Genomic DNA, 144,179 nt, shown 5'->3' with positions numbered 1-144,179 from the left:
GCGGGAACCTCCTCCGGTGGCCAGGGAGCAGCTGGGGATCGAACCGGCACTGCAGAGGCTGCGGGCAGCTTCGCAACCCAGCGCTCAACTGCTGCACCACCGGGGAGTCCCACTTTTTATATACTTTAAAGTGTATCAAGATTATCCCTTTAAGGGCCTCCCCAGTGGCACAGCAGGTTGAGTGCAGCACTATGAAGCTATCCGCAGCCTCTGCAGCGTGGGTTCGATTCCCGGCTGGCTAGGGAGATACCCATACGGCGTGGCAGACCTCTCCTGTCTCACCTGCTGCTCCCTTCAGCAGTGTTTTCGGTCTGTCTGCCTGTTCTGTTCCCCACTCTGTCTCTGGTGAATCCTCTCACCCTCCCGTGCCTCTGACCTGTACCCCAGCTCTTGTATAAATAAATAAATCTTTTTTTAAAAAAAAGCTGGAGACAATTTAAGAAAAAAAAAAGATTATCCCTTTAAAAGTGTGAATTCCAATCACTTTCATTCAGAAGGCCTTCTTAAGAGGGGAAGAAAGATATACAGTTAGCAGATTAGTAATAGTACTTCACTTAAGGGGGAACCATGGATTGATTCTCAAGCGTGAGCAACATATACTTTGAAGGAGGAGGATACTTTATGCCTCTGTTCCAATCACAAGCAATTTAGTTTTCTAAATAATTTTTACTAAGCACAGAACTGATCATAGCTGTTTCTTGCTGGAAAACCTTCAATGCCGCACTGCTATCCAAGTATGAATCCCAAGGCCCTTAAGATGGCAAGTTAGATCCTTAGTGATGTGATTTTTCCTGTCTTGCCTTAGGAGGTTTTCCCCATATCCTACATTATTGGATATTTCCAATCACAACAAAGATTTTCATAACTCTGTTCCCTCCTTCACATTGTTATTTGCACCAAGAAGCTTCTTCTTTTTCCATCATCTGCCTAGTAATCAGCTAATCTTGTAAATCTCAGGGTCTGTGCAGATGCCAACAACCACCTAAAGTTGATTCATTACTCTTTTCTCCCATGTCTTGGAGACAGTATCATAGCCCAGCACCCAAATTCTCAGCTGTTATAAGGATCAGTAAAGTGAAAAAAATGTTTGTGAAGATATTTGTGAAACAACAAGCTGCTACAAAATTAGTTTGAGATTTTCAACAGACAGTACTGAATGACAATCCCAAAAGAATCTCCGAGCTTTTTTTCCTCCAATGGTATTGACGTAAGATGCCGTCATGCTGTAATATCATATTTATTTAATTTTGTCATCGGGGCCCCTGTTCTTTTAGTCTGTCCCTGGGAACACAAAGAGCAGACTGCTACTTAGGAGTCCCAGCTGGAATGAAACTGACAGTGTGGGTGCTGAACAAAGTGTTATTAACACTGTGGGCAGAAGCAAAGGATCAAAGAAATGCTTTCTTCCTAGAAATAGCTCCTGGGCTCTCCTCCACCTTGTTTGCACCTCTAGGTGTTAGTCATGTTGACTTTAAAAAGATGGGGAAAATATTCAATACCATCCTGTCTCTTCAAATAAAGCCAATCACAAATGCTTGAGTCACTCTATTTGATAATCATTTATGAGCAGGTCCTGTGTTAGGTGGTAGGGACACAAAGATGAATAAGGCAGGATCTCTGCTTCAAGTAGCCCACTTCTGAATAGATGAGAAGGAAAATGAAACCAAGATTAGCACAGAGTGGGGTATATTTCCTAATGCAAACAAAGTGTAGCAGATGATATAGCTTGCAAATGTTCCAAGAGTGGAAACAGAGGGCCTCCCCAGTGGCGCAGCGGTTGAGCACTGGGTTGCGAAGCTGCCCGCAGCCTCTGCAGCACCGGTTCGATCCCCGGCTGCTCCCTGGCCACCGGAGGAGGTTCCCACATGGCGCGCAGACCTCTCCTGCCGCCCGCTGCTCCCCTCAGCAGTGTATCGTCAGTCTGCCTGTACTGTTTCCTGCTCTGGCTCTGGTGAATTCTCTCACCCTCCCGCGCTTCTGACTGTACCCAGCGCTTGTATAAATAAATAAATAAATCTTTAAAAAAAATAAAAAAGAGTGGAAACAAGAAGAAATCAAAGAAATCAAAACAACAAAGAAGAAATCAAGTGAGGTTTCCCAGGTTAAAAAATAGCAAAAGCAAAAGTACTAGTAAAAGTATACACACACATACAATATTCCACCACAAACCTACCTTGTTTTTTTGTCAACCTTGCTGAACCTATGTTCTATGAATTTATCATTTGATCAAATAGCTGCTAAATTTGGATAAGTGTTATAACCTACATTTTTAATTACCAGTTAAAGCTTCACCTTACCTCTCATGTTTTCTGTTCAGTTTGAATTTTAAATAAATTTGATGTCTATTTATTTATCTATTTTTAAAGATTTATTTATGTATACAAGAGCAGGGGTATAGGCCAGAGGCGTGAGGCGGGGGGATGTGAGAGGATTCATAAGAGACAGAGCGGGGAACAGAACGGGCTGACAGACAGAAGCTCTGCTGAGGGGAGCAGTGGGCATGACAGAAGAGGTCTGCCATGCCATGTGGGTATCTCCCTGGATGGCCAGGAATAGAACCTGCACTACAGAGGCTACAAACAGCTTCACAGTGCTGCGCTCAACCCACTGCGCCACCAGGGAGGCCCTTGATGTTTATTTAAACATAACCTGAAGTTATATCTCAACTATTACTTTGCATACTTCTTTTTCTAACAAGGAATATTTTACAAACAACTATTTTCAATTTTATGGCATTCAATGTAGTAATCAATTAATTTACAAGTTAAATTCCATTTTAAGTTCAATAGAATTTTATGGTACCTCCTATAGCCTGCTAGTTTCATTTCTGCATTTATGAAGCTAGAAACACTTTCTGTTCCATTGGAGAAACTGGACACTCACTTATGACGACAGAAAGTCAAATTCAGTTTAACTAACACTCAATAAGGCTGCTCCAGCAGACACTGCAAGGTCAAAGCCTGAACTAAGTCAGCATCAAATCTTTAGCACAGGCTACTTTGTGAGCAATTTCGTCCAAATTCATAAGCTTCTCACCTAGTTCCAGGAATCTTGAAACATCTTTCTTTTAGAAATGATTCAATGAAAACTATTTATCTCCACTAAAGCCAAACAGTAAATGCAACAATTAGAAAATTGAAAGTAAATCTGGAGGAACTTATTTTTGGAGGAAATTTATATAAAACTCAAGTGGGAGCTAAATTCCCCTCTAAACATCCTTTAAAATGTATAAGATACCTTTCATACTTGTGTAGTTATCTAGTTCAAATGAGATTTGTCAGGTGGCAAATTTCATAACTAATTTCAATATGAAAACCTCGGTTTTGTTTGAGTCTGGTCATCAGCAAAGCAAGCAAAAGCTCTTCTCAGGCTACACAATGACCCAGCTTCAACTAATGGGAAACATGAGAAATTATAGTAAGGCACTGCTTTTAAAGAAGAAAACAATGAGGCTAAAAACAGAATGAGTGCCAACAATCACAGTGTGTCTCCTAGGGAGAAGAGCTAATTTAATGCTGCCTTTCACAACATGCACAAGTAAATAGTTTTCGTTCACGCTTTAATTAACCAGATTAATGTAAGCATTATTTGGAAGGAATAAATGTTTGTATTTTCCATTCTTGTGTGCTATGATATGTTTGTTGGTATCTCAGCTCCATTTCAGATAGCTTAGAGGAATATCTCTGCTTATTCAATCATGCTGGCAGAGCTGGTTCCAACAAGAAATTATCTCTGCATCTCAGAGTATGGCTCAAAGGTATCTGCAATTAAAATACCATTTCTATTAAACCAGGCAAGAAAATTTTTCCAAAAAGATGAATCAAAAAAGCAATCTCTTATAGGGCCCAGACTGAGTGATCTAAGAGACTATTTTCTTATGTCATGCTGTTCTTTGTGTTAGAACACATCCACCATTTCTCTTAATCTCTTCCTAAGGGTCACCTTATGAACCTTTATGAACCTTTCCAACAACTCCCATTCACACTACCTCTCTTCTCTAAACAATGTTTGTTTATTGTTCTGGTTCTGACACTTAATAGCAGAGTAATAATATGGCCAATACTTTTATATGTGCTTAAGGTAGGAGCGAAACCCAATTCAAATATTTACTAGTTCTATGGACTTGACACTTTCCTTAACCTTTCTGGCATCAGTTAACTCCTCTATGATACTCATCTGTAAATATCTGTAAGGATGTGAGTATTAAGTAAAAAAAAAAATGCAGCATGCTCAGAACAGTGGATATTCCATAAGTGCTGCTATGGCATCTATACAAATATCACAGACTATAATAAAGGGGCTTTCCTCATGCTAATGATATTTTTGGCTAAGGAAAGAAATACATTTTTCAGTATAATTGAGATTCAAATTCTAGTCATTTCTATGAGTCTTCCAGCAAAACTGCATCCTAAATATTCCCAAATGTGCCCTTCCAAAAAAGAGATAAGTGAATATTAACTGATTTATTTGCTTGTCTTTTATTTAATACTTGAACTCCAAAATAAAAATCAAAGGTTACCATACTCTTATGCTGCTCTATAAAATTTAATTTTAAAGTCCCATGGTCTCTCTTTCCTTAAAAAGTATTACCTGCTTCATATCATACAGTCAACCCTCTGTTTATCAATTAATTGCTCCTAAAGAGCAAAGCAAAATTCATTAATAAGGAACTTAGTTATGCTCAGGTGGCTGTGGGGGAAAAAAATAAAGAACTTGGGCACCTAAAAACAAAACAAAACACAATAAAGGGCAGGGATGAGATTACACATATGCTAACAAGATCCTAAACTTAGGCAGAGGTGAAGAGCAGATTAGAGAAATATAAAGATGTAGACTGTACAATATTTATTTATTTTTTAAAGATTTTTTTTTTTTAAATAGAGGCATGTTTTATTTATTTATTTGTTTGTTTGTTTGTTTGTTTATACATGCACTGGGTACAGTCAGAAGCGCGGGAGGGTGAGAGAATTCACCAGAGGCAGAGCGGGGAGCAGAGCAGGCAGAAGGACCGAAGTACACTGCTGAGGGGAGCAGCGGGCGGCAGGAGAGGTCTGCGCGCCATGTGGGACCCTCCTTTGGTGGCCGGGGAGCAGCAGGGGATCGAACCTGCGTCGCAGAGGCCGCGGGCAGCTTCGCAACCCAGCGCTCAACCGCTGCGCCACTGGGGAGGCCCTAGACTGTACAATATTTAAAAACAAGTTAAAGGTGCTAAAAAAATTCTTTGGTCTTTTCAACAAATGGTGCTGGGTCTATTAGATATCCACATGAAAAGACACAAACTTGTACTCTTCCTATTAACCATACAAAAAAATCAATTCAAAATGAATTGCAAATGTAAATTTAGAAGCTAAAAGTATAAAACTCTTGGAAGAAAAAAAAAAAAACTTCATTAGTTTAAGCGATGACGTTTTTTAGATACAGCACAAAAAGCACATGTGACAAAAGAAAAATTGTTCTACAAAGAACACCATCAAGAAAATGTACACACAGGGCCTCCCCGGTGGCGCAGCGGTTGAGTGCTGGGTTGCAAACCTGCCCGCAGCCTCTGCAACGCCGGTTTGATCCCCGGCTGCTCCCCGGCCACCAGAGGAGGGTCCCACATGGCACGCAGACCTCTCCTGCTGCCCGCTGCTCCCCTCAGCAGTGTACTTCGGTCCTTCTGCCTGCTCTGCTCCCCGCTCTGGCTCTGGTGAATTCTCTCACCCTCCTGCTTCTGACTGTACCCAGCGCTTGTATAAATAAATAAATAAGTAAATCTTAAAAAAAAAAAAAAAAGAAAATGTACACACAATCTAAAAAATAGGGAAAATATCTGAAAACCATGTATCTGATAAGGGATTTTTATGCAGAATATATAACTTTATATAACTAAGAAATAAAAATCTACTAACTCAATATGTACATAGGTAAGTAATTTGAATAGACACTTTTGAATAGACCAATATGTACAGGAAAAGATGCTCCATAGCATTAATCATTAGGCAACTACAAAGTAAAGCCACAATGTGGTATTACTGCATCTATACAATATGACTATAGTAATAAATTAAAAAAAAAAAACAAGTGTTGGTGAGAACATGAAGAAACCAGAAGCTTGTACACGCTGATGGGAATGGAAAATGGAAAACAGTTTGGTGGCTCCTCAAAAAGTTAAACAGCTGGGGCTTCCCTGGTGGTGCAAGGGGGTATGATGCAGCACTATGAAGCAATTGCAGCTACTGCAGCATGAGTTGGAGCAAAAAAAAAAAGTTAAACAGCCACCACATGACCCAGCAATACTATTCCTAAATATATACTGTAGAGAACAGGAAAGAACCATTTCCACACAAACTCCTGAACATTAATGCCAAAATATATACCAAAATAATTACTCATAATAGCCAAAATATGGAAATAACTTAAATTTCTTCAACTGATAACTAAGATTCTTACCTACAGTAGACTATTATTTGACAGTTAAAATGAACAGACCTCTAACACATGTTACATGATAGATAAATCTTGAAATCATTACACTAAGTGAAAGAAGACAGTCAAAAAGGATGACTTAATATGTGCATAAAAAATATCCAGAATATGTAAATTGATAGAGACAAAGTATATACATGGTTGCCTAAGGCTGGGATGCAGGGATAGAGAGTTAGAGAAAATAGAAAGTGACAGATAATGAATATGGGGTTTCTTATTAGGGACATTAAAATGTTCTAACTGATTTTGGTGGTAGTTCCATAATTCTGTGACTATGCTCAAAGGCCATTGCCTTGTATACTTTAAATGAATGAATTGTATGATACACAATTTATTTCCCAATAAATCTGTCTAGAGATCAAATTAAACATGTTGGGGAGGAATATATGAGAGGTAAGTTTAAACTGACTCTCCATTTCTGGCTTGAATGATGAAAAAGCGAAACCAAGAATATCTGAGGTTGGGAGGTGTCATTAAGACGAACGCTATCACGGAAGACAACAGAGTACAACTGCATGGAGTGAGGTGAAGAGTGCAAAATAACACAGGAATATCAAAGAAGGAAAGAACAGGAGTATGTCCATGCATTTGGTAATTTAAGGACACTGGTGACCCTAGGAAAATTGGATTCTGAGGAGTACTAGGGATTGTGTCAAATTGTAGGACTCAAGGATGAAGCAAGAATTTATCACCCATTTTATTATGTCTGCTGTTAGAGGAAGAGGTTACACAGACCAAGCACAATGTCTAGACAACCCTTAATATTCTTTCCTTCTTACTCACACTTAATATCTGTTTCCCTTTCTCTGTCACAGTGGACCCAGGTATCAAAGATTTGAGCCCTTACTTCCTATGTTCTGCCCCAATTTGTACTCACCATCTTCAGCATAGAGCTAGGTCATCAATCCTCACTTCAGTAGTTATGCAACACAAATTTAATTTAGCTAATGAAAACGAAAATTTCTGGGGAATATTTCAGATATGATCAATGGAGGAATATCTAATAATTACAATTTCTATATAAAAGTACATTTTTATTGTTTTTAATTAGAGGTATAGCAAGACATAAGAAGATCTTGCCTGACAGTGGAAATACCTATGATAAAGCTTTAGCTAGAAACTTGTCTGAATTTGGGCCTGGAAGAGAGACAATCCACGTAGATGCATGCTCAGCTACCACAAACATACTCCTTACAAAATATCATCTTTCAAGGAACGGTTTCCAGCAATGGAATTTTAGTGGCCTTTAGATGTAACCACAAGGCATTTTCCCTTTGCTTTACACTAATATTTCTGGATTGTCCAGCAGGAGGAAATCTGTAGTGGACATTTGCTGTCCTTGCCACTTTGCATGCATCCTCTCATATTCACACTTCACACCCTACTTCTTTTCTCTAGAGCTATTTATCACACATACATAGAGAACCATATGATACCAGCACTGCCATTGGCTTTTGGTGTGAGTTTGTAACTTACACTTGATCAAGACCCTGATTTTTTTTTTTTGTCCACCAAGCCATATTCAATACTGAATATGAGTCTCAATCAGCCAATGGATTATTACCAAAGCTCTGGAACTCTCTGAAGAAAGGCACTTCCTTGTCAACTGGATCAGAGTTGTGAGGATACAAGCATGGAGCTTCTGGAGACCATCTTGGCACAAGAGAGGTGAGGGTATCTATGGTTAAAGCCAATAGAGAGGAAAGAAAAGGAGACAGCTGGAGAGAGACTGTATCCAGATGATTTTATTTGATCCTCTGAGTGCAGGTTTGCCTGAAGCTATACCACCATCTGGACTTTCTAATTCTTAGGAGACAAAAATTCTCTTTTTGATTAAGCCAATTATGGGTGGGTATTTGTCACCTAAAACCAAATAATCATGATTGATTTTCACATCATTGGCTCTAAAATGCCTACTTCTTGGCAGGCAAAGAGAGCAGTCTTTATAGCCAGCTAAGACCCCTACATAGGAATAAATCATAAATAGAGGCTGGCTTAGCAAACTTCTTTCCAAATGATGTTGATTACTAATGTGATTGAACTGAGTAAAATGCACAAATGGAATAGCATTATATTTAAAAAAAAGCCTTTTTATTTGCAAGTACTCAGGGAAAACATTCTCAGATATGTGATAGCTTTCAGAAACCATTTTTACTTTTAGCACTTGAAATTCTTGTACTCAATTACAAATTTGGCTTATTAAATGGCAATCCATTTTATTTGCTCTTACCACACACTGGTCTATGCTTTTGCTATTGCTTTGGACACACCCTGTGTATTAAGCCCTTAAGAAAATGCCTTCGATATTTCCTCCAATTGACCTCCATATTTAAAATGGCATGAAGATTGCCTAACAGACGTAATGCATTATCTAAATGCAATGCCTTCTAACTTACGAAAGAGACAGCACAGAAAATCTTTCTTTGTCACCTCATTTATTTCTCCCAGATTCATGATCTATAAATGGAGCCTTTTAGTGCTTTTACCTTCAGAGCTAGCATTCCATGTGGTGACACGGAATTGTAGGACAGAAGTTTCTAGAGGTACTTTAAGTATTCCTCTCTAATTAGAATTATGTGTGCATGAGGGAGGAAGGAAAGGAGAGAGGGAGGGAGATATACCAGAGACTGTCCACAACTAGAGTCATTAATTTTTCTTTATGTCACCAATTCATATAATCAGAATAGACTCTTTTCTGTCATATATTTTCTGTCATGATCACTAGACGTGATCAAGGATTTGACTGATTGTTTAGTTTTAATTATATCAGACTCTAGGGGTTGAGATGGTATTTTAAGAGATGAGAACTTTGGTTTGTGATTATGGCTGTTTCTTGCTCACCATTATTGCTTAAGGCTTCTGCTAATCAGTTGTTAAAAATTAGTATTAATTTAAAAAGTAAAAACTACTTCTTTAATCTTCATTTGCTCTTAAAGTTTGGGAATTTGTTGAAGAAATTTCTAATTAGTAAAAAAAAAATGTGTTCATATCACTCACTTTTAAAGAAAAATAACTGAGCTGCATTATTGACATTTACTATCATTTATATCATACTGCTTGTCAGTGATGATATAAACAACACTAGTCCAATTAATCTACAAGACACTCTTTCTGACAGAGGACCACAACAAAGATAAATCATTGGAGTGGCTGATCAGTTTTGCTGGCAGAAAATTCAAAGGATTATAGGGATTTGGGAAAGTAAATGAACTGGTGGAATTTTACACATATGCAACAGCACACTACAAAGCATTTGGAAAGATGAAATGAGTTTGAGTTAAACAGATTAGATGAATAAGGATATTTAAATTGGAAGTTCATCCCAGGAACCAAGAATAAATAAATGCAATGATGAATTCCAAAGAAAGTTCCAGGCATCCTTATCTGACTTAAGATTCATGACTCTCACAACTCCACCTCCACCTCTAAGGACAAAATTTGTTCTACAGAAGTGAGAGGGGATTTTATTTATTTATTTATTTATTTTTTTGTGGGACCCTCTCCGGTGGTGGGGGAACAAACCAGTGCTGCCGAAGCTGCACTGCGGGCAGCCTCACAGCCCAGCGCTCAACCACTGAGCCAGCAGGGGAGGCCCGAGAAAGGGGATTTTAAAAGTGGATTTTGGGAATTTCTACTCAACAGTTTCCCAAGCACCCTTCACCAAGAAAGAAGGACATAGGTAGCCTTATCCTCAGCACAAACACAGAGAGAGGGGTTTCAATGGAATCAGCCATGGAGGTTGATACAAGTCCCAACACTTAAGCAGGCACAGAATACAGGAAAATCTAAATAAATGCTGCTTTGCATAGGCTACTTTTGCAAAAGAAAAGAGGTAGCTTCTTCACTAGGACTGAAATCTATCTGCAGAAATTGTTAGGCAAAAAAAAAAGCAGGTTTCTACATGGGGGACAGAGTTCATCTAGAACCAATGTAAAAAGGCAATGACATGTGAACGAAAAATATGCATGAAATGGGTTGCCAGAAAATCAGGAACTAAGGGTGTCATTTTCTGAGGGGTGGAATGGAGCAAATGCATTGCCCTTTTGAATGGAAAGTCTGTCAAATACTCCCTTGACAGAATCACTCCTGAAAGAAAAGTCACCTCTACACATCTGGCAATTCCTGATGCTGTCTTCAATTGTACCAGCTATGTAGAACTTTTCCTTCTTTCACTTTTCATCCCCTCTCATCTTTAATCCTTCAAGGACTGAATCCCAAGCATATTGGGAGAGAACAGGTGGAATATTAAGTAGGGGAAAAAGAGGACTGCATTTCTATTTCCATAAGGGGAAAGAAAATTTTAAGTTTAAATCAAGTTCAAAGTTTTATTTCCTAAGAAGGATCTAGATATATATACATAGTCAATGAATTGAGAATATGTTTGTGACAAAATGATACACTTGAAAGACACCAGGTTATTTCAGAATGACCAAGAAACATTATTGGGTGTGTGTAAGATTTGAACCAAGAGCAGAGGGAGAAATTGTTACACTGTTTAACTTTTTAAAATACAGTGGAGATAAAAAAAAATGGAGTTCCCTTTAATATCATACTCCATATGCTCTGCCTGTTCAATATATTATTTGACTGTGAATATTCTGTAAACAAAATCAGGGTCTAGTGTTAACATTGACACTATGCACATTAGCAAACTTATTCCTATGGCTTCTGAATAGGAGTTTTTGCATATATTTTATTCCAGCATTTTAGTAGCAACCTAGCTGCCTAGAAAATGATTATATAATTTCAAAGGTTTCAAAACAATAAAGTGTGGCTACTTATATATGACAAACAAAAGCGCAATTAAAAAATCACTGGAAAGTCTATAGAAGTTCAGGAGAGCACGAAAAGTCAGTATCTTAATTTTCTTCAAAATACAGAAGGCTGAATTATCACATTAGAATTCATTTTCTAGTGTTTTCTCTCTGTATATGAGGTAGAATTAAGAGTATAAAGAAATCTTTATATGAATTTGTGTAAAAATACTTCAAAAATAAAGTTTGTAAAGAAATCTAGTAATGGGATTTACTGTTTAAAAACCATATTGTCTGACTAGATCAAGAAGATGTGGTACATACACAGAATGGAATATTACTCAGCAATTAAAAAGATTAACTCATACAATTTGTAGCAACATGGATGGAGCTGGAAGGGATCATGCTCAGCGAAATAAGCCAGAAAGAAAAAGAAAAATACCAGATGGTCTCACTCATAAACAGGAATTTAGAAAACCTAAATAAGGGACCAGGATAAAGACTAATTATAATAACATAAAAATAAAAATCAACAAGCAACTATAAACCAGAGACACACTACAGGGGGTGGAAGGAGGGAGTATGATCAAAACATGGGGAGATGGGAATTGTGTGGGGACTATAACCAAGATGAAAATGCATATATTGTGCAAAAAGTGAAAAATGATGTAAAAAACACATGAAATTAAAAAACAATAAAAATATAAAATGGGAAAAAAATAAAAACCATTATTGTCATTTTATTTTCCTTACCAACAATCCTATGGAAGAGGTAACACCAGAAAAAATATTAATTTACAAGATAAGAACACTCAGCCTGAGAAAGAGCAAGTGATTTGCCTAATATCCCAATTCTGAAACAGTGATGCTGATTTCAAATACAAATTAGAAATTACCTTTAATCACTTATTAAAGAAAAGGATTTTGAGTGCGCAGTTAGAAACTTTGAGTGAACTGATATTTTTTAATCTGAGAAAAGTATCTGAAGTTAAAAACACCTGAGTCTCCATTATCTCAAAATAAAAAGTTTGACTAAAGAAGAAACTCATGAGGTTTTAGTAGTTGGTTTGCCCAGCAACCGTCTGAAGTTCTAATAAGAGCTCCTTAGTTCCCCATAGGTAACTACTTTTCCCATCTCAGCTCACCTGCTTTGGGTGAGCTGACTCTAACCCTGCTCTAAAGGTGGCCTGTGACGGGGCTTGGTCATTTGGAGTAAACATCCTCCTGGCCTCTGTGGTTAGTCAGAATTGTACTCTTGACCCATCAGAGGTCAGCAGAGTTAATCCTGAGCTTTCTGCTGGTGCACTTGGTAATGAAATATACTCATTCTCACTGTTTTTGAATGTAGTTGACTATCAGCCAGGGCCTGAGGGAGTACACCATGTGCAGACAGCTTGTCTAGGGAGGAAGGCAGCAAAGGGGAAATCTGAGTCAAAGATGGGGAGAAAGTCTCCAGATGCCATGGGGCACCTCTAGCTCCTACAATTTTTAGTCATGATCCTTTTATTTTCATTTCTGTCTTGACTTCTTCTGAATAGATGTTTTGTCACTTCCAATTCACAGAATCCATCTAAATTCACATATCAATATAGGTATATGTGTCTCTTTGAAATACTTTTCTAGAAGCACTGCTAACACACTTTACAGAGATCACTGTGTAAGATAAGTGATTTCAAGACACTTACACATGGTAAAGCTTCCTGTTCCATTCATGAAGCTATTTCTATAAGAATGAATGATTTTACTGAGAAGAGCAGTCCCAGTCGGGCATACCATGGCACCTGCCCACTGCCTCAATCTTCAGATGTGTATGTGTCAAAATCATGGTATTGTCAGCCTCCCTTCCTGGACAGTAAAGGCTTTGAGGACAGAGAGTGTGTTTTATTCTTACTTGTGATCCATCACCCAGTCAAATGAGTGGCACATCTTCAGCTTTCAGTAAGTACTTAAATAAGTGAACAACTTCAATGCTTTTAAAACATCAAAATTACTATTACATATTTTTTTCTTGAACTTTAAAGGTGAGGTTCCCTGTCTCGGTGTATCCTTTAATGGTGAAATTATATGATTTTTCCACATAAAAGACACAACGTATCTCTTATCTATTATAATAATCAAACAGCACAGATATATCTCATGATTATTTACCTGGAAGCTCCCATCTCTAGAAACAGAGTTTAATAGGATGTATGCTACTGTTTATGTGCATAAACCTACTCAGATAAAGGGACCCACAGTCTTACTTTAATACAGCTGTTATATCCTCTGCTGTGTTCCTAAAACTGTATAAATAAATAAATAAATAAACACAGCACTAAATGGAGTAAATTGGTGGTATCTACCTGAAGGCTGGAAAGCCAACACTCTTAAAACAGTGAGAATAAAGCAACAACTAATATTTATCTAGCTCTTGTAATTGTCCAGTCTATGCAGAACACCTGCCTTGGTGTTAACCAGCATTTAACTACTGTGTGAGCGTCTGCCAGACCCTGTTTACTGCCAGGAATTATTTTAGAATCCAAAGTCTGTGTTTGCAGTATCAGCCCTCCTATTTGGCTCCCTCCTGAGACTCCATAGGCCATGCCGTCCACCCACACAGCAAGGATGCCTTATGCAGAAGCAAAGCACTGTGCTTGGTCCATTTATTTCCCACAGGACAGCCCCCCATCCTATTAGCTCCACTTGAGGCTGAACAATTGGGTCCAGGTGCACAGTGACCCATAGCAACAGGGACCAAAGCCATGGCCACCTGTCCTGCTGAGTATCTAAGGGATAGATTCTTCTAGAAGACTACACATTGCCAATTTGGGGGTAAATTAATGTCTCTAACTGGAGAAACACTTTGCAAGGGAAGTAAAGGTATCATTATTTTCCAGATATAGAGTCAAATAAATACAAAGCAAAACAACTTGTATTGCTAGAGATAACATATTGCAAGAAAAATAAATATACAGATCTTAAAAGATTTGAAAAGATGTTTAGTGGTAGTTATTAAGAGGGAGATAGGAGTTGCTTGAATCTGTCCATACAATTGAGTAGATCTATGTTAAATTATAGTTTTTCTCCAGAGAACCAAACTTTGGATACTGAAAGCTACCTTTGTGTCTTTCTGTTCTCCAGGCTTAAAACACTTTTAATGTAATAATTCCCCAAAGAATTTATACTCTCTTAACAATGGTGCTACCATTACCTTTTCCATTTGAGTCAATTTTGAGCATTTTATCCAAAAATTCCATACCCTCTACTTTTTAAAAGTCATTTGCCTCTCTATGTTTAGCAATTAAAAATTTCTGTTATTCTTAATTTTATTACTTTTTTTTTTCAGGTTGCTTTGCTATGTCTCAGATTAGAAATGTTGCAGCCCCATGGGCTTCCCCGGTGGCGCAGCGGTTGAGCGCTGGGTTGCGAAGCTGCCCGCGGCCTCTGCGGCGCCGGGTTCGATCCCCGGCTGCTCCCCGGCCACCGGAGGAGGGTCCCACATGGCGCGCAGACCTCTCCTGCTGCCCGCTGCTCCCCTCAGCAGTGTACTTCGGTCCTTCTGCCTGCTCTGCTCCCCGCTCTGGCTCGGTGAATTCTCTCACCCTCCCGCGCTTCTGACTGTACCCAGTGCTTGTATAAACAAACAAACAAATAAATAAATAAATAAAACATGCCTCTATTAAAAAAAAAAAAAAAAAAAAAGAAATGTTGCAGCCTTACAAAATGCATTAACTCTTTTGTTATCAAAAAGATCATTTCTTTCAGGTATAGCTGATTGTCATTTATCGTTCTGTTTGCCTAATCCACTTCCACAATGATTTAACACATAAACTATTGTGTACAAGAGTCCACATTAGAAAATTTAGAGAATATGAAGAAAGATATTTATGCTTTCATGAAACTTATAATCTACTAAGATTATCTAAGATACTTAACAATTACAATACACATCTATACGTAACAAATGTTGAAATACAGCAAACTAGTTCCTCCAACATATTACTTTCTGTAAGAATGAAACTCAGTAACTACTGAAATTCTTATTCCAAATTCACCAACTGTGTGATCTTGGTCAACTTACTTGAACACTTGAAGCCTCAATATCTACATCATCCTTTTAATGAAAACACACTAACACCTCACCAAATTGTGATGAATAAATCCATATGGAACAGCAAGTGACAATAACAGTCCCAAATAAATATTAGCCATTACATTTTTTAGTCATATGTTATTATACCAAAGTATCAGAGAAATATAAGGACAGACAATAATAAATAAAATAAATGAATAAATAATAAGTAAAATACTGAAAAATAATTTAAAGAAGGACTAACAGCATTTGGTAAAAACCCTGGAGATTCCACTTTTGATAATGGTGGTTGGAGACAATTATTTCTGAAAATAACAGTTTGAACTTCTTGCTACATCAGCAGAATGGGGCATCAACATCTAAATAAAATTTATTTGTAGAATATAATGAAATGTGGTATTTCCAGCATGCCTCAGTTGCAGGCTCTGGATTTACTCTATATGGTTAAGGGTGATCGAGGAGAGCTAACCAACCACATTCCTGGGTTGCATCATCTAGTCACTCAGCAGCAACCAGAAAAGGAGATTCAATCATCTGAACATTGGGATGTTTGTTTCAAGTCCAAAGAAAGGAAACCTGGTTCAGAAAAACATCAAGACACAAGGATATAGCAAGCGTTCCCAAAATTTGTTACAACTACTAAGTCTAGAAAACTGGGTAAAAAAGAGTATTTTATAGAAGTAATATGAAGAAACAGTAGGTTAGGGTTTAAAGAATGAAATGAAGGTCCACCCTGGTGACCTAGGGGTTAAGTCTCAGCACGACCACTGCTATGGCCTGAGTTCTAATCCCAGGGCAGGGAGTTAACCTTGGGGTAAAAATAAGGGGGCTGTAATTGTATGGGGAATATAAAAATAAAATTTAAATTAAAAAAAACAAACAAAAACTAAGGATATTACCTTATAGGGTATTTTTAAAACTAATGTATATGAACCATTCATTTAAATTAATGAAAATAATGAATTTTCAATAATATTTGAATAAGTACATGGTATGAGCTGTGATCTCTACCAGGTGATGGAAAATCAAGGATGGATTTATGAAAAGATAATTAAATACACACTCAACATAACATACTGTCTCAATAAAAAAAAAGAGTACCTGTACACCTATGTTTATTGGAGCACTATTTACAATAGAAAAAACCTGGAAACAACCCAAATACCCAAAACTAGATGACTGGATCAAGAAGATGTGGCACATACACACAATGGAATAGTATTCAGCAATCAAAAAAGATAATCTCATGCCATATGCAGCAACGAGGATGAAACTAGAAGGAAATATGCTCAGTGAAATAAGCCAGAAGGAAAAAGAAAAACATCGGATGGTTTCACTTATAGCAGGAATATAGGGACTCCCCAGTAAGACATCAGTGTAAAAAAATAATTAACAGTACAAAACACAACAAAGCAAAAATGGGCAATTATAAATCAGAGACATACTGCAGGGAAGGAGGAGGGAGAGGGATTGGAGGGAGGGAGGAGCACAGGGGACTGAGGTGATGGTGCACAGGTGCATTGGTAGGGGAAACTCTATGGGGACTACACTTGAGGGGGTGGGGGGAAGCAAATATTGTTTAAAAATGAACAATGATGTAAAAAATAAAAAAAGTTAATATAAAAAATATTGTAGTCCCTTGCTTCCTTTCTAGTTTTTTTTTTTATTAGCATCTCTTAATTCCCACAGCACATCGGAAAGTTGCATAAGTTTATTTACCTTTGCAAACATAAAGAGTAGTCATTTTTTTAAATTTTAATTGTGACTAACCTGATCAAAAAATAATGCCTTTAATTTCTTTTCTCCTCCTATAAACTTATAGACTATGAGGGATTTCTTTTATGTGAGGGATTTCTTTTTAAAGCTAAATCCATTTAAATTCAATAAACTAGATAAAGTACATCTTATAAAAAAATAAAGCTTTGAAAGGGTTATATTCCCTAATCCTAGAAGATATATGATGTGAGCATGGTTTCCTATTTTATTTTGTTTATATTATATAATAACTGTAAAATAACAGTAAAACTTAATGCAAAAAAATGCAAGTCCATGTAAATGTTTAAAAAATATAAGATTATATTAAATAAAAAATGTAATTCTTCTCAAGTAGACCTAATCACATGTAGTTATTACATGCACCAAAATTTAGAAGATAGAATGAAAGAGTAAATAAGCAAGTTGTCCAAGTGATGGTTTAAAATCAGGAATAGATGCAAAAGGTTCATGCATAAAACAACCACCTTTCCTTTACCCTTTAGTTTAAATGATCTGACAGTCTGATAATGTCCCATAACAAAGTTTGTGTAGGGAAAAAAAGGCCTGTTGCTTAGTCACAAAGCCCTAGAGTGGACAGTATGTGAGCAGATGGGTAAACAGACCATCCAGGGATCTTTCCTGAGAGAAGCAGAGATGGGTATCTCTGATAACCCACCTTGCCTTATCTGCTTCACATCTGTCTTTCCCTAAAGAAACTCTATGGTAAATAATGGGTGTTAATGAGCATCTATAACTTAGTCATTTGAATGAAAAACACATTTTTACTTTCTATGAGTTGTACAGTAGTAGTGTAAGGTGATACTTTACACTTAGGTATAGGTTAATACAAGTTAGTGTTGGTGAGTTGGAATATATTTGCCTACATTTCAAAAACAGAGTGTAATCTTGTTCTGTTATTAGTGACACAGCTTTCCTCATTTATGACTTTTTAAATGGAAGAGGTAAATAACACATCAATATAAGCACAATACCACAATATTAGTCTGTGCATAATATTTATTAAATGTGTATCTACTATGTGGAAGGCATTGTGTACTAAGTCATAAAGGAAATAAAAAATTATATATAGTACTTTTTCCCAAGAAACTTATATTCTTATGTAGGAGTGTGTTAAATGGCAAGTGGAACTAAATAAGTCAGTATTTTCAGGGTAGAATGAAAAATATCATTACAGAATATGATGTAATATAATCATAAAAGATAATACTACCCATATATTTTGGGGAATGCAGAAAAGGGTGGCTAAGTCATTGAAGAGAAGAACAGGACAGGATATCAAGTTCATTATCCTGAGTCTTCACATATAAATAACAGTGAGCCATGGTATATCATGGATGTTTATGAACATGTAGTACTTAGTCATTAGAATGGATAATACATTATTCCTTTCTATGATTTGTATGAGAAGGGGGTGAGAAGGGCAATAAGTAATTTTAAACTGCGGGAATAATAGCAACTAAGAATGCACATGGTCCAAGAGACAAATGGGAAATTGCAATTATATAGTTACTGAGTGACAACAGGGAGGGTAATATAAATAGGAAACCTCTCAGAAAATGGAACTTTTTTACTGCATTATTCTTTTATAATAAAGGTAAAAATATTACTTTAATATTACTGAATTGAAGCATGCCTAATAGGTAATATTTAGCATGCCTAATAAGTCTAGTCTACTGACTAGACTTTAAACTGACAATTATCCTGTTTTAGACCAAATTTTACCATCATGTAACTTTTGCTTTTCTGTCCTAATTACTCCCACTTGAAAACATCTATACTTCTCAACTTTTGGAGATATTGTAAAGGAAAAAGATGTAACAGCTATAAAAGAATTTCATTATTTCCTATTAGAAGAGGACCACTTGTTCCTTTTCACAACTTACAGCACAACTTACAGCACCTGAGCAAAAATGAATGATTGTCAGTACTTACTGGCAGGGCATTCTAATTTAAATGGACTGCAGAGCTATAAAAGTACAGAGAATATAATATAAATTAATTTATGTTAACATGCCAACTACCAGGACAGTGATAGGTAACTTTTTAAAAAATTTATTTATTTATGCATACAAGAACTGGGGTACAGGCCAGAGATGCAGGAAGTGAGAGGAATCACCAGAGACAGAGTGGGGAACATAACAGGCAGACTGACTGAAATATACTGCTGAGGAGAGCAGCGTGTGAGTCAGGAGAGCTCTGCTGCGCCATGTGGGTAACTCCCTAGTTGGGGATCGAACTCATGCTGCAGTGGCTGCAGACAGCTTCATAGGTTGCGCCACCACAGACGCCCGTGATAGTTAACTTTATTATTAGGTGACTAAAGAAAGCTGATGTATGGAAGCTGAGTACTAGCATGAATGGACCCTCTTGAGGATGAATTTCAGATCTCTTCGAATAGCAGAAGGGACACACTATAGACTTTAAAAGGCAACAACTAAATGAAAAATCAGTATAAATGATATAAAGTTACATATTTAACAAACTTTAATCTCTTTTAAAGATATTGTCAATTCCTAATATGCACATACATGATTGTACAAGAGTCAAACAGAGCAAATCTTAAAAAAATTATATGCATTTCACTCTTCATTCCCTTCTTAGTCCCAAAAGTCAAATCCTTCATGTATATTAAAAATATTTTTAATACATGGACTTCCCCTGGTGGCACAGGAGGTTGAGCTCTGTGCTGTGAAGCTGTCCGCAGCCTCTGCAGCACCTGTTCGATCCCGGCCGGCCGGTGAGAATCCCACATGGCGCAGCAGACCTCTCCTGTCATGCCCGCTGCTCGCCTCAGCAGTGTATTCTGTTCTGCTCCCCACTCTGTCTCTGGTGAATCCTCTCACCCTCCGGTGCATCTGGCCTGTACCCCGGTTCTTGTGTAAAATGAATAAATAAATCTTTAAAAAATATTTTTAATACACTTAATACACTTTAATATAGCCGGCATAGCCAAAAAAATGGCCAAAACATCTATTTTTGGTTCAATGAATTATCATGAAGTGAATTCCTGTTTAATCATCATGGTGATGAAGAGACAGAACTGTAGTAGTCTCCATAATTGTCCAAACCTCAACCAACCCTAACCCAAAACTACTTTACCTCGGGAGGACCCACTGTTACATCTAATATCAGAGTTTATTTACCTATTTTTAAATGCAATAATGAGACTCACAATGTTTTATTTATTTATATCTATTTTCTTTCTACTCCATTTTGTATTTGTGAAAACTATTATGGGTCAGAAAGTAGTTCCTTTATTTTTATCTCAGTATAATATCCTTCATCAGTAACATGCTATTTTTTAAATCCATTCTTTTGGCTGATATTTGTGTTCTTTCTCATATGAACTGTTTTCAATAATGTTGCTATGGACATTTTTGTGTACTTGCACACATGATTACATGTCAATTATTATTTCTTTAGAAAATGATGTCACTTTACCAGGATATGAAGAGACTATATACATTTGCCTTAGTTCCACTCTGCTGATTTTTCAGACTTGTATTTGTACTATTTATGTTTTGGGACTATGTCTAAAGAGCACACATTACAAATAGGAAGAGGGGTGGAGGGAATGAGAGAGATTCCTAGGAAAATTTAAAAGAATAGCTAAATCCGATTTAGATTTTAGAATAATAATTGCTAGTCATTGACACATCTATCTGAGCATTAAAAATATTAACAAGTCAAGGAATATCTGAGCTACCAGCAACCAAAAGAAACAAAGACTCCTCTCCCTACAGGTTCAGAAGTAGCATGAGCCCGGATTTGATTCAGGACTTCTAACCATTGGAATTGTGAGATGATAAATTTCTGTTGGTTTTGGCCACCCAGGGTAATAATTTGCTACAGCAGCCTTAGCAAACTAATATACATTAGGTATAAAACAGAAAGATTTGAGAGGAAAACTTGTGGACTAATGGACTACTTGCACAGAAAGAAGAAATCCCAACAAAGCTTGTTTGCGACTTAGACAGGGAATTTAAGGAAACAGTGGGACCCAGGTATTATGTCTAGTTCTTTTATCCATTTTGAGTTGATTTTTGTGCATGGTGAGAGGTAGTGGTCTAGTTTCATTTTTTTGCATGTGGAGGTCCAGTTTTCCCAGCACCATTTATTGAACAAACTGTCCGTGTTCCATTGCATTTTTTTTTTTTGTTCCTTTGTCAAAGATGAGCTGTTCATATAAGTGTGGCTTTATTTCTGGCTCTCTATTTGGTTCCATTGGTCTGTGTGTCTGCTTTTGTTCCAGTACCAAACTGTTTTAATTATTATGGCTTTGTAGTATAGCTTGAAGTTTGGAAGTGTGATACCCCCTTTTTCCTTTGTTTTCATCAGTAGGGCTTTGGCTATTCGTGATTTTTTGTGGTTCCATATGAATTTCATCATTATTTGTTCTATTTTTTTGAAGAATATAGAAGAAAATATAGGTAAAACACTACAAGACATACATCTCAGAAACATCTTCAAAGACTCATCACCCAAAGCTGTGATAGTGAAGGCAAAGATAAACACCTGAGATTACATCAAACTGAAAAGCTTCTGCACAGCAAAAGAGACATTAACCAAAACAGAGGGACACCCCACTGATTGGGAAAAAATCTTTGCACTCCATCCAACTGATAAGGGACTTATCACAAAGATATACAAAGAACTCACATGGCTCAATAAAAACAAAATAAACAATCAGTCAAGAATGGGCAGAAGAACTTAAAAGACATTTCTCCAAAGAGGAAATGCAAATGGCCAACAGACATATGAAAAAAATGTTCAACATCCTTTATAATCAAGGAAATGCAAATCAAAACCACACTGAGATACCACCCTACACCAGTAAGAATGGCACATATCAAAAAAACAAGCAACAACAAATGTTGGCGAGGATATGGTGAAAAAGGAACTCTCCTACGTTGCTGGTGGGAGTGCAAACTGGTCCAACCACTATGGAAAGCTGTGTGGAGATTCCTCAACCTGCTAAAAATGGAGCTACCATATGACCCGGCAATTCCACTCCTAGGGATCTACCCAAAGGACACAAAAACAGTGATTCAAAAGAGCACCTGTACACCTATGTTTATTGCAGCACTATTTACAATAGGAAAAACCTGGAAACAACCCAAATGTCCCAAACTAGATGACTGGATCAAGAAGATGTGGTATATATACACAATGGAAAATTATTCAGCAATCAAATAAGATAAACTCATGCCATTCACAGCAACGTGGATGGAGCTAGAAGGAATTATGCTCAGTGAAATAAGCCAGAAGGAAAAAGAAAAATATCGGATGGTTTCATTTATAACAGGAATATAGGGGAACCAAATAAGACATCAGTGTAAAAAAAATAGTAACAGTACAAAACACAACAAAGCAAAAACAGACAATTATAAACCAGAGACATCCTGCAGGGGGGGAGGAGGAGGGAGAGGGATTAGAGGGAGGGAGGGAGGAGCACAGGGGACTGTGGTGATGGCGCACGGGCACCTTGGGGAAGGAAATTCTATGGGGACTCAATCTGAGGGGATGGGGGAAGCAAATATTGCTTAAAATGTAAAAAATGATAAATGTTAAAAAAAAAAAGAAACAATGGGACCCAACTCAACTGGAATCTCTGATAACAGCCCAATACATAGCTCGCCTGCCCACAATAAGTTAAAAAGGTGGAAAGAGGGCCTCCATGGGGGCCTACAGGGTAAGTCTCAGTGCTACCACCACAATGGCCCACCACAGTGGCCCGAGTTTGATTCCTGGTCAAGTAGATAACCCACAAGGTGCAGCAGACCTCTCCTGTTTCACCCACTGCTCCCCTCAGCAGTGTATTTCAGTAGATCTGCATGTTCTGCTCTCCATTCTGTCTCTGGTGAATCCTCTCACCCCCTGCACTTCTGGCCTGCACCCAAGTTCTTCTATGCAAAAATAAATAAATACAATTTATAAATTAAAAAGAAAACAACTTTCAAAAAAGAAAGTGGAAAGACAAGAAGCTGGAATATCCCAATGTAGCAGGGATAATCAATCATTCGTCTGAAGATTTCAGGGCACCTTATACTCCCTGGGATGGGAACACTAGGACAGAACTGAATGTGTGTGGCATCTGGGACAAGGACACAGGATTTCTGTCAGTCAGCTGCAGTCCAGGGTGACCCTGAAAAGCTGCTACATATTTTTTCTTCCTTCTGGCCCCAAACACAAGCACAAATGATACCGGAAAGGAAGAGCTCACAAGGAGGGGTTACTGCCATGCAAAATTGGATGGATGGCACTTCTCGGGGCCAACGGGCATTTGAATACTTTGACAGATGCCCATGTGGAGGGGTGACGTTGCCCAAGGATTACAGGATTCTAATCCTCACTGGATGCCCATACAGAAAAAGAGGAAGGTGAGCACCACACTCTGTTTTCTTTAAGCGTTGTAAGCTTTCCTGGACTTAGATCAGTGACCATGAGAAATGAAGATGGAAGAGGAAAATCATGCACTGGTTTAGTACAAACCTGAAATCACTGGTAAAGCCGGAAGTGACTTAGTCTACCTACAACTGACTAGATTTATGTTTCTGCCATTAGGCAAGAAGGGGACTGAAATTAAAAATGAGGTAAATAATATTCCTTGAGCACATACTTAGAAAATATGGTATTGGGACTTTTGTCTTTCTTCATTATAATTTCCTTGATGACAGACACTGTATGATTTCATCTTTTTCTTTCCAAAGCTAACATCGTGACTAACATACATTAAGGTGCTCCATCGCTATGAACAAGCTTAGTTAATTAAAGATAAACTATAATAAGGTCATAGTTGCTAAAGTTGATATGAAAAGTCAAATGAAATGAATAACACTATGATTTGTTAAGAAGTTCCTTTTAATAAACTGATAAAATGTCATTTTTATTTTGCTTACGTACTGTTTTCTCCAATGCCTTATAAATAATATATTGTCTTATGTATTTCAGAGGCATAGATATAATCTGTATATACATCTGAATTATTCAATGCGAGATGGATAGGCCACACATCTAAATTGCACAGGTCTCACTGAAAGTTGGAATAATTTTCCATATCATTATTTCTAGTAAATGTTTTGCCAAAAATCATCATCAACAACAAAAGCCTATAAGTGAATGTGTATCACACTGTTCTTTAAGGAGTCAGATCACATTTGGGAAAGCATTCATCCTATGAGAAGAAAAAGTTTGCAGAAGATCAGTGCAGGTCACAAGGGAGATTTTGGAAAGTTCTACATACAGGATATAAGGTTGATTAGAGATTTTGGGAACTTAGAAAGATAGCCTAAAATTTTAATTTTTAGTTTTTTTTTTTAATCACAGTAGCATTGGATTATATCATTATATAGGTTTAAGTGTATGGCATTATATAAATCAATATCTGTATACACTACATTATGTTCACCACCAAAGCCTAGTTTCCACTCCACACCACACAGTTGACCCCTTTTAACTAATTTACCTGCCTGCTTTCCTGCTGCTAACCACTACTTTGTTCTTAAACTCTAAGATAAAAACATGTTTTTTAAACAGAAATATGTCAGTGTTTATTGCAGTCACAAATATGTGGAACAACTTTGTAAAGTTATAAAACATGGAAAAATATTAGTTATGTTTAAATAATTGAGTATGCAAAAGGAGCATCTTTGTACCTGCGTATTCAGTGGTTTAGTTGAGAGGTCAGTTTACCTTCTAATACAAAATAATGGGGATGTTTCTCCTTTTGTTCAATTGCCTGTGTCTGCCAGTAGATGGCGGTACTAGGCTAAGTGCTGTCAGCCTTTTTTTTTTTTTTTTTTTCCTCCTTTCCTTTTTTTTTTTCCTCCCTCAAAGCTGTTTTCTCATATATATTGGGTACCATAGAGTGAATCTCAGAACAGGAAGCGGAGGCATAAGCAGAGAGGATTCTGGAAAGGTCTCTTTGTTTTCTTGTCCACAGAGAAAGCAAAGAAAAAAAACATTGTAATTAATTTGTAAACCTCTGTGGCCAGAAATCTGAACAACTGCAGGGGAAGGCACATTATACTCTAACCATCTTGGATGCGGGCTTTGTTATGCAGTGATCTGTAAGGCTCTGTTTTATCAGGTAAGCAGGCAAAACATTTAATTACCTACACCATAGAATCTAGCCACAAGCTCATTTTTCTTATTTTAAAATCATCTTCATGCTGCTATTTTTTAGCTACTGTTGTTTTAATGTAAATTACAGAACCAGAAGCATCATTTGATGTGTAAACTGCTTACTATTCCTTTATCTCTCAAAGGAAATAGAGCCTCTGTCTAGAAATGGTGACTTATGGTACAGACTAGGCATTACTGATGTTGTGTTTTAAAACATGCAGATGTTTATGATTCATTGTATTCAGGGAAAATATTTTATTTATACAAAGATAACGTAATGGGTTATGTAGTTGGTTGTAACATCATCTATTTATATGTCCAGTGTGTCTAGTATATTTTAAACAGAAATGTATATGAAAATGATTTTAGCCTTTTATTTCACAGCTTTGGAAAGGCCATGCCAAGAGGGAGTGATAACAATATAGAGATGTTTAGCAGTTTGAAACACATTCTCATTTTTGTCTAAATTAATCTATTCTCATGGAGGGAAGAAGATCACCCATTCTAACCATTAAAAAGAGATTATTCTCAATAATTTGTTATTTCTTTTATATTTAAATATGACCATTCTTATGTTAAATATTTGCCTTTTAATAGATTGGTTTAAAGGCTATTATATATTCTTGATGAATTTTCTCATAGATGTTTATTTTTGACTGTGTAGATTTAATAGCTGGTTGCTATTATTGCTATTACTATTATTAATTACCAGGTTGAGTCGCTCAAGTCAAAAAACTATTATTTATCTATGATCTATATTTTCTGTGGTTTTCTTTAAAAATTTTATAACATGACCATAAATGTTTTATCCAATTAGCAATCACATCCTTAGGATATGAAACTATTGGCAGAAAACTTACAGGTATTAATTGAAAGCAGAGTTTTAAAAATCATAAAGGTTTTTGTTTTAATACAACAGGTGGTATAATGTAGAATATGAGGACAAGGATAAAGACATAAGTGCTTGTAGGAATTTGCATGGAAAAATTTCGTAACAATAATTCCGAGTAGTGTGTACCCTGTGGGAAATAAAGACCTCTGATTTCAGCCTGGGTTTCTAGTCAGTACTGACCAAAGGGCCTAAAAATAGAATGAGGCCTCTGCTTGATGATATGTTAAAAATACTAATTCTTCATTTAATATTTTACACTAAATAGAAATAATGCTTTCCCTGACAATCTACCAAAATAGTGGCTGCATCAGAGAAAAGCCCTGAGCCTTGTATATTTCAGAAGAAATCCTACCATAGGATATAAAGAAAACTGCTTCTTTGAAAAGCTTTCTCAGAAATGGATGCCAATTAACTTGAGTATATTGAATATATGGCACGCTCCACGCTTCTCTACAGGTGACTGAAGGTGAATAGCTTTGTTCTATGTAAACACCAAAGCTAGTCTTGATTGAGCTGTTTTACATTTATGAATGGATGTTTGTATTTTGGTCCTGAAGGTTAGCATTTTTTTATTAGTATCTACAATAATCTCTTAGTTGTCTGTCTACATATATAGTCACGTGTGAGGAACAAACGTACAAAGAGTTCTTCACAAAATGTGCTCTCTGGAATTTTTTAGAAATCAAACCTGTTTTGATTAAGCAATATATCAAATAAGTTTGAGTGTCTTATTTTTCAGAAGAACCTAGTAGTAACTTCATTTGGAAGGTCAAGAATAGTATTGTAATTTACTGGTGTAGTGGAGATAAATAACTTGAGCTCTGAGCTTGAAGCCTTGGTTTCTTGTTCAAGTTCTGATACTAATGAGCCATGTCACCTCAGAAAACACACCAAGTAACACTGCAGTGTATTTTCCTTGCCTGTAAAAGATAGGAATTGGAATCAAAGATATATAAAGACACTTTTTACTTTTTAAATTCAGTAATTCTAATGTATGTGGATTTTTACCAATTGATTTCTCAGCTTAACTATAATTTCACATACCTTTGACTCTTTCTGAGTTGCTTACTATCATCAATGGTACTCTGAACAAGGGAATAGAGAAATAGAGGAATAGAGGAATAGGGATGTTTCAAAGGTCCTTGGCCAGTTCCTTCTGTGGGGTAACTACTAGGAAGCAATATGGAGAAGTGGTTAAGAGCAAAGGTTGGCATATTGAATCCTAACTCCACTATTTATTGACCAAGTATTTAACTGTCAAAGCCTTTATCACATCATCTATAAAATAGGATTGATGTGCCTATATTGCAGGAGTGTGTAAATAAAATGTCTGTTCAGTGTTTATTATATTTCATGGGACATGATTAATTGCCTCCCTTCCCCTGTTACCTTGATTCCCAACTCACACCAAGAAAAACAGGCATTGTTATTATTGGTGGTGGTGATATAATAGCTTCCACCAAAACAGGAAGGATAGAACAAAACTGCCAAGAAATTCTGTGGTTGCAAAGTAAATAACCCCATCCTGGAAGAGTGCCGCTGTTGAAACAACAACAAAATATGTAATAATATCAGTGAGTGCTAACATCATGGGCACTTCCAGGAAAGTTCAGAGAACTCTTGTAAAAACCTTCAGAACTCCATTTTTTGCTCAAATAATAGATGGCCTGGATTCCATTCCAAAGACTTTCTTCTTTTGAGAAAAATAGGGGTAAAAGGTATCATTTCAGTTGTACCTTGACAGGATATACATATTAGATCAAAGTCCTATCTGAACACTCACAAAACCTAAGCTTCATCAAGAACCACATTTAAATACTAAGTAATTTCTATTATGATTATCAAATTATAGAGCCTAAATGCCAAGAAATGACTGCATGTGTTAGCTATGTAGTCAACTCTCAAACTCTTTACTACTTAAATACTATTAGTGGTACAGCGAAAAGTGGACAGGCAAATTGTGCCTGATGAAATGGTTGACATACTGCAAAACCCCAGATTCCCTCTGAAGATTTTTCTCTACATACAGCTTTGTGCTCTTGACAGTTATGTGCAACTGGGAGCTTCAGGAGCTAGAGCTGGGATGTCCTTTCAGCACCGCAGGCCTCCTAATCCTTCCCTTCAACCACCCTGGGCCTCTTTAAAGTGACTTGAGTAACTGCCCTGTCAGTTTCATCTTCAGCGTAGCCAAGATGACTCAATGGGCTCATGAGTAGATGGATCTTAGATGACTGAGAACTCGGGAGGTTAAAGACAGGAGGGAAAGGTTTCTTAAATAATGTTTTGCCTGGAATTTGTTGCTCCCCATCTCCCTTGACTCTAGGTCTTCCCAGCTCTTATGGCTCCATAGTTTTAGGGTTGAAGTTAACTTAAAGCACCCGTAAGTATAAGCCTATAAAGACATTTTTTCCCCACTAGAGAATGAACATGTGACTTGGTAGTGATAATTCTTTGTATGGGTGGCTGTGCAGATTATTTTTTTCTTATCATTCATGTACAGGAACAGTGTGAACTCACTGAAGGTTTTGAATTAATGTTTCATTTGGCATCGAAAAATACATTATTCATTTCACTTTGAAATTAATGGTGGTTTTGCAAAACTATGAGGATTAATTGCCCACCTACCCCTGAGATAGAATTTAAGATACCAACAGTCTACTTCTATAATTTTAGGATCAGCTCTTAAATTTTGATTAATATTAGTTGTAAATTATCCTTGCTTATACTTGAATTTTACCCCATAAACATATTTAATGACAATTCAGTATAAAACTTGATATCTGAACTACAACCTCTTTTTTTTAATTTAAATTTCATTTTTATATTCCCCATACAATTGCAACCCCCTTATTTTGACCCCAGTCCCTCCTTTCCCCACCTCCACCCACCATAGAGTGTTTCTGGTTCATAGTTGTTTGTTGATTTTGATATTTTCTTTCTTATAGTTATTCATTTTCCTGGTCCCTTATTTAAGTTTTCTAGATTCCTGATATGAGTGAGACCATCCGGTATTTTTCTTTTTCTTTCTGGCTTATTTCGCTGAGCATGATCCCTTCCAGCGCCATCCATGTTGCTGCAAATTTCATGTGTTTATCTTTTTTGAATGCTGAGTAATATTCCATAGTGTTTATGTACCACATATTCTTGATCCAATCATCTATTTTTGGACATTTGGGTTGTTTCCAAAGCTTAGCTATTGTAAATAGTGCTGCTATAAACATAGGGGTGCAAGTGCTCTTTGGAATTGATGTTTCTGTGTCCTTTGGGTAAATACCTAGGAGTGGAATTGCTGGATCATATGGAAGCTCTATGTTTAGTAGGTCAAGAAATCGCCACACAGCTCTCCATAGGGGTTGGACCAGTTTGCACTCCCACCAACAGTGCAGAAGATTTCCTTTTTCTCCACATCCTCGCCAACATTTGTTGTTGCTAGTTTTTTAAATATGTGCCATTCTCACTGGTGTAAGATGGTATTTCATGGTAGTTTTGATTTGCATTTCCCTGATTACAAGTGATGTTGAACATTTTTTCATATGCCTGTTGGCCATTTGCATTTCCTCTTCAGAGAAGTTTCTTTTTAGCTCTTCTGCCCATTTTTTGACTGGATTATTTTCTTTGTTTTTGTTGAGTCTCATCAGCTCTTTGTAGATTTTTGTGATCAGTCCTTTATCATTAGTGTTGTGTGCAAAAATGTTCTCCCAGTCAGTGGGGTTTCTCTTTGTTTTTGTTGTCTCTTTTGCTGTGCAGAAGCTCTTTAATTTGATGTAGTCCCAGCTGTTTATCTTTGCCTTCACTATCACTGCTTTGGGTGATTTGTCTGTAAAGATGCCTTTGATGTGTATGTCATGTAGTGTTTCACCTATATTTCCTTCTATGTATTTTATGGTTTCAGGTCTTATGTCTATGAACTACAACCTCTTAAGGTGGATTGTTCTTTGAAGTTATAAAACCCGGGAAGGATAAAAGCCAATTGTATTGTTGCTTTGAGCAGCAAGTTGACATATTTATCTTCTATTAGGAAGCTACTTTAAGTTCAGCTTCACCTGGGTATATTTTTCACTTGGGGTGAAGTTAACAAATTTAATGGCCTATATCATGTGTAGTTACCTGCTTCACAGCAGAATAGTTGTAATTTTCAATTATTTGATAATGCAGTATTAAATAAAATCTTGTTCTTTTGCTGAGCAAAAACATGCTTTGTTCTATGAATGGCAAATGGACACAAGCTCTTTGGTTATCTGAAATTTGAATCTACCTCCAGCCATACAAATAGCCACAGTAGAATTTTTTAAACTTTATGAATACCTACACAACTGGACACAAATTTCAATGTACCAAATATGAATGCATAAATGTGCATATGTATATTTTTTATACTCCAATAAAGGACCCTACGGAGAGAATTTTCTGCCCAAGACATAAAAATAGACAATAGCTGCAGAGTAGCTCATAAGCATGCTTATGATGTTAAATATACAAGATATTATATGCACAAATACAGTACATATAAACATATGCTTGATGGTGGATGTATAAGGGACTTCTCAGGGGTTGTTTTAGAGCAGAGAAAACTTGTCAAAGTTTGGAGTTATTTTTGTAATGATTGAATTAGGTTTTCATTCTTTTGGAGGTTGCATATAGGGAACCCTTCATATGATTGAGCTCTCTGTGCTGAAGCAAAGTGAAAGAAATGATGGTTGTTGAATTATTAAACAGTAGTTCAATATTATTTTATTCAATGGGTGAATTCAAAGATGGGAAGACACTCTTTAAATAACTTTGGCCATTTTTTTTTTTTTTTTTTTTGCCAAGAAGCTCACTTCGGAGAATTTTAGTCTCCTAATACTCAGAGTATACTTTATTTTTACTTGCGTTGTACAGAACATTTTGTCCTTTTCCTTTTCCAAGAGCTCAAACTGGAATAATTCACTAAATCCCAGTTCTTATTGCTAAGTCATATTGCCTTTCAAACTGGAACTCAAAATATTCTTGCATGGGACTTCCTAGAACATACTCAATGGCTTAAGCTTCTCTATTTGATAACTGATCACACCTGTTTGTTAGTTTCTCTATGTCCTTGGTGGTTTTGTTTGGAACAATTCTGCCTGCCCCCCCCCCCATTTTAAGTTATTTTTGTTTTACCTAAGCAAAACATCACAGACATTTTCTTTTTGTAGAACTTATATCATGTTTGGAAATGTCTTTAATAAATTCTCAAGGAAACAAACCTCAATTTCTATATGGCAAAGAGGGTAAGAAAAATGAGCGAAGCCAGTCAGGTTGGAACTAAGGAAGTAGTCCAAATAAGAGAAGCTCCTTCAACCTCCTTAGGGCTTGAATCATACAATTTCTTGAAAAGGAGTTGAAAGTCCAGATTTTTATTAGAAACCTCCCTCTTATTAAATATGGCTGTCTGTTACAAATTATGTACTATAATGGATAGACCCAACAACACATCAACACAAACCTACAGGCAAAATATGGCCAAGGGTTTTATGACCCGATAGCTTCCCTTTTGCCAACTCAACCATAATTTTTACAGGGAGGAAAAATAAAGCTCATGGAGAGAAATTGTCCTGACTGCACAGCATACTGATACTCAGATTTCCTGTCTGTTACTGAGGCTCAACCAACTGCCTAACAGTTTTTCATCTCCTTCATTTGACATCCTTGAATATTCCATGCATTGCCCCCACATTTCTTTTTTCCTTTAGATATTTTACATTGTGAAACCTTGTCATCATAGAGCCTTCCTCCCTTTTTGTTGCTATTAATGCTTCCCTGGCTGTGGAGATCTTATTACTGATATGCTAGTCATTACAGAATGTCACAGTTCCACTTCTGCCCTGTTCTGAAACTACTAAAATTTGCCTTTAAAATGTACATTTTGGAGCAAATATATGACCTTTAGTTGTGAAATAATGAAAATATTACTAATAGAATATTTACATGTCCTAGGTCCCATATAGTCTCAAAGTGCTAGAATTTCTTAAATTATCATTAATGATGGCCAATAATAATTATAGTTCAAGTAAATCCATTTTTCATATTAGTTCCCAACAATTGTATTAGGCTCTACCATCAATCTGTATATGTTTATAACAAAATTAAAGTATATTATTAGGAAGCTACTTGGAACACTGACAAAAGTATAATTCACAATCATATTGACATAAAAGCTTGGTAATAATAATAATACAAATATAAATATTTCTATAAAAATACAAATCAAATGCATAAAGCTAGAATGAACTTCTTGTCCAGTATATGAAAAATCAGAAAGAAAGAAAATAAACTTTTTACCTCACCATAAAAATTATGATGAAAACTGTTGAAGGGAATTGATACATTCTGAGAGAAACCAAAAAGAGGTAAAAAATGATTAGCTTATGTAGAATGTGGTCTGCTACCCTTCCCAAGCCACTTGGGAAGCTTGAAAAAGAGCAATGCTTGGCTCCACCTTGGACCAATTCAATTAGATTCTCTGGGGCTGACCTGAGCATGAATGGTTAAAAGTTCTGCAAGTTGAAATATGCAGTCAGGTTTGAGAAGCAATGACTAGAGGAGGGTAGAGAAAAATAAGCTAACAAAACGTTGGCAGAGAAATAAAGAGAACTGAGAAATGATTTTGAGAATTTCAAAATTCTAAGAAGTAGATAGGTACTAAATAGACTGCAGATGTTTAAAAAATACATCCGTGTCCATTTCTCCTTTGCATCATCAGGCTGGATTTATTCTATATGTTTAGGCAGTTTTATATTTCAAATTGTTAATTTCCTATCCTTACCTCTCTTTAAGAGTTGACTCAGCTGCTAGTTAAAGTGTATTTTGCAAACAATACAAACAGTTGTACACACTTGGAAAAAAGCATATGTGAACTTCAATTTGTATAGCTCGAGATTCTCCTTTTTATTATGTACTTTATAAATTGTTCCTTTGAAATTTATGTCTTAAATAATCAAATAATAGTGTCTATTGAAAGATACTTTTTGCATATCCTGGTCATTCAGCTGGAAACAAAGCACTGATTTCTAATTTTGCAACTACAATTGTGGCAGAATTAAACGAAAGGCAAAACCAGTATTTTTAAGTCAAAATTCATTTTAAAATTTTCAGAAAATGGTGTTTCTGAAAAAGAAATGAATTAACCTAATAGCTACGTGGAATAAAAAAAATTAATTGCATTTCTTAAAAGGAAATCCATTACTAAGGTGAGTCAGCTTTTTCAACTCTTTAATGGACATTTGCTAGGTTAAAACCCCAGTTACTTTTCCATGTTGGTTTCCCACAGCCCTTCCCACAGCTGGAGACACTGTGGTGGCCTTTAGGAAAACAGTCTTTCTGTTCTCCAGAGCAGATTATATTCTAAAGTTGTCCTCTAAAGAAACATCCTTTACCATTCTTACTTAACTATGCTTTACACTTGACCTCTACCAGTATGTCAACCTGGTTAGTAAAACCATCACCATATAGAAAAGACCTGTTGAATTTCAAGACTAGGATGCCCACATTTTAAAGCAGGAGGCTAGTGGTTCTGTGATAAACTGAAGAGACACACAATTGCGGCTAGATTTATAAGCGTATCCATGTACTTTTCCAACTGCAGTGGAAAAGTATTCAATCATTTACTCTTAAAAATTATATCCTGCTTTTATACACAGAGTACTCAGCCATTCCACAATGAAAATATAAACAAGCTCGTAAAATATTAATGAAAGCCTGGATGAAATTAGGAAATTCTTTTAAAAAAGAAGTGTCACTTTAAATAAGTTGTAGAGAGTAAAAACAATATTGCTATGGCCATTCTGTCAATCAACATGGTGATAATGGTGAGAACTAAATGGGGAAAATTATTCCAACTTGTTATTCAAAAACATTTATTACATTTTGAAAAGGGAAAAGTTAATGCTAGAAGTAAATGTAAAGTGGCAGAGCACAAGGAAGTCAGAATGCAGACCTCTATGCAAATTACACGGGATTCAAGCGACACCAACAGTGAGCTTCTCTCTTCTACATCTGTTAGACATTTTCTTTACTTGGTGTATTAAAATTAGTCTGATTCATAGTAAGATATATTTCTTTTAAATCTATAGATTGCACTACAGTGCTGGAACTTTCAGACAACATTCTATGAAACTAATTTAATCACAAAATAATATACATTTTTTCAATAAATCATTAATTTTTTAGGAAAAGTAAATTCAGGGAATTGTATACATGATAAAACTATTTTCTATTTTCTTAATTTCTTCCGAGTAAAACAACTGAAGACAGGCACTAAGGCATAAAATGGGAATTTATTTGATATGGGAATTCTTGGTACTCTCCATGTGTTTGTAAACCTAAAACTGCCCTAAAAAGTTATTGTATTTTAAGGGGGGTGGGTAATGGTAGAATGAGTAAATTCGATGCCCAGTTTTGCACAGGCTGGTTTATCAGAATCCTGAATTATATATGCCCTAGAGAAGACTGTTGAGAGGGCACAGCTAGAACAGTGTGGAAAGCTATAAATGCCAGTTCCTGCATTTTCTCCCTTCAGCTCTTCCTACATTCCTCCTCACAAGTTTCTTTCTTGGTAGGTCCTTCAAACTAGGAAGGGCAAAGAACATACTATGCCTATCTTGGCTTTCATTAGCGGTTTGACTATTGCAATCTCTATATGAAATAAAATTTTGCATTATATGTAATTTTCTCTTACCTGTGGCATTCTTGCTCTCCTTTAGCCTCAAAAGAATTGAGCACTGAACAGCATCCCTCCTACCTTTGCAGAGATTTTCCACTGTGGGTTCCTGCTGCAGTAAGTGGCATCATCGACACCTAAATCAGGGCAGTGCACTCAGGCTCTTGCTCTATTTTGGTGCCAGTGATATGCTTGGCAGCTGAAGGAAAAACACAGACGCTCCAGGTCCTGAATTCAGATCCTAGGAAAGACATCTCACCTTTTGTTTACTCCAGATGACCCTGTGAGGGAGTGACTTGTCATTTTTCACTGAAAACTAGACTTAGCATTTTGCCATGTGTTAAAAACATTTATTTGTACAGGATTTCTCAGATCAGGTTTTGGTATTACCATTTCATGTATAGAGAATTGAATATCTAGAATTAGGATTTGAAGGATTTGAGGGATACTTCTTTTCAGCAACCATGCTTCCAGCTATGTTCCACTCAATTTATAGTATTAATTTATAAAGGTATGTAGTTTAAATTTGAGTGGAAGAGAATTTGTGTAAGCACTTGGTTTCCTAAAGTATTCTACATAGTGCACAACCTGCTTTGGGATGGGAATTCAATTGTCAGTGACTCTTGTTGTTCAGAGTAAAAGGCTATTGCTCTACTGTCACATCATTCTCTATCTGAAGGGATGAATGTTGGAGAACACCTAGTCCAGAGTCCTGGATTGTGAACCCTGGAATTAGAATTTTAGAAGTAAAAGCAGCACTCACAAAGGACCTAGTCAACTTTCCTCTTTTCCTTCTTAGAGAGGTGGACACTTAAGGTGCTGAGTGTTCAATATATCATGGCAAGTGGTGGCAGAAACCAGTCGAAAATATAGGCTATCTGAATTGCAGCTTTCATTCCCCTTCTGTTTTCCCCCTCTCTTCATTATCTTTTCATTCAGCCATGATTCTAAAGGTGGGGGCAGGGCAAGCTTTCCCGTTATATTACAGTGTCTTCTGCAACACCACACCAGGGTAATCAGATTCCACAGCATTATAACCATCTAATTGTGGGGAATGGTTAATAAAGAAGGTTCTTTCATGGTTGGGCTCTGGCTAGTAAACAATCACATGACAGCAAACTTCATTCCCACTGGTATCAACCTGTGTTCCAGTGAAGTTTACCACTAGCTCTGATCTGAAGGCAGTGATTACAGTGTCTCTGCTCCAGCCCACATAAATCTCATTCCTCTCTATTTTAAACCTCAGTGCAGGTAATGTGTAGAAGTAAGCATTGCCATCTTAAAGTAATGCAAGTTGTACCTAAAGATTCCAGTTCTAAATTTCCTCAGGTTGCCAAGTGAAAAAAGGCAATCGTCTCTTGACATTCAGTTGTGAAAACAGTTCGCTGTCATTTTGATTACAGTCAGTAAACAGTCTGTGGTTGCCTGGAAAGAAACTGCCAGAAGCACACAGTACCAGCAAGCAGTAGGAGGAAAGCGGCTGAGGGCAATTCAGAGGGCTCCCTATTATAACTGAAGCAAAGCTGATGTTCTGGTAGGAATATGGATCAAGAATTGGCTGTTGGTCTGAAAATGCTATTTACTTTCTATTTGCCATGATGCCAATTTAACTTCAAATTAGAAGCTTCCTGCAGTTCTGTTATATTCAGATTTAAATATTGTTTCTGCTGCACTGTGTGTTTGCTTACGGACAAAGTAGCTTTTTACTATAATGTTTCTTGGTCAAAATTGATATTACTGAAGGAGAAAAATGACATTCTGACCAAGTAAAGTAGAAAAAAAAAATCCTTCCAAAGAGGACCCCATCACTTTGTTTAGAACCTCTCAGAGGTTCTTTGTCCAGGAGAATATGCCACCCATGTATGTACTTTGAAATTTTCTAGATGATAACAGCAAAATAAGACCCAAAAACAGTGAAATAAATGGACTTAATGCTGTATTTTATTTAACCCAATATCCCAAAATATTTTAAAATCTGATACAAGCCACATTTCCTGTGTTCAACTTTGCTATGTGGCTGTTGGCTACCACATTGGGCAGGCAAATGGGTTTTAGGTAGCTGTACTCAACAGATATTGAAAAACATCCTTATTATGGTAGGTAGTCAATAAAATCCTTGTCCTCAAAAGATTTAACAGTAACTTTAGAAGAAATAAGGCACTTCTTTAATAACAACAGAGGACAAAATGTTATAATCATTACATGAATGCTAAATACGATATGTGTGAGCTGTTGTTCTGAGGAAGGCAAAATTACTTCTGACTCAGAATTTGGGTATGATGAGTCTTGGAGATTGTGCAGAATTTTAAGTGATCAATGGTGAATGATATTTCAGGCAAAGGGAATGTTTTTGAAAGTCAGAGATCAGAGACTGGGGACTTATACGGACTAGCAAAAAAGATCAGTTTGATTAGAGAAAAGAATGTAGGAGAGTGTGTAGGATGAAGCTGAAGAAGCAGATTGGTAAAATATTTTTAGAGACAGAGATTGTGATTACTTTTTCTAAAGAAAAATGTCATTGGATTTGGTGGCACCATTTACTAGCCATGGGAACTTGCACAAGTTACTTATCTTCTGCAAGCCCTCCAAAACCTTATCTACAAAATATGAATAGTGATCACATTTATCTCCCAGGTTTATTCTGAAGACTAAAGCAAGTGCTTAATCAAGTTCATTTACTAGTATTACTACTTCTCTAAGGTATTTTTGGAGAAGGGAATTCTTGGAACAAATCATTCAATTTGCTTTTTTTTTTGAAGAGTCTAGTAAAGTTAACATTTCCACAATGATCTTTGTGGTAAATAGGATTTTAATGTATATATTTTGATATGGATTAAAAAGGAAGACATCATTAAGGAAATGTCATATATACAGAGAACCTGGCCTTTTTTTTAATGTTTTATTATCCTAATGGCTAAATAACACAAAACTATGTTCAATTATTTACTTAACCAGTCCCCTGTTAGTGGACATTTCAGCTTCTTTCTAGATTTTGTATAAAAATAAGCTGTCATAAATAGGATATAGGATTTTCAAAAGAGTACTTGTAGGTTGAATTTCTAAATACTAAATTAAATAATTTTTTTGAGAAACCAACATTAAATAATTCATTTATTCAAACAATGTTGTTGAGCATCTACCCTGCATCAAGCACTTGAGATTCACTGGTAAACAAAATCGACCAAAAAGGTCAAATATTCCAGCCCCTGGGAGGCTTATATGCTACTCAGGAGACACAAAAATTGAATAATGCACATTATAAATAACTCTATCATGTAGTATACAGTAAGGTGATATGCACTTAGCAGAGTATGGGAGGGAAAGAGCTGGAGGGAATAGGTCTCTTTGAGAAGATAAACTTTGGTCAAGACTTGAAGGAGTGGAGGGAACTAAGTTATTCAGCTACCTTCAGGGAGAGAGTTCCTGAGAGAGGGCTCAAGCTATGTGTGCTTGGCGGGTCCAGAGGACAGCCAGAAGCCAGTCTGGTAGAAAGGGGCAAAGGAAGAGGAAATGAGTTCAGTGAGGTAACTGGAAGACTTAATCATAGGACTTGAGGGCAATTTTAAGGACTTGGCCTTTTCTCTGAGTAGCTCCTGGAGGTGTCTCAGAGAAATGACATGATTTCATTTCCATTTTCCCCAAATCACTCTGACTACTGGGGTGAAAATAGGCTACACGACAGTCAGGCTGGCAGCAGGGACACAGTTAAGAAGCTACAGCAGGCCTCATTGAAATCCTGTCATAAATCATTCCAAGGTTCTAGGTTGAGAGGAATTACACCACAGGACATTAAAGAAATGAACAAATGACACTGACGAAGGTCTGACTGCCATTTTGACAAATGATAAAAATGAGAGTAATGTGACTGGCACATATATTTCTAACTTAAAAAAGGAAAACATAAAATTCTGGATTCTTTAAGTCAGTCATATCAAAGGCAATACTAGGCCATTATTGATACCTGGTACAAATGCAAACTCCAGGGTCTCACCCATATGTACAGAGTCAATAAGTCTGGGGTGCAGCCGACAAATTGTGTTTTAATAAAAAGCCCTCCAGGTGATACTGACAATAAGACTTAAGGACCACTGCTATAAACTCGAACAGTGAGCTAGAAGGCATGAAAGATTCTTTTCAATTCTAGAATAATGAGCTTCCAACTTTAATTCTTAATATTTCTTTGCATTATAAAATTAAAAATGGTTTATTTATAAGAAACATGAATTCATGTGTAACAACAAGTAAATCTTTTAAATCATATTTAGAGAAATTTGGCTTTTGTTATACTTCACGTCTTTATAAAAAGGTAAGATACACACACCACACAAACATATGTTTTAATCCATGGCTACTAGGAAGTTGAAGACAAGAAAAATGAAGAGAAAATGAATATGATAAACCTGTTAAAGACTGGATTAATGTAGTTACTGTTTTAGAACATACATTTAACACTGAGCCTCCAACATATTGGGAGTAAACACAAGAATATATTTGGTACAACTCAAGGAAAGAAATCCTACATATTAAGTTTATGTGGACCATCGTGCAACCTTCTAATGGTCAAATTTAATCCAAGAGTGTCTGTGAAACAACACAAGGAGTGTATATGGCTTGCTTCTGAGACAAACTTGCAATATATCCCTTCATAATATCTTGGCCATTTATCTCCTTGATAACCTCAAGTTTCAACCAAATGAGCAGCTGGCAGGGTAGGCCTAATACAGCCATTAAGAGTCCACAGCATCCCCACCCAGACAGAATCTGCCCTTCCTCCGTGGGGAAACGCTGCCAGAGTCCTGCTGACAAAGCCTGTGAGTTTCTGAGTGAGCAGCTTCTGATCTGCTTCAGCTCTTGCCCAAATTGCTAACTGACTCCCCAGAGTTTTACAGACTACTGCATGACAGAAATGGTTTTGAATTAGAAAATTCTGAAGCAGGTACATCATGTTGTCAGCCTAAAGGAAGGTAACATGGATTGAGAGGAGAGAAAAATAGAACAAATGGTCAAAAACAGCTAAAGGATAAGTGTCAGAGGCAAAATGGTGATTAAACACAAAGGAGCTAGATTAAGGCGAAAAAGTTTTTAAAGACACTGGGGAGTAGGAGATGTTAAAAGAATAAATTACTTGTCAGCTAAGCTAAAAAATACGTGCTAAAAAATAAGGAATAGAAACAAACTCACCTCTAGAGAATTCAATAGTTCATATTAGTATTACAATTAAGCACATTTATAGTAAAAACAGTAATGGGTTAAGAAAAATAAAATGAAAGCAGCTTTGTCTAAGGTTCCTCAGCTGTAACACCTGCCCTTTTTCAGGGTAAAGCCTTTGTCATGTTCTTTGAGCTACCACTTCCTCATGTGTGAAATAAAGCTCTTTCCCTCAATTTTCAAAACACTGACATTCTATTAAGATCATTTTAAAGGCAGGGTATCCATTTTACAGGGATCTTCAGGTGCAATCCTTGTGTTAGAATATCTGAAAGTAAAATTTCTAAATCATCTTATCTCATCTTCTAAATGGAATTCACTGAGTTTAACTAATTTTAGCCATCAGTGGAGGGCTTATTTGATTAAATTTGTATGGGTCTTTTGCAAAATTAAATTTAAGGCATTTACCAAGCATGTTATTTAGTATCTAATATGCTATGACCTAAGCAGAATTTCTTCCCTCGGTTTAGTTTTTGGAGAAAATGCATATTTTTATACACAAATTTACCAATTGTTTTTGTTTCTCCATAAAGTAAAATCAAATCCATATAATCCAGTGTGGATCCACTTTTTATTACCTACCGAGAACATCAGAGCTAAATACCAGCCTAATTTTATATAGCACCCATCTCGTATACCTAGAGATCTCCTCTCTTTTCCTTTAGAGATTCTCAAGTTGTGTACCAACTGCACCAAATCCCTTTGGGAAGATGGTAAAACATGCAGGTTTCTGGGCCTTGCCTCAGACTTAATTTTTCAGAATCCCAGAGATTCAACCCAGGAATCTGAATCTTTAAAAATAGCCCAAGTAGCCTGCCTGGTGGCACAAGGGGTTAAGTCACAGCACGGTGAAGCTATCTGCAGCTACTGCAGTATGAGTTCAATCCCTTGGCAGGCTGCTAACCAACATGACACAGCAGACCTCTCCTGTCTTACCTGCTGCTCCCCTCAGCAGTGTATTTCAGTAGATCCACCTGTTCTGCTCCCCACTCTGTCTCTGGTAAAGCCTCTCATCCCCCGCACCTCTGGCCTGCTCTCCAGCTCTTATATGCATAAATAAATAAATCTTCAAAAAAACCCCAAACAAACAGCCCAAGTAATTTCTAATGTTCACTGAAGTTCTGAACTGCTTTTAGGAATCTACCCTCTGAACTCGAGCAGACCAATTTTATATTATGGTTCACCTGTAAGCTGTGGTCTCCTTTTAAAGATAAGTGATAAGGTAGAAACCTTACTAAGACATGATCCAACTTGATGTGTGAGGCCTAAATTGAAGCTTGAGGCCATATGCAGGAACCACTGCTATTTTTCATGGTTGCTTCAGAAAAAAATTTTTCTCCCATTTGCAGCCTAAGCCATAAAATATATTTTCTCTTATTCACAAATCAGTTATTTTCACAAATGTAGGGAGAAGAGAGGATTCAAGCAAATTAGAACATTTGGGATGCTCTCTCAAACTCTACCCTCCTGTTCTTCCTTAACTTCTTAGTCCCTCAGTTTTATTCAGCCTTTCCTCCATCATCCTCTACCTTTTCCCCAGAAAAGACATCTCAGGTACTTTTGAAATATATCTAAATTGACATTTTGGTTATTTAAAGTGATGCTTGTTATATGTTAGGCTGGAGATCAAAATATTTAAAGCCAAGTCACTACTTATATACTGCGAAGAGAAGGGAAGTAGCAATTATTAAGCTTGTGGCTGTAAAGTTGAAGGAACTAACTTTACCAAAGGGCTAAAAATTTTAGTGTTTAAGCTCTAATGCATGAGTCTGTCTGATGTGTAGTACAGTAGTAGTGTCATTTTACTGAAAAATACTAATTATAATACTTTTATTACAATTATTACTACCTCTAACAGTATTAACACCTCCAGTGTGTATGGTTCTATGGAAAACCTTCTTTAAGCCAGCTGTTGCATGAGTGACTTTATGTGTATGGGTATAAAATCCCATTTCATTCTAACAACAGCCTTATTTCACTGTGCATTTTAATCTCTATTAACAGATAGGAAACTAAAAATTGGGTTAGTTTGTTAACAGTCACACAACTAATGAAAGGCAGAGCCAGGTCTATGTTACTATCCAGTGATAAGCAATATATGTGAAGCAGAGATGAAATCATAAAGGTACTGAATATTTTAAGTGACTATAGGTTATTGAGAACCATTGATGGATTTTTAAAAAGCAGGATATGTATTTTAGAAAGATCACTCTGATGACATTCAAGAAAATAGATGTGGCTTAGAAGTGAATTCTCAACTGCAGATAAAGAATTTAGATGACTATAAATAAAATAAAAAGGAGAGATATAACATTTTTGTCATAGCAAATTGTGAAAAAGAGCTCTATTGATGAGATTCCATGACTAGTTTGGTTTATGAGCACTGAATAAGTGAATTGAGGTAAATAATTGTTTTAAATAGAAATTACTGATTTTTAAATTATATTTATCATCCTGTGAAATAATTATTGGTTAACTGGGTTAGGCCATTGCTAAGGGTTATAGCTGAAGAAATATGGCATCAGATTGGTTTTTTAGGTTAACATTATGTCTTGGTGTTTGACCTCTGTTTGCCTGAAATTTAGTCTTAGGAGTCATTGAATAATGTTTATTGGTTTTATCCTAGTCAATCAGTAAAATGGGTTGGAAAAAAAAGTGTAAAGAAAAAGGAACTAGAATAATCACCCAAAAACAGCAACATTTACCACAAGTCCCACGAATCTACTTCTTTGGTCTTTCTGGTATTTGAAGAAAAGAAACAAAGGGGAAGTTATGAGGGGAATAGAGAGTGAAATTAGGAAGTGAATGATAGAAAGATGCTCTTGACTTTAGCAGGCCTTTAGAAAGAGTAAATGAATCCAGGATGCCAAGGAAAGGAAATCCTACTCTACCCCAGAGCTTCGCAGTGATGCCTGCCCCATCCTTCCTGGAGCATGCTATTTACAAGAGCCAAACCAACTCTTTGCATCAATCCTGCTTTCTTGATTAAGAACAGTAATAAGTAAGCACAGTATGCAAACTCAGAGCCAGAACACACACTTTACTCCAAATGCCAAAGACACTGGGCTAACCTCACCTGTGTTCTCTCTCTACACAGATCATGGAGCAAGAGAACTGAGCCGAGGCACATCAGAGTTCATCAGGGATGAAATCTCTGTCAAGGATTTGTGTGGCAGAGTGGCTTACCAGAATAACAACACAGAATCTCTTCTAGGAATAATATAAGAACAAATGAGATAATTTCCAGAAGTGGCCTGGAGTTTTTCCGGAAGAAGGTGCTGTGACAATTGAAGGTAACTAAACTACTAGTGGGTCTATGTTTGTGGAAAGCAAACTGAAATTTCTGTTAACTAACAAGGGCAACTGTATCAGGACAAAAAATAAGACAGAAGAGTGACTTCCTTCCTCTTTGCTAGTTTGTTCCTCCAAAGGGTAAACACTTTGAGACATTGCAGAGATGACACCTTGGGCAATGGAATAACTCTGGAGGCTATTGTTAAATAAGAGAGACTAACACAGTTTTTCAATTTCCTTTTAAGAGTGACATCTATCCTATGCAATTAGTAAATTGTCCAGGATTGTATTTCATTGTATCTGTTTGGTAATCATATCCATAGCTTGCTCACCCCTCTGGGGTGAAGGACATCTAAATATGTAGTTAGCATTTGGCTGCAAGCTGGCTTTTGTACTAGCCAAGTTTTTAAAGCAACAAAGGAGTATTTTTTGGTATATCAGCTGCAACTAATTAGAAGAGCTGTTGAGATTATCTTAGTCAAGGAAGATGTTTGATGTGTGTAACAAGCAGCAGAGATTGTTTGGCAAAGCTGAGCCATCCATCAAGTGCCATGGCTAGATCTGTCTCTGTGCACTGTACCATTCTCAGTGTCAGCTTTGCTCTCAGAATGGTGCCCCTTCTGGTTATAAGTTAACTCAAGTAGTGCCTTGTATCATACCCCCAAGCAATTAGGGCCTGAGGACAGAGATGGCTGTCTCCTTCTCAGTCTCTCTCTTAGGAGTGAAGAAAGCCTTTAGCAGATTAGCTCACCTTTTGTGTGGCCAGAATTGGAGCACATGCCTATTCCTTAAATAATGATTGGAAGGGGCCTGGAGGAGATGTCTAGAATGGAATGGATGTTAGGGTGTTGAATACACAGTTAACTTCAGTTTGCCGACACACAATAGAACAATTCAGAAGCTTATAATGCCAATGATTCATTTGTTATTCCTTAGCCGTTGTCCCTCTGAGCTGATAAGGGCAAATCACAGGAAACATCATATCTTTAGAAGCTATTTATTATTCGCAAAGTAAAAATTGTTCGGAAGAGATGAGCTCCTGTTTCCATACTCAGCTATTTTTTTGAGACATGACATTGAGTCTAGGTAGAGAAAGGTAGAAATAGATTCTCTTATTAGATAGGCCTAACAAATCAATAAAATAAGATGTATTATCATATGGATAATCATGTTTTTGGCTAGTAGTAAAGAAAAAATGGTACAGGAAATCCAGATTTCACTTGTATCTGGCCATGACAAAATTATATTCTTGCTGTAGAGTTATTTTCACAGCAGATTTATTTACACCAATTGCTGAATTCCTTGAAACCACACTGAGACAGAGAGGTACATGATATAGAAGAAGCTAGTCTATACTTTTAATTTACCTTTATGATAGTTCCAAAGTGCTTAACATGCATGTGAACTTGTTTGTGTTACCTTTAGGATTTGCATTTGTTATTAATTGATCCCTGTTCATTTTTGTCTTCTGCATTAAAAAAAGGTGAGGACTACACAGCTCTATTTATTAGGTTGATCCACCCTATTCTAACATGTGGCTCTATACATGACAACCTCTCAATAAGTAGCTAACTTATCCTAATTTAATTTCAGAAAACATGAACTAAAATCTTTGCATTTTGCCTGGTGGGTCTCAGGCCATTTCCTGAACTACATGGGTTCAAATCCTGGCTCGGTAACTTACTGTGTTTATAATTTGAACAAGCATATGTGAGCCTACCTACAGCTAGGTTTTTCAGTCTGTAAAATAGGAATCATATTAGCAAACTCATAAGATTATAATGGCAATTAAATGAGTTAGTATGTATATATTATATGACATAAAAATCAGAGACAGTAATTATTCAACAGAATTTTAGTATTTTATCTTCAATACCATCTGGTTAGGTAGGAACACCAACCAGATATAATTCAAAATTCTTTTGAAGTATGGAAAACAATATTTAATTTTGCCTTAGATCTTCAGTTGTTATTATTATAATATGCTGAATGTTCTGTGGATGCCTTTGTTAGAAGGGATGGTCATCTCTGTTACCTGAGGATATAGTAAATGCTAGACTGTCATTAACCTACAATGAAGCTTCCTTTGGAAAATATTGATAACTTCCTACAAAGGAAGGCTAGTTAATTGGTCCATCTTGTCTTCTAGATTATGCCCTTCCCACTACAGCCTCTTTTGTTGATACCAAGAAAACAGCATCCTTTCCTCAGTAATGACACAGTCTTTTTGTGACAACTCACTCTCTCATCATCAAGGACATGAAAATACATTGTGAATTTTTTTCCCCTGCTCTCTCAAGTTGTAATGACACAAAGCAGCTTTCTATTCTTGAAGATGGCAAATTTATAGCCTTGGACATAATTTCCATGGTAACAGACCACAACTAATCAATTTTGTCTGTATATAACCGTAAAAATATCAATTAGAAAGAGAAAGATGCTATTGATATTAACAGGTTACAGACCAATACAATTTGCCAAACTGTTTGCTATTCTGGAAATCAGAAAAATATTAAAACCCACAGGCTATGTAACTAATGGAAAAAATATTTTTGTCTGACTTAGTAATATCACAGCATATTCCAAATATGTATTATGCCATATACAATGATTATTAGTTGTATATTGATTGTATGGTTAGTTTTATATGATTTCAGATGATTATGTTAGTATCATAGCATAGCATATACCCAGGAAATCTCAAATGCACTATACAGATCTATTTTTATACTTATTTTTTTTTGCAGCTTATAGCTTTAAGATCAAATAACATAATAGTATGATTCAAGATGAAAATGTCAACTATAATAGTTCCAGTCAAGAATAGAATGTGTGGAAAATATTTTGCTTGAGAGCCACAATTAGTGTTTGTCAGTTGATATTACATTGAAGATTACTTAGCTTCTCTGTTCCTTATTTATTTTAAAGGCAAGGAGTTGGACTAATTGTCCAATTTGGTATATGCCTTTTAATTAGCATCTTAAAATTCCTCTTCTGGCATCTATGTAACTGTTATGACTTCATTGTTTAATATCCTCTGTGTCCCTCTCCTTAAAAATTAGTAGTCACAGTAATCCTGCCTCTTCATCTTTCCAGTTATTTCCTAAACAATGTAATGCATATTGTTAGCTTCGGTTTCAACTACTAACTTTTGAATCGACATTTGCCCAGCTCAGACGGCTTCCTGAGTCTCAGATCCATATTTTAATTACATGCCCAGTTGTCTCATAGGCATTTTGAACTAAATAAGTCACAAACAGAATTTATTATCTTGCCCTACTTTTTTTTTTTTCACTTTTCTCCTGAATTAATGACAACTTGTGGCTTAAGCCAGAAGCCTGAGAATGAACATAGCCCTATAACTCTTTCACTTCACATTTCAAGTCACTCACAAAATCTCACTGATCTCTCCTCTACTTGTGTCTTGAATACACACTTCTGGTCACAGTTTGTTTTCTCCCTAACTTACTGATGGCTTACTATCTTCTGAGCACTGTGCTTACCCTCTAGGTGCATTTTCTCATTGAAATGTCACATTAACTCTGTGAAGTATGTGCGATCATTGCTATCATTATCTGCATGATACAGATAGGGAACCTGAAGATTATGAAAAATTGTCCAAGGTCACAGAAAGAATATAGCAGAGCCAGGGCTTGGATTTGTTTCTGGTTGCCAAGTTCATGTCCTTATATAGAGCTGTAATCAGATCCTCCTGTCCTCTCCTTTAGACTTCTGGTGTCCATTTGCTTTCTTCTAGGGCAGCTGTTTTCAAAGTGTGGTTTGTGAACAACTGGGGATTCCTGAGTTCTTCCCAGAAGGATGGGTGGGGAGGGGTGTGGGGAGGGCCAGAGTGTTGAGGTTTAAACTATTCCCTAATAATACCGAGATGTCAACTGCTGCTTTATACTGTTTTGGCATTTGCATTGATAATGAAAAAGTCATGGGGTCAAACTGCTTATGACTTAGCAGATGTCCAGGTAGCAGCATCAAACTGTAGTGAGTCATTGTTTTTTCATCACCATACACTTCAAGTAAGAATAAAAAATCAGTTCACATAAGAAAATTTTTTGATAGCAAACAAGTAAATATCTATTTTGCTAGACTTGACTCTAACAAGCTTATTTAATATTTTTAATATTCTGTATGATAAAATGGGAAGACTATATAAAGCATTTCTGCAGCATATTGAAAGAGCCTGTTATCTTAAGGAAAAACACTTATGTGAGTCAAGAACTGAATAAACCACTTTTTTTTTTTTTTTAACTTGGAATACCATTTTCGTTTGAAAGAAGAACTGACAAATTATGGTTATTCAGATTCGGGTATTTGGCAGATATTTTCTTAGAAATTAACAAAAGAAAAGCCTGTCACTTCAGGAAAAGCAAATGCCAGCATTTGTTGTCAGTGTTTAACATGGAGCTTTTACATGGAAATTGGAATTTTGGAAAACTTTTACCTGCCCCTGGGAGCTTGACAGTCTCCCAATACATATTAACTTTTCTCATGAAACTAGTATTGATGCTAATGGATTTTTGAATGTTACATAATAAAATTTATTGACACTCAGAAAATCTGCATAACAATAGACATTTTCCAAATGATCCTTACATGATGGTGCAAAATCCATCCAAAGGGCAAAATCAACAAATGTTCATGATATAGTTTTAGATTCCATACTGAAACCAGTTTAGGAAGTTCTCAGTTGTAGTGTTTTTGGTGTATAGCAAGAACATTCACACTTACCTGAAAAGGCAATTAAAATATACTCTCATTTTTTCAGCTAGACATACACATACAGATACATACACACAGGATTTTCTTCCTGTATTTCAGTGAAAACAACGTATCTACACAGATTGAACTCAGAACTGCACAGGAGAATCCAGCTATATTTCATTAAACCAGATAGTATATTTATCCAAATGAAAAACAAATTCATTCTTCTTACCCAATTCTTTCATTTGGGAAAATATCATTATTTTCATTAAAAATCTGTCCTGTATGCAAATCTATCTTGTATATTCATTTAAAAGAGCTTATTAAGATAATAAAAGTTTTCAAATGTTCTGCTTTGATTTTTGATGGTAAATATGAATAGATAAAATCCTCCCTCATTAACAAAGTCTCTTTGAAGGTCATCAATAGTGTTAGGAGTTTAAAGGGATCCGAAAACCAAAACACTTGTAAACTATAGCTCTAGATCTTTCTTTGTCTCTCCTTTATGCTGCCATCAGCTTTTTAATCTTCAGCTTAATCATGCAACTCCCCATTCATGGTTTACCTTAGAGTACTATAAAAGTCTTTCAGTGATCTGAAAGATATATATCCTGCCTAACTTTCCAGTACTTTCTCTTATCATGTTCTTTTGGATATGGTTGGTCTTCAGCCATATGCTACTGCTTATACTTCCTCCCAAACTCTCCTTGTTCTTTGTTATTTCTGGGCCCATGCACACGCTGTCTCCCTACTTAGTATGATGTCACTACTCATTTGCCTTAGCAATACTCCCTCAACTACCATTACCAAAACTAGTTCATCAAATCCCAACTAGTCTTGAAAATTTACTCCAATAACACTTTCTCAAGAAAACTTCCCTAAACATTCCACTCCTCCCTTCCCTGGGAAGAATAAATTGCTTCCTTTTATAGACCTTAGACAGTAATCAGTAACCAGTTATATATAACCAATTATATATAATTATAATTATTTATATAAAAATCTGTTTCTCCCACTAGGATGTCAGCTCCATAAGAGTAGGACCATGAACGCACATCAATTGTGTTGAGACACAGTCGTACCTCAAAAAATATTTCTTGAATAAATGATCTTGATGCCCCTTTTTCAAATTCTGTAGCTTATCTCATTAATAGGGTATTTTAATCACAGTCTTTTTTTTTTTTAACAGAGGGATACAATTGTTTTACTTACACTCATACATTTACACATTTAGACACTTTGGTTTTTAATCAAATACATCATCTCCTGGGATCTTTTTTGTCCTTGAGAGGACAGTTCTGGAGAAAATTTGGCATATTAAATTTGATGTATTTAATAAATTATTATGCACATATTTTCATTAATAATTTATATTCCACACCAAGACATCTGGGAAAATTAATTTTTAAACATCTGCTCTAATAGGAATATAAAATTATATAAGAGCTATGTATAATGAGCTCACAGAGAACAAGAAAGAGAGAAAAAATTAAAATAGAACTGCCAAAGACTATGAGAGGTTTCTAAACAGCAAAGCTGCTAGTAAAGCCAGGAGAAGATCTGCACACTGTAATTTGTAATGTTTTAGCCTATCCAAATATTGGGTGAACGCTAGTGTCCTCTGCAGAGGAAAAGCTGAGAGTGAAATTGGCCTGGCTGCTCAGGATTTGGAGACAACAGGACAACAGCATTGGGATTTCAGAGAGACTTCACTTTTTAAAAAAAATCTATTATATATATATTTTACATCATTCTTCATTTTTGTACAACATATGCTTTCGCCTCTCAGGTGTAGTCCCCATAGAGTTCCCACCAGCAATTCACCTGTGCACCATCACCATAGCCCCTTGTGCTCTTCCCTCCTCTGTTTTGATCCCTCTCCTTCCCCATCCCCTGCAGAATGTCTCTGATTTATAGTTGCCTATTGATTTTGGTGTTTAATTTATTATGATATTTTCCCCTGATCCCTAATTGGTTCCCCTATATTCCTCCTGTAAGTGAAACCATCCAATATTTTTCTTTTTTTTTTTTCTGGCTTATTTCCTTGAGCATAATCCCATCCAGCTCCATCCGTATTGCTGTGAATGACATGAGTTTATTCTTTTTGATTGCTGAGTAATATTCCATTGTGTATATATACAACCTCTTCTTGATCCAGTCATCTATTTTTGGGTATGTGAGTTGTTTCCATATCTTGCCTATTGTAAATAGTGCTGCAATAAATATAGGGGTGCAGGTATCCTGTTGAAGTAATGTTTTTGTGTTCTTTGGGTAGATTCCTAGAAGTGGAATTGCTGGGTCATATGGTAGCTCCATTTTTAGTAGTTTGAGGAACCTCCATACAGCTTTCCATAGTGGTTGGACCAGTTTGCATTCACACCAGCAGTTCTTTACTTCTTTTTGATTAAAACTCAAATTGTTTATTCTAGATATTAGTAAGTGAACAAGAAGTTAAAGCACACGTCTTTTCAAATAAATTTTCATTGCTTTGTGATGGTACCTTGTTCCATGTCCTCTAAGAGAAGTCAGAGGACTCTGTAAAGATTATTGAAAGCTTCCCACATTAGATAATTTAAGTTAATTTCATTCAAAATTTAGGATTCAGGAGACTCCAGTTAAGTGTGTTCAATTAGTTATTTCTTTGGTGCAAAGTGTTGCTACGTATGATGAGATATGTCAAAGGCATTGAGGCTAAGAAAGGTTAAATGACACAAGCAAACTCCTGGTGACAAATTTAGTGCTAACCTAGATCTCCGATTCCTGTTGCTCCATGTTTTTTGTAAATAAAGAACCAAAAATCTGTTCTATTAAATTTTCAAATACAAAAACAACCCTTCTTCCACCCCTAAGAAAGCAACCATGTTTCTTAATTTATTTTTCATGCTGTTTCATTACATTTAACACACTTGGGAAGAGCCTTAGTCATTCAATTCACGCCAGGCAATGAGAAACAGGTGAATTACAAATTCCTGGTTAAGACTTAGTTAATATGCAAACTCTTTCCACACTCAAAAGATTAAAAGTTGTGACCATTCCACACAGTCTAGAGCTGGATAGACTCTGTGACTGTTGAAATTGACAGAAAATGGCTGAAAACATTAATTCTACTTTGTGCCATCTGCCATGAATATAGAAAGCACAAAATAAATTGCTGATTGACTTTTTAGTGAAATCAAATAATCTTACATTTTCTGATTCATATGCCACTTGATGGAGTAAAAACAAAACAAAAGATCAGTCCCACCACAAATCAGATGTTTTTTTTCCTCAGAATTAGAAGGAAAAGTGGAATAATATTTTGACAAATCTGAAAATTTATAACTTATTTAGAATGTATCTTCAAAATAGCAGGAAATATAAGTAGTAATTGAATTTATACCTGTACAACTACTAAAAATTCTTTTTTGACATTGGAATAGGTCAGGAAACCAGTATTTCAGATATGAACTAAAAACAATAATAATAACCTATATCTTTTTTTGTGCTACTGTAAATCTAGAGATTCTATTTGCCTATAAGCTCAGTATACCCAAGTGACTATCTGCTAAGAATTAGAAGGCCCTTTAGGGATCAAATGCTATGTGGACTAGGCTAAGTGTAGGGGTGAAGTGGGTGGATGTTTGGGGGTAAGGAAATGTTACAGATGACTTTGATGATTTCTCTGATGCTGTGTTTGCAGATCATTCTGCAAAATGACTGATGTATTCATCATATTTTATTGTTATTTTTTTCTATTTTCTATCTTGATTTTTAACTGTGATTTTTTGGCACAATGCAAAAGAAAAAACTGTTAGCTTATGTTTAAAAATTTATGTAGCTGATTTCCTGTATTTTTGACAGTTTTGTCACATTTCCCACAGAGAGATTTTTTTTTCCTTCCCCTGGGAAACTGAACAGGCCACTCCACATGCCTGCCTTCTCTCCTTCCATCTCTCAACCGGGTGCGAGACATGTGTGAATGAGCCCCTGTACTCTGCAGTGCTCAGCCTGTTCCTGCATTCTGTGGTCAGATGTGGTACCAGTAAGTCAAGACCTTATGTAAAGGAGAGTGGCTTGAATTATGAGGATGCTTGAAACCACAAGAGAGGAAATAGCTAGAGCTACTGAAGAAATTAGGTTATGGTAGCCGACACAAACAATGTTTAATAATCCCAGAAGCTATTCTAGACACTGAAAAATCAAATTTTGACAATTAAAGACAGACAAAATAAAAACAAACCCTTGGATTCTGACAACATAACTGAGGTTACCAGAGGGGAATGGCATGGTGGTAGGTCCATAGGCTAGAGGGAGTCCAAAGGGCAGCAATGGGGGCTCATTGGTACTTAGTGGCAGGAGTGTTTGGGATTCATACACTTGAAGGATGTGAACCTCTACTTCTAAAATGTAGTCAGTGTTGTAAACCAGATTAACTCAATTAAAAAAAAAAAGAATGTCTGAAGCCCTATTTTTGGAACCTTATATACATTATCTCATTTTGTCCTCAAAATAACCCAGTGAGTGAGCATTGTAATCCCATTTTATATACAAAAATAAAATGTATACACTGTGTAACAAATATCAAAATAGAAAATAGAAATCATAACAACAAAATAGAATGACTACATCAGTCATCTTGTAGAATGATTTACGGTCACAGCATCCGACATTAATTTAAATTAGCACATTTATACCTTACAATGACTGGTGAGTTTAGTACTCATATTATCCCCATTTTATAGACTGAGACTGAAGCACTGAGGGTTATATTTTACAAAGCCATGCATCTCATAAGTAGCAGAACCAGGGCTTAAGGCTGAGGGAGTTTAGTTATATAAATGATGATTTTACCCACTATGTTACATGGAAGATTCAGGAAGAATACCAAAATTGTTTTGGAATATAGCTGAAAAGTAGCAGACAGGGAAAGAAGAAAAATATATTATGTATTGCCTTAGAAGAAACAAAGGTGAAGAGCTAAAAGGAAACAGTTTTGAGTTCCCTGACATTGTTGATGGTTAGACCTTGTTGGGAGAACCAGTGATGGACAGTGGTTGGAGAGAAAAAAAAGTGGATCCCTTAAGCACATTTATTGAGTATGCTATAATAATGTCTCAGAACAGACTTGTGATACATTTATAAAGGTGGCTTGCTGAAAATTAGATTGAATGATAATGTTCCAATTTAAAATTTCTAGTGCAGCACCAAGAGTACTACTTAATATTTATACTTTTATTTATTTTTATTCTTTTAATACATATAAATATTTTATTTTTAAATTATTATTTCTTTTTTCCTGAAGTAACACTGCATTATAATATTATATAAGACTCAGGTTGAATCACTGAAAATCAATATACCTATGTACTACATTAATTTCACTTCTAAAAGTAAAAAAAAAAAAAAAAATGACTGACAGAAACAAGAAACTTTTTAATCCCTCTCTATTATTTGTTTCCCTAGCTCATGCATTTTTAAAAAAATTTTGTTGTAGGCAATTCTTATGCAAGAAGCTAAACATAATTAAATGTGCAGGATGAAAAGATGGCACAGGCACTGCTGGTACCCCCAGGACCCGAAAGCTTCCGCTTTTTCACTAGAGAATCCCTTGCTGCTATCGAAAAACGTGCTGCAGAAGAGAAAGCCAAGAAGCCCAAGAAAGAACAAGACAATGATGATGAGAATAAACCAAAGCCCAACAGTGACTTGGAAGCTGGGAAGAACCTTCCATTTATCTATGGAGACATCCCTCCAGAGATGGTGTCAGAGCCGCTGGAGGACCTGGACCCGTACTATATCAGTAAAAAAGTGAGTTATGACTTTACACTGTGAATATGTCTTTAATTAAACCCTCAACTTTAATATACTTTACTCAGGCTCATATACATATACTGAACCATGACATTTCTACTGTTAAAGATTTTATAATACTTTTTTTATTTCCACTTACTTTTAAGAACAATGTAAGCAGAATAAACAGAAACATTTATAAGTAAGTCGTTTGGCTAAAGTGCAAAGACATGAAAAGATGAATAATTTCTGTAATTTCATGTAGTTGATATAGTCATAATTAAAATTGATGTCAACAAAGCAAAAAAAGTGTTGTTGCTGACATATTTAAGCATGTGGTGGACAATAATAATAACAGTGCAAAAGAAACATTATGGGTAGATGTACTTATTTTTTAATTTTTATTTGGATTTATGTTTTGTATGTTAGTGGGTTATAACTAATGTTTCACTTAACATTCTCCCATGGGAAGATAATACATTGAGAAACATGGAAACATGTTTACCAAGATATATATATATATTTTTTTTTTTTTTGGTCCACTAATATGGAGTATGATGGGGGAACTTCTCTTAACCATATTTAATTTGTAACAGGCTGGAGTCTAAAACACTTGCATACTAACAAACCATCACTCTGAGAAGAAAGAAGGTCAAGAACAGGAAGCCAAAAACCTCAATTTTTTTCCATATATATATATATATATATATATATATATGACTTAAATCTATAGTTATGATTCTGTTTTTCTAACATTAGGATAATCACATAATTCTGCCAAAATTAGCTAATAATTATGGTTAAGCTAACTGTGCAGTATGTTATGGGAAATAGTTTAAAGGTTTATTTTTATTTATTTATGAATACAAGAATTGGGGTGTAGGCCAGTGGTATGGGGTGTGAGGATTCACCAGAGACAGAGTGGGAAGCAGAACAGGAGGATCTACTGAAATACATTGCTGATGGGAGCAGTGGGTGAGACAGGAGAGGTCTGCTTCGCCATGTGGGTTACTCCCTGGCCAGGGATTGAATTCATGTTGCAGGGTTGGCTATAGCTTGATAGTGCTGAGACTTTACCCTTTGCACCACCAGGGAGGCCCCTGAAAATATTTTAAAAGAGTGATAGATTCTACTTTAGATAATGGAGTATTTTGGCATCTTGAAAACACACTTTATATTGATCAATATTTCACATTCACAAGTATTTAAAAAGTCTATATAGAAAGTGAAGATTAATATCACCACAGTTGATGATTTATGGATTTAAAGAAGATATGAAATGCCTTAATTAGCTAAAACCAGCCCCCTTAAAAGGAAAACCTAAAGAAATTTCATTCTTCAAGTAGTAGACAATTTAACTACAAGATCAGTGAAAGCTAAAGGAAATGACAATGAACCATTCAGCATGGAACTTGCCCACTGCTCTAAAAGGACTGCTTCTTAAACTTGAATGTACCATACAAATCAGCTGATAATCTTCTCAGTATACAGATTCTGGCTTCACAGATGTGGAGTGAGGCCAGAGATCCTGCTCTTACTAGCCTTCCAATGAGACTCAAGCTATTAATACATAGGCCACATGTTAAATAGCAAGCTTTTAAAATACCATTGAAAGCAAATTTAAATAGTCACACAGGCCTTTTTTCTTTTTAGACAGTTTCATGAAAGGTGGCATTTAATATACAGTGATGCACTTCTAAAAATAAATTATTCTGGTACTTTACCATAGAATTAATCAAGAAAAATTTGAAATTTAGTAACTCTTATCACACACAACGAGAGTGAGACATTCCCCATGGGAAAAAAAATCTCTGAGAACTATTGATTGAAACTATTTGAAAAGATGCTTTCAAGAGATGCAGGTATGGCATCATTAAAATTATTTGTTACTTAAAGAAAGGGAGTATTTTTAAGAAAAGGAATTGGTAAGGGTGGGGAGGGGGGAGATAATAATAGAAAAAAACATTAGCATTTCTCAGGAAAGACAGATCTGTGGTATTTGCCCTAAAAGCATTTTCTTCTCAAAATCAAGTCCATTTCATTATAGAGAGGCTACACTGGGCTACCTAAAAGAAATGTCATTTAACACTCTACACCATTTAATGACACTGGCTTGTCTGAACTTCATCTTCAACAAAGATCTTTCTGCTTATGATTTGTCTTCCCATAAATCTTCTTAAAATGAAAGAATGTTCTGGTTATGCCACTGCAATTATTTCAGTTCATGTGATAGTAATATATATCATTGTAAATAAATAATAACTGGCATTCTGAGTTTATATGTCAGACCATTAGGTCTGGTTAATGTGACTCTGCCACTGAGAAACAAAATTGTTTTTTTGTGCTAGCAAAGTCAGATATCTTATTTCCCTGTCTGAGAACCAGACTTGGACCCTGATTTGTTCACAGTGGTTCTGACCCATCTTGGGAGATGTCCAGACAGCTATCTTCCTGGAGTCTGCACTGCTCTCCTTCATGAAATTGCCTATACAGATTAGATGCGGTTGTTATTAAAGAAAAAGGTAGCTTGTGATTCTTAGTAAAGGAGCTAAGGAAGACTTTCTGAAGTTTAAAAATGCGACATGAGGCATGTGTTAACTGCATGAAATAATGCAGGTTAAAAGTCATTTTAAAACTATAAAGCATTAGCTGTTTGCCTCTAATAATCAATGATACATTGTATACATCTAGTTTAATGAGATAAGTAACAAAATATATTTTAATAGCATTTAAATTGACCAAATAATAACTTTAAAATAGTGACAGTGATATGATGATGATAACAATAATAGGTAAATGGTGGATTCAGGATTTGTACCCAGGCAGTTGGGCTGAAGAGTCAGAAATCTTAACTACTATGTGAAAGTATACGTGGTATTTATTACTATAATAAAAGAAAGTGTTTAAAAAGTTGTACAATTTTTGAATTCTCCATTGCTTTGATTCTACTCAGAGAGGTAATTTTTATTCTTGTCTCAAGTAGTATAAATTTTAGTGAATGTAAAAGATATGCTTTTACCTGGGTGAAAGAAGCAAGCAGCATTCCAGAATGAACACTGACAAATTTCACGTACTTGGAGCTACAACACTCATTGCCTTTGTAGCAACATGTAGTACTGCTGCTTTTTTAAAATCACATCATCACTTATTACTTGGATATCAGATTTTTGAATTTATCCTTCCTCCAATCACCTGTCATCCTCTCCAGTAATTTCCAGTTTAGGTATATCACCTCTCAGTAACATCAGAGCTCCAATTTTCACATGTCTTTCTAATAATTCTTCCACTATATAGGACATTAGTATTTTAATACTCATTTCTCAGAGCTCAAGGTTTTCTTTGTGCCAGGTATTGCTCCCCATAAGTAAACATGAATTGTTTTCTTAAGGCCTGCTGTGTTATAGAATCTATAAATTCAGTGATGATGCCCTTATCCTATCATTTTCAACCTTACTAGGAAAACAAAGGCTAATCTTGCAGCAGAGGCAGAGGTGCCACGTTAAAGGGATAGTTCACTCCTATTCATTCTATTTTGGGAGATTTTTCAACATAAAATCCTCTCCTAAAGTTACAAGTGGCCAATGATTTTTTTCAGGGAAATTGTTTCAAAAAAGCATTAGCAAGGGCACTTTAAATTATAGTTTATTTTTACATTTACTACTGTCACTGAATGCCTAAATGGATCTAGATTGTTTGACTATCTTATTAAATGATCTGATCTTGAGAATTCAAGAAACTCGTGCAATGCATTTGTGCTTCAAGAGCAGTCTTCCCAAGTACCTGTGGATAACCTCACTGCTAGTAAAGAGCTGTTTGCTTGACTTTTGTGTGGATGTGTTCAAATTTATAGAGTGCACTTCACTGAAAATAGTTGGTTAGATAATAGTCGGCTTCATGGTCTTGATACAAAAGGACAATGTTCAGATAAATTGTTTTCTCTGCCCTTTATACAGTCACAATATAAATATTTCTGTCTACCTATTCAAATAGATGTTGTCAGAGAGCATGAGTGTATAGAGTACAGCCCTTAGTTAAAGGGTAAAAACATGTATTATTATGTAAACTCTATATAGATGTCTTAAAGGTAAATGACTAAAAGGTAAAATCACATTTAATTAAAGCAAGTATTTATTTGCAAATCACTATATTAAATACTGTGAAAGAATAGAGAAAAAGTAGATTTACAGGCTCTTTGTGCTCAATGGGTGATAACAATTTCTAACCTAGTCCTCCATGCAATAAATTCTACCTGTAACTCTCTGTTTACATAATTGCAAGCAATATGCCAACATGTGCAAATTAATATACCAAGATTTACTGGTAAAGGGAAACAACTAGGGTGTGACCAAAAGTCAGTGTGATTTACCTGGAACTACATGCAAAGGGAGGTGATTTTGAAAGCTGATCACATTTCCACAATGTAGAGATTTTTCAACCTTGCATAAGCAGGTGCAGATGCAGATGCATCTTATTAAAATCACCTAAGGAAAGTTTTTAAAACACACATCTATGTGCCCATTTTCCAGATTCAGTTGGTCTGGTGTAGGAGCCAAATGTTGGTAATTTAAGTAAGTAGGATTTTAACTGTCAGGTCTGTTATGGACCTGAAATGGGAGGTTGTTAGAGGACCTTTGCAGTGCCTCCTTCTTCTAGGGTTTATCATTTTCAGAGTTGTAAAGAGAGGTTAATGATTGTGAGTGGAATTGACAAGCGGGGTTGAATTAGCTGGAGCAGAGATGCCTTAGTAGGACACAAAGAAAAGATGATCCTAGAGAGTGTTAGTATGTAATCATTGGGTGGCACAGCTCAAATGCTAACTTGATGATTATAGGTTTCAGATCATAGGTTTTTAGCTATGGAATGCCCTTTGAAAGGATATATTTCATCCCCATGCAGCTGTCCCTTCTTAGTATTACCAGCAGATTTATAGTATCAGCAAAACAAGGTTATTCTGTGTATTTAAAGATTTTGAAGTAGGACAACTACTTTAGGGAGAATAGGGAGATATCATAAACTTTGGAGCTAAATGATCTGATGTTATTAACATATTTATGAAAGATAATTTTAATAGCAAGGCTGTGCAAAATAATCGGAAAAGTTAGCAAAGCTGAAAGCATATGGTAAGTTTTAAATAGAACTAACGTCTGTAAATTACCTTAAAAACTTGGTAAACATTTTGTGTAGGACCATCAGTTTGTTATGAAGTAGTTGGGACCTTAGAGACAGATTAAATGGTAGTAAGTCATATCTTTATTTGTGGATATATGTTAATTTAGGGGGAAAACATATATTATACCAACCAAACAAACAAGTTAGAACAAACAAAACATGTAAAAAGTTCATGTGTGTGAGCTTTTCAAGTGAGCCACATGACTAATGTAGTAATTTTTCTCTATTTTCTTTTTCAGACTTTTATAGTATTGAATAAAGGGAAGGCAATTTTCCGATTCAGTGCCACCTCTGCCTTGTACATTTTAACTCCACTAAACCCTGTTAGGAAAATTGCTATTAAGATTTTGGTACATTCATATCCTTTTCATGTGAATTGTTGAAATGCTGTTTTGAGTTGTTGATTTTATAGAAAATGTCATTCTTGTTTTTAAATATATATAAAATTTCTTTGAGATTCATAGTAATGTTTAATCTATAGTTCTCACTGGTTTTCTGTGATTTATAACAAGGTTATTATAGAATGATTATTATGATTATAGAAGTAAAAATGAAACCATGATAGCGAATGTGTGTAGGAACAACAGCTTCTCCTTCACACTTTTATTAATCTAAATTAGACTATATATAGCCACTGCTAGAGAAAGAGAGTCTATTGTGGTCAGTAGTATTATTAATATCACCAGGCATTCAAACTTTTGTATCTTAATTGGCTGTATATCTACAATACCTAAATCCATCCTTCCGTCTTTCAGTAAATATCTTTTAATATCCTACTATGTGCTTATACAACTAGATGATAGTATATATTAAAAATTCATCAAATACAAAGCTGGTTACAATAATGGGTAGACTCAAAACAGACTTACATAAACAGACTAAAACAGACAAAATAGTGGTTAACCTAGAGAGAGGGCAAATAGGAATGACAACCTTTTCAGATATATTTGCATTCTCTCATCCAATAGTTTTATGTTGGAACCCATTTATATTTGCAAATAAAAGAGTCACTTCAAAATAATCATAAATTGCCTTAGAGTAAAATTTTACAATGATCATAGATAATGCTTATGAATGTCTCAAAATTGTGTTTATCTATTTAGGTATTAGGTTGTCTACATCCAGGGGGATAACTATATATCCTGGTAAGTTCCCTCAGGTCTCTAAATTAAGAGTAAAAAGTTAGAAATAATATTAAATTATTAGCCAAAAAAAGTCACTCACTCATACTGAAAACTCCAAAGGAAGGACTTATATGACTAATACCTAATTACAGAAGACTAGATTATCTAATTATAGCAGAAATCTCAATGTAATCTTAATATTCTGGCTCTAGATTCTCAGCTTTTTCATATTATATATATAATATGAAAATAAATGTAAACATTAGAGATTTTAAATTATATTTGAGTACATTGCTTACATTTATTTTGCTGAAAACTTACTAAAGAATTAGTAAGTTTTGCAGAGAAGTTTCACATAACTTATTGGAATACAAAATTGCCATTTGCTTCAAATAGAAGTCTCTCTATAAACTCAGTTTTGCCAGGTATGAAGTTGTGTTCTCTGAATTATATAGTTTTGTAAACAAATGGCAAATCAATAAAATTCATAGGAAAAATTCAAATTTGTGAAAAATTACATAAAGTGAAAAAAGACTGGACAAATATATGAAATAGGCTTTGAATTTTCTTATTGTTGCTATCATTTTATAACAAATAAGATTAATTTCACAGATAATCTATGTTGAGATTTTCTTGTTGTTATTTTGGGTCATTTGTAAATGACCACGATAATGTGCTAGCATTTATTCCTTAACTATAATCTACTTTATTCAGCATGCTTATCATGTGCACTATTCTGACCAACTGTGTATTTATGACCTTGAGTAACCCTCCAGACTGGACAAAGAATGTAGAGTAAGTAGGAATGAGATCTTAGAATGAGAAATGCACACTCAAGTTCTCTATCCATCTCTTTATGGTTGTAGTCTGACTTATGGTTTCCACTTTTTGAAGTCAGGCTAAACACTTCTAAGAAAAAGTTATTTCCATAATATGAAAGAAGATAAGGGAAGTTCTTTGGGGGAGTTTTTCTCATATGAGGTAAGTATTTTTTCCAACAAATTCATTATAGTATCGGTTTAAGAAAGGTTATAAATGGTATATAAATGATATATAATAATGAGTAAAAAAAACCCATCATTTAAAAGTTAAGACTCACTCATAGTTATGCATTTTAGATAATTTGATGGAAAAATTATTTTATTTCAGTATATTACTACTATTGTTATATTCTGATAAAATAGGTATGTGTTCAACTCTAAATTATTATGTTAGGCATTATGGTTACATGTTATATTGTAATGTCATATATTATGCTTGTTATATATTATACATTTTATTATACTTAGGAAAAACACATTTAGGTATTTAAACTATTTAGATGTTAGGTCATATTTAGGTAATTCAGTTTAGTAAGACATAGTATGCATACTAAAACACCAGAGATGTGTTGTATGTGTGTATGTGTTTATAAACTTAGGATACAAAATACTCAAAATATAAGGGGAAAACATGATTAAGGGCAAAGTATTCAAACTTAGGGAACTTTGTAAATAGAGCACTAATAACAGTAATAACAATCCCAGCAAAAAGATTATCGGCCTACTTAAAGCTCTATGAATATTTATATCTAAAAATCACCACAAAAAAATCCTTTGTCATCTCAGATACTGTGCCTCATCCTTCTTCTAGACACATGTGTCAGATTCTTCAAAATAAACCATTTGATTCAATATTTTAATGCAGAGAAAAAGGCCTAAATGAAGTACTTCTTGTGGATGACAAACTAGCCTGTGCTTACACTAAAGAAGCCAGTTTTGTTAATTTTCTGTGTTAGGGTTAAGGTTACTTCTTTTATTGCTGAGGATGTTCTGTTTAAGTTTGAGTGAGAAAATAATGACCCTGGTTCTTTCAAAGCATGAATATGTTAGGGGAAATTTTGCACAAACACAATTTCTGCACCATAACATTATTCCCTAATTTTTAAGCCCCATATAAGGTTATTCATGACAAAGAGATGTGTATTTTAGTGAAACAGAAGGTTTTAGGTTATGTAGCTTATTTATGCATGGTGTAATACACTGATCAAGTTTTGTTGGTTTAGTGAAAAAAAATTTAAATGCTCTTTTTAATTGCTAAATTTTTTAATGTACTATCAAATGGGAGATAAGTTATGACAATACTGCTACTTTTTTGCTTTTATAAATTTCTATGAGGGTTACCACACCATGCTAAGTCATTTTTCAGTGATTTAACTTCTTAAAGATTTTTGTGATAATAACATGAAAATTCTTCACAGAAATCATTCTAGAAAGTTCTGTTTTATATTGAAGCAAGATATCTAATAGAACCCTCATTTGAGATTTGAGGATTAACAAATAGACAAAAGTTTTATAAAACTATCCTATATCCCATCATAAATTACTGAAACATTTAAACATGTTTGTTTCCTTTATTTGTATGTTATTAAGAGGTAAGTAAAGGGAACACTTGATTATTACTTGAATATACAATTCTTTCTTTACAAAGTAATTTTTATCTATTATGGAATTTTATCTTAGCTTTACAAAATTTTGGAGTTAAAATTTTAGTCAGAAAATTTTGAACAAATATTCTCATCAATTATCTCTAGTCACTTGACAACAGACAGCAAGAAGACAAGCAAAATATTAGTGGCTACAGCCAAAAAATAAAAACAAAACAGAGCTCAATGAAAAGAAAACTCAATTCTGACATGAAAATAGAAATCACTGATAGCAGCAACAGTCCCTGTACAAAGAGACAGCAGCAACCAGTGGTCTAAGGAGCATAAATAGAGAGTGAGGGGAGTATTATGTAAGGCAAGACCCTTCTGCAGACATCACAATTATTGGAAAAAGACCTTGTAACATGGACAGAATTCCCAGTATGATTATGAGTCTAGTGGTGGCAAAGACATGGAAAATTGAGTTTCCTCTTGTTCCCATTTACCTGTTCAGTCTAGTTTGCTAACAGAAATTTCTGAACACCTATTCCATGCAGGGTTCTATCTCTGATGTTAAACCCGAGGACTTTTCTCCTTGTATAGGTATCAATACTCACCATATATTCTAAATAACCTCCCCAAATCTCTTACTTTTCCGAAAATAGGAATAGGATTAGGGATTTTAATCATACTCTTAGTAACTATGTAGATAGCTTAGAATTTCCTAAGCACAGACTACAGGGCACTGTCAATAGGATAAATAGAATATACATGTAAGCTGCCTCAGATAGCCTTTAACGAGGCCAGCTGCCTCTCCAATCTAAAATGTGATAATAAGTATGTATAATATGAAAGAATCTAAACTAAAATACAAGTAAACATAACCTGGTATTGAAAAGTAGGTCTCTTGGTGATAAAATCAGCTACTTTGTATGTTAAAGACAGCAATTATACTCATTCCTCATGAAATCAAGTTGTTACAAAAAGAAGAGGAATGTTCTTGAGGAAAATGTGATGATTTCTGCATTCGTTTTCCTCTTGAGAAAACAATGCAAAAATAATTTTCCACCTTTTTTTCACATATAAAATACTAGTAGGCTAGAAAAATATAATGAATTTCAATGAGAATATGTCAAATCTGTGTGGCTTGGGTGAAGTAATATGAGTAAACCTAAATTGTACTTTTTAAAAGAACACAATGTTGAAAAACAAGTACTCTCTCTCAACTATTTTTAGAAGAAACAGAAATATATTGCCAACACTCAAAGGAGAGAGGACTAGAACTGCACTATATCAAAACCAAACCAAAAACAAACTTTAGAAATCTGACTGTAAAACTGGGGCTTGGGGAAGAGTGGGAGTGGGGTAGGGTAGAAAAGGAAGGTGGGATGGGGCCCACCTAAGTGGAGGACCGTGGGTGCCTTGGTGGTGGGGGTGGTATGCTAGCATACACCCTAAAAGGTGGGATCCTATATTCTAAATAATATAATGCTGTAAATCAATATCACCTTAATAAAAAAAATAAAATCCAGCAAATAGAAATGTCTTTCCAGTTTTGAGGCTGAGCTTTGATTGTGAGTATAATTAAGTGACTTGGTGCAAATGCATAGCGCTAGTAGCTAGTATGAGGTTAAATTCAGAAATTTTGTTTATCCCTGAATTATGGTAATTGTGCAAATAATCACACGTAAAATACTAGTGAATTGAAAATTTTCTTGTGATGAATGAAATTTTTTACTATAAGTGAATCCAGAAAATGTTGCCTCTGGAGTATACTGTCCAGTGAAGGAGAAACACATGTGCTTACTGAAACTTGAATTTGGCTATTCTTGATCATTGAAATGATATTTTGTGTTTAATTGGACAGTGTTGCTTTAGACGGTTAAGTCTGATGATTATCCATAAAGAAAATAAAGTTATTATTCCAAAAATTTAAATAGTTAAACAAGATTAGATTCTTTGAGGAAGATATTCTCTCTTAAACCTTCTATTCAAACTTGTAAGATTAACTCATAGATTCTTTGATAAGTGGAAATAAAGAACAAGATTTTGTTGAATCGAAACACTACAAAATTACAGGATTTGCTACTTTTGATAACACCTAGTTTACTGTATTAAATGATGAAGCCAGGATTATTTTTTGTTTTGTTTTTTGCTAGGTATACATTCACTGGAATCTATACCTTTGAGTCACTTATAAAAATCTTGGCAAGAGGATTTTGCTTAGAAGATTTTACATTCCTTCGTGATCCTTGGAATTGGTTGGATTTCAGTGTCATTGTGATGGCGTGAGTATTTTTTAAAATTTGTTAAGCATAAAGGAATGAAAATAGTTGTACCATAAGCCAGGCCATTGTGACCTATTTTAAATGTAGAATTTGCTAATTAGTCAAATTAATTATATGCCTCATATATTTTGAGAATACATATTACAGTACATATTACAAGGTAAATACTGCTGATAGAGGAGCAATAAATGAAATTACTTTCATGCCATACAGTCTTTACTTCATCAAAATGAAGTTATTCATTGACTGCAATTTAATGCCACCAACTGTACTTTGATTAGTTTTGCAAACAAACTGTTCATATAATGAAAATTATATTGAAATAAAGCGGCAAAATTTTATTCCTTGAAAGTTTTCAGCATATGGCACTGAGATGTCTATTAGCAATTCTATTTGTTACACTCAAGAGCTTCTATATGTCAAACCCAGCATTAATTCTTTTATTTAGTATAAACTTTGCCAAAGCCATCAGTAACTCTGATTTAATCCTACAGGTATGTAACAGAGTTTGTAAGCCTAGGCAATGTTTCAGCTCTTCGAACTTTCAGAGTCTTGAGAGCTCTGAAAACTATTTCTGTAATTCCAGGTAAGAAGAAACTGGTGTAAGGTGGTAGGCCCTTTATATCTCCAACTTTTCTTGTGTGTTATTGTGTTTGTGTGTGAACTCCCTATTACAGATATGTGACAGAGTTTGTGGACCTGGGCAATGTCTCAGCGTTGAGAACATTCAGAGTTCTCCGAGCACTGAAAACAATTTCAGTCATTCCAGGTGAGAGCTAGGTTAAACACCGAGGCTGACTTTAAATTTAGTGTAATAAGAGTGAGGTTAAACTAGACCTCTAACGTTCTCTTTGATGCTTAATGTTTTTGTTTATCACATTGCAGTTCAGTTCCTAAAATTTTAGAAATACACGTTTGTTTATAAAGTCAGCCTTTGAGTTTAACAGAGAATTGCATGAGATGTCTATGAAAAATACTAGTTTTGTTCTCTCTATATATCTTTCTCTTGCATTTATAATGTAAAAGTTTTTTCTTTGACATTCTGAAGAAGCTTTGCTCTCATGGCTTTACTAATTTGGATTTTACCATTCACTGAAGATCTATTTTGAAAATGGATCTCCTTTTGAAGGAGAAAAGATTATTATGGAACAGCATGTACAGAGCATGAGATTTGAATTATTTTAAAATTCTTTTCTCCTTTAAATCATTGCTACTTGGAAGCCACTGTAAGGAATAGGTTGGAGGGAAACAACCTCATGAAACACAAATCTGAAATGAAAAATAACTGCAAGTTTGTCTTTAATGTCTGTGGCAGCATGTAAAGTCACAAACACAAAACTTCCTGCTTATATATTTAAACTTTCATCGTCCATTCTGAACTTTCAGAAAGCACACTGTTCATAAATAAAATCTGCTCTTCATTCATTTCTGGCTGTCTGTTAAGCTTTGGTGTCCTAACAGCCAAACAATTGTTTGTGCAGAAAGAGAATGTGTATGGCTACTGGGAAGACAATGGGCCAGTAGAAGTCTTTCCTAGCTGACCTCTTGTTCTCTCTCCTTAGGGTTAAAGACCATCGTGGGGGCCCTGATCCAGTCTGTGAAGAAACTTTCTGACGTCATGATTCTGACCGTGTTCTGTCTGAGTGTGTTTGCGCTCATTGGGCTGCAGCTGTTTATGGGCAATCTGCGGAATAAATGTTTGCAATGGCCCCCAAGTGAATCTGCTTTTGAAACCAACACCACTTCCTACTTTAATGGCACAATGGATTCAAATGGGACATTTGTCAATGTAACAATGAGCACATTTAACTGGAAGGATTACATTGAAGATGACAGTAAGAAATATTGCTACATTGTTAACCTTAGTATCGCTGACTGAGTTTACAATGAAAAAGAGTTGAGGCTGAGGGGGGTGAAGCCATCTTTATAAATATACTTTGGTATCTGCTTTAGAAATAACTGAGATAGTCACGAACTCATTTAATCCTAATGTCAACAGGAGTGATATGAAATGAAATCATTTACTCTCTATATTAACAGGTCATTTTTATGTTTTGGATGGACAAAAAGACCCTTTACTCTGTGGAAATGGCTCAGATGCTGGGTAAGAAACAGTTTTAAAAAATGTAGAAAACTTTATAAGAGAATAAACAGGAAAACATATACAAAGATGATGTTGTCTGTATATAGTAAAAGCTGGTGCTGCTTACCTAGGAAATATGTTCTCTGGCTTAATGATTTGTTTTGGTTATAAATTCACAGCTACTATAATCATCCCTTTGGGTGAAGACCTTTTATCTGAACTTCACAGTCAAGATATACCTGAATTATTGCCTCCAAAGGTGAAGGCCCACAGTCTGTCTTGTCTGTAAACTCGCCAGAGGTCTTTAAGATACACAGGGAAGAAAACATGAGACCAGCACATTTTGATTGGTATAGGCCATACTGATGGGTAGAGTATTGCTGTGGCTAGAAAAATCATAGAATATAACTTAGTCCTAAGGCTACAGGGCTTGTGGAGAAACCATTTTGAGAGATTTAGGTATTCTTGAAATAGTATGAAACCCTGAGTGCAAAGTCAAGGGGCAGAGGTGAGCCTGAGGCATATCTAATTCTGAATCAATAAACCTAAAGTTCATTTTTTTTTACATTCTACAATAAAGGATGCTGTAATATCTTACTCATCCTACTACTCTCTCATACTCAACATATTTCCCAAGAGCACTGCAAATTAATTTTAATTCAGAGCAGAGAGAATTGGTTTTTTTTTTAAGGCAAGCAATAGCAGTAGTAAATGGCTTTTAGACCACAAAACTTACATAGAATATACTTTGAGTCATACCAGAAAATGGGATACTGGAAGCAATCAAGATGTCTTCAATAGGAAAATGGATAAACAAACGATAGTATACTCATATAATGAACTATTATTCAGTGATAAAAAGAAATGAACCATCAAGCCACAAGAAAAGACACGGATGAAACTTAAATGTGTATTTCTACGTTAAAACATTTCTGAAACAGCTACAAAGTATGATTCCAATTCTATAATATAATAAAGATAAACAATAGAGACAATAAAAAGATCAGTGTTTTCCAGGGGGTGCAGGGTTAAATAGGCAAAATAGGAGATTTTTTAGGGGGGATAAACTGTTCTGTATGATTCTGTAATGGTGAACAGTAAGCAATTGTCAAAATGCATGGACCTTTACAGAACTAACAGTGAAGAATGCAGGCAATTTTTTGAAAATCACTTCTGAGGTTGGAGGATCCCCCGTTGAAATATGGATCATGCCAAAAGTTTGGAAATACATTTTAACTTTACGAAATAACCTCATTAAAAGAGGTGGGGGAATAGACACTAATCTTAGTAATTTTGGAAAAGATCCTGTGGTAATAAAATGGAACTGGATATATGAGTATGACCTCATGTTCAGTTTAATTCTGACACAGATGGTACACACAGAAGTATTTATATACAGAAATATCTGTACATGTGGGTGTATACAAATTAACACACACATATCTTCTTGCTCTGTCACTGAGGAACCAGAAGCAATGATACCACAGTAATACTACACACAATTAGCATCCAGGTCTTAAATTATAGTATCATTCTTCAATATATGACTCAGGACTTCTTGAAGAAATGACTGATTTTTAGGACTAGGGTAGAGAAGCCTGAAGTATCTTGCTGGTAGTAAGAAAGTACTATAAAAACAAAAGCAAAATACACACAGCCAAGGGGTTATATCAGAGGGATACAGGAATCAACTGAAAAAAATTCTCACAGTGGCCCAAACTGGAACAATTTGATGCACAAAATGAAATATCACTGCATTATAATTCAAAATAGAAAATACATATCCACATATACAAACTCAGACAAATGATTGAATTGAGAAAGAGCAATATATAGGTGAGAGATAACAGACAAATAGCTTATATAAAACTCTGCTCTGAAGAAGGGAGATTATAATTCCCCTTTCCTTAAAAGAGGGCTGCACATAGTGACTTGAGCCCAAGAAGTATAGTGTAGAAAAGAAACAGACAGGAAATTGAGTGGAGAAACACTACTCTGTGTCAGGTGATGAAAGGTAACATCAACATAAAATAATGGGCATGCTGAAGTATACAGCCTTGATGTGATAAAATGAGACTTTACCTCTACAGTCTTCCTCCCGAAATCCATAATCTCAATTTAATCATGAGACAAACATCAGACAAGTTCTAATTGAAGGACATTCTTCAAAATACCTGATCAGTATTCCTCAAAATTGCCAAGATCACCAGATTCAAGAAAAGTCAGAGAAAATGTCACAACCAAAAGGAGTGTAAGGAGATATGATGACTAAATGTAATATATGGGCTCTTGGAATATAAAAAGGGTATTAGGGCAAAACAAGAATCTGGGTCAATTATGGACTTTGGTTAACAATAATATATCAACATCAACTCAAAACTGTTCATACCAATATAAGATATTAATTTGAGGGGAAACAGGGCATGGATTATATGAAAAGTCTCTGTGTTATCTTAGCAATTTTTCTATAAATTTATTCTAGCAAATTCTATAAAAATGGCTAAAAAATGAAGTAGCTTATCAAGTGGTGAATTACTTTTTAGCTGTGTTCTACCTTGCATTTTTTAATCATTGATTCTTGCCTCTGCAAAAAATGGATTGGTGTCAGAGACAAAAGTGTATGGTTGCTGCCCATCTGTCATTCCAGATGTCTATAAACCTGATAACTTTGCACTGAAGTTTTCCCAGTAAGTTTCCTCTGATAACAGTATCACTTTGAGCAGTTACTTAAAGTGTTCTAGAAATGAAGACAAGAAAATTCATCACAGACAGTAACTCTGGGTTTTGACAATTCCTGTAAATCAACATTGACTGAGAGAGCTACAACTGCTATGCTGACCCTACCTCCATTTCTCTCTTATAGCCAATGTCCAGAAGGATACATCTGTGTGAAGGCTGGCCGAAACCCCAACTATGGCTACACAAGCTTTGACACCTTTAGCTGGGCTTTCTTGTCTCTATTTCGACTCATGACTCAAGACTACTGGGAAAACCTTTACCAGTTGGTAAGTATCTTACTGCATTAGATTTGCTATAACAGAACACTGCATACTGGGTAACCTATAAATTACAGAAATTTGTTTCTCACAGTTCTAGAAGCTGGGAAGCACAAGCTAAAGCACTAGTGTCTCATCCTGTTGAGGGTCCTTTTCCTGGTTCAGGAGCAATATACTGTCTTGTGTCCTAACATGGTTGATGGAGTAAGGCATCTCTGGAAGCTCTGTTATAAAAGCAGTAATCCCATTTATGAAGGCTCCACTCATGCTGATCTAAGCATCACCCAAAGACTCCATCTTTTAATACCATCCTATTGGGCATTAGGATTTCAACAAATGAATTTGGGGTGCAGAGAACAACAAGTTTTCAGACATAGCAATAAGATTCAAATTAAATATGCATAGGATTTATTTTTATAAACACATGTAAAATTACAAGTAGAGATACTTGTTTATCACACTTTAAAATACAAAGGCGGGACTGGTATAAAACAAGTGTGCCTAAGATTGTAAATGTTCAGTAGTTAGTGCATGTATATTGAGAACTTCTTACATGAAAGGCATTTTGCTAGCTATTATGCAGAATGCAAAGATTGTGCATCACTTTGATTTTATAATCTGCTTGTAAAGACAAAAAATGTGAAAAGATTTTGAAACCCAATCATATAAAAATTTCTAATTAAATGTATGGTTGAGTCTAGAAAAGGAGGAAATAAAGATGTCATCCCTAGCTGGTATGGAGAGTGGGTAGTGAATTATTAGGGTAGTGAATACCCACTGAAATAAATGAAAGATACAGTGTTGCACTAATATATTACCCTACATTATGGACCCCAAGGAAAGCATTTACTGCTGTTCAAATACATACTCAATATATACTATTTTGAAATGTGTATGTGTTTATATCAAATTATACTACAAACTTCAGGTCAAGTAACTATTACTGTTATGTGTGTACTTTAGCATGAAAATAATCTAAGTCAAAATATTTTGGATAAGGTTATTCTGGTGTTAAAATGCATAAACATACACACACAATAATAACAAATGATCTGGTGTGTCTCATAATGATATAAATACACACATTGCAAATTAGTATATATTAGATATATATCTGAATCCCAATAAAATGCTCTTCTTGGTCAAAATGTTTTGCATGACAATGGAATACTAATCAGCTATAAAAAATCATCTCTTGGCATATTTTACAATATGGAGGTGACTATAGGAGATTATGCTCATCAAAGTAAGTCAGGAGAAAGATAAATATCAGAAGGATTCACTCACATGTGGAATAGAGAAGTAAAGCAAATGGTAAGACAAAATGAAACCAAAATCAAACCCAAGATCTCTGACTGTAAAATTGAGGCTATCAGAGGGATAAGGGAAAGCTGAGAGCAAAGTGAGGGATGGGTCCAAGCTATGGTGGAGGACAAGGTGCCTTGATGGTGGGTGTGGTGTGGTAACACACATTTGAAGAAGTATGATCCAATACTGCTGAATCATATACAATGTTGTAAACCAATGCTCCTTCAACAAAAACTAAAGAAATAAAAAATTAACTTTCAGAATAAAAATATATATATATATGTATGTATTAGATGCTAAAAAGCATTAGTGTCTTCTGTACCTCTAGTAATCAGATTTTTATCTGGTGATGTTTTATAAAACACTGATGAAACTATCCTTTTTTTCCCTAGACATTACGTGCTGCTGGAAAAACCTACATGATATTTTTTGTCCTGGTGATTTTCTTGGGCTCTTTTTATTTGGTAAATTTGATCCTGGCTGTGGTGGCCATGGCCTATGAGGAACAGAATCAGGCCACATTGGAAGAGGCAGAACAGAAAGAGGCAGAATTTCAGCAGATGCTTGAACAGCTTAAAAAGCAACAGGAAGAAGCTCAGGTACTGAGTGATAATAGACAAAGCTTATTTGCTGTTTTTGTTATTATTTAGCTTGAAATAAAAATAATGTCTTATCATGACTTCTCATTTGGTATATAGGTATTGTCATTAGAAAGGGAAAACTATTCAAACCTAAAATTGTTTCTGAAGTTGGAGTCCAAGGAACTGTTACCTTATATGAGGAAGTTAATTGGAGGTAGAAAACACATTCGGGATAAGGTTAACTATGCAACTGTCTCATGAAACCTCAGGGGAATCTGATTCTCAGTTTAATGTGGAGAAGATACAGAACCGTATTTCCAACTAAATTTTTCATCCCTAAATTATTACATTTGAGATTTCGTTGTTAAGTGAACTCAATTATTAACAAGAAACTTTGATACCTTCTCTTACCTATTTTTGGCATTCATATAGCACAGAAGGTGTTTGATGCATCCCCTACCAGGATCAGGAAGTCAGCTGCTATTAGATTATAACTGGAAATTCTCATTAATGTTAAAGAATGTTTGAGTTTAATGGCAAGGTGGCTTGGTTATTCATGTTTTGAGGAGAAAAAAAAAATCCGGACAACAGTATTTGATTAAAAAAAATCTTCTAAATTGGTGAAAATCCTGGGAAGACATAGTAAAATCTTATTGGTATCCCTGGACTCAGCCCCATATCCTCCCTTCATGAAGACTGCAGAGAAAAATCCCCTCTGCACTATAATTTAAAGTTTCAAGGCAGTAAACTAAGAACCTTTTGGGGCTTTCCTCCTTTCTTTCCCATTTCCTAATATCTCAGCACATTAGTGCCAGACATTCATGCTTTGAAATTATTGTTACGTTTGCCATCTTATCAGCTGCTTCAGAAGGAAAAGCAAATAGTAAATTAAGTTTTCCATAAAAATTTGGGGTAAAATTGGAACAGGTATAGTTAATGTCTTATTTTAAATGGGATTTTAAAGCAGAATTTTATGTTTAAGATGCAGTATTATTGTGAGTATAGTCATGTGGTTTCATTTTCCTAAGATCACAAATACAATGAATTACAGAGCATTTTTGAGTCATACAGAAATGGTGTTAAGAAGAAAATGTTATTCCCTGTGTAAATATGAAATATATGATTATTTGTTAAAAGAGAAATTGAGCAAGCCGGCTGTGAAGATATCACTGTTAGTATAACTAGGCATGATGTTGGCCAAATCATACAGCTGGGTATAAACAGGTACACAACATGAGAGGTGACAGGAAACATCTGCCTTTGAAAGAATCGGTAAATCTCTGGAAGTGGAACAAGTGACAGAAGTGAGTTGACGAGTGACACAGAAAATGTTTTGTGATGGGGGTTATCTTTGTTGCCTTAGAAATATGTGTTGGCTTTTGAGTTATTCCAACTGTTATTCAGAATAGGTAGGGAAATCACATCTGATACAAAACAAATTCTGGAAGTGATTTAAATGAACGTGAATTTCTGGATGATGAATATTATCACTACTTCCTTTGTTTCTAATGCCAAACAAGTCAATGAATAATTGGTACTATGTGCTATATTCTATTTATATACCATGTTTTCACCAAACATTTATGGAAAAGAGAATTAAAAATTCTATTTGGATAAAAAGGAATATATTTATTCCTTCAAAAAATGGTATATATTTTGTATCTCCTATTTATCAAGGGTAAGGTAGCTATATTTAATTGCTACAGATAAGCAGATAAGAGCTTCATTTATTCACTGTTTTACATAAACAGTCATATTTAGAAAGGGTCCTTAATATTTTTTCATTTTTTATCATTGTGATTAGAAGTGATACTGATGTTCAAAAATTCATAAAAATCCAGTTATCTCACTACATGCAATCCTATAAATATCCAAATATTAAATTAATGTTTCATTAATGCTAGGCATTATCTTATAAGAAGTCCTAGACATGGGTTTCTATAAATGAATAGAGAATTCAGTATAAATTAATATCTGTGTTACATTTTATGTATAGCTTAGCCCAACATATACATTTAGTGCTATTTTGAATACTACCCATCCCTGAGGTCATGTTAATCCTAGAGAATTTATTTCATAGGGCTTTTGGTTTTAAACACTTTTAGAAAGAAGGAAATTAGTTGAGATGAGATTCAGAATGGAAGGTACTTTGAAGAGTTTGCCTCTCCTCAAGGAGCAGGAAACACCAAGCACAAAATAGTGTTATCAAAACATAATTTACATAATTCTTTACTACAATATGTCTTCCCTATAGACCATTCTGGCACATGGTCTTTTATGGGATTTTCAAAGGCCAAGTTTGAGTATGTTTTGTCCTCCTCCACCCCATCTTAGTGTCTAAGACAACCGACAGCAGGATGCCTTCTTCCATTTTTTTTTCACCAAACATTTATGAAGTGCTTGTTGTGTCAGATCACCTACTTTTTTTTAATTCAATCTGCATTAAAAAAATGACAAAATTCCTATCTAGTCTGTAGTCTAGTGGAGAAAACAGAACAAAATGGTAAATAAACCAGAGTTGTTTGTATTTAGTAATAACAAATGTAAAGACTTATAGCAATATTCTTCTAATTTGATCATTCCACTTCATGATTACATTAAAAACAGGAATATACTTAATAAGAATTCAACTTTGATAAGCACTATATTGTTGTTTCATATCCTCTCTAGTCCTAGTTAGATCATCCCCAGTCTAAAACTACCATTCAAATAAGTGAGAATACAAAACATTTGCCATAATTCCCTTCACAACTGGCTGTGTTTCATGAGTAAATACAGAAATTTAAAATGTTTAAATATACTTAGCAGTGAGGTATGGAAAGAAAATGTTTAAGTATTCTCATAATACTCTCAATTGTTATTTCAGGTACTTATTGATTGAGAAATGATAACAAACAATTTATCATAGTAATTAATTTGTAAACATTTAAAAATATAAAACTTAAAGGGCCATGTAGTAAATTAATCATGTTTTTCTCTGGGATTAACATGACCTCCAGTATTAGCATTAGTAATAACTGTCATTCCCATGAGGGAAGAGGAAAAACTAGCATTCCCCACTACTTTCATCTACAGATAAAGTCACAGACACTTTAAATACTTTGAACTCACAAAAAAGGAAAATAAAGTATTTCTTGTCCTAGATTTAGAGTGAAAAACTGTCACTCACTTGCTCAAAATCACATGTGGGAGGAATAAATTTATGGATGAAATTGAATAGTAAACAGACCAGTGACAACCAGTAAACAATCATTCGCTTTACAAGTATAAAAGACAATTTTTTTTAAGAGCACAATTGCTCCCTGAAGTGAAGCTAAACAATTTTTTTTTAAATAAAAAAGACTCTAGGAGATGAGTCAAACCAGACTTTTCTTGTGTTAATGCATAGGTTAGCATGTTGCGTTATACTATTAAAAATTAAATGTCAGGCCTCCTTGGTGGCGCAAGGGGTTAAGCACAGCACTGTGAAGCTATCTAAGCCTCTACAGCATGAGTTCGATCCCCGGCCAGCCAGGGAGCTACCCACATGGTGCAGTAGACCTCTCCTGTCTTGCCCACTGCTCCCTTCAGCAGTGAATTTCAGTCAGTCTGCCTGTTCTGTTCCCCACTCTGTCTCTGGTGAGTCCGCTCACACACACACACCCCTTGCACCTCTAGCCTGTACCCCAGTTCTTGTATGCATAAATAAATAAATCTAAATAAATAAAATTACATGTCATTATCAAGTAAACTCTCCTATAGTAAAATGTAATGAAACAGCCAGAAAACACACTTTCATATAGTTAGTAGTCTTTCATAGTTCACATGGTCAGTCATCTTTACTTGCAAAATATATAACATAATCAACTCTTTCCAAAGTTATATGTTCTAAATGGTGCCTTGCTTTGTTTTAAACAGGCAGTTGCAGCAGCATCAGCTGCTTCAAGAGATTTCAGTGGAATAGGTGGGTTAGGAGAGCTCTTAGAAAGTTCTTCAGAAGCATCAAAGTTAAGCTCCAAAAGTGCTAAAGAGTGGAGGAACCGAAGGAAGAAAAGAAGGCAGAGGGAGCATCTTGAAGTAAACAACAGAGGAGAGGAAGACAGGTTTCCCAAATCTGAATCTGAAGATAGTGTCAAAAGAAGAAGCTTCCTTTTCTCCATGGATGGAAACCGACTGACTAGTGACAAGAAATTCTGCTCGCCTCATCAGGTGAGGTTTTCTAGTAAGTGCTCTAGTTTGTTTAGTCAGGCTACTGCTTGTTAATTGCTGTATTTTGTTTTGGTACATTTTTGTAATATCTGAATTAAATGACATACAAGGAACTAAAAGATAAGTAACTACTTAAGTTTTAATGATAAATTGTCTTTAAAGAGGGCCTTTACTAAACTATTAATACCTTTTAATTTAAGGTAATAAGCATAAAAAATTGCACTAATTTGAGACCATCGTGACAAAATGTGTGTTCATATTTCAATTCCAAATTAGTTCTGTGACCTTAGTTGACTCATTACTTCACTTTATAGTTGTGAAGAATGAAGCAATATACAGAAAACCTAAATGACAAATAGCAAAATCCTATATAAGTTAAAATGGACCAATGAATTCCAAATAAGGGAAACTAAAAACTTTTGTGTAGTTTTAAAGACTTTTTTTTTTTTTTTTTAAAGACTTTTTTTTTTTTTTTTTTTTTATAGAGGCATGCTTTATTTATTTGTTTGCTGGTTTGTTTGTTTGTTTTGTTTATACATGCACTGGGTACAGTCAGAAGCGCGGGAGGGCGAGAGAATTCACCAGAGCCAGAGCGGGGAGCAGAGCAGGCAGAAGGACCGAAGCACACTGCTGAGGGGAGCAGCGGGCGGCAGGAGAGGTCTGCGCGCCATGTGGGACCCTCCTCTGGTGGCCGGGGAGCAGCCGGGGATCGAACCGGCGCCGCAGAGGCCGCGCGCAGCTTCGCAACCCAGCGCTCAACCACTGCGCCACCGGGGAGGCCCACTTTTGTGTAGTTTTAAATGCTCACAAAGGTATATACATATTAGCAATATCTATAGAACATATTTATGTCTTCAAAAACAGTATTTTTCCATCATTGTGCTCAAATAAAAACTTATGGCATAGCTCAATAAACACATATTTGTTGGGGCCTTTCTGGTGGCCTAGGGGTCAATTCTAAGAGCTCTCACTGCTAAAGCCTGAGTTTGATCCCTCACCTCCCAACCCCCGCCCCAATTCACACACAAGGCACCCTCCTGTCTCTCTTGCTGCTCTCCTCAGCAGTATATTTCAGTAGATCTGTCTGCCCTGCTCCCCAGTCTGTCTCTGATGAACCCTCTCACCCCCTGTACCTCTGACCTACACCCCAGTTCTTCTATGCAAATAATAATAATAACAATACCACTACTACTAATAATAATAATAATAAAGTAAACTATGGGCTTCCCTGGTGGCACAAGGGGTTAAGACGCAACCTATGAAGTTATCTGCAGCCACTGCAGCACAAGTTCAATCCCTGGCCAGGGAGCTACCCACATGGTGCAGCCGACCTCTCCTGATTTGCCCACCGCTCCCCTCAGCAGTGTATTTCAGTCAGTCTGCCTGTTCTGTTCCCTACTCTGTCTCTGGTGAATCCTCTTACACCCCCACACCTCTGGCCTGTACCCCAATTCTTGTATGCATAAATAAACAAGTATCTTTAAAAAAATAAAGTAAAAAAAAAAGTAAAATAAAATGGGATTTCCTATTTTAAAATAAACATATTAATTGATCACCTGCTCCATGGCAGAAATACTTCTAGATGATGAAAGTACCTCAATAAATACTATTCACTCACCTCATGGAATTTTATAATAAAGAAGGAGGCAATGAACAAGATAAATAAGTTACAGATTGCTGAAAAGTAGTAAGTGTTATCAGAAAAATAAATAAAATGCAATGGAAAAGGGGGATCAGAGTGCTAACTTGAGGTAAAATTTCTAGGGTGATTTGGGAAATCCTCACTATAAAGTAAGCATTTCAACAAAGATTTAGAGGAGGTGAGGGAAGAGGCAATCTCATGGAGGAGCATTCCAGGCTCATGGAAGAGCAAGTGTAAGGACCTGATGCAGTTACATGCCTGGAATGCTCAAGGAGCAGCTGGGAGAGCTGTGCTGGGTGTACCACAAAGAGGCATGAGCAAAGGGGAGTTAGTTAACAGCCAGAGTTTGAGTTCTAAAAAGAGAATCGGTATATGTTTTATGTAGTTCATTTTATATTTGTAGATAAAGAGGTAGTGAGACAGATGAGAGAGAAAGCTAGAGAGAGAGAAGGGAGGAGGAAGAGTCATCAGATAGACAATGTGACAGCAGAAGCTTCAAAAGTAAAGAAATAACAATTAGCACAGATACTCTTATATCCCAGTAAAAACAGGAACAAGGCATTTACACAACTCACAAGCGAAAATGCGACGGAAACACTACAGTTTCTGAATATGTAAACAAAAAGGACTCTGATAGGAAAAAGGATAAGTGAAGTGTGGGGAAGAAGCGTACAGGAAATACAGTTTATAACATATACCTCAAGGCAAGGAAGCCATTAAACTATGGGTACCCTACTTTCTATTAACATAAATTTAAATGTTATTTTACCTTTATTAAATTATTTTATTTTAAATCCATAATGCATGCATGTTTATTTAATTATTTTAATTATTTTAATCCAGAAATTTTTATAACTATAACCAAGCGCAGTTGTTAACTTATTTAAGACACTGATAAAATATGTACATTCAATCTGAAATGTTAAGTATTTCCAGCAGATACTCATTTTATGTGTTTCAACTATAACATCTAATTCTTAGCATCATCTTCCATCTTGACTTTTCCTAATCCACTTGGAATTCAATCCCTACACTCAGGGAATTAGTTCTTACAGACCCAATCCCTTATCAAGGAAAAAATTCCCACTTACCTTCTTGGAACAAGGTTGGAAAAAAGATACCTAGAATTTATGATTCTACATATCTGAGGCAAACAAAGATGGCCTCTTGCTCCTTAAAGCATAAAGCTTGTTTTCCCTAGAGAAAGAGCTATCACAGCTGTGGGTATTCCCTCCACTTGGCTGCATCTTCTAGTGTGTTATTTTTGGTTTATTTTCCCTGAATACTATTTTTGTTATCTTCTTTTTCAGTCTCTGTTGCCTTGAAAGCTGTGCTCACACCCATTATTATACTTTCCAAAGAGTGAATAGAAGTTTCAAATAAACTCAAAGATCTGGAACGCCTCTGAAAATACCCAACATAAAAACATGTATTAATGTACCAGACACATTATGGATATACAGATATACCACATGCTCCCAACTAATACTGTGTAGGCAGAATTTTAGTTTCCAGAGTTTCCAAACATAGATATTTAATATGATTACACTGAATCATCAGAGCTGCTAATGTAAGGAAAAGTTAGTATTCCGTTAAGCATAGGGTGAGGTCTGCCTGCTGTAGGATCACCTGGAATGTGTATGAATTTTTAGATTCCAGAGTCTTACCCCCTACTTACTGAGCCCAAATCAAAAAAAGTGGGACCTAAAAATACACACTGAAGTTATGAAACACAAGTCTGAACATAACCAGCATTATACTGAAAATTTAAATTGAGTCTGAGGAAGATTAAAAATATTAACATTCTTTATTCCTGGGGATTGTATTAATGTCTGGTTTATTATTCACTTTGATGGCTGAGAATCAGTTTAACTACTGTCTGACATTAGACAAACCTGTTGTGCAAACCAAGGGTCACATTGACACAGTCTCAGGATGGACAAACTGAACACTCAATATATCTGATAGATAATGTAACCAAATTCAAAGCAATAGTACATTTCTTAATGAATGATCTTTCCAGAACATCACCAAGACAGAGGGTAACAAAGAGAATTCTGGTACTTTTATGGCTGGGGAAAACCATAAAAATCAAGCTAAAATTGGGGCCTAAGAAAATTAGCATGACATAATTAGGTAGAGGGACCAAAAATACATTGGATGGAGTCTGCCTTACCAGCAAAACTAGAGGAGACTGTTAGTTGGTATTGCTAGTTTAAAATCCATTCAAAATATGAAAGGACTTCATACTAAATTTACATTTTCCAGTTCTGGAAACTGCTAACTTGATTTAATTTTGAATGTATGTATTCGAAAAAGTGTTTTTGAACCATCCAGCTCCTTTTAATAAAGTTAAAGTGGGATTAGAAGAATAAGCTGTCTTCGCATCACCTTCTGGTAAAGTCACATATAAATGTGTTGCTTTTTTAAGCTAGTGCTAAATTTTCAATAAAAACAGTGACATAACAGCAATTTAGGAAATCTCTGTTGTGTTGCTATGACATATATTCTCTCATATAAGGTGAATCATTAGAAGCCATTTGGAAAACTGTTAGCTAATTTGGAAGACAGCTTCATAGGTAAGCTTCATGACTTTTATTCCCACCTGGAGAGAGACAAGTAGATTCAGGAAAAGAGTAAAACTTACTTCCTTTTAAAAATCCCAAAGAAGAGAACAGAGAGAAATGGTTTCATTTTAAAATTTTTTCCAGAAGTAAAATATTTGATTTAAATATTTTAAATTTGAACGAAGTCTTACTTGAGTTGCAAATTATTTTCTAAGTTGCATGCCCTTTGGATCACAGCATTTGGAAACAAAAGCCACTTACGGTTGTTTAACTATCACTCCCACCAAAAAGAATCACTCATCCCCAGCATCATGTGCTGCCCCTATTATATCATGATACCGAAACCCCCCTCACAAGAATACAGTGAAGATGAAATGAAACAGCTGTGCACTTAGTAAGTTGTAAGCCAGGACTCTTATTCAGAAAAACACCTTTATACTTAAATTTAGATTTGATAAAGTTTGTCTTTAACGAAAATTACAGAACATGTGTTCTCTGTAATTTAATTACCTGTGTTTAAGAACATGACTATTCTATCACAAAGGAACATGGGTCCTTCAATGTTAAGACTGATTAAAAAACTGTTTTCCCTACCCCATTTCTTTCTTGATGTCTCCTCAGTCTCTGTTAAGTATCCGAGGCTCTCTGTTTTCCCCGAGACGCAATAGCAAAACAAGCATTTTCAGCTTCAGAGGTCGGGCTAAGGATGTCGGTTCTGAAAATGACTTTGCTGATGATGAGCACAGTACATTTGAAGACAGCGAGAGCAGGAGAGACTCACTGTTTGTGCCACACAGACACGGAGAGCGACGCAACAGTAACGTTAGTCAGGCCAGTATGTCATCCAGGATGGTGCCAGGGCTTCCAGCAAATGGGAAGATGCACAGCACTGTGGATTGCAATGGTGTGGTTTCCTTGGTGGGTGGACCATCAGCTCTAACCTCACCTACTGGACAACTTCTGCCAGAGGTGATAATAGATAAGTTAGCTACTACTAACATACCAAAATAATCAACCTGGGCAATTTAGCCTATTCTATTATCCTGCTTCCCCAAAATGAACATCTTAAAAATAATATATGATTAATTAATTGGAGAACTGTTAGAGCCAGCTGAATTGTACAGGACCATTAACCTCTAAATACTTTAGACTAAAAGAGCCCAAGTTTTAGAATCTGGGGTAAATTATATATCTGTAAATCCAGTAGACCTATTATTGCAAAATAATGGACACTTTCTCAATCAAATAATTACTATAGATGTATTTTTACCCAGAATTGTATGTTTATTCATATGAAATATATATTAAAATTAAATATTGCAATGACAAATACATTGCTAATGGGTAGTTCTATTTTAAAGTGATTCTAAAATAAAATGCATTGATTTCTTATAAGATGGCATATAGAAATAATTTTTTAAATCTCAGGAAAGCACACACATTTCATTGTACATCTGTGTTGGTGCATTGAAAAATTTGGCCCATATTTGTCAATACTGTCAGTATAACCTCAAAGAAAATAATTTATCTGTGGGGATATATGATTCCATTATTTGTTTTGGAGGACAACTGATCTTATTATTAATCATTGAGATGTACTGAAAATAAGTTGCATTTGAATGAAATGATAAAATAAATTCCTTTAGCATACTTATGAAAGTTTCCCAGAAAACTCCAACAGGCTAATTAAAATATTTCTCTAACATAATTGCCCTGTACAAGTATATCCAACCAGTGGTTTGTAGTTAAAGGGGCATCATCAGTGATACTTTATAAACTGAAAATGTAACAATATTTGATTATTATTTGAAAACTCTTACTTGGAAAAATTGCATGTAGCATGATTTTCCAAAGAAATGCTACATGGTGTTATATTTTTCATTGAAAGGGTGGTTTGAGCCATCAGTATTTGGTTTGCAGGGCACTACCACTGAAACAGAAATCAGAAAGAGAAGGCTAAGTTCTTATCAGATTTCAATGGAAATGCTGGAAGATTCTTCTGGAAGACAAAGAGCAATGAGCATAGCCAGCATCTTGACCAACACAATGGAGGGTAAGAAGCAGGCCATGGGATAGTTTTCTTGATTGTATACTTTGTAGAACTATTTTTTCTTCAATCCCCAAAGATTGAACTGTATAACATCTAAGTATTTGGTATACATTTTACCACATTAATTACAAATATTAATACTGTCCTTAATTCTTTTTGACTCCTGTCTACAAAGTGTTATTTCAGTGAGGATTTATCCTTATGTTACATTCTCCTTAAACAATTAGAGTGACTTTTTAAGTCTTGGTAAGTAGAAGTGTAAGGAAACATCTTTCAAGCTTTAGTCTGTTTTCTAGGCATGGAGATGTTGATAGGTTGGGAAAGGATTATGAATGAGCTGGACAAATCAAAACCTGAGATCCACTTCAACATGGAGCCTAAAAAAACTCTCTCCTTCATCTTCCACATACATAGAAACCATTGCATTCCTCCAAATAACTGACAATTTGCCTCATAGGCATGGACAGCTGCTATTATTTCTCCCTTGTTCACTGATTAAACCAATCTCCACTTCTTGAAGTTTGGAGAGATAATACACTACTGATGCAATTTTATGTCAATTTTATCAGTCACAAGTAGCTTATGTTCTTTAAAAGACATCATTTATATGCTGTATTTTGTTCTACTGGTGCACTGGAATATCCAAACAGTCACATAATTATTATTTTATAACAGCTTCACCCATTAGAATTGTTACTAACATTTTTATATTAGGTAAAAGATATGAGTAAAAGATATGAGTAAAAATAAATAATATATGTGAATAACAAGTAGATTTGAGTTTAAATCTACACTGAAAAAAAGGACATACTACATTCTTATTGTGTGCAAAGTCAATGCTGATGCTGAAACAATCAGAAGAGAAAATGAGTAATACACATTAATAAGGATCACAGCTTTATGCAGTGTTGTTAAAAAGGTGCTTTCAAAAGAATAATTTTAGTACATTTAATATTTCTGTAAAACTTACTTAAAAATTCTGTTTTGATAAACATCCCCTCCCTAGTTTCTTATTTTGAAGCAAAGTATTAAATTCAAAGTGTTCGTTGAATTAAAAGAGAACAGAAGTCTATTTATTTTAATGAACATTTTATGAAAATAATTACTGGGATTTTTCCTAAAGTGTGATAAGCTTGGTAACATGAACTTCTACCCTAAGTAGATGCATCAATTTTATCAAATCATTTATAATCTATAGCAACAAAAATTCATGTTTATTGTTACTTACTCCTCCTCTTTATTTTCTCCTTAGAACTTGAAGAATCCAGACAAAAATGTCCACCATGCTGGTATAGATTTGCCAATGTGTTTTTGATCTGGGACTGCTGTGATCCATGGTTAAAAGTGAAGCATCTGGTGAATTTAATTGTTATGGATCCATTTGTTGATCTTGCCATTACTATTTGTATTGTCTTAAATACCCTCTTTATGGCCATGGAGCACTACCCAATGACTGGTCAATTCAGTAGTGTGTTGACTGTAGGAAACCTGGTAAGTTCATTTGAATGTTACTTATTTCCTTTGACCGGGGTTAGGGAAAATAGACCAAAGAAGAAATCCATTTGTGTTGTGTGTAACCCAAAAAATATTTCCTCTTTCTTCATAGGCAGAAACATCTAAAGAATTTAATAGGGAATCTCAGTGACAAGGTCTAAAATTCAATTAGCATGAAGCTGATTGTTTAGACCAATGTCCTTGCTGATTGGTCATGATGTCTTATCAATTGTAAATACATTAAAATATTTATTGCCATTCTTGCAGGAAGTACAGATCCAAAGAAACCATAAGATCTAACTGGCTTCACAAACATTCAGTTTAACACACCTAGACTCTGAAGAAGGCATGCTCATTGAAGAAAATGCAAAGATAAATTTCTTTACAAAAGAGGAATTATCTTATAAAATCCCTCAATAGTATTCACACAAAGAAGAAATAGTTGGTAAAGATTATTTGTAATTTAGTCATACCTCTGGGTTCAGTTACTTGAGTATGCATCTATATATGGGTATGCTGACATGGACATTCCCTCCTAAATCTGTAAGAATTTGAAATGGATGGACAGATATAAAAAAGGATTTACATAAATAATCAAGACATTCTCTTTTTGCACAAGGCAGAAACTAGCTTAAGAGGAGAATAAAAACATACCACTCATGGAATGGAAAGAAACAATCAAACTACTAAGCCATATAAAGGGTAATTTTGCAATTGGGCTTTAGGAAATGCTTTAACCACCAAAGGCTTGAATGTAGCCCAAAGGTACACTGCCTCTATGTCTCTAGATCAGGTACTCAACCATAGCTCATTGGTTTTACATCCTGTAATGTCTTCACTGGGAAAAAAAGACTCCTCGTGTCTATTCAAAAACCTCTTTGAACTCCATTCAAAGACTATCATGATAGGACAGTTTGGCACAGCCTGGCTAGGTGTTCACTTCCGGTTTAATCAGCCTTGGCAGTGAGTGGAATCATGTGAAAACAAGGCAAACCCAAAGACTCACAGAAGTATAAAAGCAATTCCAACAAAAGGGGGAAAGAGAATACTGGGCAGATAATTGCATAAATCTCTACCTCAGTATGTGAACACAACCTTACTGCATTTTTTCATTTAATGATGCATGACACAGATTGAGATATTTTTTATCTTTGATGCTTGAGATACTGAGGTTTTTTCAGCTTGTCCTTGAACTTTTCAATTACTCTCTCTCTGCCTCTTTTTCTGGACTTCTTTTCATATGTCTGTTAGGGCTATGTTTTCACTCAATGTTTTTATATACACATCAAACTCTGTGAATTATCTACTTTTGTGATCTGAGCTATGTTTACTCCTGCATTTCCAACTCTTACTAATTATTTCTCAAGGATAATTTTAAAAACAGTAGTCACAGCTGAAAGATCACCTCTCCCACAGTTCATTGAAAGTCCTAATAATGTATTTCAATCTTGTTTTACCTCTGGTAGTGGCCTTTTTATTTTCTTTTGCTTTTCTTACATATAATTTGAGCTGAAGACCATTATTTCCTCTTTCAAGGTATCTCTTTATTAATTCTATAACTAACATTAAAGTAATATTTCTAGTACTAGGCAATCAGTATCCTTTCACCTCACTGAAGTATTTATTTAGAATTCAACATTTCTATCTTGGTTTTCAAGACTCCCTATTTGATTTCACCCTCCCCATACCACCTTATGTCCACTGTTTCCTAATCAGCCACCATTAACCTTGTCAAAATACCACACAAATGTTTTATTTTACATGTGGGAAAATATTTTCTGTTCTCTGCATTCATGTTTAGAGTGTTCTGATTCCAAAACACACCATCTTAATTCTTCAAGCTCCCATTCCAGCCTCATGTTACCTAATTACACTTAGCCCATGTTAAACACTCTCTTCTTGATTTCTAGTGCATTTATGAATAAAACATGGTTGATTATTAGTCATTTTCTTTCTCTATCCCAATTACTGGTTTTCAAGTTCATTATAAATTACTTGATGACCGAGATCATGTCCCATTATTCGTTTATACTTCTCACAGTGTTTATATGGTTGTGCTTAATAAATAACCAACCTATGGTTTGCTATGAAAAAGGGCTGCTCTAGGTAGGATTTTTTTGTGAAATAACAAAGGTTTCAAAGTCAAGGGGAATTAATTTGACCTCATTGTCAATGTTTACTAATAATGTAGCATCTGGGCAAGACTGATAAAAAAAAATCCAAGCTTTTGTTTTTTTGTTATTGAAATGAATACAGTAATGCCCATTGCCCAGAGTTGTGAAGGTCAAATGAGGTGATGTGAAAACGCTTAGCACTGTGCCTGGTATCTAGCATGTGCTCAATAAACAATTTCCTTCCTCTTATGTATGCCATTAACCTTTCTTTTAAATACTGATGGAAAATAGTTATATGCTAGTTCTTGTTTTTTCCCAGGCTATTAGATAATTAGGGAAGTTGGACAAGCAAAATGAAATTTTGGAAATTTTCCAGAGTGAAGCAGGAAATTGAGTCTTTATAGAACTTTAATGTTGAAGCAGTTGAGCAAGAAAATACGGAATAAGACAGGTTGGATTAGAGGATGATCAAATGGAAAAACACTGAACTGAAGCACCATGTCTAGGTCAAAGTCCAAGAGTTTATGCTATATACCTGGATGGTTCTGAAAAAATCATATCTATCTTTGGGCCTGTTTTCTTTCTTTTTTTTTTTTTTTAAGATTTATTTATTTATATAAGCACTGAGTACAGTCAGAAGCACAGGAGAGTGAGAGAATTCACCAGAGCCAGAGTGGGGAGCAGAACAGGCAGACTGACGAAGTACACTGCTGAGAGGAGCAGCAGGCACGGCAGGAGAGGTCTGCGCACCACGTGGGGCCCTCACTGGTGGCCAGGTATCAAACCAGCACTGCAGAGGCTGCGGGCAGCTTCGCAGCCCAGCGCTCAACCGCTGCGCCACCGGGGAGGCCCTGGGCCTGTTTTCCTCTGAAAACAATGTATTAGACTGTATGACTTCATGTTCCTGCTTTCTATAGCTTAATGAATAGAAACAGAGATGATGATTTTGGGAGACCACTCACTGGCAGATTGCATAGAACCACTAGTAACTTGAGATTAGTGTTGAAAAAACAAGGTTCATCAAAATAGAGAGTGTACATGACAGGGAACAAACTTATGTTAACACATCTAATCATAAGTGTGGGAGATGTACAGACTATTTCTATTAGCTAAAAGTTCAATCATCATCCTCCTCCTCCTCCTCATCATCTTAAACCTATAAAGCATTTCATAGTTTAATTTCTCATAAAACATTTTATTGCTACTTCTAACAACATTGATATTTCCATATTTGAAAAATAATGCACATATAATAACATACATTTACATAGCATATATAGATAAGAAGGAAATATCAAGCAGATGCTCTGTACATATAATGCTTTATAAATATTTTCCTTTCTACAAAATAATATGTATGTTATTATATATACATGATATTATTATATATGTGTTATATAGTATATATAATATATAATAGTATATTATAATGTGTTATGATAGTATATATGTGTATTATATATACATATATACACATAACATATATATGAAGAGACAGAATATTCTTTATATCATATGTACTATATTATATACTTTAGATGGCTATATCAGACTTGTTGTGGGAAGTTTATAGTTTGCTCATTCAAATAAAGTTAAATTTTTTATGGTTTACTTTATTATGGCTCAAATAACTGCATACTGTCTTATAAATAAGGACATAAAGGTTTTGGTTGAATTGATCACAAAAGAATTTTCCATGAAGGAGTGGTGGAAGTTTCTGTCTTCACTTGGATCAACTGCCCCTTTTGCAACCTTTTTCTAGAACATATAAAAATTTTGTGAATTCTTAGCTTATTGAATTGATGAAATTTAAATACAAGAGACTCAAATTCTATTTTGTTTCTAAGATTCTCTGTCTTGATTTTGGTTTTCATTTTGTTTTGTTTTAACCATTATAAAACCCTTGTGGCCACCCTAGGGATTCTATAGATAAGAAAACTTTCACCATTCATGGTAGATTGGACAATCTCTTCATCATACAAACATTTCCATCTAACTGTAACTCTTTCTTCAGGGAATATAGATAGAAATTTATAGCTCCTAGACTAATTACTTTTCTTACTGTAACTTTCATGGTAATCAGTGAAATTCCCTTATTTTGCTAGACCCAGAGAGAACTCAGAACATGGCACCTGTTTTTATATCTAATACACTATTTGCAAATGAAAGCCTAAAGAAACACAATTAACAAATCTATTTTAATTAAGTGGTAAAGGATATGAATTCAAAATCTCAGGAAAGGAACATGATAACTCTTTGAAAAAAAAATTGCCTTTGCCTACTAAAAGATAGAACTTGGGAGTCATATGGTAGAACTCACTTGGAAGGCCTCTAGCATCAATGCAGGAGTATTAAAAATGTGTATCCAAAAGGTCTGGAAATAATAAATCTAAAATCATTAAAACAAGATGCTGGTTGTAATAGAGCAAAAGGCAACTATAGTTACATCAGATCCTTTACAAAGAAATAGAATATAAGTCTATATAGCAAACTGATCAATATGTAAGCTTTAGCCTTCAGAATAAACGTTTCTCATTTTAATGTCTATAAACAGAACTTTCCTCTCCAAGTAAATACCAACAGAAAAATCTTTCCATCACCAAATTGAGACTCTACTCCCTAACATGTGATCATTCCATTCCCTCTGAACTTATCTCCTCATTTAAGACTGGGTTAGGGAGCCTATAAATTCATTGTCCAAAAGAAATGCTTTAACATAAATGAATTAGGCTTATGCAATCTCAGGTTTGTCTATGTTAATTACTATTATGTTTTCAAAGCCTAGACAATATTCACCTATAAGTAGGTGCTCAGCCAGTTTTTGTGAATGAACTAATGATTAAAGAAATATTAATCCAAAGGCTTAAAAGATAAAAAGCTTCTGTATGAGACAAGATATAATTAAGGTTAAGTTTAAACAATAAATATTAAATGTTTCGTATCTTGTCCTTAAAAATATTTTGTGATACAGAAATTTCAAAGACAGTTGAATGAATGTTTATAAACCATACATTAGCATTTTTAACTATACATGTCATTATGTATATAATCCCATCTATCCAGAAGTTGCCAGTTCTTTTTGTTTCTGGCATTTCTTGATTTTTTTTTTAAACATTTTCTTTTTTTTTTAAAGATTTATTTTTATTTATTCATACAAGCACTGGGTACAGTCAGAAGCACAGGAGGGTAAGAGAATTCACCAGAGCCAGAGCGGGGAGCAGAGCAGGCAGAAGGACCGAAGTACACTGCTGAGGGGAGCAGCGGGCGGCAGGAGAGGTCGAAGCGCCATGTGGGACCCTCCTCTGGTGGCCAGGGAGCAGCTGGGGATTGAACCTGCACTGCAGAAGCTGCGGGCAGCTTCACAACCCAGCGCTCAACTGCTGCACCACCAGGGAGGCCCTCTTGATAGAGTTTTAAAATTATGTAAACACAGCATCAAAATCAGTGTGCTGGTTTGACCTTAGCCAGAATGACATGTTCTAAAACGCTTAATCACTGGTAATGCTAAACCTAGACAAAAATGTACCAGCCAATCAAAATGATTTTTAGGGCCTAAATAAAAAACATTTAATGCGATAGTTATGATTTTTAGCTGCAAATTGTAATTAAAATGTTATTTTTAAAGAAAAGTTTCATGTTAGGTTTACATTTTAGATAAAAGAATATAAGTTTAGAGTACAGGTTTCCATGACACAGATCTAATCACTTCAGAGGAGTTGAAAATACTGCCTTGTGATTTTCTGTAGGAAAGATATTTGTAAATCTTTTACCTGGATAACTTCTCAGTTTAACTAATCTATTTTTCTCATTGGGCTGCCAATAGGAAATAGTAACTGCTTTTGAAACTTTTGTATAAGAATAAAATTTGTACAAATCACAATTCATTTTACATCACCAGGGACAAAAATATCCCATCACGAGTCATTCTATAAAAAGAAAGATATCATTTTTCAATGTGCATCCCACCATATATCTAGATTTTCATGTATTAGGTTTTGATTAAAATGTATTGTATTAATGAGAAGCAGTTTTGTTTTTCTTGAATGGGTTTTTACCTTAAATCTTTTTGTGATAGGAAAATTAGATGTTAGCTATATTTTCACATTTGTGAAGGTGGATCAGGATTTAATTAATCTGATGTTTTTAGGAAGCCAAGCCAAATAATTTTAATAATGTTATTCTGACAAAGTTCCTTCAAGGTAAAGGCTGATTTACTTCAGTAATTGGTAAGCCTGAAATAACAGTCATAAAATTCAGCTTTTACCCACAGTTAAGAGAACTGGTTTAAAACATTTTGCAAGAGTAATTTCATAACTCTTCATGTTTTTGGGTTTCTTAGCCTGTGGTTTTGAATTAAACAAATTTTAAGTTTGTCATATTGATTTTCTTTTTATTTTCAAAGATATTTATCTAACCAATCAAATCATTTATTCATTATGGGTGTATGTACACTGAGAATGTCTCTTGCCCTCTCCACTGCTTTTAGCAAGATCTTCAGTTCCTTGCTCTATTAATCCATGAAGTTTAATTGTCAGGCACGAATCCAGAGATCATTATAAAACACCTATGCAGACTCACTCACAAAATTTGTATCAATTTGTCACATTTCCTGCCTTTATATTTTAGATGTTTTTCCTTATGATTCCTTAATATTATTCTTTACAAATTTTGGCAGTATCAAAAGTATTTCATTGCTTGTGAAACTATTTTGCTTTAGGTCTTCACCGGGATCTTCACAGCAGAAATGGTTCTCAAGATCATTGCTATGGATCCATATTATTATTTCCAAGAGGGATGGAATATCTTTGATGGAATTATAGTTAGCCTCAGTTTGATGGAGCTTGGCTTGGCAAATGTGGAAGGATTGTCTGTACTGCGATCATTCAGACTGGTATCTGCATAGACTGTTTCTCCCCTCATTGGCATAATGTTTATTTTGAAATTGAATCAGTCTATACTAATAGAGATATGAGGTTTAATATTAAATTTACAGCAATATGTGTTATACTAAGAAAATAAACTTTCTCTTTAAGTGTAAACTATTTTCTAACAATGATAAAAATAGTTGAAACACTTCATAATGATTAGCTACATGACTATATTTTAAAAAAATGCTTCTAAAATTGTGTTTTTAATTCATTTTTTTAGACATCTATAAACATGGAAATTAAAGCTTTAGGTCCCAATTTATCTTAGCTTTTTATCAACCTTATATTTGTAGGAATTACTTTGAAATTAGATGTGGCAAAATATTTGATGTCATAAGCACTTTAAACAATAGTATAACAAAGTTTTTTGAATTATAGCAAAAAAATTTTCTGAATAATATGTAAAGTTTTATTGGGAATTAGGTAGAATGTGTATCTTGAAATTGAAACTATTTCTGCATCTTTTTATCCAATTAGTTTAATTTTACTTTATAAATGTCCACTAAAAATAATCATACTTCTGATGTTTCCTTTTACTCTCTAAAGTCTGACGGTGACATTAATTTGCTAAATTCACAAATGTCTCTAATCAAAATGTTAATTTGTTTTCATTATGCTGTTTCATCTGTTGATGAATCAGAAATGTTTCATTTATTCTGAAATGTTTTATCTTTCTCATTTCTACACTTAAATGATATTATGATTTGATTTATAATTCTAATATTATTAACAAAGTTTTTCTGGATTTGAATTTGCTCACTATGGCTTTAGATTTTATATCCCTTGGAGGTGGGTCTACAATATGGCATACTGATAAAATAATACCTATCTAACTTCCAAAATTAAATTGCGATTACCACTAAGAGTATCTTTTCATTTGATTACAGCTTCGAGTTTTCAAGTTGGCAAAATCATGGCCCACTTTGAATATGCTAATTAAGATAATTGGCAATTCTGTGGGGGCTCTGGGTAACCTCACCTTGGTGTTGGCTATCATCGTCTTCATTTTTGCCGTGGTCGGCATGCAGCTGTTTGGAAAGAGCTACAAAGAATGTGTATGCAAGATCTCCAGTGACTGTGAACTCCCCCGCTGGCATATGCATGACTTCTTCCACTCCTTCCTGATCGTGTTCCGTGTGCTGTGTGGAGAGTGGATAGAGACCATGTGGGACTGCATGGAGGTCGCTGGCCAAACCATGTGCCTTACTGTCTTCATGATGGTCATGGTGATTGGAAACTTAGTGGTACGTATGTATTAAAAATCATAACTAAGAGCAAGATGAGTCAGTAGCTAGGTAGGCAGACTGACACAGTCGACACTATATGGTATGCATATAAGGATCCTAGTACCAATATTCCAAGCAGGGGCAAGTTATCTAAGGCTGGGTTTTCCCGGTTATGAAACTGGAATAACAAAATGGGCACTTTGTAGTTGATGAGAGGATTAAATGAAATATGTCTGTGAAAGTTTGAGGACAAAAATATTAGCTTTTTCTCTACAAAGAAATGTTTTTATCAAGACTAATTTTATCCTAATATTATTATTTTTTTAAAAGATTTTATTTATTCATTTATGCAAGCACTGGGTACAGGTAGGAGCGCGGGAGGGTAAGAGAATTCGCCAGAGCCAGAGCGGGAAACAGAGCAGGCAGACCAACGAAATACACTGCTGAGGGGAGCGGCCGGCAGCAGGAGAGTTCTGCGCTCCATGTGGGACCCTCACCCAGCGGCCGGGATCGAACCAGTGCTGCAGAAGCTGCGGGCAGCCTCGCAGCCCAGCACTCAACCGCTGCGCCACCAGGGGAGGCCCTATCCTAATATTATTTTAATAATGATCTCCAATGAAACTATAATTACAATTATATACTCTACATTGAACGTTCTTTATACATCCATAGTTCATTTTGTATGCTTAGAACCGTAAGTCACATACAAACATATTTTGAAGATAAATTTCAACAAAATAGAACATAAGTGTTTAGTTATATATGGTAATTATCAAAAGGGGATTGAAAATATTTTCCCCTGAATTTGCTTTATAGAAAGAAAATGAATTATTGCAGTTTAAGTTATTCATATGTAAGGACATTGACCAAATTTTAGAGGTTTTGTTTTAGATTTTATTTAAAAGCAGTAATATTACAATTTGTATGAATGAATGCTTAAATTTCTCAACCATGTATGAACAAAGTGTTTCTTGATGCTATCACCCTACACCAATCCTTTGAGGAGTACATCTTACATGAAGTTGCTTAGAAGAGGATTTATGAGATACCTGTGAACTTCAATGACATTTAGATCTGTAAATTAGAAAACTCTAGATTCTGAACAAAATTTGAAACATAAATAAGGAAATAAACTGGGATTCTTGTCTTCTCTCCATATAATCTATTCTGATTTAAAAAGTACATTTCAGGTTAGACTGTTTCTATAAGTAAATTTTCTTTTATACTAGTTATAATGCATTATTCCTGTATTAATCATATTTTATCAGTTGATTAATTTTTCCCCATGTATCCTATTGATATTCTGGGATTTAAGATTTCCTTATATATTCTTCACCAAAAAAGGAAAGAGAAAAGTAATTTACATTATATGGGGTTAGTTTAAACCTTGCAATAATTTTAGGTTTTTCTCCATCTGTTGAACTATTTGAACACAAATTTCAATCTATACGGTGGGAAATGTGATAGTCCTTATATAATTTGCATTTAGAAATGAATTCTTATAAATGTTGTGGCCACTGGACAAAGGAATTTTAAGTGTACATTTTTTACAGCTGTTACCAGGTAATTATTAATTCACTATCTACACAAGTAAAGCTAGATATTCCCTGGACACAAGAAAGTAAAATTATTAAATAAATATATCCTTTTTTCATCAACCAAAGTGATACAAATGGGATTTCATCTTTTCAGTGGCAATCCTGTATAGAAACAAATATTAGGTCAATGTGGGTTCCCATTGACCATCTATCTAGGTAGGAAAGAAAAGGTGCTAATGTTGTCATTTTGTTCTCATAGCACATAGAAGATATCAAATCCTATAAATAGTGTGTGATTAAGACACAGTGTCTAAAATATAGAGCACATTCAAGAAATAGTTGTTTCCTTATAACAAAGATCTGTGAGTGTCCTGTTTAGGTTATTATTTTATTCATACTTCAATATTAATATAGCAAACTTACTTTATTTCTTCTAGGTTCTGAACCTCTTTCTGGCCTTATTGTTGAGTTCATTTAGCTCTGACAATCTTGCTGCTACTGATGATGATAATGAAATGAACAATCTCCAAATTGCAGTAGGAAGGATGCAAAAGGGAATCGATTATGTGAAAAATAAGATACGGGAGTGTTTCCGAACAACCTTTTTTAGAAAGCCAAAAGTTATAGAAATTCATGAAGGCAACAAAATAGACAGCTGCATATCCAATAATACTGGAATTGAAATAAGCAAAGAGCTTAATTATCTTAAAGATGGAAATGGAACCACCAGTGGTGTAGGTACTGGGAGCAGTGTTGAAAAATATGTAATCGATGAGAATGATTATATGTCATTCATAAACAACCCCAGCCTCACTGTAACAGTGCCAATTGCTGTTGGAGAGTCTGACTTTGAAAACTTAAATACGGAAGAGTTCAGCAGTGAATCAGAACTAGAAGAAAGCAAAGAGGTAAGAGTGCTTTTAACAACACACTGTAGTTATTTAGTATTTTTACTGTGGTTATATGCATTGTTAAAAAGTATGCTGGAAATTATATAGATGGCAATGTTGGAAAATTATGAAATATTCCTTATTGAAAATTCATAGGAATTCTAACTTTCCCTGGAAATCAGCATTCTGAACAATTAATGTATTCCCCTTATTGATAGCTTGAAAGTCTGCTTAAAAAACATGACCTTTCAGGAAAGTGATGTTATTTATTACATCTATTGTACACTACATTATGCTCTTTAGAAAAATCAGTGAATGCTATTTTATAGATCACTGTGAAAGTGTCATTCTCTTTACTTTGTATAATACATACTTTTGCTAAGATCTTTATAGTGTGAAAATTTCATGTTTTTATTCATGTCTGAAAGTTTTATTGACTGGGATAGTGTTATTAATTTATGAAAGTGTTATACTAGGAAAATGCAAGTAGCACTGATTACAGTTAGCTTAGTCAAGAATGAGCAAATTTATGAGGTCTTCAGATTAACTTGAAAATGCTAAGAACTACATAAAGAAGCTTCACATGAAGATTACAGCTGTTTAAACTGTAGAATAAAGACTAGTCTTACTGTTATATTGCTGGCTGTTTGAAAGAACAGAAAAAAGCACATTGTTCCTACTATGATTAGAATTCATAGTACCCTATGACAGTAGCTTAGTGGTATTAATTCTGCAATTCTGTATTGTGGAGAACAGGATTAATATTTGTTACTGTTTTTTTTTATTATGGACTTCTAATATACCAGTAGGAAGTAAGCCTAGCAGGAGAGTATTTCTGAATACTTTAAAAGATATGTTTTAACTTGATATAATATAGACATCATAGGAATCAGATCAATGATAATCTGATTTTGTAAACATATTTTGGAACCTTCTTTTTACATAGTGACATCAACAGAATTTACCATCAATAATAAATAGTTGACAATGTCACAATGCATTGCCTCATGATTCTTTTTTTCCCAGCATTTTAAAGCTGTTGAGATCTAACAGCAAATTTTAAAATATTTTGAAAAAAGGCAAATGTACATACAAGGTGAAGTATTATATTCTTTCTCAGAATACCCCAGTGAAAGTCTGCTTAATGGAATTCATTCTAAATTACATCTTGTTCATACTATTGTTCAGCACTGAACTACTGGATGCTAAACATAAGGAAGAGTTAAAGGTGAACTTTATAACATAACCCCCTTCGGGAAAATCTTAATATCCTTGAGGAAACTAACACTATCTGACAAAGTTATTAAAGACCTTTAAAAAGTTTAATCCTACAGGACTGAATATTAGGCTACAGGTATCGAGAACATGGCGAATTGCCAAGTGAAAATATAACTGAAATAGGTTTCACAGTTTGAGTCAAATATATGAACAGAAAGTAAAAATCAGAAGCTACTAAACCAAAGCCAGAGTTGAGAGTGAACTTAGCATTAAGGTTAGGCAGTAAGACAATGAACATGAACAAAGTATTGGTTAAGAAGATCGTACAAAATATGCTCAAACACGGAAGGCATTTTCAGATTGTAAAGTCTTTGAAATAAGTCATTTGGAATTGAGAGCATAATCAGTATGGAGGCATTTTTTTCTGAAGCAAGAGAAAGGCAATAGGAAAGTGATGTCTTAGGAAAATTTATTTGCTATCAATGCATGAAAGAGTTCATAGTGAGGTATAAGGGGCATTATCTTGGAAACACAATAAAAGTCGTTAGCTACCAATAAGGTGATGGAATTCTTGATATTATAAGTAAGTACCTTAATAAATAAGGTAATAAATAATGGGAACTGAGACTAAATGGCAGCTTGACAAACTTAGTAAAGAATCTTGGAAATTGGAAAAATGATAATGCCATTTCTGAAAGGTTTATGTGGTAAGAGGAGGAACTTAAATGAGTAATACTGAATTAGAAGTGACTGTACAGGGAAACAGGCTCTGGGTGTGAGGTGAGGGTTTAAAAATAGGTCTCTTAATTCAGATTTCAAATGATCTGATTCCTTGAAAACAGAGGCATTTGCCAAAGAAGTAAATTAGAAAGAAAAATATGGGAAGTCAAGGGGGAAATAGCATGAACAGTTTGGGATTAAGAGGTAGAAAATTCAAAGAAGCAGAGAAACTATTGTTACATCAATATCATAGATTATATCACATTGGACCTATGGAAATTCAATATGATAATTTCTTTTTATCAAACAGGTGACTTTCCTAATAGTTAAAAATATCTGTAAAGTCCACAGATATTTTAAATGACTGCTTAGAAGAATACTACCCAATTGTCATTCACTTATAATGAGTAATGTGACATGTTTGGGATAATGAGATACAGTGTCTTCCTCATCAATTCCTGGAAAACATTTTTATTATCTGAACAAAAACACCTTATTGGGTTATTTTTTTTAAAATAACACTTATCCTCTTCCAAGCTAATTTTGGATACATGGTATCCAGCTACAGAATGTAATAAAATTGCTTAAAATGTAACCTACTTTAGTGGGAAAATACAACACCATAAAAATGAAATCATATATTTTTATAAAATTGGAATAACATTTGAAGTTATTTTGCATAGCAATATTTAGAATGAATTTTATGTGGATGATTATGTGGTAAAATTAGTAGCAAAAAAAAATTGGAAAAGTAATAGTGTATGCTCACACAAAGAATTAAAGTGTAAAGTAGTTTTAATAAAAAGCAAAAATCAGTGTGTTCAACATTAAAGGGTAGTTTTAGAAAAATTCCAGCAAAATGCAGTTTTGAAATTTCTGAAAACCTCCAACATTAAACACAGGTCATAGTTGTATGCTTATGTTGCTTGGGTTATTATTTTAAATAAATATTGCACACACACATGCACAAATTAAAAATAACAGATCCATAAAGTGGCATTTTGAATCACTTTCCCTAGTTGTGTTTTTTTATAAGTAGCATAAGAACATTGAATTAGAGAGCACAGAAAATCCTTTCTCTTTGCTAACAATGTGAGAAATCATAAAAGCTAAGCCAAAGTGATACCTTTCTCACCTTAAAAAGAAAAGAATATTCACAGTACATTTCTGCTTTGAGTAGAGACAGTAAATTAATCATTAATTTAGATGGTACTTGAAAACTCTTGCTATTCCACTCCTTCCATTGATTTTCATAATAAAACATCTCTGTAGTTCTGCTGAGGAGAAAGGATACCTAGAAGTTCTTATATTAATATATTTGCTATATTTATCTATGTTTATGCTACTTGCATATATTTTATACAATATATATTATAGACATATATGTACCTGTCATATCCATATAAATAAACCACTTAGATAACAAGCTGATATGGAAAAAAGTACATAGCTTTGCATGAAAACAATCGGAATTGAAAGTATGACTTTCAAAATAGTGATGTTCTTATTAAAAAAAACTTGGAATACAAATCTTGTGACAAGATAGAATGTAAAATTTTGTTTACTTTATATTTTTAAAGTTTACCTAATCATGATTTCTGGAACTTTTTCTATAGCTATGGATTTTTTCCAATTTAGTTCTTAAAAGTTTTCTTTGTCTTCCTAGGTGAAGGATATAGAATAAATGCTTTTAAGAATATGTAAAGTTGAATTCCAAAGCATAGTCTACCAATATCATACTGTGACCTTCACTACTTACCATTCTTACTTCTCACAGGGGTAAAATCAAGCTGGAGCCTTCAAGAATGCAGCTCTGGTGTTTTTTAACCAGCCAGAGGCTCAAGTCACCACTTTTACCCAGGTTACCCAAGCAAGTTGCACATGTACAATCACTTTCTAAATGAGTTTTGACTGGCCTGCATGCTATTCAGCTATGTTCCTTCCCCTGCCGTGGCAAGGAAGTGCTAGACCAGCACAGCTGCTCTCCGCTGAATCGTGTGACACATCACAGCATGGTCAGGAAAGACGGGCAGTCCCGACATCATATCTGATTCTGCTAATCATTTTCCCAGTTTAGTCTTCTCGACTTTTAAAAGCAATAATTGCATGTTCTCTAGGATTTATATCTATTTTAAAACACAATGTTTAAAGTTCGATATAGTCAAGAATTTAGGAGAGCATGCTTTTTTTTTTTTTTGATTTCTCTGCTTTTATTTCATTAAGATAAGACCACAACTTTTTGTTTTTGATTCAGCCTTTATAAGTAAATTGAATTACCAAAATGAGCTTCACAGGGTTTGGTGTTTTTATTTTTTTGTTGTTGTTGTCTTTGTTTTTTTGATAGTGCTGCCATTTTAAAAATCATTATATTCAGATTCATGAATATAATTTTCAGCCCATCCAATTCATGTGCTCCAGATGGAAATGTTTGCTTTCATGTCTTTTGGGAAAGACTCTGTTTTAAAAAAAAAATTAGGTGATCATGAGGTTTTGGATAAGAAGGGCCATAGTCTGTATGCATTTGGGTACCAACATATCTTGGATTTTTCATGTAGTTTAGAGAAAGTGTTAAGTCATGTGTCTGCAAAGTGATCATTGTAAATTAACTGAAAGAAAACATTTTGATACGAGGTAGAAAAAGTTCATTGCATCTTGATTATTAAGTAATTGGCCCAGTGTACTCATTTTTTAAAAGAATTTTCCTAGTTTACATAAATTTCTCTCTAAATGTTCTACCAAAAAGAGCAGGCAAAAAACAGACTTGGAAAATGCCCTAGTTTTGATTATTAGAGTTTTGTGAGAAATAAAGATCCCTCACAAGATTACTGTAGGTTTGTGAATTAACTAAGTTTTAGTTAATTTTCTTAACTCAGTTTTCTCCTATTATATCATTTGCTCACTAGAATCTCAGTCAGAGTGAGAGTTCTGTGAGGGACATTGTAAAGTAAAAGTAAAAAGTTCTTGAAGAATGGCAGATCCCATGATTTTTGGTGAAAAAGAATATCTGACTAAAGGTTGGGCTTGTCTCTAGGTTCATTGATACAACTTGCTTCCTCTTTAGGGATAATTGACAACTTGTTGTAGAATGCAACAAATCCAGAAATTAAATTATTAATAAAAACCAAAAAATACAGTACCTGGTGATTTCTGTTGTTTTTATTTGGCAATAATGACTTTTTAATTTTAGGAGTAAAACAGTATTATTAGTCAGTGAAGAGAATCTGATTTAATTTTTTTGACAAGCTAAACAGAATTAAATGGCATTGAAAAAAATGGTGCTATATTTTACACCATAATTATAACAGGATCCTTTCCTTTCCAAAGTCTGTATGGAAACTTTGAAAATAGGTGGTAAGTTCTGAAGCATGTACCCTTCTAGAAAAGGCACTGTTTTCAGAATCTGGAAAGCAATGGGAGATCACCACTAGCTTTCAATTTTTCTACTGTGCTCTCAGTGTCTTCCAAACACTCTTTATGAAACTGAATGTGAGGAAACTCTACCAGAACCAAAGATGGGTATATGAATAGTCACTTAACACTTATCTCAACCTTTAGACAAGTGTTTTGGTGCATTAGTGGATTGCTGAAATCAAACCCAATTAAAGCTAATTTAGATGGAATTTTTTGTGTCTCCTTACAACATAAATCAGCTTTTCCTTTACCTTTTTGATGCCCCCTTAGCTATTCTTCAATTACCGCATAATTATTTGCAGTTTAAAATATTGAGGCTATTTTAAAATATAAGGAGCACCAGAGGTGTTGCCCATTTAAAATATATTGACCAAAACCACACCAAGGTGGTACATATTTTTAACCATTCAATAAGTGGGTCAAGGGAAAAGAACTATTGGTTTTAGTTTAGCTTTTCCTTCCTTGGAGAGGCAGCCTCTCATGGTGAGGTCACCTGTTCTTGTAGTTAACTAAGTCAAGATATGAACATGCAAATCCAAACGATCAGACTAAGGCCCTAACAGTATGTGTGACCAAAAGATCTTACTCAAGATAAAACCCAGCAGTTGTGAGAGAAATGCCTAGTTTTTAAAAGCAATCTGTAATGGCTGAATCTTTTATTTTGCCTCTTGAATCATACGGCAGTTTGTGAGAGTCAAACATTTGATAGCTGATTGAAAATAAATGAAATGTGAGCGCATGTCAGTGGAAGTAGGCCAGTTGCTAACATTCTCTCTATCTCTGAAAGTTAAATTTCATTATTTAATTGGATTAAAATCAAGAGCAATTATTTGCCATAAAGGGGAATTTCTAATAAGTTCATGCTATTAGAGGAAAAAATTGTCTCATAGTCTTTTTGGATGCTGATTCTCTCATTTCTTACGAGTGATACTGGCAGTTAACCTACTTGAAAACCTCATGTTCAGGTACCATGTCTTTGAGAACATGGTTCTTGGATCAGCGTGCAGCTTCCACAGCATTGCGCCAGGCTTCTGCTACAGCCAGGCATGTTTTCTGTGGCTGAATTAGGCCTGGAGAATGTTGCATCTTAAAACCTGCTTTCCAGTGTGCATTTGCAGAGCATAAGCCAGCATCCCTCTGTAGAATCAGTGGTTTCTACAAGGGATGGAAGAATCTAAAGTGCCATAAAATAGTAGAGGTGTAGGGAGAAAATAGTACAAGAAACAAGGTTGAACTTGTACTATGTAGTTTTATATGGAAGCTTTCTATTGTTATGCCTATCTACTTAGTTATATATTTCTAAATACTTCAGCACAAGAACTAATTTTGACTTATTTAGTATATTCATCAAGTTCCTTAATATGGAAATTTTCATTTCTTTACTTTTTATATTGTAGTATCACAACTATGGCAATATAAAGAAAGTAAGTTATCCTTTGTATTTATCATCAGTCACTTGTTTTTAAGTCAAGTACATGCATACAAATAATTTGGAAATTATTTGAGCATGATTATGATCAAATATATCACAAACTATCTTCTACCAGAGTATGAATGCCAGTATACAACTTAGTTAGAAAATGTTGGGACAATGTAGGCAGTATTATATCAATGTGTAGATAGAATCACTGTAACACAGATACAATTTTAAATATTTAAGTAGTTTTCTAGGGTATAGATTTGTGATTTAAAAATAAGGTGGTAAAATTCTTTATGCATCCAGTGATTAAAGCATAGCTAATGGAATATCATAATAGAAAAGTTGTCATAACTTAGCAAAAATACAATCAAGTTTTTATTTATAAATATGGGTAAATTCACAACATTTGAAGTCTGATGTAATTGGTACAATATTTTCATTAACTTTATGGGAAAAAATGTGCTTTCTTATGACAAAATGTGACCTATGTAGAAAATGTGAATAAGCCTAATTCTCCAATTTATGAAGGAGACAAACTTTTTCTCAAACATTATAGGGAAAGGATCCTCCTTCAAAAAACAACTACTCAGTGAAATGAACACTAGCCTAGTAACTGTCTTTTAAGGTTTGGTGCAAGAGGAACATGGCAACTTGCAAATATTTTGCCTAGATGTCCCTCTAAATACATGTAAGGAACTTTCCAGAGTATAAATTTAAAAAGCTTATTCTTATAATCAGAAAAAACTCATAAATAACAGTGAAGTAATTCTCCATGTAAAATGTGTTTGCTCATTTGTGAAGAGCAGACTACATACAGTTTTTTCAAAGACATGTCATGCCTTATAATGCCAGGCAGAGAGAGATGAACTGATTATTGTCCATTTCTACTCTAAGAAATATGAGTGCATAAATTCTACACCATTTGGAAATTGTAGTTATTGATATCCAAAATCTTAACTGCATTCACATATTTCTAATCTACAAACAATAATGATAAAGACACATCAGAGTTCAATACTTGGTAAACAGTAGATTCAACTGACATTAAAATTTGTGACTACTATTATTTGTGCTGTGAAAAGTTTGCTTTAAATAAGTATTTGTATTTAATATACCTATAGAATATGTGGCAGACAATTATACTGGCAAAAGTCTAACATCTCACAATTATATTAACAGTGGTAAATGGAAAATGAAGGATGAATAGAATTTCTAGTTTTCAAATGCAAGTATATATGTGTATGTGTATATATGTTTATTGCTTCCTTCCCTAATATTTCTTTACTGAATGTCAACCAATATTTTAGATAAACATTTTGGAAGTCTCATGTGTTCTGATCATTAAAATAATATTAATTAAATAATCCCCATTTATTCATAAAATGCATTTTCTAATACAATTAGGTTTCTGTAAAGGTCAAAATTGAGTTAGAGATCAAATGGATATTAAATTTCTTAAACACTATTATTCTTTCTATAAGATTAATACAAAAATAAATTTGATCATTTATATACTCTTCATAAACACAACATAACTTTTTTACTGTACAGTCTATACTTGGATCTTTAGGTATATATGTGTGTGTGTGTGTGTGTGTGTGTGTGTGTGCGTGCGTGTGTGTGCATATATTTGGTATACATTGTATATATGTACCTAAATATATTTATAAGTAAATGCATATACATAAGAATATTCGGTCAAATGAAACAAGTCTAATTGATGAAACATTCTATAAAATTTAATATGGAGAAATCCTGCAAGAAAGAAATGCTTCATGAATGAAGCAGAGCATAACCAGGCTCAGAAGAAATTACTGAGCTTGGATTGACCAAGATGAAGAGGAAACATGAAACTTTCATAACTAAGCCCAAAATAATTTGGTTTGTTAATGGTTTTATTCATGTGGTAGATATTATTGTTTCCACTTGTCAAAAGTAACAGTATCCAACCTATAAACAACCAGAGAAATTGATACAGAAGTTTTATTTGCTGAATCTCAATAACTATTCATCATTTTTTTCATTATACCAGAAGGTGCTATAATACTATCCAGCTAGCTATCGTAGGCACTGGCATTTCTTAAAAGAACAAAGATATCTTGGCTATAAGAAGCAGAAAAATTCTGAGAGAAGAAAATATAAATCTGCTTTCCCACCTCTCCAACGAGTTAAAAAAAAATAATGGTAAAAATTCCTGTACTATATTGATACTAAGAACCATCACTCAAAATTGATGGTTTAGCTCCTCTTCAGCATATGCCATACCAGTAGGTATTTTTTTATAGAATTGTATCTTGACTTAAAGTCATTTTTTGTAGTATTTTAGACATGGTTAACCTCACCCTCAAAGTAACACAAAAGAAAGTACCATCTGGATTGCTTCTCTTCAATTAGTTCATATTATAACATATAAAACTACATTTATATTATGATTAACATAAATCAAGAATAATGAGCCAAATATCTCTTATATTGCCTATGTTAGTTCATTCAGTTATTTTTCTCAGTAACCCTTTAACTCCAGAAGGTGAGAACAAAGTGACTATACCAATTAGTGACTTAAGTTAATGGGGACTTTGAAACCATTAACATGTCCATGCGCTGTTCTTTCATTGTAAGAGCTTTACATTACAGTGCTGTATGTCATGTCTTTGCATCAGATTTCATAAAACATCGTACACCATAACGTTTCCCCAGGTGATCTCAGAGTACTTAATAAGATTTTTTTTTTGTGTAATGTTAAGATGGCTTTTGCTAGCCATGTGGTATATCACAGTGATTTATTTAAAGGAAAAATTCACAGCCTGATCACATGTTGAATTCAGAATGTGCTTCTAAGGAAAGTCTGTATAGATTCTGGACAATACTATTTATGAAGAAATTTCCATTTCATTTAGAATTCTTTGGCAAGTGTGGAATTCACTTAAGCAGTTCCAAAAAAAAAAAAAAAAGAAAAGAAAAAAAAAGACCTCTTGCAAGAGAGAGATCCATCATGGTTCTGCTAGTAAAATAAGAAGAAAATTACGTAACCAGAGAAAAATATAGCTCGAAGTTGAAATATAATGACTGTGACTAATGTTAATGTGCTGCTCTTCCTTTCTAAAATTACAGAAACATGGACAGTACTTAGAGACAACTGGTAATGTTCTTTGCCCTGTGAAAATTTCCATCGGAAGAGGTGGAAATTACAATTAGATTTGATGCATTTTAATTAATATAATCAGTAGTAGATGTCAGCATACCAAATTTTAGCAAACTATTCTTGATTTGGCTGAGTATTGCTGTATTAAATTATTTTCACACGGCATTCATATACACATAGAAATCATAAAGCAAGTTAATCACTGTAATCCATCTTTTCTAAATCACCTACATTGAATGCTGTTTATTTATTTATTTTTGTCTGTATCAGGTTAGTGGCTATGTTGTTTTGAATAGAAGGATTAAGTGTTAAGTTATTAGTATATAATTGTCAGTAAAATTTAAGAGTCAAATGCTACACTACCATTTTTTTCCCACACTATGGCAGAGCATTTCCAAATTATCTGAATGAAAGGGGAGAAAAATCACAAAATTTGTAATGGTGTTTTGTTTCCAGAAATTAAATGCAACCAGCTCATCTGAAGGAAGCACAGTTGATGTTGCTCCACCCCGAGAAGGTGAACAAGCTGAAATTGAGCCAGAGGAAGACCTTAAACCAGAAGCTTGTTTTACTGAAGGTAAAATGCAAATGACTAATACAATATCCCCTCTTTCCTTAGAAACTCAATATATCTCATTTAAAGGAAATATTTCAAAGAAATGGTGAAGGCATTTTGAGCTTTGTTTTCTTTTTTTCTTCTGGACAATTAAGATGATTTGATATGTCTTTTGGTTTTATCCTCCAAAACGGAGGGAAACTAGCCCTGTGAGATAAATGACATTCTGGCAGGTCATCTGTTTGGCACAGAATCCTTTCAGATCTCATTGGCAGGACAAAATTTGATTTAGAAATGCTGTAATAATTATACTATTCACTAACAGTTTCAGTGTGGTTGATTTGCTCTGTGAACAAAACAGTTTTGGATATTTACGTGCTATAGCACTTGGGCAAGAAAAACAGTAGTGGCTCTAGCAAGAACCAGTACATTGTTGTGCATACAAATCAATAAAGATTTGCTGATTCAATGTGATTGGATTTAATCCTATGCATAGTAGTGAAGAGTTAGGGCAGAAGAGTGGATGTAACTTAGAAATAACACGATGAAAGCTAAGAAGGGGAGGACAAAGAAATGAGAGATACTGACTGACAAGATGAGTCGTAGGAGTGACTAAGAAAAGTACCAGGCTGAAAATAATCTTGGGAAAGCTGACAGTGGTTGATACCTTGGAAAACATGGGTTTCTGCACATGTAAAGAAGGGAGGTATAATCCAGAGTCATATAAAAAAGTGAATAAACAATTTAAAACATACAGATTTCCTCTAAGCCCCTGGGGTATTCTTGGACTTTAAGGCAAAGAGAGATCCTAACTGGTGCTGACGATGAAAAGCCTTTACATTTAAGTGATTCTTAGAATTCTGGGTAGCTGATTAGTCATATCAAGTTTCAGAATGAGTCATTATACATGAGGGATACTGAAGAGAACTAGAGAATGCAGTCAATTACCCCAAAAAACAGGAGCTGAGACTAGAATGGGGAAGAAACAACAAAGTTTACTTTTTCCTATTCCAGCTTAAAACATAGCTTTGTAATTTATTATAATTCATGTTTTCTTTTAGGCTGTATTAAAAAGTTTCCATTCTGTCAAGTAAGTACAGAGGAAGGCAAAGGAAAGATCTGGTGGAACCTTCGTAAAACTTGCTACAGCATTGTTGAACACAATTGGTTTGAAACTTTCATTGTCTTCATGATCCTTCTCAGTAGTGGTGCTTTGGTAAGTGACATGCACATTGGCAAGAATCAGGTTCTAGTGAAATATTTAAATTATGCTCCAAAAATACCAGATGCATACCCTGAGTTTAAGGAGAAAAAGAACTCTATCAGTAGCTTGCAGAGACTGGCACTCAGGTTTAACTATGCAAAATTGAGTACAGGGTAAATCAGAAGCATGAAACAGACAGATGGGATTTCTCATCTGGTGTTTATCTAACAGATGTTTTCTTCACTGAGAAACCATTTACAATGACATTCTGTAACTACATTACCTTCCATGTCAAATATAATCCAGTTTTCACTAATAATCATATTAACAACTATGGAGTAAAATTATATTTTGTTTTTCTCATATCTAATCAATTTATTTTTCAAAATAAACTAGATCATTCAGGGAATCATAGAAAGTAATGTTGGAATAGGCCAATTCTGTCCCCTATTAATAGAATGTCATTATTTTCTAAGTTCATGTTACTTCTCTAAAAGCAGATTTAGTTAAGATAGAAATTTTGAATAAGGGGGTTGCAATTGTATGGGGAATATAAAAATAAAATTAAAAAAAGAAATTTTGAGATGAGACATGGGGATGGGGAAACAATACTAAACTAATAAAGTATATCGACACTGACTTGCCAAAATTTTGTTAGTTTCAGTCTTTCGATGTCTGATAATCAATGTTGGTCTGTCAATTAGTAATTATTTATCAAATTATTGCTTTTGTGCCCAGTATTATAGTAAATAATCTTACCAAGTCTTGGGAGAGGCATACCATCCAAATAAAATAAAAGTGTTCTCAATTCACAGGCTTTTGAAGATATATACATTGAACAACGAAAGACTATCAAAACTATGCTAGAATATGCTGACAAGGTCTTCACTTACATATTCATTTTGGAAATGCTTCTCAAATGGGTAGCTTATGGATTTCAAACATATTTCACTAATGCCTGGTGCTGGCTAGATTTCTTGATTGTCGATGTAAGTATCCTGAGTGATTTTTATGAAAATTTATATAGAAGGCAAGTTTGATATTTCATATATTTTTATGATTAAAACCCTGTTTTCACAACCTAAGTTCACTAATGTTGACATAATTATGCAATCTTTTAAAAACTACATAAATGAAACATGTCTCAAGGAAACCACAGAAGAGGTCCTAAAAATGTTGAGAGCGTTAAGAAAATATGCCACAAGTCGACAGCAATTCTTTTTATGGAAGTTAAGGAACTCAAATAAGGAATAACCACAAATTATTGACAGATCTATGCACTTAGCTTATTAACCAATTGAAAATAACAATGACCTCTCCAGAAGTATAATCAAGACAGATTTGGGATTAGAACTGGACAGAATTGGACTTTAGCCTCTTACAAGAATAAATGTTACTAAAAATGTTAAAATAACCCATTTATTGTATTCATCCAGTCACATGTCCACGAACACTATAAAATGAATTTTCACTCTTTAAGTCAGTAGTAGATATACCAGTAACTAGTCAGACATTTACATGCAAAGGATTAGGTGTAGGAGCTCTTCTTTCAATCTGATTGCCTTGGGATGAGCAGGAACATTGCCAGTTTTGAGCTTCTGACTTGCATCCTATTTTTTTTTTTAAATATCAAGCAATGGTGAGGCACTGGGATATTATGACATATATCTGGGTCTTTTTAGTCAGTGATCTTCCATTGCACAGGTATGAACAAAACAAGGGCTTTAAGCACTATCTCTAAGCACTATCTCTGTTTCTAAGCAATGAGAATGTACTTTATTTTTAGTTCTAACAATTGCCAATATATGAATCAAGGATTGCTCTGTGCAGCCATTCGTTCTTTTTATCATTTCTGACAACTGTGTAAGCCTATCTAAATTCTACTCCCTTTTCTCCTACAAATACACTCAGAATTCTATACCCAAAACTGCTTAACCCCTTAAGTTGATAATAAATCTCTTGCCAAGCTCAATTTAATAACCCAGAAGTGACTTTCAGTTTCCATGGCTTTAATGAATAATAGAATTGAATCTCCATATTGTCCTGAAAAAGCTGCTGGTATGGTAATTTTAATATTCTCATATTCTGCAGCTGGAATGGACCTAAAAGACTATCTCACCTTTATTCTAGACATTGAGAAACTGAAGTCTTGGAGCTAGTATCATGTTTTCTAATTCTCATTTAAGTTCTTTACTTCGATTTCTTATCTAAATATTAAAAATGACATATATATTTTCAAACTTAGCTTTGAAAGTTAGTATTTATAATCTCCATCTTCTTGAAATGATGGAACACCAAATACATTTAGAGAGCCTCTCTATTTCAAAAAGATTTTGTCACTGTGAAGATCATTTACAAATGTGATAGAATATCAGAAAATTCTGAAATTTACTGAGGTATTTATATTTGCTGAAAAATTAACATTTACTAAAAATATTTGCTACACTGTACTTTATTCCCATGTACTTTTTCAAATGTAAATAGATGATGCAAAAAAATCTCTCAATAATAGGGGTTTTATGTCATGTTTTATCATTAGACACTTAGGTATCTATTGAATAATATAAAAATGATAAGGACATATGGTGCCCCCCCCAAAATTAATACTCCTTTAGTGAGCTAAATTAGTAGATTAGAACTGAGAACTTAAATATATTACTTTTAAGCATATTGTTATCCTAAATGGGTCTATTTTCTTCTTTTTCCCAAAGCAGAGGCTGATGTCTGTGAACTAATTTAACCTCAAATAACAACTTGTTCTCAGACCACTGGGTTCACTAAGCTAAAGTAAATATAGAGTTAAAACTGATTTTGAAAGTACAATAAAACATACTTAAATGAGTTTCATAGTCCAATAGGCATACCACTATAACAAAACTGAACAGACACAGAAAACTCAAAAAAAAAAAAAAAAAACGAAAACAAAACCTAAGGTATAAGTAAAATATTTAAAACCAAAAGAAATATGCTTTTAAACCTTAGGAAATTTATTGTGTGAAAAATGTAACCTTTTGAATTCCCTGCCTAAAAATAAAGATAGATTGTAGTGGACTGTCTGTCCAACCTCCTAACATTCATTCATTTATTCAATAAATATTTTCAGCACATGTTATTTTAGACAAGGAAGATATAAAAAAGACAGATCAAACCATATTAGAACTTACACTCTATGGGAGAGTGGAACAAAGTAAAGACTTAAATTTAATCTAAAAATAAGATAAATCTAGGTGGTGATTACTGCAATGAAATAAAACAAGGTAATGGCATATAGAATAAATGCAAACTGAGGAGGAGAGAAGGAACAGAGGAGTGTTAGCTTGAGTGCCTAAGGAAGTGTCTTTGGAGAAATAAATTACAAGAAAATTACCTTAGTCCATTTGGGTTGCTGGAACAGAATATCATATGCTAAGTGACTTATAAACAACAGAAATTTATTTCTCAAAGTTCCAGAGGCTAACAGACCCAGATCAAGACACTAGCAGTTGTCTATTGAGAATCTGCTCTTATTTCTGTGTCCTCACATGAATGAAAGGGCCAGTGAGCTCTCTGTAGTCTCCTTATAAGGCATGAATTCTATTCAAGAAGGTGGAATCTTCATGACCTAGTTATCTCCAAAAATGCCCTCCCTCCAAATATACATCACATTGAGAATGAAGTTTCAATATACGAATTTGTGGAGGGGGGCATAAACCTACCATCTTTAACAATGGGATAGTCATTTGACGACCTGAGGTAAGAGAAAAGAACCATTGGAAGACCCCGAAATTATGAGAGCTGAGACCACCTAAGAGACAAAAGAAAGCTGTTATGCTTGTGTGTGATGAAATGTGGACGAGAGTATACTAGAAACTGAACTTAGAAAGGTAATCTAGCAGTAATGGCAAGAGGTTCATGTTTCCTTTTAATTTATTATTTGTATATATTAGGAAGTTTATTGTATATTGATTATAGTTACAATGGGAAGTTCATGGAGGAGGGGGTGAAAAGGAATTTGATCTACTGTTTTAAAATGAACACATCTGATTATAGAGAAGGTAGGGCAAAGAACAGAAGCAGGGAAACCAATTAGGGGGCTGTGTTAATAATCTAGGAAAGAGAAGATTTGTCTTAGACTGAGTTGATGGAACTTACTGGTGGACTGGATGTGTGGTGTAAAGAAGAGAGAGGATTAGATGAATAGTGTTTTCTTTCAATCTGAACAAATGGTTAGGGGAAGAAGCCTTTAACTGGAATGGGTCTGACAGGGCAAGCAGATGGTAGGTAGTAGGGATATAATAAGTATGAAGTGCCTATTAGACATTCAAGAATAGATGTTGAATTTTATATGTCTTGAACTCAGGAGAGAAGCCAGGACCTGATTATAAATTTAGGGGTCATCAGTATATAAATGGCATTTGAACCTTGATGAGCTCACCTAGACCAGGAATATAATTTGATGAGGAAACCCAGAACCAAACTCTGAAGACAGTTTAACATTTATAAGGTAGGCAAAGAGAAAGAAGCAGTTAATTAAATTGAGAGGTAGCAGTTAGAAGAAAAAGGAAAGCTGAATATCCATGGTGTCACAGAAGCCCAGAGAAGATAGTTAGGTTTCACCCAAGACGGGGTGCTCAATTTTGTCAGACATATACCATTTTTTCCTGATTCTGTAAAATTCTTTTCTTCCAACCCAAAGTTCAAAAAATTACTATCTTCATATGAAAACCAAACTACCCTGTACTATAACTAATTATAAAAGTTATACTACAGATGTTGTTCTTGGCCACACAATGGACTGCATATAAGATCATAGTTCATTGAAAAAAATTTCAGATTTCTTGTGGTCCTTATGGATTTTCACATAAATGTCATCCTGAGAAAATTCATCTGAGCATCTATCTTGACAACTCTGAATTTGATTCAAAACTATCCTAAGGTGTTGCTATTCTAAAACAAACTCAGTAAATGATTCAATCATGATGAAATATTTACTCACTACAAGTGATTTCCATTTTACAGATGGTCCAGGTTGCTGATGTAATTGGAAAAAAAAAGGATGTTTAATATTTGCAGCTCAGAAAGTCTTTGCCTACTTGTCCAAGACTTATTAGAATCCCCAACTGTTGTGTTGAGGGGAACAAAGGCAGAATAGGGTCACTTTCTGATTCTATTATGTGTTTCCATAATTCTGTACAATGTCCAGAATCCCTGCCTTAGTTCTTAACACTTATTCTTGACATAATGACATCTTCAGTAGTAAAACTCAAATTGTTGTTAATAATAGTAGTAGCTCAGTAAGATGCCCAGAATTTCCTAATTACTTATGGTAGGAATGGTGCTAATCAAGAGCCTTATACAATAATAATGAATACTGATAATACTAACTTAATCTCTACTGTATACAGTTGCTGCTAAAAAACACTTTACATATGATAACTCATTTAAATTTCAAAACTCTGAGTTTGAAACCATAATTATTCTCATTTTGCAGCTGGGGAAACCAAGGCAAAGAAAGATTATGTTAACTGACCAAGTTAACATAACTCATGGGAGGCTAAGGTGGATTTTGAACTCAGACATTCTGGCTCTAATGACTGCACCTGATACCTTGGTCACAAAGCTCATTATCAATAGCCCTTTTAATCAAAATTATTTACTAACCCTCTTCACAATCCTGCAATATAAATATGACTTTTTAAATGTTTTTTTAATTTATGTATATAAGAACTAGGGTGTAGGCCAGAGGTGCAGGGAGTGAGAGGATTCACCAGAGACAGAATGGGGAGCAGAACAGGTCAATCTACTGAGAGATACTGCTGAGGGGTCAGCGGGGGAGACAGGAGAGGTCTGCCGTACCATGCAGGTCAGCTCCCTGGCTGGGGGACTGAAATCATGCCACAGTGGCTGGCGATAGCTTGATAGCGCTGAGACTTTAAGCCCTGTAGTATCAGGGAGGCCACACTATAAATATTATAATCTCTCTCTTCCATATGAGTAGAAAACATACAGTATTTATTTTTCTCCTGATCTTGTTAGCTGAGTACATTCTCCTCAAGGCCATCCATGTTGGCACACATGGCAAGATTTCATCTATTTTTTTTTTTAAATAACTGAGTAGCATTCCAGTATGTTTCTATAGCACCTCTTTTTTTTAATTTAAATTTTATTTTTAAAGAAACAAAACAAATGAACAAAACAAAAGCAAACTCTTAGATCCTACGAAGAGTGGTGGTTACCAGTAAGAGTGGCACATATCAAAAAAACTACCAACAACAGGGCCTCCCTGATGGCGCAAGGGGTTAAGATGCAACCTATGAAGTTGCAGCCTCTGCAGCATGAGTTCTATCTCCAGCTGGACAGGGAGCAACCCACATGGCACAGCAGACCTCTCCTGACTCGCTCGCTGTTCCCCTCAGCAGTATACTTCAGTCAATCCACCTGTTCTGTTCCCCACTCTGTCTCTCGTGAATCCTCTCACCCCCACACCTCTGGCCTGTACCTCAGTTCTTGTATGCATAAATAAATAAATCTTTTAAAAAAATATTATAATCTCTATTTTGCTACTGAAAAAAATTTGCCAGTCATACAGCTAATGGGTGGCAGAGATACTTTTATCTATCACAGTTTCTACTCCATACCTTGCACTAGTGTACAGTCCAATGAAATACAGTGTTGTACTAGTCCAAGTGTTTCCACACTTCCCTCCAAATGTGGCTGCCTTTGTTGGTGGTGAATGAAAGCAGTGAGATATCTTGCTAATAAGTAGATACCCGCCTTGAATTCAGCTGGAGGTTGTTTTTATTTTATTTTATTTTTTTGGTGGAGAGAATTAGATTAAATTAAAAAGAACTTTAGATTAAATTAAAAAGAACTTTTTAAATTAAAAAGAACTGTCAATTTATAACAATTTTTGATCTCTGCGCACATATTTCCATGTTAATAGTCTAGTATATGTTATGGCTTTTTCTAGTAGAAAGGATTCACTTTGCTCCCTTTTGGGGAAGAATTTAATTCTCTTTTAGTATTATCAATTTATTAACAAGAAAAATCTCTTTTACTGGTCAGATCGTGAAGGCAGTCCAATTAATTTAACAATATGAAATTCTACAGTCCCTTTAAAAAGGGTGTATCTTTTAGCATATAGAGACTAAGTTTCTATTTCTAGCCTTTGTTTAAATTCCAACACACATTTCATATATGTAATATTGATAAAAAACTAACCTTTACTGAGCCATAAATCACTGTCTTTATATATCTTAATCCAGTTAGACATCTATTATAATATCAACTGTGCAAGTGAGGAAATTGAGGCAAAGAATAGTTACCTAACTGTTAAGTATATGACAGGCATGTACTCACTTAAAATATGACAAACAATTTTTATCTTTCCAGAGAAAAATAATTAAACATGATAGATTCATAAATGCACAACCCATTAACAGAAGTCATGCTCACTGTCAATCAGAAGACCAGCATTCAAGTACTTTTCCCGAGGTGTGCTTAATTAAAGATGATGCATCCATTAATAAAGATACTGTGATTTTTGTCTTTTGAGCATAACAACATATTATTATTTGCTTTAATCATCTAGAAATAACTAAATTATAGAATTCCATACAAGGAGATAAATTTAGAGATCACCTGATTCGTTCAAAGTCCTCATTTTTTAAAAAAAAAAAAAGTGTGCCCGCCAAAATTTATTAATTGTTCTCCAGAAGTGAACATTTAGATTACTTCCAGTTTCCCACAGCCACAAATAATACCATAATGACTAAGATATTTGCATTGTGAGCTTTCTAATCTTGTACAAAGTTAAAGAGGAACTACAAAAGCTAAGACAGAAATAGAAGGGATGTCAAAGGCAAAAAGGCAGTCCTTGATATACAAACTGATTTAAAAACAGACCGGACCCTCATTTCTGAATGACCTTGCTTAGGAACAGCCCTTTAGTTCTCACAGTCACTGGAAAGACCTCACTCCTTTCTTGTAAACCTCACCCATCACAGCTGACCAAATTCCACCATCTCCAGTATCCCCAACCTCCCATCTTCTCCAAGAACCGTTTGTCAATATTCTCATGGCAACTTTGCACTTGGTCCTCACCACTGCTTCAGTGCCTTTTAAGAAAGTGCCTACAGATAGGAAACAGGTCTACCTTGGGATCTGAGCAGTGTGTGTATACCTAGCAATCAAATTTCCAAGTGTCCTTGCCCCTAAGAAGCACTGAGTTAGTCTGTATGCTGTTTAAACTCTATGGTGTTATTGACAAAATGGAATCAAGTACTTGGTTGGATGGGATGCGCCAAGTCTTCAGGTAGCAGCACCAAAAACATAAAGAAGCTGTTAATGCCTCCTGAGTTAAAGGAGCCCAGAATATTGAAGCCTGTGTGTTCGCTAGTGACCTTTCCCATCGCTCCTGTCTTCTGTAGCAGTGAACACGAGACAGAAATGAATAGCTCAATAAATTATCCTGCCACTAGTCAAGTTTAACATTCAAGTCATTTATTTTTCTGTTCAATTCTGTGAGATGTGTGCTAAATTAAACAATGAGGTGTCAGTGACTCCATTTACCTTCAAAGCCTCAGTTCTGGGTTTGGAGTCACCCTTTATACCCTTCATACCATGTGTTCTTAGGCAGATCACTGTTACTATCCTACCTCACAAGATTATTGGGAAGATTCATTTAGATCCATTTCAACAGCCCTTTCCATAGGAAATAAGCTCTAAAGCCATCCATCCAGTGGATGTAATGAATTAACTTCTTTCTTATGCACCATGGAAAGCTTTAGTTATGTACAACCCTTGCAAGAATTGAGAGGATAGTCACTCAGTCACTTCCTGTTTTGTGGTTCAGATGAAGAGCAAATTTTTGATAATGGATGCAAAAATTTAAGATACTATTTGAAGTCAGATCACCTGGGTTCAAGCCCCAACACCATAGCTTATTGTCACTGCATTCTTTTTTGAGGGTGGGGGGATTAATTTCCTTACCAGTTAAAAATAATAGTACTTACTTGAGATTTATATGTATAAGATGCTTAGAACTTAACATATAGTACTTACTATATACTAGTACTTCTCAATAAATGTTATTATACAGAAATAAAAACAAACTCCCCTAAATGATGTCTTCTTTAATCTTTCAGTATTTAAAGAAATTTAGCACATATATAATATCAGAAAGATGTATTATCACTCTGAATGAGTTACTACATTCTAGATCATAATAGTAATTTGGGTAAAAATTTCTTCATTATTTTGAAATTATAACATGGTCTAATAAAATGTTCCTCCAGATAAAGTTTTCCCCTTATTTATTTATCTAACACACATTGACAAAAACATATTCAACCAGCATTAAGCATAATAAGAAAGTATTTTATCTCAACCTATATAAAATTTACGGAAGGGGAGAAAATATATCTAGCAAACTGATTCTATTACATGGCAAAAACCTCTGATGAATAAACAAGATACTATATAGATTCAAGAGAGAAATATTATTTCTAAGCCATCAGTGATATTAAGCACAGAAAGAAATGGCTTGAAACCAAATCCTGAATCATCGTGGTATATGTGCATGTTGGCAAAGGCTGAATGGGAGCAATACCTAACTGCAACAGGTTATAGATGTTTAGGAAAATGAACAAGGGCTCTGGCTTCACTGCTAAAAAAACAATATGAGATGAGGCTGAAGATATAAATGATGATCTCACTATGCAGCACACAAAGACTTCCAAGATATATCTGAAGATTTACTTGGCTGGTACTGAAAAATAAACACCATATCCTCCTATGTCTTTAGTCAACATTTTGTTACTTGGTGACCTGATTAATACTTTTCCTTTTATAGGTTTCTTTGGTTAGCTTGGTAGCTAACGCTCTTGGCTATTCAGAACTTGGTGCCATCAAATCCTTACGGACTCTAAGAGCTTTAAGACCTCTAAGAGCTTTATCCCGGTTTGAAGGCATGAGGGTAAGAAGAATGAAAGCTCTCTGATCATTCATGTTAAAATTAAATGTAGGTGGTGCTTTAGATACAGAGGGCTGCCATAATATAAATATGTACAAATAAATATAAGTAATTATCTTCTGATATTGATTTCACAGAATCACAGAATTTCAGTGCAGGAATCTTATCACTCAACCTACCCTGAAACTGAGGTTTATTTACATAGGCCCTTAGAACTTGGTGCAGAGCTAGGACTACTAACCAGTTCTTCTGATAATAGCTGAAGGATGTTTTCACACCAGCCAAACACCATGTGCTACAATTTTTTTTCATTGCTAATACATTTCTAAATTACTATTTACCACAGATATTCATCTTAGGAGAGATTTTTCTTTCTCTCAATAGGTAATTTGATTATTTAAAAATTGCTGATAATGAAAGAAAGGTAAATGGTTTCTGTGTGCTTTATTTCTTCAATTAATAGCAATAATAAAACAAGAAAACACTAAATAGTAGCCTCTGACAAAATTTATATGTCCTAAACAAACAAAGTAGGGGGTTAGAATAATTAACTAAGCATTTCAGGCAACTCCTGGGGTTTGTTTCATAGATCTCCCTCTTAAGCAAGCTTTCTGAATGAGGTTCACTTTTTCCATAGTACTTTGTTTTCCTCTATAGTGCTCTTCTTTAGTATATATTTTATTCGTCTAAACATAAAGTACACACTTAGATAGATACACACCCACTTGCCATGCCTCTCAAAATACTATTTAGCACAAAGGCCAGCTTTGTTTAATCCAGCTTACAAATGCACATGGATATTGAATTTCTTCTAGACTGTAGTGCTTTTATGTTAGGAGGTGGTTTGTTTGGCGCAATAAAAATACTTCAGCCTTGACTTCCAGATTTACTCACCAAGGAGAATTAAACTACTCTCCAAGACTTTCCAAAAACATTGTAAGCGAAGAAACACTTGATTTTGCACAATTTTATTTCATTGCTACTGGCTAACAAAAGCCACAAGATGTATAAAAATGATTATACAGTTTTAAGATCTTTTCACACAAATCTTTATTCTACTGACATTACTTAAGTCCACATTTGGCTGCATGGTTATATTGGGGTTCCAAAGTGAACATTTAAGAAATCTATAATAATAATATGGACACATTTAGCATTCTTTTTGTACAGAGACAAATTCCATCTCATTTCCTAGTTTAACATATTTTTTCTTTGATTTTTACCAATAAAAAAGTAAAAGGAACTTGAAATTCTGTATGCTATTCTTCATAAACATCAAGTGTTAGCTTAAGTTTAAGGCATGCTATGTTTATTTGTAAAGGGTTTGACTACTTCTTCAAGCATCATTCATTAACACTCTTGAAATTAAAACATTTTGAATGATAATTATTCTTTGTTTGTACTTAATACATCTTTTATTTCCCCCAGCATATGAGCATTTTATACTGTATCAGGCTTTTATTTACTCCTTTTCATGCACTGACATGTTTTGCTTTCTTCAAATCCTTAAGCTCTTTCGTTGTATTACTGCTTATTTTCCCTGATCAAATATGTGCAAGAAAATACCAGAAGAAACAATTGTACACCTGAATTTTTATTTAACTCTTTTCACACCCATTTCAGTACTAAAGAATAAATAAAAAGAATGGTTTCCATTTTAACTATTTTATATTGCTTTATCCTCATTTTTTCTAGGTGGTTGTGAATGCTCTTGTGGGAGCAATTCCCTCCATCATGAATGTGCTGTTGGTTTGTCTCATCTTCTGGCTGATCTTTAGCATCATGGGTGTGAATCTCTTTGCTGGCAAGTTCTATCACTGTGTTAATACAACAACCGGTAACATGTTTGAAGTTAGTGAAGTCAACAATTTCAGCGATTGTCAGGCTCTTGGCAGGCAAGCTCGGTGGAAAAATGTGAAAGTAAACTTTGATAATGTTGGTGCTGGCTATCTGGCATTGCTTCAAGTGGTAAGTGGCAAATGTGAGTTTTGAAAGACTTTCAAAATGCTTCAAGTGAGATCATTTCTCTGATGCTCTTCTTTGAATAATTAGTATTTGACAGAAAAGTTCTTGATGGTAACACCTTTAGTATTAGCTTGACTTTATTGTAAAGAAGGTTTGGCTTGACTGTAAGGAATGTTGTGCAGTTATTTTATGATATATTTTCTCCAGAGTTCAGCTTTTAGTATGTTTTAAAGTTATTTTATATTTTTTGTAATTGTTTTTTCTTGTTATACTATCTACTACTACTGCACCATCAGCATTTTTAGTTTTCTGTAGCTATCACTGACAACAGAGAAAGCTTATATATTGAAATGACAATGTTTATATTGTACTGATTAATTAAATGTGTTAATCATTAACTGTATCATTTATTGCATTAACTATCATTTAATGCATTAACCAAAGAGTATGATTCCACTATGTATGAAAATACAAATATCTAATGGAATGGATTTAAAAAATGTACAATGTTTAATAAATACAACTTAATTGACAGCATATTGAATAATCAATAATTAATTAATGAAAGTGATGGAGTTATGTTTAAATATGCCAGAAATTTGAATCATAGAACCTACCTTTTGGTATAAAAGGGAATTGAGGCTGAGATAATAGTTTCAGGACTCAAACCTCTAGCTAAATTTAATGTAGAAAAAAACAGAGTACCTTCCAAGAGAAATAAAGAAAATGAGTTCCAGATTCTAAATTAAATCTTACATTATTTCATTCCTTCATTCAATTCATGATTTTTTATAGAAAATTTCATAATATTGTACAAAAAGTGATTTTTAATGACACTATTACATTTTCAAATGGTAAAATGCAAAATTTTGGCATTAGGTTTTTATGCACAATTCAATGTATGTTGTTTACAGGCCACATTTAAAGGTTGGATGGATATTATGTATGCAGCTGTCGATTCACGAGATGTAAGTATCACTCAAATAATATATAGTTACTAGATTTTCCATAGTGAAATTTTGTGATAAATTAACTGAATGGTCCAAAATATTATATTAGATGCAATGAAAACATTTTGCATGTAGAAATGATCTTCTTAATCCAATCCACTTCAGTATACAGACTATTTTGGTCTAATGCAAAATACATATCTAATGTGAAAAGATATATAACTACATGGATTAAAAGACATCAGAGTGGCCCAGAGAATGTAACTCATAAGATTGAGAAACCTGGAAAAAAGTTGGGAAATAATTCCCTATCCCTGGAGAGTATGATAAAGCAGAGTCCATGAAGCAGCATCTAAAAATAACATGATAAAGGCAAGAAAGCTCCAGGGAAAACTCAATTTTGAAGACAGGGATAAAATAATGCCTCAGAATATGCCTATTTATGCTGATTTTTTGTAGAAGTTGATATTCTGTTATTAAAGTCAGATTGCCAAGAGCCAGCATTCCAAATCAAAATTAAAAATACAGCCCCCCAAAATTATAAGATTAAAAATAATAGGTCAAAATGTTTGCCTTCTTAAGCCATTGTTATTTTCTCTAGAGAATACAGATACAATTAGAAAACAGATTCCAGAACTACTGACCTACATTATACTCGATCATACCAATTTTAAAGGCGAGAATTATTTTTGCAGAACAGTATCTCAAGGCTAGGCAAAAATAGATTTATAGTAAATAACAATGTTCACCAAATTGTTAATTTAGTATAAGTATTTTTTGTGTTTTTAAATATTATTTAATATTTTCAATATTATTTAGGTTAAACTTCAGCCTGTATATGAAGAAAATCTGTATATGTATTTATACTTTGTCATCTTTATCATCTTTGGGTCATTCTTCACTCTGAATCTATTCATTGGTGTCATCATAGATAACTTCAACCAACAGAAAAAGAAGATAAGTATTTCTCAGCTCTCACCTTTTTCCATTCTGTGTTCTGTTATGCATTCAAATAACCAGCACACTGGTAGCATGGAGGACTTAGATCATTTTTATTTCCTTTTCAGTTCACTATGCATACACTTCAACTGCAGAGGATTTCAGCCTCCAGTTCATGTCTCCTGTCTAGGATCATCCTCTGCAGACTGTTGTAGTGTCTTTCTGACCCAAAAAAGTGACAGCTGCTTAAAAACATCCAGTGGGCCTCCAGTGTTTTTACCTTTGCTTACATGGCCTTTCAGGAATAACTACCACCAGTTTTCCAGCTTCATCTTTTCCCACACCACATTTTCTATTATCTCATTCCCAACTGCTCAGTCACCACCTACCCACCATCAACACTATTACTGGCTACACACTCAACTACGTGGATTTTCTGTGCTTTCCCGAACAAGTCATATTCTTATACCTCTATGACTTTCCATAATATATTTTCTCTTCCTGCAACGCTTTACCTAACAAACCCTTTATCGTGGTATCAGGTCTAATTTAAGGTTACTTCCCTTTGCAAAGCCTGTTTCTGAGCCTTGGAGTTTACTGTTATCTCTGCAGTGTTTTTTTTTTTTTGTTTGTTTGTTTGTTTGTCTGTTTGCTTATTTTTGTATACCTATCTATTCTTCACTTTTTGTTTTCAACTTCTTCTCCTACTTGGGAGCAAGATACTGTGTCCCTTATTTATGTAATTCTGAAACCAGGCATACTGTCTAGCACACAGGAAGTGCTCACAAATTACCTAATAAAGAATAAATTTGTCATCATTGAAATGGACTAAGAGAACATTTTTACTTTCAGAGAAAATATATTTGAGACCCTGGAACCTCCTTCAAAACATAATATAATCAAATTAAGTATCTTGTAATAATCAGAGTTTTATACGGTTATGGGTTTTACATACTATTAAGATACTCAGAATGTCACATAAATGAGAAAACTAGAATATACCTATATGAAGCAGGTCAACATCCATTTAAAAACTGGGAAAAGATTAAAGGAAAGACTCAAATTTTTTGTAAGCTGTTGTAACACATGTTAAGATTGTGACCAGTTTTATTCTCTGTCTTTACTTTGGAGGTCAAGACATCTTTATGACAGAGGAACAGAAAAAATACTACAATGCAATGAAGAAACTTGGATCCAAAAAACCTCAGAAACCTATACCTCGGCCAGCAGTAAGAATTTTCTTCAACACTCCAAAGCCCTGGCTCCCTATGAGGAACTTGGGCATTGCTCTGAACCAGGCGATATATCCACCATATAATATGCTCTAGCAGTAGGGTTCGTACTGTGTGACACAATTCACAACTACTACACTCAATAACAATTACTGAATTGTTTAAAAAGAAGCAATGAGGTTTTTTTTATATAGTTTTTCAGTCAAAAACCTCCAAAAACAGTAACAAAAACTCCCAGTAACAATAGATAAAGTGGGCTTCTGCTCCTGCTGCCAACAATACACCCATCAGGCTCCTCTGATCTTGTATGGCAACCTCTTGTCCTTTTAAGTAGATGGAGTTTTCCAGAATCCCCACCCCACCCCCATAACCTAGTTTAATGAACACAAAATATTTTTAACCTTTTTAGAAAAGATGTCATCAATCATTTGTTTTACCAAATGCACAGAAAAGGAAAAAACTTCTTCAGAATTTTTACTCTGTAGAGTTTCATGATAAAGGGAAGACATAAACAGGAATGTTCACAGAACTGTTCTCTAACTTATTTATCCTTAGATGGGTAAGGAATAAGGAAAGTGAGGTACAAAGAAGGGAAATATCATACTCAAAGTCACAAAGACTGTAATTGCCAAACAATTTATGAATCCTATAAGTGAGTATACCATATTTATAAGACTAGTCAGAGCTGTCTAAGGGACAAGGGGAAGAAAGGGTGGATACACAAAAGAAGAAGAAAGGGTGGATACACAAAAGAGAATGAACCTGTTTTACCAAAGTCATTTAAATAGTATAGTTAATGCAAGGAAGCTTAGTCAGCTCATAAACTTTGGTTTTTGGTAAATGATAAATATTTATCATTTTATTACAAAAATTTTAAAAGTCCTGGGCCTCCTTGGTGGCGCAAGGTGAGACACACCTCTGCAGCATGAATTTTATCCCTGACCAGCCAGGGAGAAACCCACATGGTGAGGCAGATATTCTCCTGTCTTGCCCACTGCTCCCCTCAGCAGTGTATTTCAGTCTGTCTCTTCTGTTTCCCACTCTGTTTCTGGTGGATCCTGTCATCCCCCGCATATCTGGCCTGTACCCCAGCTCTTGTATGAATAAATAAATAAATCTTTAAAAAAATTTTTAAAAGTCCTTTCCCTAATAAAACTATATTTATTGGTCATATATAAGTATAGGAATCTTTAAAAAAAATATGTCGCTCCTGAGATGACTGTTAGTAAGATAAAGAGAAAAAACATAAGTCATACATCTTTGTTGAAGCACAGGTAAAAAGGAACAAATGAAAAGAGAGATAAAGAAATTAAGAGGCAAATATATAGATACACATAGTTAAAGAGAGAGAATTAAATAGGAAATGATTGACATATTTTAAAAGAGGGAGAGATAGAAATAAGATGAACATCAAAATTCTTAACGTATCAGTAAATGAATTCAGGTATTCATCTATCGACACGTCCAAAATATTAATTTTGTAAATCTTCTGTAATATTAATATTGTAATCTTTTGTAATATTAATACTATAAATCTTCATTGGTATTTTCATTACATTTTGTAAATGCAGTTATTAAAATCAAGCAAAATATATGAAAATCATCAGTCATTTGCCATCAATTTATGTTTTATTCAGCTGTCCTCCAATGAGATCTAAGTAAACCAAATACACTTTCTTTGTTGTCATAAGAATTTTTTTCATTCTTGCTTCTTTTTTTAACATGGAAAAAAATGGAGCAAAGAGAACTATTTGGGGGAAATGTGAGTAGGGTGCACATCTGATGGCCTTAATGTAGAAGGACTCATCTATAATTTTACTGAATCATTAATAATTGCATACTGATATGCATTTCAACCTTCTCTCTTCTTGCTCTCTCTCTAGAACAAATTCCAAGGAATGGTCTTTGATTTTGTAACCAGACAAGTCTTTGATATCAGCATCATGATCCTCATCTGCCTCAACATGGTCACCATGATGGTCGAAACTGACTACCAGAGCAAATATATGACTCTAGTTTTGTCCCGGATCAACCTTGTGTTCATTGTCCTGTTCACTGGAGAATTTGTGCTCAAGCTAATCTCCCTCAGATACTACTACTTCACCATAGGCTGGAATATCTTTGATTTTGTGGTGGTGATTCTCTCCATTGTAGGTAAGAATGGTTTAACTACCAAGAAGTGCAGTTATAGGAAAAGTTCAAAGCTGGACAGCTGTGTAAAAGGGAAGTTAGATCTGAGAATCCTAATGTGTGTAACTCTAAAATTTAGCAAATTTAGCACTATTGTTCATTTTCTTCTAATTAAAGAATGTTGGTATTGTTCAAAAATAGGAAATGCATTTGAGATTTCAGAACTAATCGTTTGTTCATAATTGGCACATTTCATGTGTGCAAATAACTGTTTGTAATATTTGGGTATGAATAATGTTACTTGGGAAGCCACTATAGGGATTATTTTATTTGTTGGATTTTGCAGAAATCCACAGTGGTTTATGATACTGTGGAGTTATGGAATAATACTCTATAATCTTTAATTGCCTATATTAGGGATTGGATCCAAGTTTTTAGTAAAGGTTTATACTCATAACAAATTTGTGTTTTTCACAGACCTTGAAAAGATAAAAGGTTCATATAAGCACGAGATACTCACTGTTTGTTTTCTGTATTTTTCCACAGGAATGTTTCTAGCTGAGCTGATAGAAAAGTATTTTGTATCTCCTACCTTGTTCCGAGTGATCCGTCTGGCCAGGATTGGCAGAATCTTGCGTCTCATCAAAGGGGCCAAGGGGATTCGCACACTGCTCTTTGCTCTGATGATGTCCCTTCCTGCGTTGTTTAACATCGGCCTCTTGCTCTTCCTGGTCATGTTCATCTACGCCATCTTCGGAATGTCCAACTTTGCCTATGTTAAAAAGGAAGCTGGAATTGATGACATGTTCAACTTTGAAACCTTTGGCAACAGCATGATCTGCCTATTCCAGATCACCACCTCTGCCGGCTGGGATGGATTGCTAGCACCTATTCTCAACAGTGCGCCACCCGACTGTGACCCTGACGCTATTCATCCTGGGAGCTCAGTTAAGGGAGACTGCGGGAACCCATCTGTTGGGATTTTCTTTTTTGTCAGTTACATCATCATATCATTTCTGGTCGTGGTGAACATGTACATTGCTGTCATCCTGGAGAACTTCAGTGTTGCCACTGAAGAAAGCGCAGAGCCCCTGAGTGAGGATGACTTTGAGATGTTCTATGAGGTTTGGGAGAAGTTTGACCCAGATGCCACCCAGTTTATAGAGTTCTCCAAGCTCTCTGATTTTGCAGCTGCCCTGGATCCTCCTCTTCTCATAGCAAAACCAAACAAAGTCCAGCTCATTGCCATGGATCTGCCCATGGTCAGTGGAGACCGGATCCATTGTCTGGACATCTTATTTGCCTTTACAAAGCGTGTGTTGGGTGAGAGTGGAGAGATGGATGCCCTCCGAATACAGATGGAAGACCGGTTCATGGCATCGAACCCCTCCAAAGTCTCCTATGAGCCCATTACCACCACTTTGAAACGCAAACAAGAGGAGGTGTCTGCTGCTATCATTCAGCGTAATTTCAGATGTTACCTTTTAAGGCAAAGGTTAAAAAAGGTATCATGTCAGTATAACAAAGAGGCAATTAAAGGGAGGATTGACTTACCTATAAAAGAAGACATGATTATTGACAAATTAAATGGGAACTCCACCCCAGAAAAAACAGATGGAAGTTCCTCTACCACCTCTCCTCCTTCCTATGATAGCGTAACAAAGCCAGACAAAGAAAAGTTTGAGAAAGACAAACCCGAAAAAGAAAGCAAAGGGAAAGAGGGCAGGGAAAATCAAAAGTAAATTATCTTTATGGTCAATTGTTTACAGCCTATGAAGGTAAAACTAATGTGTCAACTGGACTCCCAGAGGAGGTCTATGCCAAACTGACTGTTTTAACACATACTCATGGTCAGTGCCTATAACAAGACAGTGACCTCTCCGTCACTACATCTCTGTGAGTCAGGGTATCAACACTGACAAGAGGTTACTGTTTTTACTACCAGCTGACACTGCTGAGGAGAAACTCAATGGCTACCTAGACTGTAGGGATAGTTGTGCAAAGTGATCATTGTAACTACACCAAACACCTTTAGTACAGTACTTTGCATCCACTCTATTTTTAACTTCCATATCCACCATATTTTTACAAAATTTGTTCTAGTGGATATCCCTAGCACCCAATTCATAGTTTATTCATAATACTATGTCACTATTTTTGTAAATGAGGTTTAAGTTGAAAAAAAAAGTATATAAGAGCCCTGTATAACTACTCCACGAGTCTCTCAAGTAATCAGACTAAAGCATTTTCCCTGAGAGATGAAATTCTTGCTTAAAACTAGGAAAAAATTTACAATGTCAACAATTTCAGGTACTTCCATTTTCTAGACCACTTTAATTTTGAAAGTGTTTTAGTCTGTTATATTTGTTTATATCTAAACAGTTATGTGCCTGTAAAATCTCCTCTACTTTTTAAAGGATTATTTTTATGCAAAGTATTCTGTTTCAGCAAGTGCAAATTTTATTCTAAGTTCCAGAGTTCTATATTTAATTTTGGTTAAATGCCTTTCAAAAAAGTAATCTAATAAATCTGTTCTAGAAAAGTATATCAAGAGTATCACTTTAGAATAGTGGTTCCACTTTCTGCTGCAGTATTGCTTTGCCATCTTCTGCCCTCAGTAAATCTGACATTTTATGTCAATAAAACACCCTCTGTTATGTAAATAGTTATTTTAACCTGTGGTGCATGTTTGGGTATATATATATATCTATATACCTGCACATGGGTATACAGATATATAGATAACCTGATAAACAACTTCTATTAAATCAAATATGTACCACAGGGTATGTGTCTTTTGCGAGCTTCCAACATGGATGTATCTATCCTGTACCATCATTGAACATAAATAGTTTGAAGACTATCACTACTGCATGTTAATATTGCCTATGCTGCTCTATTTTACTCAATCCATTCTTCATAAGTCCTGGTTAGAAGTCACAATTTGGTGGTAGAGTGAATTCAACCAGCTTTTCATTTATTATGTCAAGCAGAATAGCTTGCATTTATTTAAAAGCACCTTTACTTTTGCATTTTTAATTCAATTTAAGTGTCATGTGGTGTCTCTCTAGAGTTCAAAGAAACACCCTGCACACTGCATATTGTCAAAACCTAGACTTCATATTTTGCTAAAAATATGTCCAAAACTTGTTTAAATATAAATAATGTAAAAATATGATCAATTTTATTTGTCGCATTTTGTACATAAGATAATTATTTTCAGGTTGATGACATGGCAATTTATTTACTTTATGCTTTTGCTTTTTATTTTTAATCACAACTCCAAACTTTTGAATCCATAAGACTTTTCAATGGATAATTTCCTAAAATAAAAGTTAGACAATGGGTTTTGTGGATTTCTTTGTTATATAGATATATTTTCTACCATTCCAATAGGAGATACATTGGTCAAAAACTCAAGCCTAGATCATTTTCTACCAACAATGTTTGCCTCAATCTAACCCTTTATTCATGGAAAGTTTTTTTTTACTCAACTTTTGTAGTATTTGCTTATGCAGACTAGTCTTATTTTTTTAATTCCTGCTGCACTAAAGCTATTAGAGATATAACATGGGCTCTGTCCTGTTTAGCCATGAACAAAGTGGCAAAGTTGTGCAATTATCTAACATGATATAAATTTTTGTTTTTTGCACAAACCAAAAGTTTAATGTTAATTCCTTTTATGAAATATTTACTTGTAGTGTATTGATGAACTGCATGCAGGGAATTGCTATTACTTAAAAGGAATGGTGAGCTACGTCATTATTGAGCCAAAAGAATAAATATTTCATTTTTTATTGTATTTAATTTTGGCCTCTGTTTTTTTTTTTAATTATTGGAAGGTTAAAGTATATATAATTGATGAAAGCTGTACTTGATCTGACATTTGGATACATAAAAGTTCACATAAATTTTATAATAACCTAGTGCATTGTTTTTTGTTTTTTTTTCTGGTTTGGTTTTAAATCTTGATTTAAAATCTTCTTAAAATTGGTTTTAAATCTTCTTTTAATAATAGTCTGTTGTTTATTTCCACGATGTCAGCTCATCGTGGGGTAGTGGGTGGTAGGAGGCTGGAGACCCATGGGGTGCTAGTCAGGACAAATGCTTAACCTACCAGGACCTCGGGCCCAGCCGGTAACCACTCTGGGAGATTCTGCTTTTGGTCTGGGATCTTAGTGTCTCAGGCTGCAGGGAGAACAAGAAGCAGGGCCCCAGTCTCCCCCACCTCCCTTCCTCAGGCTTCCAGGTTGGTCTAGCCAGAACAGGGGCTCAGGAGGAGCCCACACTGATGTGAGGGTTCATGAGTGGGTCCAGGTTGGGATCACTGTCAGCCACAGCCTGGCCCGGGTGAGACACGAGGGTAAGGAATAACCTAGTGCACTAAAAAAAACTATTTCAGTTTTGTGAACTTTTGTGTATGCAAAGGATAAAGCACAAATGTTCCAACCTTCAGATTTAATAACAAAAATAGTAGTTGTCTATGGTGGTTGTCAATTTCAATGTACTCCCGTAGCTGTAAGCATTTAATCTCAATTCCTCCCAGTATAATTGGTACCCTCTCCAAATTTCTTGGTAGCTAATGAATGTTACCTACTTTGTCACTTTCATGCATTTTATGAACTAGTTATACATATGGTATTAATGATGCAATGACTGAAAATGTATTTTAACTTTCATTCAGAGTTCCTTTGGTTTATGTCAAGTCAAAATCAAATGCTTAATCTCAGTGGAAAACTCCAGTTGTAATGCATTTTTTTCCAAAGATGAATTGGATCTAAAAATGCATTTCTTGCAGACTGGCCCAACCACTATAGAGAGCTGTATGGAGATTTCTTGACCTACTAAATATAGAGCTTCCATACGATCCAGCAATTCCACTCCAGGTATTTACCCAAAGGACACAGAAACATTAATTCCAAAGGGTATCTGCACCACTATGTTTATAGCAGCACTATTTACAATAGCTAAGCTATGGAAACAACCCATATGCCCAAAAACAGATGACTGGATCAAGAAGATGAGGTACATATGCACAATGGAATATTACTCAGCAATCAAAAAAGATAAACACATGCAGTTTGCAGCAACATGGATGGAGCTAGAAGGGATCATGCTCAGCGAAATAAGTCAGAAAGAAAAAGAAAAATACCAGATGGTCTCACTCATAGCAGGAATTCAGAAAACCTAAATAAGGGACCTATACTCTGATTTCTCTTCAGATCGTATAAATCTTTCGCCTTTTACTAAATAAGGGACCAGGAAAAAGACTAATTAATACAAAGTAAAAATCAAAATCAACAAGCAACTATAAACCAGAGACACACTACGGGGGGTGGGGCGGTGGGAGAGGAAGGATTAGAGTCAAAATAAGGGGGGTGCAATTGTATGGAGAATATAACCAAAATGAAAATGCATACATTATGCAAAAATGAAAAATGATGTAAGAATTATATAAAATAAAATATTAAAAAATAAAACAAAATAAAAATGCATTTAATTTCCTCAACATAAATGATACAAGGTGACTAATTAGAATTCATTGGATTTTCTGTCCAAGTCAACTTTCAGATCTCACCAACACTATAGAGAAATATTACTTTGCAAAAGACTTTTTATGCATTCTATTATATAATCATTACCCAAGTAATCTATGATTGATATGCATTATATCTAATCACCTTCCAAGACAGAAGTCTTTATTCACCAAAAAAGTACATTTGAAAATATACCTATCTAGACAAAGAATATTCTGAAAATACTATTCAGAATATAGAGTTCCTAATATCATTTCATAGATTCTTAAAGTAACTACTTTCACAAGAAAAATCCTTTTATTACTAAACTTCACACAGAACTTTTAAAAATTAGTAGAATTGATCAAGTTGAATATCAATATAATAATAAATTAAGGAAATAAATTCACCAACAAGTGATACAAAATGGTTGCCTTTTAGTAAGGAAAAACCACTCAGACGGTAGGAAAATGTATACTCTGGTTTTCAAGTAATATAGCAAAAAGAAAATCCCTATATAGATTTATACATCTGACTAATTTTCAAATAACTAGGACCCAATAAAATAACATGGCAATCAGTCCTGTGCATTTCAAAGTATCAGTAGTTATCATAAAGAAAACTAGCCATATTTTTTAGAAATGGAAAGTATAAAATGAACTGAAGTAAGAGTTCTGACACTTGATTTTTTAGCAATGTTATTGAAGCAAATTAAATTCTGGCCCCTCAGGCTCCCCTATTGAGCAGGGAGGGTAGACTGGGGATGTTGCCTCTAGTGGGCCTTTAATTCTAAAATTCTATGTTCAAAACAGAGTTGCCTATTAAGAGTTAATAGTTTCCTCTATATTGGCAACAATAAGGAAAATGCATAATGTCAACAGAACCTTTTAAGACATTATTCAGGTAACTTTCAATAGACAGAAATAATATTTGGCCTGGACTGTAGACCAATTAAGAAAAAAAAAAAACTTCATGTCCTCAAAGACTTTCTACCACAAAGGCGAAGAATGTTTTAGATAATTGGAAACATGACTATTCTGCCTTCTTTACAGGTTCCTAAACCAACATCTGTTATATAACAGGAGAAATTAAAACAAAGGAATCATTACTCTTTGTAAAACTGTCTCACACCACAAGTGTATTTACTTCTTTATCTATAGTTAACATTTGCAAAAAAAATTAAAATGAAAAATAAAATATTTGGGCCTCCCCTGGTGGCGCAGCAGTTGAGCACTGGGCTGTGAGGCTGCCCAAAGCTTCTGCAGCGCCGGTTCTATCACCGGCCGTCAGCAAGGGTCCCACATGGCACGACAGACCTCTCCTGCCATGCCCGCTACTCCCCTCAGCAGTATATTTTGTCAGTCTGCCTGTTCTGTTCCCCGCTCTGGCTCTGGTGAATTCTTTCACCCTCCCATGCTTCTGACTGTACCCAGTGCTTATATAAGTAAAAAAATAAAATAAAATTAAATTAATATTTGCCTCAAGACTTCAAGTATTTGGACTTAAGCCTTGTAATCCCCACAGTACAATTTTCAATTATAAAAGAAAAAGATACACATTTCATGTACTAAGTGTCTAGAACATTTTACTTTTTTCACAGAGAAAAGAACTAATGATTTGATGCATCTAAACTTTTGTTGTCATTGATTTCTAAGGGCCTTTTTTTTTTGTCAGCAGTTTTTCTCCTCTCATTTTCTATCTAGAATCTCTCTGTTCTCTAACAATTCTGCTAACTGACATACTGATGTACATGTCTGAAGCATTCAAAACCTGACAGCACCCCAATACTCAGAGAATGAATATCCTATTATTATTGAATGAAAAAAAAAACCCTACATAGTCTGCCCCTCACATACCCCACTTCTAGTATCTACCATTGGCCACCACACCACAGCACATGCCCCTCTCCCACAGAACCACATCATCTTCAATTTTACATTTTGACATCTCTTCTGTCTTAGCACATGTTCTCACTGATGCCTGAAATGTCTTTTCCTCTCTTTTTCCTGTGACAAACTGTTGCTTATCTTTTAATAACCGACCCAAATATCACCATCTATTAGGAAGTGCCCTCATATTTCCTCTTTTAGACCAAATCATTTCTTCTCAGACATTCTAAAGTGCATCTGTGATGGTGTTTATCAGCCCATGTTGCAGTCTTTCTTTTAACAGACTGTAGTACATGCAAGATATGGGACACACCTCATTGATTTTTCTCATCCTTCTTTCTTGTGTTAGCAATGATTAGCCAAGTATCAGTAGCTCTTAGTATTTAGATAAACTGCTACCAGCTCCATTGTGTATATGTACCACATCTTGATCCAGTCATCTATTTTTGGACATTTGGATTTTTTCCATAGCTTACCTATTGTAAATAGTGCTGCAATAAACATAGGCATGCAGGTGTCCTTTTGAATTACTGGGTTTGTGGCCTTTGGGTAGATACCAAGGAGTAGAATTGCTGGATCATATGGAAGCTCCATTTTTAGTAGTTTGAGGAACCTTCACACAGCTTTCCATAGTAGTTGGACCAGTTTGCACTCCCATCAGCAGTGTAGGAGAGTTCCTTTTTCTCCACATCATCGCCAACATTTGTTCTTGCTAGTTTTTTTTTTAATACATACCATTTTGACTGCTGTAAGGTGGTACCTCATTGTGGTTTTGATTTGCATTTCCCTGATTACAAGTGATGTTGAACATTTTTTTCATATGCCTGTTGGCCATTTGCATTTCTTCTTTGGAAATGTGTCTTTTTAGCTCTTCTACCCATTTTTGGTTTGGGTTGTTTACTTTGTTTTTGTTGAGTCTCATTAGCTCTTTATAGATCTCTGTGATCAGTCCCTTATCATTAATGTTGTGTGCAAAAATTTTCTCCCAATCAATGGGGTATCTTTTATGCTCAGTGAAATAAGCCAGAAAAAAAATTGGATGGTTTCATTTATAGGAGGAATGTAGAGGAACCAAATAAAGGATCAGGAAAAAAAGTAACTGCTATAAAGTAAAAATCAAAACCAACAGGCAACCAGAGACCAGAGACATCCTGTAGGGGAGGAGGAAGGAGAAGGATCAAGACAGGGGTGGAAAGGGCACAAGGGACTATGGTGATGGTGCACAGGATAAATTGGTGGTGGGAATTTCATGGGGAAATCATACATTTTACAAACAGGAAGGATGATGTAATAAATATATTTAAAAAAGTGAGTGAAAAACAAAAAACCCAGAAATATTGCTAGTATTGATTGATTGATTCTTAGGCACACATAGAAGTATTTAAGTGCCAAACAATGAAATCAAAAAATTTTCTCAATCCTTACTGAGGATGACTCTGAAATTTAGTATCATTTAAATTCTGATAATTCACCTTCACAATCAGTTAAAGATATACATATATCTTTCAAAAACTTTATACCTTACAACTAGGTTTATAAGTAATATATATTACCTAACAAAAATTACTAAAACAAAAAACTTCATTAATTCTACCAGTGAAATAGCAATTTTATTCAGTTGTCCTCAGTTAGAAATATGTTACAGGGATAAAAACAAAGGTTTTACTTCATTATCTTAATTATGTAGATATTTTTCATTGTAATAATTCAAGAGCACACTGATAATACACTGATGATGCTAGGATTTTGCTTGGAGGATATCTATTTCCATCATATAATAAAAAACCTATCCTGAAATTATCTTATCATAAAATATGTAGAATTGAAATAAAGTATTTTTAAAGGATCATTCTAATGTGTGGTTGAGTTTATAAGAAAGCAAGAGAAATTCCCTGAGGCTGTTAGAGAAAGACATACAAACACTGAAGTCAGAGGCTACTCTGTGGACTTCTGTTGATCCCAGGAACTATAAGTTGGTTTTAAGTTCCTGAATACAGGAAATGGATGACAAAGACTTGAATCCAATATAAATTAGATATTCTGAATAAACTCAAGACCCACAAAATGCTACATTAAAAAAAATTAAGCATATTGCAATTGTATGGGGAATATGAAAATAAAATTTATTTAAAAAAATTAAGCATGCTTTAAAATGTCTTAAATCTGCAAAAGCAGGTAGATAAGCAACGTGGCACACAAATTTTTCTATCTTCTCTTAGTTCTGGGTTTATGGGAAAAGTCTCTCTTGAGATTCATAGCCAAAGGCCCAGAATTAACCTGAATTTATGACTCAAATTCACAATATCGGCCCAGTACAAAATGCTGTATGTCAAAATTTAATTTAAAACAGACACAATTGGGCCTCCCTGGTGGCGCAGCGGTTGAGCGCTGGGTTGCAAAGCTGCCCGCGGCCTCTGCAGCGCCAGTTCGATCCCCGGCTGCTCCCCGGCCACCAGAGGAGGGTCCCACATGGCGCGCAGACCTCTCCTGCCGCCCGCTGCTCCCCTCAGCAGTGTGCTTCGGTCCTTCTGCCTGCTCTGCTCCCCGCTCTGGCTCTGGTGAATTCTCTCACCCTCCCGTGCTTGTATAAATAAATAAACCCATTGCTTGTATAAATAAATAAATAAATAAATAAATAAATAAATAAATAAATAAATAAATAAATAAATAAATAAATAAATCTTAAAAAAAAAAAATAAAAATAAAATAAAACAGACACAATTGCTAATGGTTCTAGGCTTTTGGCAGAACCCAACCAAAATCCTTTCTAAAAGACCACAGTGCAGGGCCTCCCCGGTGGCGCAGCGGTTGAGCACTGGGTTGCGAAGCTGCCCGCAGCCTCTGCAGCGCTGGTTCGAATCCCGGCCCCTGGGCAAGGGTCCCACATGGCTGGCAGACCTCTCCTGCCTCCCGCTGCTCCCCTTAGCAGTGTTCTTCGTCAGTCTGCCTGCTCTGCTCACCGCTCTGGCTCTGGTGAATTCTCTCACCCTCCCGCACTTCTGACTGTACCCAGTGCTTGTATAAATAAATTAAAAAATTTTAAAAAAAAAAAAAAAGAAAGACCACAGTGCAGCCCAGACCTCAGAGTTCCCACAAATAAAGTTCAAGAAGCAAGCAGTCACAATAACAACTCAAATAATTAAACAAATGTAAGAAAACAGCCACAGAATAAGAGTGGGGAGAAAACGCCCATGTAGTCTTCAGATATAAGATATAAGGATACTTAACAATATTAAAAAAGTAAAACAAAGGAGGGGTTAAAATATGTATAGTAAGTGAGAGATAAAAAATTATGAGACTATCTTCTTTGATTTGAATGCAATTCAATTAGGACTCTAATATTTTAGAATAAATTTGGAGGCTCAAAAATGCATGTCTATCTTCTTTTCCTGGAAATGGTGAGGTAGTCAACATTGGCAGACTAATGTTCTCATAGATAACAAGTATAAATTCTGGTCAAAAAGAAATAATCTTTAGGTACTAGAGAGGGACTGAAAAAAGTCAGAAAATTGGAAATGGCTCTGAATGAGTTTACTGTTTATTATGACTTTTATCTGAGGTCAGAACCCAGTCAACACTAAACTGAAATTTATATTAAAATCTGCAGTCTTACTTGAGAAATCAGAAGACAGAGTTTGACACATGCAAAGTAGTTGGAAATAACAGAACCACAGGAAGGAAACTAAATTCAGCATAGAAACTGCCCAATTTTCTAGCAGCCCCCTAAACTTTGCATTTGTGAGACAGATTTAAAGCAATCATGCAAAGAATTGAAGATTCAGAGTTTCCAAATGCAGGAAAGATAAACTCTGGAGGTAAGCTCAGCCAATATTCTTCAGAAGAAGAAAAGAGAAACAAGAAAATCTCAAAGATATCTTTACAATACTCAAAAGAAAACAAAAACAATGGCAAGCTACATGTTGGATTTAACAAGCCAAAAATTCCAAAGCACTGATTTCATTATATTCAGATTGTATAAGAATATATCAAATCTGAAAACACACTTCTTTATAACTTTTGAAAGAAATAAAATGAAAAGTACAAAATAGAATGTACAAAAATATGACACTATAGAAATTGTCAGGTGAAGCTAAAATAGTACTTACAAGTAAATCTATAGTCAGAAATCCTTATATAAGTATATAAAAAGGTAGAAAACGCAGTGAACCTAGGAATAATTTAAAACCAAGAAAATAATTTCAAGGAAACTATAAGCAAGGAGAGAGATGATTGCTTGATTGATTGATGGATATAAAAGTTCATGAAATACAAAAAAAAATGCAATAGAATGAACAAAGACTAGTGTTGGTTGTTAGAAATAAAATTAATATATTTTAAACCTCTGGCAAGATTGATCAAAAAAGGTAAGCTGTAGGAGAAATATAAAGGGAACAAAATTATGGTTTATTGCTGAGATTGAAATAATTACAGTAACAGGATAAAATATATTAAATTGGTTTATTTCCAACGTTTTGAAAAACAGACAAAAGTAATACATTCTGAAATAAACAGCACTCCGACACTGAAAATAAAATTACAAAAAACTTTAGCTTCTAAATTAATGTTTTATTGAAATCCCTCCTCCCCTTACAAAGAGATACTAGACACATATAAGGTTCCAAATTTCGAGCAAAGTAAGCCTTGATACCAAACCTAGACAAGGACAGTAACAGAATGAAAAAAAAATATTGGCCAATTTTACATAAATGAAAAAATAATATATGTAATATGTATTTTACCTATATAAACCAGATCTAGCAATGCATTAAAAATGTCAAACAGTTGAATCTTCTGGAATGGCAGCGTAAGAAAGAGAAGTCTCTTACCAGCAAAACAACCATTTAAGTGGTGGAAATTATACAGAATAAATGTTTAAGGCCTCTGGACACTGTCCTAAGGACAGACAACAAATGGAGAAACAAACTTAAGAAAATCTAAGTATCAGTGAGAAGAGTCAGGTTCTGTGTCAGCTGAGCCACAACTCATCCTTTTCCCCGACCCCAGTCTCATATTATACGAGCTTGAACCTGGGGGATATAAGAGCACAAGTCCGCCTTGGCTCCTAGTGTTAAGTTCATGGAAGAGGAGGCAGGGCAGGCCATAGCAATGGAGCTCCGGAGCAGTTTCCTGAGGGCACTAATTTTATTTGGAATAAAAAAATACAGATTTCCTTATCAAGGGTATTACTGGAAACTAAAATAATTAATAAATTAATAATTTAACAGTATTAAATAATTTAACATTATTTAAAGTAGTTTAATAGTCCCACGCTACAAGCAAATCAGTCAAGCAGCCAGAAGTTTAATAAGTCGGGCTAGAAAAGAAAAAACCAAAATGAGCCACCTTAGGTCGCAGCCAATTCTGTGGCCAAGAAGTCTGTATGTATGCACTGAGATTCACCTTACTCAGGAGAAATCAGAACAAGACATGGGGCAGACACGAAAACACTCCCCAAATGACACACAAATCCACAAATATAGCACGGAAGGCTCATTTACACAAGAACTTTTAAATACATTTGGTCAAACACTGAATGAACATAAACTATCTTGATCCAGCGGTGACTCCAAAGGGGCTCGAAATAAAAATAAATTTAGACTCATCCCTAGCAGTCTGAAAGACTACACATGTCCAAAGTTGTGCTTTCTCAGGATCACAGAGAACTTTCTGCTACTGGTCCTTGGCTGAAGGGCCAAAAATCCAAACTCTCTGAACTGCCGGAAGGGACACACACACATCAAAGGCAAAAGGTCAAAATCTAACTGGCTAAGGGGCCTTTCACCAAAAATTGGCCAGTACTGACCCAAGGGCAACCCCAAGCTATTCGGGCTAAGAGGTAAAAAAAGGAAAACAACCTGAGCAGGGAAATCAGAGGCTGCAAACTGTAGAGGAAATAGACTTCACAAAACCTGTTCTGCCAAATCACTAAAGAAACAATAAACACCAAGCAGCAACAACCACCTTAAAGGGCAGGAGGAGTAAGAAATCTGAGTTGAAGAACCTAGTAATGTAACAGGGTGGTCCCAGGAAAGGGGGAGGTTCCCTGCCCCACCCAAGGGAGGGTGGAGCTGAGCAGGAGGAGGAGAAGGAGAAGAAGAGACTGAGGAAGGAAGGAAGCAAGATGGAGCCAGGAGACCTGGAGGAGGCGCATGGAGCCTAGAGACATGTGAAGAAACTGCGCTTGTCTTTTGGTCGTGGACTGGGTGACACAGATGTGGGTGAGACCCGTGGGGAGGTGACAATGGCAGCTTTTATCTGGATGTTGATTTTGCTCTTTTCCTTCCGGGCTTGTCCGGTTGTTTGTGACCCTTTTCTGTGGGTCCCCACTGGAAGATGTTTTAGACTTGTGGCAGGCTTTGGGGCCTTGCTCTGGGCCGACCCCATATGGATGGAGTTTTACCCACGAGGGGATGGGTAACTTTGGGTGCTTCATTTAGAAACTAGACTCTTTGCCTCACCTGTATTGTTTCCTAGTTTTTATTAAAGATCCTTCCCATTAAAGTGTCATATGTTTTGTGTTGATGCGGCGGATGGCAGAACCCATTTAGAATAGGCAGGTTTGCGGGGTTTGGGCTGCCCCTCTCCCTGTCCTATAACAGTAACTGTAGTAAAAAAATTCACTAGAGGGATTCCACGGTGAATGTGAGTTGGCAGAACAAAAACAATCAGTAAAATTGAGTATTGATCAATAGAGATTACAAACTAAAGAACAGAGAGAGAAAAAAAACGAAGAAAAATAGACATCCTCAGAGATATGTCAGACACCATAAAGCACACTATAAAGTAATGGCAGTGCCAAAAGGAGAAAGGAAAAAAAAAAACATTTGAAGAAATAATGATTGAAAACTTTCCAAATTACATTAGAAAAAGAAAAGAATATATACATATATATATATGAAGGTAAGTGTTGGTGAGCATATGGAGAAATTGGCATTTGTGCACAATATTGGTGGGAATGCAAAATGATGCAGCTGCTATGGAATACATATGGAAGTTCCTCAAAAAATTAAAATACTATATGATCTATCAATCACAGTTCTGGTTATTTACCCAAAGGAACTGGAATAGGGATATTAAAAAGATATTAGTATTCCTATTTTCATTACAGCAATATTCACAATAGTTAAGATGTGGAAACAAACTTAAATGCTCATATTGATACGTGAATGAATAAAGACAAATTGGCTTAAACATACAATGGAACGCTATTCAGGAAAAAGGTTTTGCCATATAACACAATACAAATAAATCTTGAGGACATTACACTACATGAATGAAGCCTCAAGTACAGCATGAAATACCTAAAATTGCCAAATTAAATTGATTCAAGGATTAAAATGGCAGTCACCGGGGCCTAGCAGTGAAGGAATTGGGGAGTTACTAATTAACAGGCCTGAAACCTCAGTTAAGCAAGATGAAAAAGTTCTAGACAATAATGTAGTTTACACTTAAAAAATTGTTGAGGGTGTTAGGGGGAAATGATGTCCTGAGTTAATCCCATACAGGCTTTGTGGACCCCACCCCCACTCCAGACTAAAGCCATCAAGACTCTGGGAAAGACAAATCCCATCACCACCAAGGGAGGGTGGCTGGGACCTGAGGGTGGAGTTGGGCAGCCAGGTTGGATATAAAAAACCAAACACGTGGGCTTTGGTCTCTCTCTGGCTCGTGATCGCTCGCCTCCTGGCTTCACCGCTCCTGGCTGGCGGCCAACTCAGAGCGCCATTTTGGGATTCCTGATCGGCGGATTGGGTAGGACTCATTTAAAACTTTGTCTCCCACTTTTCTCCCAGAGCTGTACATTTCCCCTTCCCTTGTAAATAAACCTTTTATTAACCTTTCACGTGTGCCTGCAGTAGAGCATTGATAAGTCCTTTTAAGCGCGCGGGTGAGGACCCACAGTCAGGCACCCCGTTTTGTATCGGGGTTGCTCTACAACAAGGGTAGATCTCATGTGAACTGTTCTTACCACAATAAAATAAAAAAATACAATATTATGAGACTATATAGATGGCATATAGGCTTTTTCTGTAAATGTTCTGTATGTATTTTCAAAAATATATACTCTGCAATTGTGAGGTACAGAGATCTACATATTTAATCATCTCTGTATTCACTGAGTTGTGTGCTTATTCTATCAATTATTGAAAAAAATAAATTTCAACGTCCTATATTATATAATTGTGGCTTTTCCTATTTCTCCTTAAATTTACTCAACTTTCTCGTACCTAGCCCAGGATTCAGAGGTCAAAAGAACATCCAGAGGGTGGTGACCTGCAGGATTAGCCGAACACCAGCAAGGTGGAGCTGCACATAGGTCTGATTCTGGCACACGAGGAGGTAGAGGTAATCTGGCGAGAGCGAGAAGAATCGCGGGCCTCAGGCTGCTCTGCGCAGCACCGGGCAGAACTGAGCACATTTATTGGGGCCATGTGCTACCCCTTAAACCTAAAATAACATGGCAGCAGCTTCCGTTCTGCTTGTGGGCAATGCTGAGCCAAGGTCATGGCGGAAAGGGAATGCTGGGAAACGTAGTTCCAGCTGATGTTAATTCAAGATCAAGAAAAGGCAGCACCTGAGGCTAAGGAGGGGTCCCTGACCCAAGGCAGACTTGAGGCAAATTGTAAATCACTAGATTCAGGGTGCTACACTCTCAACACGAGGTATGAGACTTCCTTGATAGAAAGCAGAAGGAAGGTAACTGCCAGCCAGTTAGTACCAGATCCAGCAGGACCCCGGTATCTGAGGTTTTCGCTCTCCTCGTTTTTAGTTACCCGTGGTGAATCTCCGTTTGAAAGAATTAGGAAAAAATAAGGTATTTGAAGAAATGGGACTAAATTCGTATAACTTTTATTGAACGATATGGTTATGATTATTCTAGTTTTCATTATGATTGTTAATCGCTTACTGTGCATACCTTACAAGTGAAAATTTATCACAAGTATGTATGTATAAGAAAAAAACATTGTATATACAGCATTTGGTACTGTCTGCAGTTTCAAGTATCCATCGGGCATCTTGGAATGGATCCCACTCAGATTAGGGGATAACTCTGTATAGCCATAGGGTAAAATTTTTAAATATATATATTTTGGGGAAGCGGAGCTTATTTCGATAAGTATATATGTGAAATATTGCTGAGAATTTTTAGCAAACGTAAATCAAATGCTTATCCTAATGAATTTACTTGGCAAATTTAGGTTTGCATAATGTGCATGGCACAGATCTATATTGTCCAATGGTAAAACAGAATTTTTGCTGGGCATTAAAGAAACATTTGTTTTCCTTTTAAATATTCATAATGTACAGTAACAATATTCCCAAACTAAGGCCGTGTTTGCTTTTCCTGTGATCTTTATTTTTAAAATCATTTCAAGGCATTGAAGTACTAGTTCAAAGTTAAAGTTAATGCAAAAGGAGGAGGGGAATTTGAAACCATGTGTTAGATAATAGAAAAATCCTTGTTTATTAAATAAGGTTCTGGTGGGTGTGTGGCTTTAGAGTAGATGACATTATGTAGAAACATAATGAAAGACACACAAACAAATCGCACTGGGAAAAGGGGAAATGAGGCGAGGTTTTTCTCAGCAAAGGCCCCATCCCCAGCTCTCAGAAGGTCTTTTGCTACATACAAACAGCTTCCCTGAGGACACGCGGTTGTCATGGAGACAGAAGAGGCCTCCTCCTTTGCCCTCAAAGCAGAAACAGCAGGGCTGGTGGAGGCAAGCAGGGAACACAATGGAGAACCTTTTTGCTGCTGTCAGTGGTCTTCCAGCAGTGACCTGGAATATTGAGAGACAGAAAGAAAAATGAAATGCAAACAATCCACACACACATATACACACACCCCAACACAATATTAGGGACGATAAAGATACTCTGATCACCTGTTTATTTAGCTTAAACTTGAATAGATCAAAAGCTGCTTTTCAAAAAGCCATTAATTCTTCCAAGGTTGATTAAGGCAACTACTCCAATATATGGATATGACTACTCCAATATAATTCAGTCTTTTCTGTTATAACAATAGTTATTAGAAATAATAAACAATGCTCTAACAAGAATATTTGAATTCTTTTAAAAAGTTATGTGCTAGTTTAGTTACTGGTATTTTTCAGTTAGTAAATATCAGTATGTGTACAGAAAGATAAAAACAAGATAACACATATCTTAAAATTGAAAATGTGTAAAACTAACACAAATAGATGGTCTCCATTAGTACTTATCAAGAACCTCTTCTATTTTATAAATATGCCCTATTTGTACTGTAAAATAGAGTAAATCAATTCAACTCAAATTTAAAAAGCAATGAAAAGTGAAAATGTGAGTCTTATGATACCTAGAGGTAGCTTTTTTAATTTCAGATAAATATAAATAACATTTCTCCCTTCATTCTGTAGTCTTATTAAATTCAAAGCACAGCTACTTTGTCTAGAAAATCCGTGGTGACATCTTCGATTTATACTGACATCCTGTAACCTGTAACAGAGAATGCAAACAGGAAAAAGGAGTATGTATATGCAAAAGGTTAATAATAAAATAAACAATAAATTTACATGTAAACTATTTTTCTTATTTAATTAGGGCAAGCTACTTCCCTTGAATAAATTTTCAGAAGAAATTTAACCCAATTACATTCTTGGATTTTTTAAAAATCCTTATACAAAAATGGTATGACTGTCTATTTTTATAATGTATTATTCATGAACTATATACAACTCTAATGTTAAAATGAATTTTTTTTAAATTTAAATGATGGATAATATTGGTAGAATTTTTGAACTTTAAATAGGGAAACATTTATTCACTGAAAATTTTATTCACATAGATTCTGAGACCACAATCAAGCATATAATTACAGGAATCTATAAAATAATGGCACACCAATCTTGTTGGAAAAAAACATGAAATACAAACCAAAAATGAGTAAATGTTACATAAAAAATAGGTCTTAGATCAAAAGGGCAAAATGCACTACTTAGCAGATACTCATACTTGTCTAACATTCTAAAAAGTGCTATCGTAACAAATATTTAAGCTCTTTACAATTTTGGTGACATAACCTATTATGATAATAGATTAATCATAATAGATGATAAGAGATAAATAAAAATGATGATGGCAATTTATCTGCAGTAAATTAGTGGAAGCTCTTTTCCATTGCTTTCCACCATCCTGGATATTATGACTACTCTTACTTTGCAGCTTAAAACAATTGAAAACTTTCCTTTTATTCTCTCTTTTTCATAAGAATGTGCATGTGGAAAGTGTGTGTATAGATATATGCACATATTTATGTATTAATGATAAAATATGTGTGTATGTATATACATATATACAAATGTATAGGCAAATTTGTATATACAGATTATTTTTGTATATTTGTATACACAGTTAGATTAAACAGACTTGGAAGGGTCCTGGGACAAGGACAGGCAAGGACTCAAGGCAAAATATTACTGTTCACATGATAAAGAAGAGGTTAAAAAGCTGACTCTAGGCCCAAACACTTGCTCCCATAAATTTCCCTGGCCCATTGTTTTTTTTACTACTAATTTTCCCCAGCCTTGGCATTCTTGTGGTATCTTTCTGCAGCTTATCAAGTTGGCTACTATGGAAGAAGGGAGCTACCAATGTGAGGCCAGACAGGTTCAAACTAGAGCTGCAGGCACACAACTTCCACAAGGTGTTCACCTTGGAGATGGTCGTGAGTCCTGCCCGACTACCCAGTTGCAGCTGGTTGGTGATCATAACTAGCAACAATAAATGGCTCTTAGCCAGTTCATTCTCCTTGGATTCTCAGCCAATAAAATTTCATTCCTTTGTTCTCAAACCCCAGCCCTAAAACCCATATAGACTCCTAACCCTGTACCTTGGGGAGTCTCTCATGCCCAGAGAGGTCCCCCAGAGTTTCATTTCCTTCCTCTTTCATTTATTAATAAACACTGACTCTGTGCTTGCCCCTACCAGTGTCTGTGGAGTTCTCTTTTCAATCCTGACCAGACCGTTTAGAGAGTCATTTCTTGAGTTTGGAAGCAGGCGACCCCAGCCCATCTTTCCCAGCAGGTAGAGCATGGCTGGTTTGCTCCCAGGTCATGTGCCTATGTTGCTGTTGTGGGGTCAACTGAGGTGTCTCAGGCCAGCTCCCTTGTCTGATGACAAAGCCCTAAAATATATTACATGATAATATCAGCAATTAAACACACACACACACACACACACACACACACACGCACGCACACACATTTTCACAGTGGAAATTTCCAACCCACTCTCCCAAAGGGCAAAGTGTGGAAAGAATATTTCCAGGTGCTGTTCCTCTCCTCTTATCTCCCAGAGGAGGAAAAGTGATGTCCCTCACAGGGATTTCAGTAGAAATAACCAAGAAACTTGGCTTCCACCTTCTGGGTTCTGCTTCTGGGTCTTCCTACCTGGAGAGATATAGTCAGAGTTACTTTGAGCTACAGCGACCATTGTGGGTGGGCTTTGCTCCTGCATTTGCCCAAGTTTGTCTGGGACTGAGGCACTGAATTCAGCCTCCCCAAATCTCAAATGTATGTAAATATATATGGGTGTGGGGGTCAAGGGTATAATTTCTTTCTCTCTTAATCTTCAAATTTTAGTCAAGAGGTTAACCACTCATTCAAATATTTAGTGATTTCTTAATTTGTAATTTCCGTACAATCGCAGAACTTAATCAACTCTCCTAGATACTATTTTCAATTAATTTGGAGACAGGGAATACTAGAAATCTGAACACTGGAATTAGGCTACATTTTTTGCATGTATTATATGCCAAATTATTTTGAGTTATAATTCCTTCATGTGCCATGTATATGGAGATGTAATGAGAGAGGCTAAGAACCAGATTTTAAAGCAACTCATTCCCAATGTTAATCACCACTCTAAATAATGTGATTTAAAGAGGTATGAATCTATACCTCTAAATCAATGTCACCTCAAACAAAAATTCAACTTAAAAATGCATATATAACCAAATGTAAATAAACAAAAATATAAAAACAAGCATTTTGAAATATTTCATTTTCAACTTGAAATATTGAGCTTATAAAAAAAATCATAGAGCAACCATATCTTTTCAATAAAGTGATGTATCTTGTATCCTGTGACTGAATCTCCTTAACTTAAATAGTAGAACTCATATTGGAATTGAACTTCTTAGTGGCCAGATGATTGAAAGCAGGCTATAGGCAAACTTGTACTCTCCTGACATTCTGGTCCAGTCTCCAGATTTCTCCATCTCTGGAAGCTGGAACATAAAATCCATTTGTTTGCTTCATGCACTCCTATGTGATCAGAACTATGAAGGCCCATAGGCTTTCAAATTTATTTAAAAATATTTTTTTGTGGAAGAAGCTAAGCCAATAACTATGTAGGCATAGTAAATGTAATAAATCTCTATTTTGTCTTAATAAAGACTATACGTTGGTTAGAAAGAGAACAATAAAACAATTATAGACCACCATACTATGTTTGCAGACCCCAATGAGGTAAGTTTTATCAATCCTATTTTAAAGATAGAGAAACTAAGGCTTGGGATCAGAGAGTTAGTCGCAGAGCCAACAATCAAA

General features: G+C 35.1%; 1 protein-coding gene across 1 annotated transcript; it reads left to right on the top strand.

The window, feature by feature from the left end:
* Window positions 1-43,260: 43,260 nt before the first annotated feature.
* Window positions 43,261-126,323, top strand: SCN3A (sodium voltage-gated channel alpha subunit 3). The gene is made up of 27 exons (XM_054699808.1): window positions 43,261-43,267; window positions 53,499-53,771; window positions 59,162-59,280; window positions 60,752-60,841; window positions 64,610-64,738; window positions 65,416-65,507; window positions 66,301-66,573; window positions 66,779-66,842; window positions 69,685-69,826; window positions 71,518-71,724; window positions 75,604-75,894; window positions 80,725-81,072; window positions 82,024-82,156; window positions 83,406-83,644; window positions 90,479-90,652; window positions 91,577-91,933; window positions 93,891-94,361; window positions 104,711-104,831; window positions 105,872-106,026; window positions 106,830-107,003; window positions 115,847-115,969; window positions 117,662-117,934; window positions 118,846-118,899; window positions 119,701-119,838; window positions 120,945-121,049; window positions 122,936-123,206; window positions 123,729-126,323. Exons 2-27 carry the CDS (start codon window positions 53,508-53,510, stop codon window positions 124,922-124,924), a joined length of 6,003 nt encoding a protein of 2,000 aa, XP_054555783.1. The 5' UTR covers window positions 43,261-43,267; window positions 53,499-53,507; the 3' UTR covers window positions 124,925-126,323.
* The last annotated feature ends 17,856 nt before the right edge of the window (window positions 126,324-144,179 follow it).

This window comes from Talpa occidentalis, unplaced genomic scaffold, assembly GCF_014898055.3.
Source record: "Talpa occidentalis isolate TD23 unplaced genomic scaffold, MPIMG_talOcc4v2.1 talOcc4.3, whole genome shotgun sequence".
In the NCBI taxonomy this organism is placed as follows: Eukaryota; Metazoa; Chordata; class Mammalia; order Eulipotyphla; family Talpidae; genus Talpa; species Talpa occidentalis.
This window is presented reverse-complemented; position numbering and strand designations above follow the sequence as displayed.

What these genes read in the sequence shown, in the direction of transcription:
- SCN3A (XM_054699808.1), top strand. Translation starts at nt 53,508, where the DNA reads ATGGCACAGGCACTGCTGGTACCCCCAGGACCCGAAAGCTTCCGCTTT. An exon ending in TACTGCGATCATTCAGACTG is followed by an intron (nt 90,653 to 91,576) that starts GTATCTGCATAG and finishes ATTTGATTACAG; the next exon opens with CTTCGAGTTTTCAAGTTGGC. An exon ending in TAGATTTCTTGATTGTCGAT is followed by an intron (nt 107,004 to 115,846) that starts GTAAGTATCCTG and finishes TTCCTTTTATAG; the next exon opens with GTTTCTTTGGTTAGCTTGGT.